A 144,179-nucleotide genomic window follows, 5' to 3' on the forward strand; every position below is an offset into this window, starting at 1 on the left:
ACCCGACACACACTAGGGACCGTCTTTTCATTTATACCAAGCCAATTAACCTACAAACCCGTATGTCTTTGGAGTGTGGGAGGAAACCGAAGATCTCGGAGAAAACACACGCAGGTCACGGGGAGAACGTCCAAACTCCGTACAGACAAGCACCCATGGTCAGGATTGAACCCAGGTATCTGGCGCTGTAAGGCAGCAACTCTGCCGTTGTGCCAAATATCTTGGGTTTTCTGGGTTCTCTGGGTTTTTCTCCATATTAAAGCAGATAGTAAACTGTCAATTTTCACCTTCATGATTATGTCCCAGAGTGGAATTCTCTGCCTCAGAAGGCAGTGGAGGCCAATTCTCTGAATGCATTCAAGAGAGAGCTAGATAGAGCTCTTAAGGATAGCGGAGTCAGGGGGTATGGGGAGAAGGCAGGAACGGGGTACTGATTGAGAATGATCAGCCATGATCACATTGAATGGTGGTGCTGGCTCGAAGGGCCGAATGGCCTACTCCTGCACCTATTGTCTATTGTCTATATGCTTGTCACCATTTTGATACCTATTTATTAGCCAGATTGCACTTAATCTTTGCATCACATTTATATTCATCACCGAGTGGCACCGTACATGGCAGCCTCGCCAACAACCTGTCTCGTCCATTTCTTCTTTTGTTGTTTTTAGTATGTTTTTACTAGTATGTTTCAGTGTACTTGTAGTTTAGTATTATGTGGGGGGTGGGGGGAAACATTTTTTAATCTCTTTCCTCGACGGAGATACGATTTTTTCCGTATTGTATCTCCGTCCGCACTGCGGCCTTAACATCGTGGAGCTGGCAGTCCTTTTGTTAGGGATCGACTTCGGGAGCTCGAACCACAGGAGCTTCAACTGCCCCGATCGTGGGAGCCTTGATCGCCCCGATGTGGGGGCGGGGAGCTCGGCAAAAAGTAATGCGAGCTTAGATTTGCTGTTATGTTCTTCAACAACAAAGGGAGTTGATGGGCGTGTGACTGGGAAATTAGAGAGGGAAATACAACCAATGTGATTGCTCTGCTGGGAGCTGGCAAGGACTCAAAGGGCAATTGACCTCTTTCAGTGTAAAAAATAAGCGAGTGTTGTTTTTTCCTATCTGAGGTCAAATTTATACTGAAAAAAATAGACTGCTGAACGCAGATTTAACATGGCACAGTATCCATAGCACAGGTCTGATTGTGTAAGAGCTGGGGGAACTCGACAAGTTTACTGCATAGGAAGGAGCTGCAGATGCTGGTTTAAACTGAAGATAGACACAAAATGCTGGAGTAACTCAACGGGACAGGCAGTATCTCTGGAGAGAAGGAATGGGTGACGTTTTATGTCGAGACCGTTTTTCAGACTCCAGTGTGAAGTTTACTGCTGGCCATTGCTCTTTCGTTCTGAGGAAGTGGGAGGGGTGGGGGGGGGGGGGGGGGTGTTGGTGGTCACAATTATCACCACCAGTAAGGCTGCTAATAAGTTTATAATGATGCTTCTAGCTCCAGGGTATAAATTTGATTTTCACTTCAGAAGAGTCAGGAGCAAAGAATAGGATACGGGAGTTCAGAGCAGTGGTTGACAACCATGAGGAAGGGCTGAAGAAGAGTCTCAACCTTAAACGTCACCCATTCCTTCTCACCAGAGATGCTGCCTGTCCTGCTGTGTTACTCCAGCATCACTCCAGCATTTTGTGTCCATCAAAGCCAAGAGGATGGCCCACTGGTGCTTTGTTGAGGACGTGGGGAAGGTGCAGAGGTAACACGAAGAGATTAAGCTGGAGAATCTTTAGGCAAGCTTTGAGAGCAGTTTCACGTTACCCAGCATTGGAAAAGAAGAAAGAAGAAATTTTAGTTTTTAGACTTGAGAGATACAGCATGGAAACAGGCCCACCGAGTCCGTGCTGACCAGCAATAGACAATAGGTGCAGGAGTAGGCCATTCGGCCCTTCGAGCCAGCACTGCCATTCAATGTGATCATGGCTGATCATTCTCAATCAGTACCCGGTTCCTGCCTTCTCCCCATAACCCCTGAATCCACTATCCTTAAGAGCTCTATCTAGCTCTCTCTTGAATGCATTCTGAGAATTGGCCTTCACTGGCTTCTGAGGCAGAGAATTCCACAACTCTCTGACTGAAAAAGTTTTTCCTCATCTCCGTTCTAAATGGCCTACCCCTTATTCTTAAACTGTGGCCTCTGGTTCTGGACTCCCCCAACATTGGGAACATGTTTCCTGCATTAACCTATACACGAGCACTATCCTATGCACATGGGACAATTTACAATTTAAAGAAGCCAATTAACCTAGAGGTCTTGTAGAGTGTGGGAAGAAACTGAACCACCCAGAGAAAACTGACATGGTCACAGGAAGAACATATAAACGTACAGACAGCACCCATAGTTAGAATCGAACCCGGGTGTCTGGCGCTGTAAGGCAGTGACTCTACCACTGCTCCACTGTGCCGCCCAATACATTCAGACATACATTCATGGATGAATATTACTAATGACCAAGTATTAATGCACTCATGAACATGATACTAAGGATACAAGAAAATCCAGGGCAGTCATTTATTCTGATACAACTATATTTACATAAAGTACACACGTTGTATATTTAGCATTTAACAAATTATGAATAGCTTCACTATTGACAATTTACAAATATAGATTTTCTAAGAATAGGTACTGACGTTTTACAGTCCCTTGAACGTCCACCTCATAATACCATTTAAGAGATCTAAATACTTAATACTCGACTGTTTAATCTTCTTTGAAATCCAAATGAAAACATCTTCAGCTGTCGGCAAAAGGCATCAATATGATTCCATATTGTTCATATCGAAGGTGTCACAAAATGCTGGAGTAACTCAGCAGGTCAGGCATATTGTTCATATTATTGTTCAAGAATGTACTAGGGAATTTGATTAAAGTAAGAACACAGATCTTTAACCACATTGTTATGTATTTATGGTCCAAACTGTGACCAGCAGTTCATCAGGTTGCTCAGTGAAAATAGATTCACCAGTTGATTGTATCATGCTAATGAATATGTTCTAACTGAGTAACAGGGAAACATGAGTAAAGACGACTTTGAGACCTGGAAAACAACTATTATTAGATGACGCTTACATGTGGTATGTTTCATTGAAGCCAAACGCACACCTTTACTCATTTGGCCAAGATCGAGAGCAATATCTGCATCCAACCAAAGAGATTAGCCAGATACCATAAACAGGGACGACAACGTATCATTTTAACATCAAGAAATAAAGCAGCTGAGTATCGAGATGACTCATGTCCCAGACCATGCTTGATGTTTTTCCTTATCTTGGTTCTCAATTCTGGGAATTCTGCCAGAATAAAGCTGTCACCTGCAACAACAGTGTGTCATCACTCTTCTGCATCGAGTGGGAGCTTGTATTGTCATCAGGTCATAAGTATTAGGAGCAGAATTAGGCCATTCGGCCCATCAAGTCTACTCCCCCATTCAATCATGGCTGATCCATCTCTCCCTCCTAACCGCATTATCCTGCCTTCTCCTCATAACCCATGACACCAGTACTAATCAAGAATCTATCTATCTATCTGTGCCTTAAAAATATCTTGGCCTCCACATCCTTCTGTGGCAATGAATTCCACAGCTTCATCACCTTCTGACTAAAGAAATTCCCCCTCATCTCCTTCCTAAAAGAATGTCCTTGGATTCACAACATCACAGGCTGAGGCAGTTAGTTCTCTATTACAAAAAAACAGGAGTTGAAAGAATAATTTTGGAATCCATTAAACATCCAATTCAAGTTCCTGTTTTAAATGAGACTAAAAGGCTAATATTTTGCAAAGCGCATGGGTGTCCTCCTAATCCTGCGAGACCACCTGGATTGTTGTCTGCACTACCTTTGGTACTACTTGGATAACGGACTATGAGGGTGAGACATATAGCATTTGTAGGACACTGCTCTGGTAGATGGTACCACAGAAACCTATGTTGCAGCAGTACCTGCCTTCATCTTTAGACTTTAGACTTTAGAAATACAGCATGGAAACAGGCTGTTACAAGGGAACAGGTTCAAGGATCTGACTTGCAGAACAGAAAAAGGCTGTTTAGTTACATATTAGATTTATTGGCAAGAGTGCGAACAAAAACAATGCTTGCCTTGGTATGTGCGGGGTCTGTTTTACAGCAGCACACACCTCTCTCTCTCTCTCTCTCTGCCTCCATCCATGGTGCTGATCGCGACTCAGCCCGTCGGTGAACCCCTCTCCTACATGAAGGGCGTGCAGCGTAGGTTTACTAGGTTAATTCTCGGAATGGCGGGACTATCATATGTTGAAAGACTGGAGCGACTAGGCTTGTATACACTGGAATTTAGAGGGATGAGAGGAGATCTTATCGAAACGTATAAGATTATTAAGGGGTTGGACACGTTAGAGCAGGAAACATGTTCCCAATGTTGGGGGAGTCCAGAACAAGGGGCCACAGTTTAAGAATAAGGGGTAGGCCATTTAGAACTGAGATGAGGAAAAACTTTTTCAGTCAGAGAGTTGTGAATCTGTGGAATTCTCTGCCTCAGAAGACAGTGGAGGCCAATTCTCTGAATGCATTCAAGAGAGAGCTGGATAGAGTTCTTAGGATAGCGGAGTCAGGGGGTATGGGGAGAAGGCAGGAACGGGGTACTGATTGAGAATGATCAGCCATGATCACATTGAATGGCGGTGCTGGCTCGAAGGTCCAAATGGCCTCCTCCTGCACCTATTGTCTATGAACTACCTTATGGCTTACTGGCCCCTGCCTTTATACGGGTAAGAAATTAGTTGTTGAAATAACCGCCGGTAAGTCCAGGCCAATAGCGCTGCTCCCAAATTCAAACGCTAACCAATGGCAGGGGACTGCATCCGAGCGAGCCCCCCCCCCCCCCCCCCCCCTTTGGGAACAAAGCACTATCAGCCACAGACTGGCACGTGTAGGTAATACACACAGTGCTACAGAATTGGAGCATAAAGGTAATACACATGGCGCTGCCGGTTTGGCGCGTAAAGGTTTAAACAGAGTGCTGTCGGCTTAATGCGTGGGACTTTAAGCAAAGAGCTGTCGGCTGCGGCACTATGGGTTATAAATATAGCGCTACAGGCTACAGCGCTAGGGGCTTTAAACATAGCACTATGGGCTTTAAACATAGCCCACGCCACTGGTCACAGACAGTTCGGGCAAAATTCTCATAGAACACAGTCCCTTCGGCCCACCGAGTCTGTGCCAACCAGTGATCACCCTGTACACTAGCACTATCCTATACACTAGGGATAAAGTACAATTTACAGAAGGCAATTAACCTACAAACTTGTACGTCTTTGCTGTGTGGGTGGAAAACCGAGCACCTGGAGAAAACCCACGCGGTCACAGGGAGAACATACAAATTTGTACAAACAGCACCCATAGTCAGGATCGAACTCGGTCTCTGGTGCTGAGGCAGCAACTCTACGATGTGTCACTGTGCTGCCCAGGGCACAGTCTGTCAGGGCATCAAGTACATGAGTCGGGACACCATGTTACAGCTGTACCTGACATTGGTTAGGCCGCATTTGGAGTACCATGTACCATCCCTGCTCCATGTCACTATGTCATTAAACTGGATAATGGGCAAAAACGATTTGGGGAGAATGTTACTGGATATGGAGGGTTTGAGTTAGAAGTAGAGACTAGGGAGGCTAGGACACTTTTTCCTGGAACATGGGAATTTGAGGTGTAACCTTTTTGAGGTTTATAAAACCATGAGAGGCATAAATATAGTGAATAGCCTCAGTATTTCCCCAATGGTAGGGAAGTCTAAAATTAGAGGGGATAGATTTAAGCTGAGAGTGGAATAGTGTAGAAGGGCGCTGTGGAGCACAGGGTCTCCATATATGGAACAAGCTGCCACAGGACACGGTGGAGTACAATTACAACTTTTAAAAGACACTTGGACAGATACTTGGACAGGAGAGATTTGGAGGAATATGGACCAGGTGCAGGCAAGTGGGACTACCTCAGTCAGGTTTGGCCTGGATGAGATGAGCCAGAGGCCTTGTTTGACTGCTGCATGATTCTAATTATCCCCTCTTTGAAAAGAGAATGATGAAAATACCAGAGATGTTATTTCAATTGGAGATTTGAGACAGAGTCTTCTCTGGGCTCTAGCTTTGCTATGATCAGACGTGTACATCAGATTCATTATAGTCATTTAAAAACCCATAATTATTGAAAAGGGAGCACTGCTTAACATGAACATGTTTTAAAATACAAGAAAATAAATCTATGTCCCATTTACACCAACATATTACACCTGCGTTCTCACTTAACACAGATTTGCTTATTTGGTTGCTTTCAATGTTTATTTTTCAATTTATTCAGTTTAAAGCATTGGTTAATTATTTTTCTAATAATGAGAGTAACCTTAAATTATCCTCTCTTCCTATCTCTGAGAACTCTCTACTCTTTCTTGATCTCTGTCTCCATCACAGAGGACGGACTATCAACTGACGTCTACTGCAAACCTACCGGCTCCCACAGTTAGCTGGACTACACTTCGTCCCGCCCTCATCTTCCTGCAATTAATTCCTCCATCTCCGTCACATCTGCTCCCAAGATGAGGGTTTCCAATCTCGGAAATCCGAGATATCCTCTTTCTTTAGTAAGCATGGTTTCCCCCACTGCTGCCATAGATGGTTCCCTCACCTGTATCTCCTGTCTCCTGTAGTTCTGCTCTTGCTTCACCCCCCCAGCCAAATCAAGGATATTCCCCTGGTCATCATCTTTCACCCCACCAACCTCCGCATCAAACATTAGATCCTCCAACATTTCTATCACCTTCAGCATGATCCCACCACCAGTCATATTTTCCCATCTCCACCCCTATCCACCTTCCACGGAGACCGCTCCCTCTGCAACTCCTTGGTTTACTCATCCCTTCCCACCTAAACCACCCTGTTCCCAGGTACTTTCCCCTCCAACCACAGGAGGTGTAACACCTGTCTCTGTATCTCCTCCCTCAACTACAGCAAGGGACCCCAGCAGTCCTTCCAGGTGAGACAAGAGGCCCACATGCACCTCCTCATCCATTGTATCTGGTGTTCCTGATATAACCTCCTGTACATTGGCGAGACCAAGTGTAGGCTTGGCGATTGTTTTGCCAAACACTTGCTCTTGGTCTGCCAAGGCCGACCGGATCTTCAAGTTGCTAACCACTTTAACTCACCTTTCCATTCCAAAACAAAACTTTTTGTCCTGGGCCTCCTCCATTGCCAGAGTAAGCCACACACAAACTGGAGGAACAATGCCTCATGTTTTGCTTGGGTAGCTTACAACCCATCGATCGGTATGTTCCAATTTTAGGTAACAACTCCCCCTTGCCCACTCCGTTCTCCCCCCTTCCCCCCTCTTTCCACCCCCCCCCACATCCCCCTGTTCCCCACTTAGACTTTCACCGATTTCCACCCTACCCCTCACCTATATTCTATCCTCTGGCTTCACAATTTGCAGTACTTCAATCTTTTTGTTTCACACCTTTTTTTGCATCTCTGGCCTTTGTCTAACCATCTGCCTTACAAACGACCCCTCGTCTGTGTTCACCTGCCATGCTTTTTCCTGCCACTCCTCTCTTCCAGCTTTCGTTCTCTCCCCCCCTCCCATAATCAGTCTGAAGATGAGACCTGACCCAAAATGTCACCTATCCACATTCTCCAGGGATGCTGCCTGACCCAAGGAGTTACTCCAATGTGTATGTTTCTTAAATTAACAGAAGTTGGCCGTGGTCTATTATGTATCTTCAATTAAAAATGGATAAAATCTTCAATCCAATTATATCATCTGAACTATATTTTAAAAATCTCTGTAAATTGGAAATAATCCTAACCACAGATGAACGACATCATGTAATTAAAAATAAAGGTAAAGAGAATGGCCTGAAACGTGGTTGTCCCGTTCACTCACCGCGAAAAGTGTAAGAACATAGAAGAATGAGGTGGGAGTAGACCATTTGGACCTTGTGCCTGCATCGCCACCACTGTTTACTATATGGTATCTGGCTAATCTCTTTGGTCGAGGGCAAATGTTGCTCACACTGTTGGCCAAATGAGGGAAGGTGTGTGTGTGTGTGTGTGTGTGTGTGTGTGTGTGTGGTTTCCATAAAACATGCCAAATGTAACAGTCATCTAATTATATGTTTCCCAGGCCTCAAACTCTGCTTTACTCATGTTTCACTGTTACTCAGTTAGAAACTATGCAATAACATGATACAATCAATCAGTGAAGCTGCTTCCACTAAACAAGCTGACTAACTGCTGGTCACAGATTAGACCACAAATACAAATCAATGTGGTCAAAGGTCTGTGATCTAATTTCAATCAAATTTAACTGCCTAATCTTTTCTTCATCTTTACATTAATTTAAACTAATTCCTTGTAAGTAGAGTCACCTGCCCCTTTACCTCCCCCCTCGACTCCACGCAAGGACCCAAAACAGTCTTTCCAGATGAGGCAGAGGTTCACCTGCACCTCCTCCAACCTCATCTATTGTACCCGCTGTTCCAGATGTCAACTTCTCTACATCGGCGAGACCAAACGCAGGCTCGGCGAACATTTCGCTCAACACCTTTGCTCAGTCCGCCTTAACCAACCTGATCTCCCGGTGGCTGAGCACTTCAACTCCCTCTCCCACTCCCAGTCTGACCTTTCTGTCATGGGCCTCCTCCAGTGTCATAGTGAGGCCCACTGGAAATTGGAGGAACAGCACCTCATATTTCGCTTGGGCAGCTTGCAGCCCAGCGCTATGAACATTGACTTCTCTAACTTTAGATATCTCCTCTGTCCCTCTTTCCCCTCCCTTTCCCAGTTCTCCCACTGTCTTCCTGTCTCCACCTATATCCTTTATTTGTCCCGCCCCCCTGATATTAGTCTGACGAAGGGTCTCGACCCAAAATATCACCCATTCCTTCCCTCCTGAGATGCTGCCTGACCCACTGAGTTACTCCAGCATTTTGTGATACCTTCGATTTGTACCAGCATCTGCAGTTATTTTCCTATTAATCTACATAGAGATTGGGCCAACCAAATTGATAACTGCGCTGAGGAGGGGGATTTCCTGGAATGTATACGGAATGGTTTTTTAAGCCAATATGTAGAGGGACCGACTAGAGGGCAGGCCATTCGAGACTGGGCATTGTGTAATGAGGAAGGGTTAGTTAGCGATCTTGTTGTGCAAAGGCCCTTGGGCAACAGTGACCATAATATGGTGGAATTCTGCATTAGGATGGAGAGTAACACGGTTAATTCAGAGACTAGGGCCCTGAACAAAGAAAGGAGACATTGAAGGTATGAGATGGCAATAGGCTGGGATAGACTGGCAAATTATACTTAAGGGGTTGACGGTGGAGATGCAATGGTAAAGATTTAAAGATTGCAGGGGTGAACTCCAAAAATTGTTCATCCCTGTCTGGCGAAAAAATAAAACAGGGAAGGCGGCTCAACCGTGGCTAACGAGGGGACTCAAGGGTAGTATTAAATTCAAGGAAGAGGCCTATAAATTGGCCAGAGGACTGGAGGACTGGGAGAAATTTAGAATTTAACAGAGGACCAAGGGTTTAATTAAGAGGGAGAAAAAAGAGCATGAAAGAAAGCTCGCGGGGAATATAAAAACTGACTCTGAAAGCTTCTTTAGATATGTAAAAAGGAAAAGATTAGTGAAGACAAATGTAGGTCCCTTGCAATCAGAGACAGGTGCATTTATAATGGGAAGCAAGGAAATGGCAGAACAGTTAAATGAGTACTTTGGTTCTGTCTTCACTTAGGAAGACACAAACAATCTCCCAGAAATACCAGGAGACCGAGGATCTAGTGGAGCGAGGAACTGAAGGGAATCCACATTAGTCAGGAAATGGTGTTTGGTAAACTGTTGGGACTGAAGGCAAATAAATTCCCAGGGCCTGATGGTCTGCAGCGCAGAGTACTCAAGGAGGTGGCCCTATAAATCGTAGATGTATTGGTGATCATTTTCCAATGTTCTCTCAACTCTGGATCAGTTCCTGTGGACTGGAGAATAGCTAATGTAACTCCACTTTTTAAGAAAGGAGGGAGAGAGAAAACGGGGAATTATAGACCAGTTAGCCTGACATCGGTAGTTGGGAAGATGCTTGAGTCAAATATTAAAGATGTTATAGCAGTGCATTTGGAAAGCAGTGAAATGATCAGTCAAAGTCAGCATGAATTTATGAAGGGCAAATCATGCTTGACTAATCTTTGAGGGTAAACGAGTAGAATGGATAAGGGAGAGGCAGTGGATGGGTGACGTTTCGGGTCGAGACCCTTCTACAGACTGATCAAATGTGTGTGGCTGGAGATCTGCTTGCAGAAAGTTACACATCATGTATGCCTCAGAGGGCAAACCTAAGCCCCATGGGTGGTCAGAGAGGAGAAGAAAGGAGATGGAGCGCTAGATATCTCAAATCAAACTGGAAGGGACACATAGAAAGGGCAGAGACTAAAGGTTAAATACTACATTTATCAAGTTCCTTTTCATCTAAACGGCACGGTGGCGCAGCGGTAGAGTTGCTGCCTTACAGCGAATGCAGCGCCGGAGACTCAGGTTCGATCCTGACTACGGGTGCTGTACTGTAAGGAGTTTGTACGTTCTCCCCGTGACCTGCGTGGGTTTTCTCCGAGATCTTCGGTTTCCTCCCACACTCCAAAGATGTACAGGTATGTAGGTTAATTGACTGGGTAAATGTAAAAATTGTCCCTAGTGTGTGCAGGATAGTGTTAGTGTGCGGGGATCGCTGGGCGGTGCGGACTTGGTGGGCCGAAAAGGCCTGTTTCCGCGCTGTATCTGAAATATGAAATATGAAAATATAATAAAATAAATATCTAATTATATTTATTTTCCATATGGTTAAAATGTTTGCTTCAGTATTGCATTGTTTTTATTCCACTTTGGTGAGGCCAACAAAGTTAATGAAGAAGATAAATGGGAGCCAGAAAGAAAGTGACAATTCGATCCAATAAGTAATATATTGGAAGGATTGTTCCACATGATTAAGAAAACAAATTTATTGTAGTATCTGTTTTTCAAGAAAATGATGTGAAGAAGGCTTCCAGAAGTCATTTGCAATAACAAATCTTTGTTACCAATGCACCAAATCGACAGCTCATGGGAGATTCAAGTTCTCCCATTCAGTGGGATCACCATAGAAGCAACCCAAATAAGTATTTTTCAAGTAGTAATTTATAGGTAGAGGTCAATATGAGTGCCTGTGGTCGCCAGCGGTACCATTTAATCTGGAAAAAGCAGCCTTCAAGGAGAGTTGCAGCAGACAGCTGAGGTATCCCATTCCCAAATGAATGGCCTTTGAAATAGCATCGCAAGGAGAGGATGAACTGCCTTTATCATTCCTGCCAACTGACAATTGCTAGTTGGAGCAACACCTTCTAATTTAGAGTCATAGACTGATATGGCGTGGAAACAGGTCCTTTGGCCCAACTTGCCCACACCAGCCAACATGTCCCAGCTACACTTGTCCCACCTGCCCGCGTTTTGTCCATATCCCTCCAAACCTGTGCTATCCATGTACCTGTCTAACTGTTTCTTAAACGTTGGGATAGTCCCAGCCTCAACTACCTCCTTTGGCAGCTTGCTCCATACACCCACCACCCTTTGTGTGAAAAAGTTACCCCTCAGAACCCTATTAAAAAAATTATTTAGCAACACTGTTATAGAGAGTCACACAACTACATATCCTGACTGGAAGTTCCAGGTTGAGTTTCCGAGATGGCACTAGGTAACATGGAAGTGGCTGCAAAGGCATTCCACCCTGGGTTAAGCCCGCTTGCCAGCCCTGTATGAACCACACTATGTAATTTAATTCCTTGCAAACATGTAGCCCACGGGCCCAAATATTTTCAACAATATTGTGAACTGACAGCATGATTTATTTGCGTGCCTCTAGAAATAATTTAAATAAAGGTGTCAGCAAGATGCCGTGCCCAGTCCTTCTCAACTTCTGCAGAACATCTAGAGTTATAGACTTCATGGCGTTCCTATAAATCTGGCACTCGGCTATTCAATGCCTCATAAACATGGTCAGCTTTCTGAGAGGCAGAATGTAAATGCGTCCTCTCCTTACTTTGTCCACATTCAAAAATGCCGCTCCTGTGCAATGCCAGTGGTTCAGATGCTGCCTTTGTGACTAAGTAGTTACCTCTCTATCTTACTGGTGGAGTCAAATATGGTAGACTTGAAATCAGAGCGGTTCCCTTGGCAACAATGCAAAAATGGCAGGTTGCCGGTGGGTTTTTAATCTGTTAAATTCAATACCAAACAACTGATTGTAGGTTTAAGATGGTGAAGTTCAACTGAAGTTCAAACATTGTTTCAGCTTTCTATCCAGGTTACCAATATGACGATAGGGTTAGTAACAAGTTGCTTAACTCAGTAAGTTATTAGTACAGGGGCTATTGGTAAAATCTGTGTAATCTAACGGTGTTTATGTTTAACGGAATTTATAAGCGGTTAATCTGCATTTAAGCAGTAAACCAAAACTTGGTGCTTTTTAAAACTGTGCCAACGATGAACTACCATTGACTCAGGTGGCCTTTTTAAAGATTGGATATTTACTCTAGTTTCGGAATGAGGCAGCCAAAAGTATGAGTATTCACATTCAACACGCTTGTTACAGACTTGCACAGACAGAAAACTATGAGCTACAGCTCTCTGTTCGCTGGCTGACTTCTCATCTACTTTAGATAGCCCACATGTACGTTTGAATGAAATTCATGTCGAGAGGTTTAAAAAAAAAGCGAAAGGGGTGGGGTGAATAAAATTCTCGTGCTGCTGAGGGTTAGTGGAGGAGGGGAATCCTTATAAATGCAAGCAAACAAGCACTTTGACTAGAATGACAAGAAAGACAATTTCATTCAGCAAAGAAAATGCTTTACTAAAAAGAGTACTGGGGCAGAATTGCATTTATTATTGCTCTTATCTATAGACTTAATATTTGGAAGAAACCTTTGAATGACCAGCTGATTTGGATTCTTTTTAAACTTGCCAAATCTGTCACAAGGGTGTCAGGCATTTCATACTTTACTTCTACAAAGCCATAGAAACCTCCAAGAGAGCTGGGAGCTGGGAGAACAAAAGTCTGGAACTCTACAATTTTTTGAAAAAGGGACCTAGGAATTGTGAGAAAATGCTACAGACCTTGTTAATTTTTTCCTAACATTGTCCTTTATCCGTCTATTCTGAAATTATGTTTAAAGGACAGTGAATTGTGCATTGCAGTTAGGCAAAAACAACAGAGATTATGACAGTCTCATCTCTGCTAGTCGCGATCCTCAGCGTTACTTTGCCCTCTCCCTCTCTTTACCTGGACTGGAGATGTTTGGATGATTACTATTTAGCTGATGATAACTTCACATGTGCTCGTAAGTTCACTTTTATTTTTATTCCGATACTTTAATGGTTAAATATCAAATAATGATTTAACATCTTGCTTGACATGAAGTAATTTTCCTGATTGATTAAATCATCAATTGATAGCCATTGAGTCAGAGAGTGATACAGTGTGAAAACCAGGCCCTTCGATGTTTTTAGTTATCATTTAATGTAGAATATTTTTTTAAAACACAGCCAGTATGTTAGCAAGATTTTTTTTATCAATATAATGTTTATATATAATTCAATTTATGATCTTAAAAATGTGTCCTGTACATTTGAAGTTGAATCTTAATTTTAAGATTTCAAAAGCTTTCCAAAAAACTTTTAGAAAATATTGGTTGTGCAAGTGTGTAGGTGACACTGTTGCTACATATGGGATTTGTGCACTGCTTATTGTGTAAGTAGAACATTTTCATTGTTAGATATGAAGAACTCCCTTTAGTTTAATGATTTTGAGGTAGGCAGCAAATAACACAGTGTTGGGCATCTTTTATCTGGGTAACATTTATAATTCCCATCTCAGAGTTGTGGCATGGTTACTTTTTCCCTGCGACCATCTTCTGTCCTTCTACCCCATGAAAATCCTAAATTCTCCCAGTTCCAACCAATACTGCACAATTCCCCATTATCCTTCAGCTGCTCGGGGCCTAAATCTGGAATCTCAGAGTTATTTGCTGCCTTCTCATGAAAATGATGTTGTCTAAGCCACACACTCTAATAATATCTAGGCTGCATTATGTGTGATACCGTGAGAGACCTGCAATGTTTCCTGTGATCATTTCTAGATGAGGCTTTACATGGGCCTTTCATTTCATTAAATTTTATTCTCGTATTCTCGACCAACCACAAACAGGTCACTTAGTTATCGTCTAACTGAGTTTTATTGGACCTTGGTTTGGATCATTTGGCTGCTGTGTTTCCAATGTTACAACTTGTGGTTGGCCTTCGAGACTACTTCATTGGCTGTGAAACACTTTAGGATATCTTGACTTCCGGAAGGCACAATATATCTTAACATACTGTGAATTAAGCTGTGATGAAGAAATTTATGCAGCTGAGTTTGTAGACTAGTTTTAGTTCAGTTTAGCTGAGAGAAACAGTGTGGAAACAGGCCCTTCGGCCCACCGAGTTTGCACCAACCAATGGTTACCCCGTACACTAGCACTATCCTACACACGAGGGACAAAGTACAATTTACAGAAGCCAATTAAACTACAAACCTGTACGTCTTTGGAATGTGGAGTGAGGAAACCGAAGCACCTGTAGGAAACTCACGTGGTCACGGGAGGAATGTACAAACTCCATACTGACAGCACCTGTAGTCAGCATCGAAGCCGGGTCTCTGGTGCTGTAAGGCATCAACTTTACCACTGCACCACTGTGATCATTTCTAGATGAGACTTTACATGGGCCTTTCATTTCATTACATTTTATTCTCGTACTCTCGACCAACTATAAATACAAATATATTTTTCCAGGGTTATTGCAGTTCCTATTGCAGTCGCAGTTGAATTTCTAGCAGACAAGCAGGAGAATTCCTTTCAAAAGAAACAAGCAACTTGCTGGAGCAGCATCTTTTGGTAGAAAAAAATGGTCAATATTTCTCGTTGAAACCCTGAGAAGATTTCAGGATTTTGACCTGAAATCCCAACCATTCCTTTCCACTCACAGATACTGCACGATCCGCTGAATTCCTCCAGCAGATTGTTTGTTGCTCCTGATTCCAGCATCTGCAGTCACTTGAATCACCAAATTCCTTTTGAAATTCACACGTGCATGCTTAGAGATTCATTGCCAGTCTGGGATATCTGGAAATGGCTTTATTGTGCCCTGTACTTTCTTTTACTGAAGAAGTGTCCGGAGAGCAGAGGTGACTTGGACCCTCTCCAATTTTGTGGATGCTGAGGTGACTGATGGGGTCAATGTGATGAGGCAGGATATCATGGGCATGTGGGTAATTTGTGAGGTAATCCATTCCTTCAGCCATTTACACAGGGGCTCTATTTGCTCCTAATAGATGGACTCGGGGATCTCTATAGCATCCCAAGTGCTATTTCAAATTTGTGGAATTCTCTGCCTCAGAAGGCAGTGGAGGCTGATTCACTGGATGTTTTCCAAAAGCGAGTTAGATAGAGCTCTTCGGGCTAATGGAATCAAGGGATATGGGGAGAAGGCAGGAATGGAGTGCTGATTATGGATGATCAGCCATGATCACATTGAATGGCGGTGCTGGCCCGATGGGCCAAGGGTGCTGGCTCGAAGGGCCATATTTTCTATGTTTCTATGTTTCAAGGTTTCTCCACTTTGAGCAGTGATGGGCCAGGGATTCTCAAGGGTCAGTGGGAATGTTGCATTTTTCAAGCTGGCACGATGGTGCAGTAGTTAGTGCTGCTGCTTCACAGCTCCAGGGACCAGGCTTTCATCGTGTCTGTGTTCTCTACTTGGAGTTTACATGTACTCCCCATGAGTGTGTGAGCTACTGCTGGGTGCTCCAGTTTCCTCCCACATCTCAATTTACTGCAAATTTCCCCCAGCTTGTGGGTAAATGGCAATGAATCAAAGGAGAATTGATGGGAATATAAGAGATAATAAGTCCCAGGAGTGAAGGGAAAATAATGAGAGGGGGAACTAGACTGACAGAATTGCTCCGTTGCGAACCGACTTGGAGCTGATGGGTCCAATGGCCTCCTTCAATGTTGGAGTAAATAAGGTTTTGAGAACATCCATGAGTCTTTTCCTCTGTCTACTTGGTAATCTGATCTCATGATAGAAGTCAAAATAGAGCAATGTGAGCAACACGCCCTGTTCAACGCGGCTGGCTGAATGTAACTACGGCCACAATGCTGGTGACTTTAGTCTGTGAGAGGACACCAAGATTGGGTTTACTGATCCGTTCATTGAATTTGGAGGATTTTGTGGAGAATTCATTGGTGGTATTTTCTAGTGCCTTGAAGTGCTTGCTCTTGGTAGTCCATGTCTGAAAAGCATATCGGAGGGCAGAGCTTATTTCTGCATCGCAGCCACACTTTATGCCAGGTCTGAAGACTTGATCTTTAAACTCTCTTGTTCTGAATAGTGTTAATCATATCATGATATATATCATATCATCATATCATATATATACATCATATCATATATATACAGCCGGAAACAGGCCTTTTCGGCCCACCAAGTCCGTGCCGCCCAGCGATCCCCGTACATTAACACTATCCTACACCCACTAGGGACAATTTTTACATTTACCCAGCCAATTAACCTACATACCTGTACGTCTTTGGAGTGTGCGGGGATCGCTGGTCGGCGCAGACCCGGTGGGCCGAGAGGGCCTGTTTCCGCGCTGTATCTCTAAACTATATCTCTAACCTTTAGCTTATGAGAAGAGCATTCAGTAGTCTGACTACAGCAGGAAAGCTGTCCTGAATCTGGTGGTGTGTGCTCTCAAGCTTTTGTATCTGCTGCCCAACAGAAGAGGGAATGACCAGGGTGTGAATGGCCCTTGATTAGGTTCGCTGCTTTCCTGATGCAGTATGAAGTGTAAATTGAATCAAAGTGGAGGGTGGGTTGGGGGGGGGGGGGGGGGCTGAGATTGTGTGATGGACTAGGCTACATCAACAACTCTGCAATTTCTTGCGGTATTCCCAATACATGAACCGGTTTCTACTGTGCATCTGTAGAAGTTGGTAAGATTCATTGTAAACATACCAAATGTACGTAGTCGTCTGAGGAAGTAGAGGTGGCTTTCTTCCATGTTGGATTAAATATGGGTTTGAGACCACCCATGATTCTCAACCTTCTCAGACGTTTTAATGAATAAATGGGCATGTACAAGCATCATCGTCATTCTCAGCATGACTCTATAGATTCCGGGTCAGTTCCTGTGGATTGGAGGGTAGCTAATGTTATCCCACTTTTCAAGAAAGGAGGGAGAGAGAAAACGGGAAATTATAGACCAGTTAGTCTGACATCAGTGGTGGGGAAGATGCTGGAGTCAATTATAAAAGACAAAATTGCGGAGCATTTGGATAGCAGTAACAGGATCGTTCCGAGTCAGCATGGATTTACGAAGGGGAAATCATGCTTGACTAATCTACTGGAATTTTTTGAGGATATAAAAATTTTGAAAGGGACCCCTGGAATTTAGAAGGATGAGGGGCGATCTTATTGAAACGTATAAGATAATTAGGGGATTGGACACATTAGAGGCAGGAAACATGTTCCCAATGTTGGGGGAGTCCAGAACAAGGGGCCACAGTTTAAGAATAAGGGGTAGGCCATTTAGAACGGAGATGAGGAAGAACTTTTTCAGTCAGAGAGTGGTGAAGGTGTGGAATTCTCTGCCTCAGAAGGCAGTGGAGGCCAGTTCGTTGGATGCTTTCAAGAGAGAGCTGGATAGAGCTCTTAAGGATAGCGGAGTGAGGGGGTATGGGGAGAAGGCAGGAACGGGGTACTGATTGAGAGTGATCAGCCATGATCGCATTGAATGACGGTGCTGGCTCGAAGGGCTGAATGGCCTACTCCTGCACCTATTGTCTATTGTCTATTGTCTAACTAGGAAAATTGACAGGGAAGAGCCGGTGGATGTGGTGTACCTCGACTTTCAGAAAGCCTTCAACAAGGTCCCACATAGGAGATTGGTGGGCAAAATTAGAGCACATGGTATTGGAGGTAGGGTACTGACATGGATAGAAAGTTGGTTGACAGACAGAAAGCAAAGAGTGTGGATAAATGGGTCCCTTTCAGAATGGCAGGCAGTGACTAGTGGGGTATCGCAAGGCTTGGTGTTGGGACCGCAGCTATTTACAATATACATCAATGACTTGGATGAAGGGATTAAAAGTACCATTAGCAAATTTGCAGATGATACAAAGCTGGGTGGCAGTGTGAACTGTGAGGAAGATGCTATGAGGTTGCACGGTGACTTGGACAGGTTGTGTGAGTGGGCGGATGCATGCCAGATGCAGTTTAATGTGGATAAGTGTGAGGTTATCCACTTTGGTGGTAAGAATAGGAAGGCAGATTATTATCTGAATGGTGTCAAGTTAGGAAAAGGGGATGTACAACGTGATCTGGGTGTCCTAGTGCATCAGTCACTGAAAGGAAGCATGCAGGTACAGCAGGCAGTGAAGAAAGCCAATGGAATGTTGGCCTTCATAACAAGAGGAGTTGAGTATAGGAGCAAAGAGGTCCTTCTGCAGTTGTACAGGGCCCTAGTGAGACCGCACCTGGAGTACTGTGTGCAGTTTTGGTCTCCAAATTTGAGGAAGGATATTCTTGCTATTGAGGGCTTGCAGCGTAGGTTTACTAGGTTAATTCTCGGAATGGCGGGACTGTCATATGTTGAAAGACTGGAGCGACTAGGCTTGTATACACTGGAATTTAGAAGGATGAGAGGGGATCTTATCGAAACGTAGAAGATTATTAAGGGGTTGGACACATTAGAGGCAGGAAACATGTTCCCAATGTTGGGGGAGTCCAGAGCCAGGGGCCACAGTTTAAGAATAAAGGGTAGGCCATTTAGAACAGAAATGAGGAAAAACTTTTTCAGTCAGAGAGTTGTGAATCTGTGGAATTCTCTGCCTCAGAGGGCAGTGGAGGCCAATTCTCTGAATACATTCAAGAGAGAGCTAGATAGAGCTCTTAAGGATAACGGAGTCATGGGGTATGGGGAGAAAGCAGGAACGGGGTACTGATTGAGAATGATCAGCCATGATCACATTGAATGGCGGTGCTGGCTCGAAGGGCCGAATGGTCTACTCCTGCACCTATTGTCCATTGTCTATTGTCTAGAGGCTTGGGTGACTTTAGTTCTGTTCGTAGAACATCTTCTGCAACTTCTGAAGTCTCCTGCACTCTTGGTGGACAAGAACAAAAACATTGGGTAGATGAGGCAACTTTTTTTGATGATGATCTTCACTGAGATTGGGTCTTCTGTTGACACCCTGGTTAGGATCTTGACATGCAAACCATTATGAAGCAAACGTAAGAAAGGGATGAAATTCTGTGGGCAGCTGGACTTGAGGAGAGTACTCAGCAATTCCTCCAGGTTGGTAGGGTCAAGGGATTTAGGGAGGTCAACAAAGGTCAGCATTGGTACTGTGTAGGAAGGGACTGCAGATGCTGGTTTAAACCGAAGGTAGACACAAAGTCTGGAGAAGGGTCTTGACCCAAAATGTCACCCATTCCTTCTCTCCAGAGATGCTGTCTGTCTCGCTGAGTTACTCCAGCATTTTGTGTGTATCTTCAACATTGGTACTGTTCCCTGCATTTCTCTTGGAGTTGTATTGCGTGAAGATTTAAGGGTGGGCAATGCATGCTAATCATGTCAAGAATGCCCAGTTCCGAAAATGAATATGAATAGTAAGAGATGTCCATTAGGGCCTCTTGATTGATAGAATTGAGATTTGGGGTTCAGCTGATCAGCAGCTGATAGGAGGTGGATGAGTAGGAAGACCCTACTGTGGTTAATATATTGGACTTTGATCCTTTCTTGTAGATGGTCATGACAACGGCAGCACTGGGGGGGACCGATCTATCTTCCTCTTTCCAGTTGCGGACAATGAGATTGTGGATTTGTGACTAATTGTGGTGGCTCCACCACCAAGTTTTAGAACTGCAGCTATGACACCATCTGCTCCAAAAGCCTTGAATTTGTTTTAGGTAGTACATGGCTTGTTGGTCATGAGGGTTGGCCAGACTGGACATAATAAACTGTAGTAGGATGGGTCAAGAGTGCTCATGTCAATGACAGATTTGTGATGAGGGGTGTTTTTGAAATGTTCCTCCAGTGGGTGTTTATATTTCTCTGTTCTTAAGACGTTCACCATTCTCTGCTCTCAGTGTGGTGGGCCTTGTATGTTTGGGTCATAAATGCCTTGAACTCACACAGGTAATGGTTGTAGTGAGCAGCTGCATCATAGTCATAGAGTCTTACAGCATAGAAACAGCCCCTTTGGACCAAATTGCCCACACTGACCAACATGTCCCATCTACACTAGCCCCACCTGCCTGCGTTTGTCCTACATCCCTCTAAACCTGTTACATTCAGGTCTAATTTCTTAGTGTTGTCATAGCACCTGTCTCAACTACCCTTTCTGGCAGCTCGTTTCATACACCCACCACCCTTTGTGTGAAAATGTTACCCTTCAGGTTCCTATTAAAACTTTTTTCTCACCTCACCATAAACCTATGTCCTCTGGTCCTTGATTTCCCTACTCTGGGCAAGAGACTCTGCGCATCAACCCATTCTATTCCTCTCATGATTTATTACGGCTGCCATCAGTTTTTTAGGTTATGGATTTCCACCACAATTTGAAGTTTGGGACATGGAATATGAGGACCCTCGTGGACAGTTGTAGCAGAGAAACACTTGACTGTTGTTCTGCTACTTTAAATTAAGAACTCAGACACTTTGACATCAACATCACTGTCCTGAGTGAAGCACAAAGTGTGGGAGATGGCCATTTTAAGGAATAAGGCAGGGAGTACACCAAGGAGAACTTCTCAAGGTATGTCTACCTTGAAGAAGTCCTCCTCTTCTCTCTGACAAGAGTTCAGTAGTCTATCTTTGGTTCGAGAGCAAGCAAGATTATGAGGGACCCCTGCCACCCCAGCAACGGACTGTTCCAGATGCTACGATCAGGCAAACGCCTCCGCTGTCACGTTGTGAAAACGGAGAGGATGAGATGGAGTTTCTTCCCACAGGCCATCAGGACTGTTAACTTTTATAACTCCAGGGACTAAATTTTGTCTTCTCTGTATTAACTGTATTAACTTATTTATATGCTGTAACTGTAATTCTTTTTTTGTGCACAATCCGCAGGCATTGCCACTTTCATTTCACTGCACATCAGGAGCAGTCCGGTTTTATAATCATCAGCTGCACTCAATGCATTCTTATGTGCATTTTTGGCTACAAGAACATTACCGAAATAATATTCAAAAAATAATTATCTTACTCCTTGAATTTCATTTTACATTTGTTAAATCGTCTGGGCATTTGGAACATGTTTAAATCATAGCTCTCAGAGAAACAGTGAGGATTTTTCCCATACATTTCCATGCAGCAGAAGCTTTGCACAATTTCTCACTGATTACTTCAAAGAACATTAAAAAATCATTTCAGATGTTTTATGATCCAATGCATGACTGTGGAATCTGCCCAGCATTTTCTTATATTTTCACATGATTTTAGACTTTAGACTTTAGAGATTCAGCATGGAAGCAGGCCCTTCGGCCCACAGAGTCCGTGCCAACTGGCGATCCCCGTACACTAACACTATCCTACACATTAGGGACAATTTCCAATTTTACCAAAGTCAATTAACTACAAACCATCTTTGGAGTGTGGGAGGAAACCGGAGCACCCAGAGAAAAACCCATGCAGTAACAGGGAGAACGTGCAAACTTCATATAGACAGCACTCGCAGCCAGGATCACCCCTGGGTCTCTGGTGCTGTACGGCAGCAACTCTACCGCTGTGCTGCCTTGTGTCACATGTGAGTTTATTTAAGCTAGAATAATCATTGTCAACTCCTTTCCATTGCATATTTAGTCACTGCGAATAATTGCTATGCAAGATTCCAAACTGATCCTTTCCAATGGAATAATGTAAAAGTTGTAATCGTTTTGAGCTTGGACACCTTAACAGTTTAAATAACTGAACACTAACTTTTAAAACACCAGAGTGCAGGGCATCAGAGGACTGAGTAAGAGATGAATTGAGCCAAAAGTAGCCACCATGCCAGTAGCAACAAACTATGAGCAGTCACAAGCATTCAGAGGTTAGCGTGCCTTCGTTAGCATAAATCTGTCAATGGTCCTTTCAATGCTTCCCATAGTATTCAGATTTGTAATCCAGTTATTTACCAATTTAACAAAGGCATTTTTTATTTTTTATCTTCAGGGCATGAGTTGCAAGGTGTTATTTATTTTTCCCTTTCTATTTTGTCGTAATAAATAATGCCAACCAAACGACAGTGAGATATCGGTCAAATATAATTTTCTGTTCAATATCACAATTTAACCTTCCCTTTAATTTGTTGCTTCCATGACTTGCTTTCACAGGCATTTCCTTAAATCGAATTTGTCCAAACGTTACAGGGATTTTTTAAACTCTTTTTTTTATGTGCCAATATAAATGAGACCCGATTGCAGGTGTCATTTACTGAATGTGCTAGCAAGCACAAATAAGGCGAACACAAAAAAACGCTTCAGACAACAATTGTGTCTGCTCCATCAAACGTCACCCTGCTTTCACGAACTTTCTCAGCCTCTGAAATGGCTAGAATATTAATTACTGCGCCATTCAGAGAGCTTACACCGTGAACGCACGCAAGGTTTTTGCTGAATTTGAATGCAAAATCTCCCGATGCATTCTAAAGATGTTATTGGGTCTTCTGCCAGATTCTTGCTCTTTCATGCAAAATAATTTGTCAAGTTTCTCTGGATACTTTTGTTAGAGCTTACATCATTTTATGGTAGAAACAATTGACTTTGGAGCAGAATGTTGCTAGGATAAGTGAAAGCTGGGTCATAGCTAAGGATGGTGATGAATTTTAATTATATCCCAACCCCCATGGTCTAGAACATCTGTGTCATTTAGATTTTTTAATTTAATAAAACCGTAAGACCATAAGACATCTGAACAGAATTAGGCTATCCAGCCCATCGATTTTGGGCCCATTCAGTCATGGCTGATCTAATTTTCCCTCGCAACCCCATGCTTTTACCTTCTCTCCGTAACCTTTGACACCCTTAATAATCAGGAACAAATATCAATCTCCGCCTTAAAAATACCTAAAGACTTGGCCTCCATCAATGTGTGTGGCATTGAATTTCCTCCAGACCTTTGGGGTAAATAAATTCCTCCTCATCTGCATTCTAAAGGTGCGCCCTTTTGTTCTAAGGCTGTGTACTCTGGACCTAGATTCTCCCACTACTGAAAACATCCTCTCCACATCCAGAATATCTAGAATATCTATCTAGAATATCTTAATGTATCACTGATATGTTCAATAACGGTGCCCATACCTTTAAAAGATTTATTTTCCATGTTTTCTACTTTTAAGTTGCCCATACTGGGCGATGCGACAGTTTCCAATTCAGACTCCCAGGGCTGGATTTTAATTCTTCGACACATTAGATGTTGGTAGGTGGAGACAAAGTAACATGGGCAAATCTGAAATTATTGGAACTTACAGTCATTTTAATTTAACCGCAGCTTTCATGTTATAATCACGGGGTTTAGCGGGCACAATGATGACACACAGCAATTCAAATTAAGCTCCACTGTATGAAGTCGTATGTCCAGAATGGCATTTCATAGTCATAGAATGATACAGTGAGGAAACAGGCCCTTCTGCCCAACTTGCCCACACCGGCCAACATGTCCCAGCTACACTAGTCCCACCCCTGCCCGCGTTTGGCCCATATCCCTCCAAACCTGTCCTATCCTTGTACCTGTTTAACTGTTTCTTAAATGTTGGGATAGTCAATAGACAATAGACAATAGACAATAGGTGCAGGAGTAGGCCATTCAGCCCTTCGAGCCAGCACCGCCATTCAATGCGATCATGGCTGATCACTCTCAATCAGTACCCCGTTCCTGCCTTCTCCCCATACCCCCTCACTCGACTATCCTTAAGAGCTCTATCCAGCTCTCTCTTGAAAGCATCCAACGAACTGGCCTCCACTGCCTTCTGAGGCAGAGAATTCCACACCTTCACCACTCTCTGACTGAAAAAGTTCTTCCTCATCTCCGTTCTAAATGGCCTACCCCTTATTCTTAAACTGTGGCCCCTTGTTCTGGACTCCCCCAACATTGGGAACATGTTTCCTGCCTCTAACGTGTCCAACCCCTTAATAATCTTATACGTTTCGATGACTTGGCCTCCACAACCTTCCTTGGCAATGAATTCCACAGATTCATCAAACTCTGACGAAAGAAATTCCTCCTCATCTCCTTCCTAAAGGAACGTCCGTTAATTCTGAGGCAATGACCTCTGGTCCTGGACTCTCTCACTAGTGGAAACATCCTCTCCACATCCACTCTATCCAGGCCTTTCACTGCTCTCTGGAGTTGGCTGGAAAACGTAGAGAGGTATCTCTGTGGCTGTATGCACGGTGGCGCAGCGGTAGAGTTGCTACCTTACAGCGAATGCAGCGCCAGAGACTCAGGTTCGATCCTGACTACGGGCGCCATCTGTACGGAGTTTGTACGTTCTCCCCGTGACCTGCGTGGGTTTTCTCCGAGATCGGTTTCCTCCCACACTTCAAAGACGTACAGGTATGTAGGTTAATTGGCTGGGCAAATGTAAAAATTGTCCCTAGTGGGTGTAGGATAGTGTTAATGTGCGGGGATCGCTAGGCAGCGCGGACCCGGTGGGCCGAAGGGCCTGTTTCTGCGCTGTATCTCTAAATCTAAATCTAAGCAAGGTCACTCAGATTCATATTCCCTTCTTTAGGAGGTAGCGGCCCGGAAGCAGCACTCAGGTACTGTAGCAGTGGGGCTGCCTACTACTGGATTCAGGGTCACACACAGTTTAATTATCTGAGCAGATCAGAGAAAGGTAAGCACAATCTCACATTAACCTACATCCTGATCAGTTCAGTTCACTTAGTTTATTGTCACGTGGACCGAGGTACAGTAAAACGCTTTTGTTACGTGCTGCCCAATCAGCAGAAAGACAATACATACTTACAATCGAGCCATTCACAGTGTCCAGATAGTGTAAGAAAATAACTGCAGATGCTGGTACAAATCGAAGGTCTGAAGAAGGGTCTTGACCCGAAACGTCACCCATTCCTTCTCTCCTGAGATGCTGCCTGACCTGCTGAGTTACTACAGTGCCCAGATACATGCAAAGGGAATAACGTTCAGTGCAAGGTACAGCCAGTAACGTGCACATTAATAGAACCTCTTCAATCAGCTCTACTGTGACAAATTATACCTCAGAGCACCAGCTTCCAGGGTTAAATCCTGACTATATGTGCTGTGTATGTGGAGTTGGCATGTTCTCCCAGTGGCCATATGGGTTATTCCCCCAGGTGCCCTGATTTCCTCCAACATACCAAAGTCTGTGGATTTACCCAAAACGCTGGAGTAACTCAGCGGGACAGGCAGCATCTCTGGAGAGAAGGAATGGGTGACGTTTTGGGTCAAGACCCTTCTTCAAACTGTGGTTAGTTGGTTTAATGCCCACTGTATAGTAATACCTTTACTGAACAGTATCCAACAAAAGAATTTCACTGTACCTTGGCACAAGTGACAATAAAGTACTATTGGTCTATGGAACCACTGACCCACTGTAATTTGCCCCTAGTGTATCAGTGCTTGATAGAATCTTAGGGGGGTTGATGGGAATGTGGCAAGTATTTTTAAACATGAGATTAATGTAGGGTGCTTAGAGGTCAGTGTGGACAGTGAGCCAAGGTTCCTATGCTGCAAGAATCTATGACTTTGTGACAAAGCATCTGCCACCAGCCCGATTGATTTGTGAGTGGCCAACAGTGCTGTCCTTTGTTTAGTTTAGTTTAGTTTAGAGAAACAGCGCGGAAACAGGCCCTTCGGCCCACCAAGTCCGCACCGCCCAGCGATCTCCGCACATTAAGACTACCCCACGCACACTAGGGATAATTTTACATTAATATCAAGCCAATTAACCTACAAACCCGTACGTCTTTGGAGTGTGGGAGGAAACCGAAAATCTCGGAGAAAACCCCCCGCACGTCATGGGGAGAACGTACAAACTCCATATAGACAGCGCCCATAGTCGGGATCGAACCCCAGTCTCTGGCCCTGTAAGGCAGCAACTCTACCACTGTGCCACCAAACCGCCCGTGCCGTGTCATTTGGAATGATCCCAAGGTGCAGACGGTGAGGCAGCAGTCATCTTCACAAACCATTCTTGCCCTTGCACCCAACAGACAGCAGGTTCTCTTTCAATTAATGTCCATTTTGTTCTTCTCTGATTCATCAGCAGTGATGAAAGTCTCATTGACTGTGCACTTATAAGTCAGGCAGCACCGCACTAAAATCTGCACAAAATAATATTCCAAATTGTAAAGGGAATCTGATCTTTCTTTATAGCAAGCACTTGAACTTCTCGACATGAATATCAGTTTTATAAAAATGCCTGGTTTAATGAAAGATATCTGTCATTCTGTTTACTATCTGTACGGACTGAGAGGAATGTTCCTTGTACACTCTGTGATTATTTCTTCAGGTAACATGTCATTATACAAGCAAAGACCTGTATCCTTTTGCTTTTTAATGCCACCTGCATGTTAATCTCAATTCCACAAAACAAAAAAATAGGTCAGAGTTAAGTTGGTTTCAAACGTGTACAATGAGTATAGTCCTCACAACTAGTAGTTGGAAATTTTGGTATTTCATTATTTTAAGGCAAGCCTTAAAGCAATAGTGTCCTCAAGTATTTCCTGAAAAACTATTGAAAAGTCAATTATATGTAGCAGCAATAAAATCAAAATTATTTACTCTATTACTCAAAGTAGATATCTTTGTATTTCTGCCAAGGTGAGACACACCTTCAACTTATAACAGCTCCTAATGAAACAGAGCCGATCAGACTTTGAGCATGGTTCAAAGGAAAGATACGATTGTGTACACTTTCATAGTTGGAAACTGGACTTTCTGACCGCTTGCCAATATTTCTTCCACACCTTGCAGATTTTGAAAGCTGAGGTGCAACTGTATAGAGTTCTCTGACTGTTTCAATGGTCTGCAGGCTTTCTTTTCCGTGAGCAAGTATAGTGGAGACTATAATTGATCAAGCAAATGTCATCTCTCACTGACTTGACGCAAAGATCAATGGTTCAATGGTGGTTTATTGTTACGTGTACGCACTGCACAGTGAAATTCTCTTTGCATAGCTCACGAGTCGTTATATTTTGGCGCCATTTACAAAAGTCCAAAGTCCGGTTCACGTGCTCAATACCCATCCAGATAAGTCCCAAGCTACTGCAGGGCCACCTCCATCACCCTTGACCGGTTCGGCCCATGAACCAATGTCCCTCTCCTGACCGACTTTGTGTCCCGGGGATAGCTCCTGCAGCCAACCTTAAAGGTTAAACCCTCTACCACCGGCCCACTCCTCACGTCCGTTGTTGCCAGTGGCTCTGACCTCCTCGACTCTCTGGTCTTCGGGGCTGAGCTCGGCGGCTTCCGAGCTCCCCCACTAGGGGCAGAGGTCCCACCGGGCCTGCCACCGCCTGTGGCCCGCCAGGTCTTCCTTCGCGGCCGCCCGCCGGGTTCTTCTTAGTTCGGCTCCACGTGGCATCATGGCTCCTTCTGTCGCCTGGGGGGTGGATTGTGTGGGTGCTGGACAAATGATGTGGATGAGTAAGGAGCAGGATTAGAGGGAGCAGGTGTAGAGGGGAAGAGGAAGTGATATGTAGGAACATTGGGGTGGTAGAGGAACCAAGGGGAGGGAGTGGAGAGACCTGAAGTTAGAGTCGTAATCATAGAATCATAGAGTGATATAGTGAGGAAACAGGCCCTTCGACCCAACGCCCACACTGGCCAACATGTCCCAGCTACACTAGTCCCACCCGCCTACGTTTGATCCGTATCTCTCTAAACCTGTCCTATACATGTACCTGTCTAACTGTTTCTTGAACATTGGGATAGTCCCAGCCTCAACTACCTCCTCTGGCAGCTTGTTCCATACACCCACCACCCTTTTAGTGTGAAAAGGTTACCCCTCAGATTCTTATTAAATCTTTTCCCCTTCACCTTAAACATATGTCCTCTGGTCCATGATTCACATACTCTGGGCAAGAGACTCTGCGCATCTACCTGATCTATTTCTCTCATGATCTTATGCACCTCTATAAGATCACCCCTCAACCTCCTGCGCTCCAAGAAACAGAGTCCCAGCCTAAACTCAACCTCAGACCCTCTAGTCCTGACAACATCCTCGTAAATCTTCTCTGTACCCTTTTCCAGGTTTCCAGCTTGACAACAGAGAATTCAATGTTCATGCCATCGGGCTGTAGACTAATGAGGGAATGTGATGTGCATTTGGCCTCACACTGGCCTAGTTTGCATGTCACCATCATAAATGAAAGGAAAAGCAGATAGATAGATACTGTAGATCTTCTTATCTGATATCTGTTTAAAAGGCAAACAACTGAGTCACAGCAGTCTCAGAAGGATTTTGCAGTGAAGGTATTGAGCAAATGAGCAACGGATAAGAACATTATTTTTCATCAACAGACTTTTGCAATATCAACACTATAGTCAGCCACTATAGAGGGAGTAGTTTTCATGAGATGATTCAGATGTGTTGTAGTCAGTGGTAAGAAGTACTTACAGATGTACCTTTTCCAAGGTTTGCAGTAATTCAGTAATTCAGTTTGATTGTCTTTGCAGCTTTTAAATTTTATAATATTCACTTGAGGTGTCTTTCTACATGTTTCTTTCCTGGTAATAAAAAAGACGATTAAGTGTGGCATCAAGGGCAACAGTTGAGGTTGTTCTAAATCACAACCTTGATTCAGGCACGTTTGTGGAGCTGCATGGAGATTTTCAACAACTTTTACCTTCCATAGAGGAACTTGTCGTTAAGTTACAGCCATTGACACAGATTATACCTGGTGTCTGGTGGGTTTCTTGCATGAAACCAGAAGCAGATTAGACGCATCACTTCAACTATTGCTGAATATGTAAATGAACAAGTGTGTATTACATCTGAATGACGTTCCTTAGCCTGTTGATACCAGATATCCATGAACAAAATCCTTCTGACCATTTGTCATTGTGAACTAGGCTCTGTCCTTTTGGCGATTGGCGGTGGGGTGAAGGGATGGGGCAGGACACAAGGAATTTGACACAAAACATAGAACTTAGAACTGCACAGCACACGAGCAGGTCCTTCAGCTCACAGTGTCTGTTCTGAACATGATCACAACTTAAACTAATCATTTTTGCCTGTGTGCTCTCCATATCCCTCCAATCCATGAGGAGGATATGAATGAATATGTTTATTGGCCAAGTATGTCCTCACACAAAGAATGTGCCTTGGTGCTCCGCTCACAAATGACAACACAAACATACAGTTAACAATTAAGAATAAAGCATAAATACATCAAAACAATAAGGATACAACATTCCAACGGTTTAAACATGTGGGTGAAAATAAATCAGAGCCAAAAAAAGAGACTACAGACTTTGGTTATTGAGTAGAACTACTACACGTAGCAAAAAAGTTGTTTTTATGTCTGGCTGAGACTGCAGATCCTTGGTTTTTTGTGCAACTAGAGATATTTAGAAAGAGAGGGAAGAGATGCAAAGATTTGAATATGAGACTAGGAATTAAGATTGATGATTGGAGGAATAAAGGAGCTAACACAGGCCATCATACACAGGCAGGTTGCTGTTCAGGACATGTTATAGTTCTACTCAATAACCAAAGTCTGTAGTCTCTTTTTTGCTCTGGTTTATTTTCACCCACATGTTTAGACTGTAATGTTATATCCTTATTGTTTTGATGTGGTTATGCTTTATTCTTAATTGTTAACTGTATGTTTGTGTTGTCATTTGTGAGCGGAGTACCAACAGACATTCCTTGTATATACATACTTGGCCAATAAACTTATTCATTCATTCATTCATTCATTCATTCATTCATTATAGGTTAGGATGTGAGAGAATTTGCAATTATGGTGAATGAAAAAAAATAGCTACTCTCGAAATATATATTGAATAATTTTATTCCCCTTTTCAATTGATCCATGGCAGTAATCTCACTTGCAAAATCAACCTGCAAAAATGCATTGTTACGGGTCATTTGTTGAGTTGCAGAGAAACAGAAGTCTGGTGTTAAATTTACTCTCCAAAATGGTCTTTTGTTTTAAATTACTCTGAATAAAAATATCTTTAAAGAGGTCGTGTTGGATAATGATCAAGATAAGGATGTCAACACTTATATATAATGTTATGAAGTATGATTTGCAGATAAACTTTGTAAACTTTGTTCAGGTGTTCAGACAAAATAATCCTCCAGCCAAGTTTTTTACGCTGTTCACATGTGCAACATGACTAATCATTGCATTGTGTGGAAGAATAACAGCAAATAGTCGGTTGGCTCGTCATACTGGTGTAAATTCTATCTTTCAGACATCAATGAATGTTTTGGTGGAAGTTGTGGTCAGATCTGTACCAACTTGCCAGGCTCATTCATACCCCTGCTCCAACATTTGCAAGTTGAATCAGGAGATAAAATTGGCGTGTCAAAAATGTAATGCTACGGTGGTTATGGGAGATTTCAACATGCAGGTAGACTGGGAAAATCAGGTTGGAAATGGACCCCAGGAAAGAGAGTTTGTAGAGTGCCTTCGAGATGGATTCTTAGAACAGCTTGTACTGGAGCCTACCAGGGAGAAGGCAATTCTGGATTTAGTGTTGTGTAATGATCCTGATCTGATAAGGGGACTAGAGGTAAAAGAGCCATTAGGAGGCAGTGATCACAACATGATAAGTTTTACTCTGCAAATGGAAAGGCAGAAGGGAAAATCGGAAGTGTCGGTATTACAGTATAGCAAAGGGGATTACGGAGGCATGAGGCAGGAGCTGGCCAAAATTGACTGGAAGGAGGCCCTAGCAGGGAAGACGGTAGAACAGCAATGGCAGGTATTCCTGGGAATAATGCAGAGGTTGCAGGATCAATTTATTCCAAAGAGGCGGAAAGACTCTAAGGGGAGTAAGAGACACCTGTGGCTGACAAGGGAAGTCAGGGACAGCATAAAAATTAAGGAGAGGAAGTATAACATGGCAAAGAAGAGTGGGAAGACAGAGGATTGGGACTCTTTTAAAGAGCAACAAAAGTTAACTAAAAAGGCAATACGGGGAGAAAAGATGAGGTACGAGGGTAAACTAGCCAATAATATAAAGGAGGATAGCAAAAGTTTTTTTAGGTACGTGAAGAGGAAAAAAATAGTCAAGGCAAATGTGGGTCCCTTGAAGACAGAAACAGGGGAATTTATTATGGGGAACAAAGAAATGGCAGACGAGTTAAACCGTTACTTTGGATCTGTCTTCACTGAGGAAGATACACACAATCTCCCAAATGTTCTAGGGGTCGGAGAACCTAGGGTGATGGAGGAACTGAAGGAAATCCACATTAGGCAGGAAATGGTTTTGGGTAGACTGATGGGACTGAAGGCTGATAAATCCCCAGGGCCTGATGGTCTGCATCCCAGGGTACTTAAGGAGGTGGCTCTAGAAATAGTGGAAGCATTGGAGATCATTTTTCAATGTTCTATAGATTCAGGATCAGTTCCGGTGGATTGGAGGATAGCAAATGTTACCCCACTTTTTAAGAAAGGAGGGAGAGAGAAAACGGGTAATTATAGACCAGTTAGTCTGACATCAGTGGTGGGGAAGATGCTGGAGTCAATTATAAAAGACGAAATTGCTGAGCATTTGGATAGCAGTAACGGGATCATTCCGAGTCAGCATGGATTTACGAAGGGGAAATCATGCTTGACAAATCTACTGGAATTTTTTGAGGATGTAACTAGGAAAATTGACAAGGGAGAGTCAGTGGATGTGGTGTACCTCGACTTTCAGAAAGCCTTCGACAAGGTCCCACACAGGAGATTAGTGGGCAAAACATGGGCACATGGTATTGGGGTAGGGTACTGACATGGATAGAAAATTGGTTGACAGACAGAAAGCAAAGAGTGGGGATAAATGGGTCCCTTTCGGAATGGGAGGCAGTGACCAGTGGGGTACCGCAAGGTTCGGTGCTGGGACCCCAGCTATTTACGATATACATTAATGACTTAGACGAAGGGATTAAAAGTACCATTAGCAAATTTGCAGATGATACTAAGCTGGGGGGTAGTGTGAATTGTGAGGAAGATGCAATAAGGCTGCAGGGTGACTTGGACAGGTTGTGTGAGTGGGCGGATACATGGCAGATGCAGTTTAATGTAGATAAGTGTGAGGTTATTCACTTTGGAAGTAAGAATAGAAAGGCAGATTATTATCTGAATGGTGTCAAGTTAGGAGGAGGGGGAGTTCAACGAGATCTGGGTGTCCTAGTGCATCAGTCAATGAAAGGAAGCATGCAGGTACAGCAGGCAGTGAAGAAAGCCAATGGAATGTTGGCCTTCGTAACAAGAGGAGTTGAGTATAGGAGCAAAGAGGTCCTTCTACAGTTGTACCGGGCCCTGGTGAGACCGCACCTGGAGTACTGTGTGCAGTTTTGGTCTCCAAATTTGAGGAAGGATATTCTTGCTATGGAGGGCGTGCAGCGTAGGTTCACTAGGTTAATTCCCGGAATGGCGGGACTGTCGTATGTTGAAAGGCTGGAGCGATTGGGCTTGTATACACTGGAATTTAGAAGGATGAGGGAGGATCTTATTGAAACATATAAGATAATTAGGGGATTGGACACATTAGAGGCAGGAAACACGTTCCTAATGTTGGGGGAGTCCAGAACAAGGGGCCACAGTTTAAGAATAAGGGGTAGGCCATTTAGAACGGAGATGAGGAAGAACTTTTTCAGTCAGAGAGTGGTGAAGGTGTGGAATTCTCTGCCTCAGAAGGCAGTGGAGGCCAGTTCGTTGGATGCTTTCAAGAGAGAGCTGGATAGAGCTCTTAAGGATAGCGGAGTGAGGGGGTATGGGGAGAAGGCAGGAACGGGGTACTGATTGAGAGTGATCAGCCATGATCGCATTGAATGGCGGTGCTGGCTCGAAGGGCTGAATGGCCTACTCCTGCACCTATTGTCTATTGTCTGTCTATTGTCTATAACATGGCTGGTTACACTTTAGAGGACAATATAATGGTCAGGTCATCCAGACTGTAGTCACTGATTACACGGTGGTTTAAAGCAAACGGAATACAAGAGTCAGAGTGACCGCGAGATCTGCAATGGCAAAAATATAAATGGAAACTTAATGTTTTAACGCTACTGAGGCATCTGATCAACATTCATGCTGAGCTAGACACAAAAACCTGGAGTAACTCAGTGGGTCAGACAACATCTCTGGGGAAAAGGATGCTCAATACGCTTGGCTTCATTTTTTTTAGTTTAGTTAAATTTATTGTTATGTGTACCGAAGTACAGTGAAAAGCTTTTTAGATTTTAGATTTAGAGATATAGAGATACAGCGCGGAAACAGGCCCTTCGGCCCACCGGGTCCGCGCCGCCCAGCGATCCCCGCACACTAACACTATCCTACACCCACTAGGGACAATTTTTACATTTGCACAGCCAATTAACCTACATACCTGTACGTCTTTGGAGTGTGGGAGGAAACCGAAGATCTCGGAGAAAACCCACGCAGGTCACGGGGAGAACGTACAAACTCCGTACAGACGGCGCCCGTAGTCAGGATCGAACCTGAGTCTCCGGCGCTGCATTCGCTGTAAGGCAGCAACTCTACCGCTGCGCCACCGTGCCGCCCACATGTGCAATCCAGTCACGTGCAATCCAGTCAGCGGAAAGGCTACACATGATTACAATCGAGTCATCCACAGTGTCCAGCTACAGGATAAGGAGAATAACATTTAGTGCAAGATAAAGTGCAGTAAAGTCTGATTTAAGATAGTCTGAGTATCTCCAATGAGGTAGATAGTAGCTCAGAACTGCTCTCTAGTTGCTGATAGGATGCTTCAGTTGCCTGATAACAGCTGGGAGGAAACTGTCTCTGAATCTGGAGGTGTGCGTTTTCACATCTCTGTACCTCTTGCCTGTATGAAGAGGGGAGAAGGCGGAGTGCCCGGGGTGTGACTGGTCCTTGATTATGCTGGTGGCCTTGCCGAGGCAGCGTGAGTGTAGATGGAGTCAATGGAAGGTTGGTTTGTGTGATTGTCTGGGCTGCATCCACAATTCTCTGCAATTTCTTGTAGTTTTGGATGGAGCTGTTCCCAAACCATGCTGTGATGAATCTCGATTAAATGCTTTCTACGACACTGTCGTAGAACTTGGTGAGGGTTGGCGACATGCAAAACTTCCTAAGCATTCTAAGGAAGTAGAGATATTGGTGTGCTTTCATGACCAGTGCTTCGATATGGCTAGTCTAGCACGTTGCTGGTTATATTTACTTCTAGGAACTTGAAGATTTCAACCATCTCTACTTTGATGCCATCAATGTATAACATTGATATGTGTACCACTTTGCTTCCTGAAGTTGATCATTATCTCCTTTGTCTTGCTGACATTGCTAGAAAGGTTGTTGTCTTGACACCAGGTCACGAGGTTCTCAATCTCAAGGTCCTATACTCAGTGTTGTCATTATTTGATATCCAGCCCACTACAGTGGTGTCATCTGCAAATTTGTAAATTGAGTTGGATTTGTATATGGCTGCACAGTTGTGGGTCCACAAGGAGTAAAGAAGGGGGCTGAGAACGCATCCTTGTGGAGCAGCAGTGTTGAGGAATATCGTAGAGGATGATTTGTCACCTATCGTCACTGATTGTGATCTGTTGGTCAGGAAGTCGAGGATCCGATTGCAGAGATGAGTGCTGACCAAGTTCCAATTCATACAAATAAATGTCATATCAAGTGATATTCTATGTCATAGACTTCTCTGTCCACGAGTTTTTTTCACTGCTTTTGGCACTCAGAAGGATTACTTGAAATGTCATTGCATTTTGATTGAACCTCTTTCTGAGCTCAAAATGGTAGAGATGCTTGGATAAAGTCCCAAGGTTGGAAGACCTTGTTTAGCAGAGTTCAGGAGAGATATGGGGTCAGATGGATAACAATTGTCAATGAAACTGGTCCAAAAATCTATTACATAGGCAACCTAGTACTAATGGTTGTAAACAGAGCTGATGGAGGACTGTTGGCAAAAATCTCAGCTGGACGTTAAATTCTTAGGAACAACCCAAGCCTAAGCACTCCTGCGTTCTAATGTCATTTACGTAAATGAAGTCTACAGATTCTAAATATGCTAACACCCGTCTGTTCTCTACAAACAGAAATTCCCAAACCCTGTGGAGAATGCTAGTTTATATGAAGGGACAACGTATGAAATGCTTTGCCTGGAGCTGGCCATTAATCTGCATGGTCTTGCAATGCTGTCCACATAGATCCTGTGTATTGGGAAGGAGACCCTGAGAATCTCACAGTCAAACAATATTGCTTTTCGGCTACTGAAAGGAATCTGAACTATTTTATAAACAAGTGCCAATTAGCCCTGGTGCATAAATGACGATGGTGAATTGTAAGGGAATTGCATGCAAACAAAATAAAATTGATATACCTGCTAACTAATTGAACTATTACACATGCCATTCTTTGTCATTATATTTGTATTTTTTTTGCTTTCCTTTTCCTTTGTTTATTTTCTTTACAATAGATTTTGTCACTGCCATTACAGAATCCTCAACAAATTGTCACTCCATTCTTTAATTAATGTGACAGGGGGACTAAAAGTGACATGGTTACATTTTTCTTCATCCTAGAAAGTGATTTTCCCTCTGCTGAGTACCTTAATTTTAAAACTTTACTGATGTTGGACAACCACGAAGCCAGAAATCACAGATGGAAAAACAAATAAGACTGCAGATGCTGGAATCTGAAACGAAAAAGACAAATGCTGAAAGAACTCAGCCAGTCAGGCAGCATCTTAGTTTACAGATACAACACGGAAACAGGCCCTTTGGCCCTCCGAGTCCGCATCGACCAGCGATCCCCGCACATTAACACAAACCTACGCACACTTGTGACAATTTACACTGAGAAACACCCACAGGGTCACAGGATGAAACGTACAAACTCCGTACAGACAGCAGCCGTAGTTGGGATCGACCCTGGGTCTCCGGCGCTGCAAACGCTGTAAGGCGGCAACTCTACCGACGCACCACCGGGCTGCCCTATGGAAAAGGAAAACAGTTAATGTTTCAGGTCAAAGACCTTTCATTATAAATATAAGCATAGATTGCAGCACATTGTATTACATTTCTGGGAACACTTATTTCACGATGGAGGCTTTTATTTAGTAGATTTCACTTAGACAAAGCTGGCATCTTCTGTCGGCATTTTGCAGTACCAAATTATACCTCAAACTCTTGCCTTTGCAGAAAAAAAGTGCTATGTTAATTATCAAATACAAACTACACGCTCACAGATACGTTTGAAACTTGATTACTTGTTACATCACATTCATGCTCTGCATGGTTGCAAGATACTTTCAGTTTTTTAGGAATAAGAACACGAGTCAAGAAGATTGAAACAGGAGACAATTTATTTTTGAGTTGTTGCGATCATATTTGATGACTGTTACTCTATCTCTCCCCAATGCGGTTACAGCCCTCCCCATATTCTTGCTGATGGCATTGACGGTAGCTGAGGAAATGCTCATGGAGGTTCACAACAAAGAAAGACACAAAAAGCTGGAGTAACTCAACGGGACAGGCAGCATCTCTGGAGAGAAGGAATCGGCGACGTTTCGGATCTCGATCCGAATGGTCACACATTCCTTCTCTCCAGAGATGCTGCCTGTCCCGCTGAGTTACCCCAGCCTTTTGTGTCAATCTTCGGTTTGAACCAGCATCTGCAGTTCCTTCCTACACAGTTTACACAAAAGTACAGGTAAAGAGAAGAAGTCAGAAACAGAACAGATAACACCATCAAGGGAGTATATTTGAATGGTAGATCCACTTTTGTTGATTGGATTTGCATATTGAAATCTTCCTTGTGTTAACTGTTCTTCTGAATTTTAATTTGGAAGGTCTGTTATTCCTAGCCTGCACCTTTATGGAGTAGACAGCAGCGATTTTTGAACCCTAATTTATTCAGTTGCATTTCAATGCACTCCCTTGACCCAACTAAATATCTGATACGTTTTCTGACAAAGTGTAAATATTTAGCAGTGTTCCCATATTGTTGCTTCTCATCAGTGAAGCTATGAGAAGATTATTGCCAGGTAAATAAACCACTTCTTGCTGGATGGCACTGTGGGTGCAATGGGAGTCTCAGAGATGCATGGGCCACCGATGGTGAATGTCGTCTGGCTTATTTTTGAAGTTTGTGGCACATCTTTGCCCTTGTCACCGAAGGCATTTCTGTCCCAAACTTCTGACGCAGCTGTCTGGAATAAACCAGTAATGTAGCAATATGAATCAGTCTGAAGAAGGGTCTCGACCCATAAACGTCACCCATTCCTTCTCTTCAGAGGTCTTGCCTGTCCTGCTGAGTTACTCCAGCATTTTGTGTCTACCTTCGATTTAAACCAGCATCTGCAGTTCTGTCCTATACAATAAGAATAAATTGTTGGCTTTGCATGTCTCCTGAGCTCTTTGGCAGACTTGTACTTGCAAGTTCTCCTTAACCAAATACATATTGCCAACCATAATAATTAATCTCTCGCTCTTTGATGAACAGCCACTTTGCTTTATGATATGGTGTGCGTATGCCTAAAGTGTTGGTTATACAAGTGAGATTCTAATTTGATCTCGGTGTAGTAAATTCACTAAGTTGGAACAGAGGCGCAACGGTAGCGTTGCTGCTTTACAGCGCCAGAGACCCGGGTTCAATCCTGACTAAGGGTGCTGCTGTACGGAATTTGTATGTTCTCCCTGTGACCACATGGGTTTTCTCCACATGCTCCAGTATCCTCCCACACTATGAAGTTAATTGGCTTCTGTAAAATTGTAAATTGTCCCTAGTGTGTGGGATAGTGCTTGTGTATGGTGTGATCGCTGGTTGGTACGGACTCGGTGGTCTGAAGGGCCTGCTTCCATGCTGTATCTCTGCAGTCTAAACACTAAAGTCCTGAGTCTAAAGTCCAAGCAGTAACTACAGACAGCATGGGAAATGATTCAGAAATATCCACCACTCCATACATTGCTGTTCAGTAATCTCAACTAATGGAGCAGTTCTTGCTGATCTTATTAGTAATTTTCAGACACCAGTGTGTGTCAGTTTATAAATGTGTATTCTTTTAATTTCTTTAAGCTCCTCCACCTTACCTGATCTTCAGCCATGGTAATGCAATATTCAAGATTGACAGAGAGGGAACAAACCACCAGAGAATTGTGACAAACTCTGGGCTATCAGTTGTCTTGGATTTCCACTACAGGAATGGAAAGATCTACTGGGCAGATACTGAGAAAGGCCTATTGCAACAGGCCTTCATAAATGGCACAGACAGAAAGGTGAGTGCACAACTCTGAAATTTAAGTTTATTTCATTTAGTTTATAGACACAGCATCGAAAAAGGCCTTTCGGCCCACCGAGCCCACACCGACCATGGGGTACTGATTTTGAATGATCAGCCATGATCATATTGAATGGCGGAGCTGGCTCGAAAGGCTGAATGGCCTATTCCTGCTCATAGTTTTCCTAAGTTAGTAAACGTAGAGCTGTGCTGAAATCCCATGTGTATAAGTTCACTGAAAAGAACGTAAAAACACACCAATGATTCTGCAAATATTCTTACAACAGTATAGGGGGATTGCACGGCAGGCGAGGTCACTGTCCCTGACCCGTACTGTTGCCACGCAGCGCCTACTGGAGGGCACGCCATGTACTGCAGGCAAGCACTTACCATGGCTCTCAGTGCCGCGGGCCTTCTTTGCTTAGTCATTTTCTACTATTTTATGTTTGGCACGACTTCTGTTGTGGAACAATTCGCCTGTCCTAATGAGAGGGTGTTGCTGTTGAATGCTGTGGCTGCACTTTGCTGCAGCTCGGCTTCACCCGTCTTCTCTGGCTTCCTCCCGGCGCTCCGAGCGTCCCGACATCTCTCCCCGTTCCTGCGTACCTCCAGGCTCGGCGCCCCTGCTCCGCGCCTCGTTTCCTGCGGATCTTCGGCCCCTCGCCGCTCCTGCTGGCCCTCCAGCCCTTCTCCCCACTTGCCATCTCCGTCAGCCGGGGTCCGCTTCCACTTGGTCGGCGCTCAATACCTTGAGGCTGGGGCCACCGTGCAGTGCCATGGCCTGGTCTGCCTCTGCTCAGCGCACAGCACCCAGCCCAGCTCTCACTGCTGCTTGGCCTCCGCTGCTGATCAGCCTCCCTGGGTCCTCTTCCTTCTCCTCTTCGGGCTCGACACTCTGCTCCTCCCCCTCTTCCACCGCCTCCTTCTCCAAGGCCGTCGAGCACGGCTCCCTGGGCCCTTCACTCTCAGGAGGGTCGCCAACCTCCAGCGCTCGCTGCTTCTGTCCCTGCAGACCTCCAGGCCCCTCGGCTTGGGTTCTTTCCACTGTTCCTCTCCCAGCTTGCTCAACCCCATCCTTTCCTCCTCCTCCTCCTCCTCTTCTTCTCCCCCCGGTGGCCCTCTGCTTCTCGACCTTGCTCTCCTGCCTCCCTTCCCAGCCACGCTTCCCCTTCTCTCGCCGGTTGGCCAGACGTCTTCCCAGATGCTTCTTGTGTCCGTGGGCTTGGCAGCCCTTCTCCTAGTTCCTCTTCCTCTGCCATATCCTCCAGCTTCTTCCTCATTTTTTACAGCACAAAAATTGGCCTTTTGGCTGTTTTTTCAAGGTAAGAATATACCTGTTGCGTGTGTTGGTAGTATATGCTGTAAGCTGCCTTGTCCTCCAGATGGCTTGAGCGACTCCATGCGTCACGCACTTTGACCTTACAACGTGCAATCCCCCTACAGTACCGCAAACTCTGTGGAAAGGCACACAGTGATAATGAAAATTAAGTGCACACAATTATTGAGCTCAATTGATGTAATGATATGAGTTGATTAATTGTCGATTGATGTCCACTTCTTTAAAGAAGGAAATTCACCAGTATGAACAAAGAGCTAATTAATGGGTGAAATGAATTCAAGATAGATGCTTTGTTAGATTTTTGAAGAAAATATCGAGGAACGTGAATCTTTCTTCTTTGCATCACAGATTGTTTGGGCTGTGGGCGAAGGCCTTCTGGGCTTTGCTGTGGATTGGTTGCACAACACAATCGTCTGGACTAATCGGAAGAAAGGAACCATTGAAATGTCGAACTTACATGGCAAAAATGTCAAGGTCCTTCTGAAAAATCTGACCTTTCCCACCTTCATGGCAGTCGATCCAGAGGAAGGGTAGGACTGTGAGACTTTGGTTTGCACTTTCCAACCATTCATATTCCAAGACCTTTGATCTAAATAGGCAACAGGAATGGAAATTATGATTAAATTGTGCAATAATTTTACGTCTTCAAATAAATTGACCAAACTGCGATTTAATAAATACTTTTGATGCACAGTCAAAATTGAAGAGTTTAAACGGCCTGTCCCACTTAGGCGATTTTTTAGGCGAGTACCCACCAACAATGACCACGACAATGCCGAGTCAAGTTACTTTTTTTGTGAAACTAGCACCTGGCTAAGAGATTATATCATCTTCGGAAACATCACAAAATTCCCACGCTTACCTGACCGTCAAACTGTCGACTCCAATCTACCTGGCAAATGTCCTGACGGTAAATAAATTGGTTAAACACAAGTATTTTATGGTATCTTCAAATGCCTTTTCTTAATTTAATATTACATGCTTCTAAATGCATCTGCGACAACCTAGCACACCTGGGGACAGCATGCGACAGCGCCCGCAATAAGCTACGATACCTGTCAACAAGCCAGCTGTCGCCGAGAAATTTCTATCTGGAAAATTTCTCCGCGATGCGCAGAGATCCGTTACGATTCTTTGAAGACTCCTCAGGATCATGCCCGCGACACCCCGGCGAACGTTCGACGACAGCCTAGTCGCCGGCAGTCGCCTTAAAATCGCCTAAGTGGGACAGGCCCTTAAGCTATCTCTTGCCAAGGGAACTGGGCATAAATGTCACTTTTAATGTATTGGAGGCTGTGTGAGGCAGTAGATTCTTTTCTTTACGAATGCTATTAAGGGAGTGCAGTGTAGGTTCACCAGGTTATTTCCCGGGATGGCGGGACTGACATATGATGAAAGAATGGATCGACAAGTCAGTGACTGGGCTTGTATGCACTGGCATTTAGAAGGATCAGAGGTGATCTTATAGAAACATATAACATTGGACAGGCTAGATGCAGGATAAATGTTCCCTCTGTTGGGGGAGTCCAGAACCAGGGGGTTAACGTTTAAGAATAAGGCCATTTAGGACTGAGATGAGGAAATACTTTTTCACCCAGAGAGTTGTGAATCTGTGGAATTCTCTGCCACAGAAGGCAGTGGAAGTCAATTCATTGGATGTTTTCAAGAGAGAATTAGATTTAGCTCCTAGGGCTAATGGAATCAAGGGATATGGGGGAAAAAAATCTCAGCTGGCTCGAAGGGCCAAATGGCCTTCTCCTGCACCTATTTTCTATGTCTCTATGTCTGATTAATGGTTTTTGACTTGAAACATAATTAGTATTTAAAAGCCTTCTCTGTCTATAAGGTGTGCTCAACAAAGAGATTTTTGACAGATTTACGCAACCATTGAGTAACACAATAAAATATCTAGTTTATCAGTGATTGGAAGACTAATGCAGAATTGTCACAGTATAGTTGAATATAAAAAGAACAATGCCTTCTGATATGGAAGCAACTACTTAGCATTTATAGGGAAAGATTTAAACTCTCCATTTATTCCACACATTACCTGGATTGATTTATTGCTTAAAGCTCACATTGAAATCACTAAAGAGAAAAACGATCCTAGTCTAGATTGTTTAAATTACCATTCCACTTATAATAATTGCATTACATGTTTTTTTCTACATTAACAGATCCATAACAGATCCATTACTATTACTAAACCGTTAACAAATTGTCCGGACGTCAACCTAGCAAACACCCAAACTGCCTTTGAAAATTCCATAACATAACAAAGATTTTTAACTCAATTTGCTTAATTTTATTCCAAGGTATATATTTTGGGCTTCAGAAGGTTCTGTTCCAAGTCTTCATCGCGCAAATCTAAATGCCACAATAGCCATCTCCATTGTCAAGGCCTGGACCAAAGTGAAGACTTTGACATTGGATCTCGTTGACAAACGGCTCTTCTGGGTTCAAAGTGACACTGAGAATATCTCAAGCAGCATTAGGTCATGTGACTACACTGGAGGCTCAGCTCAGATCATCAAACATTCGATACGGTAAGTGTGTTGACAAGAACATCAAGTCATTTTGCCATCCCATTAATTACATTCCACCAATGCTTCTTTTATAAATATATCTGATTTTCCATTGTCCAGTGCCTCAGTTCCATTTTCAAACTAGTTTTTTCTCTAGTGCATCACAGTTTCAGTTTAGTTTATAGATAAGGCATGGAATTGGCCTTTACGGCCCACTGAGTCCATGCCGACCAATGGTCTCCCACCCCCGTTCACACCAGCTCTGTGTTTTCTCATTTTCTCATCCACTCCTTTCACGGGAGGCCAATTAACGTACAAACCCACAACTCTTCATTTACTTTATTTGATCATTAAAAGAGAGCAGATCTTTCATAAGTTCATAAGTTCATAAGTCATAGGAGCAGAATTAGGCCATTGAGTTGTTCCAGTCTACTCCGCCATTCTCTTGTGCTAAAATACTGTTCATCAGGGAGTAAATGCCTTCATTTGATTGGTTTATGAAAAGGAATTGTATGGCATTCAAGTAGATCAAAATTCAAAATTTTCTATTGATTTGGTTTTTCTCATAGAGTCATAGAATCTGACAGCGTGGAAACAGGCCCTTTGGCCCAACTTGCCCACACCGGCCAACGTCCCATCTACAAGAGTCCCACCTGCCTGCATTTGGCCCATATCCCTCTAAACCTGTCCTATCCATGTACCTGTCTAAATGTTTCATGAACATTGCGATAGTACCTGCCTCAACTACCTCCTCCGGCAGCTTGTTCCATACACACACCACCCTTTGCGTGAAAAGGGTACCCTTCAGGTTCCTATTAAATCTTTCCCCTTTCACCTTAAACCTATGTCCCCTGGTTCTTGAATCCCCTACACTGGGCAAGTGTCCACCTGATCTAGCCCTCTCATGATTTTGTACACCTCTAGAAGATCACCCCTTATCCTCCTGCGCTCCAAGGAATAAAGTCCTAGCCTGCTCATCCTCTCTCTTTAGCTCAGGCACTCGAGTCCCGGCAACATCTTCGTAAATCTTCTCCACACCCTTTCCAGCTTGACAACATTTCTTCTTCTTTCCACATAGCCACTGGCCATTTGGGATTTCCCTTTTTGATGAACACGTGTACTACTCAGATTGGAAGACGGGCACTATTCGGCGAGCAAACAAGTTCACTGGAGAGGACTTAGTAGTCATCAACCCTAGACGGTCTTTCCTGCCGCCAGCTGACCTGAAAGTGGTGCATCCATCCCGCCAGCCAACCTCTGAAACAGACCCACAATTATCAGGTACATGCATTCATCCAACAAACCTGCTACAGATGGAAACACAAGAGACTGCAGATGTTGCAATATTGAGTAACTGATAGAGGAAACTTGAGAAATGGATGGTCGGGCAGTATGTGAGGAGGGAAGTGGACAGGTAATGTTTCTGAATTAGAGCCTGAAGAAGGGTCCCAACCCAAAATGTCACCCATCCCTTTTCTCCAGAGATGCTGGCTGACCTGTTGAATTCCTCCAGCAGTTTGTGTCTATCTTTGGTATGAACCAACATCTGCAGCTCTTTGTCTCCAGACAATGTTTCGGGCAAGGATCCAGCTTCATTTATTAATCTGCTGCTAATGACTGCTGCTATTTAATAGCCATTATTAATGACTAATAGATAAATAGGACTGTTTGTCTATTTAAAATATTACAGTAAAGTCATAGAGGTATAGAGCATGGAAACAGGCCCATCAGCCCAACACATCCATGCCTAACCAAGCTAGTCCCACTTGCTTGTGCCTGGCCCATATCCCTCCAAACCTTTACTACCCAGTAACACCCCCCTCAACAGCATTGTGAGTATACCCCCACTTCAAGGAGTGCAGCGGTTCAAGGACGTAGTTTATCAGCACCTCTGATGGCTACCAGGGATGGCAATTGATCAATCGCTCAACCTGCAAAGTCCGCATCCCTTGAATGGTGGCACAGCGGTAGAGTTGCTGCCTTACAGCGCTTTCAGTGCCAGAGACACAAGATCATAGAAACATAGAAAATAGATGCAGGAGGAGGAGGAGACCATTTGGCCCTTTGAGCCAGCACCGCCATTCATTGTGACCATGGCTGATCATCCACGATCAGTAACCTGTGCCTGCCTTCTCCCCTTATCCCTTGATTCCGCTAGCCCCTATCTAACAATCAAACCCGACTACAGTTGCGGTCTGTACGGAGTTTATACGTTCTTCCCCGCGACCTGTGTGAGTTTCTCCGAGATCTTCGGATTTCTCCCACACACCAAAGACATACAGGTTTGTAGGTTAATTGGCTTGGTATAAATGTAAATTGTACCTAGTGTGCATAGGATAGTGTTAATGTGCAGGGATCGCTGGTCTAGTGTGGACCCACTGTTTCCGCGCTGTATCTCTAAAACTAAAACTAAGCTAAACTAAGCTTAACAGAAAAACAACGAAGAAGTGAAACCGAAATGAGTAATGTGTGGTAGGAGGAAAGGCACGGAAGCATTAAAGGGCAGTGCAATTGAAGGGAAGAGTGAAAATTAGAATTCGAGGTGAAAGTGCAAAACACTAAAGGTGGAAGAGGTTATTAAGACAAATGAAAGTGAAGGAAACAGATGGGAGTAGAGTGCAGTGAAGGAAGAGGGGAGAAAATAAAACAGAAGCGGAAAAACGAGGACGGGATGGAACAGAAATGAAGGCAAAGAGAGAAAATAATCATGGGAAGAGTGAAAAATGTAAGGGGAGGGTGAAGAATGGGGAAAGGCCAAGATAACAAAACAGAACTCCAGGAAGAAGAATTCCAAATGCATCTCTAGATAGATTTCAGACGAAAAGTTAACATTGCTGAAATAATTGCCCTATTTCACTATCCTTAGATTTGTAGTGACTCGTGCCATTCATAGAGGCAAGAGGGCCAGTTACTTTGGGTACTCTCTCCAAGTCTGGAGTCTTGTTCATGGAAGCTTCATCTTTTCTGCTCATTTATTTTCAAAGCTGCAACCCATTCAAATCGTATCCACAATCTCTCCCAAAGCAAACTCAGAGGAAAGAATTCACACATCTGGAAAATTCAACGCCTTGGTTTCCGTTATCTGCCCTTTAATCAAACGGGAAACATTGGGCTAAATTAGAGTTTTTGAGCCTTGTTAACTTTGAAATGTTAACGTTTTAATAAACTTTTCTACAGAAAATGAAACAGGAAGCGTTTGCAAGAAAAGCTTCAATGGAAAGTGCTGCAAGTGTAAAGATGGTTATGTTCTCAGTGATGATCAGAAATCATGCAGAGGTAAACTTCACCCCAAGAGGCAGGGCATACGTGCGTGATATAGAATCTCATAGCAATGTCTTCTTCTGTGGTTAACACTCTGTCACAACCTCAAAACTGTGAACTACAATCCATTTTCTACCTTACGCTTTCCACAATATGGGGCAGTTTTACACCTGGTGCCTGGTGCAGGGGCTTTCAGAAGAACTTGACACATTCACTAAAAGGGAAACAACAGCACATTTACACATTTATTTCTCCTATCGCTGGAGTAATTCCTAATCACAATTAAATGAAACAATTATTGCGTAATTAATGCGTAGAGGGGAGAAATAGTTAGGAGTCCAGGTGGGACCCAAGGGATTGAAGGAGGGCGGGATGGGGAGGTGGTGAGAGGACTTGGTGGAGAAATGGTGGGGGATGGGGGGGGGGGGGGGGCGAGAGGATTTGTGAGAGGTTACCTAAAATTAGAAAATTCAATGTTCAAAGCAAAGATAAACACAAAGTGCTGGAGTAACTCAACTCGAGTTTGTGTGTGGGCAGCTTTTCTGGAGAAAAAGGATAGGTGGTGTTTCAGATTGGGACCCTTCTTCAGACTGGGGCGGTGAAAAGCCGGAGGCGGGAAAAGACCAGGATCAACAGGGCCAGCAAAACAAATGCCCTCAGGCAGGGTGGCGCCATGGTAAGCCTATTGTTAGCCAGGGAAGGTGTCGTCTCAAGAAGGATACAATGTTGTGAACTATGAAACTACTTAAATGACTAGGGTGGAGAAAGGCAACAAGGGGGAGAGGAGGGGAGTGTAGGTAGAAGTTACTTAAAAATAGAGCGTTCAAATTCATACTGCTGGATTACAAGCCACCCAAGCAAAATATGAAGTGCTGTTCCTCTAGTTTGTGTGTGGCCTCATTCCAGCAATGGAGAAAGGTCAGTATGGGAATGGGAAAGGGAGTTAAAATGATTAGCAACTGAGAGAGTTAAAACTCAATTATGCCTTTTACAAAAGTCTGCAGAATGGGAATAGGCATTTAGTAAAATCCCCCTTGGTAGGCTGATACAAAAAGTGCCTGGAGTTCACAGCATCTTAGTTGTGTGGATTTGTAAATTTGTAGATGACACCAGGATTGCTGGAGTAGTAGACTGTGAGGAAGGCTGTTAACGTATAGAAGGGGGATCAGGTGGATCAGGTGGATCAGCTATAAAAATGGGCAGAGAAATGGCAAATGGAGTGTAATGGTGTTGCTCTTTTGGAGGTCGATTGAAAGGGGAAAATGTACAATTAATGGCAAGGCACTTAACAACATTGAAGTACAGAGGTATATTGAGGTCCAAGTCCACAGCTCCCTGAAAGTGGCAGCATAAGCAGAAATAGTGGTAAATAAGGCACCTGTATGCCTGCCTTCATTATTCAGGGCATTGAGTACATCAGTCAGAAAAACATGATGCAGCTTTATAGGACTTAGGTTGGGGCACAGTTGGAATTTTGCGTGCAGTTATCTTCACCCCAATACAGGAAGGGTGTGGAGTCTTTGGACAGGGTGCAGAAGAGGCTTAAAAGAATGATGCCTAAATTAGAAGTTATTAGCTGCAAGGAGAGGTTGGATAAACAGATTGTTTTCTCTGAAGCATCAGAGGTTGAGGGGACACCTGATAAATTATAAGAGGCGTAGATAACATAGACAATCAGCCCCTTTTTTTCAGGGTGGAAATATCAAAGACAAGCGAGCATTGCTTTAAGGTGAGAGGAGAAAAGTTTAAAGGAGATGAGCGAGGTACATGTTTTATATAGCAGGTGGTGAGTGCCTTGAACGTGCTGCCAGGGGTAGTGGTGGAAACAGATACAATAGTGGTGTTTAAGAGGCTATTGGAGAGGCACATGGATATGCGGGGAATGGAGCGATATGGATCATGTGCGCACAGATAAGGGTTGGTCTTGGCTTCGTGCTCTGCACAGACATTGTGGGCCGAAGGGCCTGTCCCTGTGCTGTACTGTTATATGTCCTATATTCCTTGGGCTGCTAGTTGTATATATGTGTGATAGTCACATACATGCACATTGCACATTGCCATCATATTTCACCGTATGTACTGTTTGCATCATACCCAAATAATTCACATCAATTTCTCTGGTTGTAAAGCCAGAGGCGCCACTAATGAAATGGAACAAATGGCCTCTGTCCCAAACACTTCCAACCATGAAAGCATGACATGATAATAGATGCACTAACTATTGTGAATGTGTGATAGAGGTAGAATATTCAACTTCCACCTTACAGGGCTAAGGGGCATTCTTGGGAACATAGTTTTCCATCCAGCTATTTAATGGAGAAAGTCACAGGCTCTGGTATATCTGAACTGGGCTATTTATATGTTCCATGCAATAGAAAAATCTACTACATTTCCATATTTATCCACCTAGGTTATGGAAGCACTGTTTTATGATCATATTTATGTTTTTTTCCCGTGAGAAGATCAACTGATTGATTAGATCATGAGGTTGACAACTTTGGATAAGCAAAATGTTCCAGGATATTTTCCTTCTCAGTTGCAGCAGATTTCAGAATAGAAATACACATATGTGCAAGACTTTGCTACATTAACAATCGGCAGATCTGAGCACAACTGCCACAGCCAATATAGGCAACCCGTATCTGGATAGTTTCCTCTGGATCTTTTAAATGGCAGTTAATCATCATCACACAATCTCCAAAAATATCAATCTGCAATCTTTTCAGAATACATTCAGGAATGGATTCTCTTCCGCAGTTCTACTTAAAATTGAGTGGAATAGTGGTGATGGTGGGGAGAGGGAGCGAGTGGGGAGGATAAAAAGTCAGCCGAGTTTACTAAGCAACATCAGCAACAGCCAATACATGTCATTTCCATCAGTATCGTCTGGAATATTTTTCCGAATGGTCTTTTAAAGATGATCATTGTCAATTGACACATCTGAGCTCCCCCCCCCCCCCCCCCCCTTCCATGACACACTGGTCAACCCGATGAGCACCTTCAGTAACAGACTGGCTCCACCAAGATGCAGGACAGAACACCATGGGAGATCCTTCTTCCCTCTGGTTTTCAGACTGTACAACTCCTCCCCCTTCTGTTGTGGGATAACCTGAGACTGACGCCCCTTTCCCAACCCCCCCCCCCCCCCCCCCACCTCCACACTCCCCAATCTTTGCACATCCCCAATCCTTTCCACTTGTCACTTTTAATTTCATGTTTCATATGCTTTTATGACTGTTGGCAGATCAATTTCCTTCCTGGGATAAATAAAGTTCTATCATATCGTATCGTATAGTATCGTATCGTGACTGCTCAACTTTAGGTCACGCTGCACAAAAGTAAGCCACTTGGCCTATGTTCAATGTGTTGGCTTTGAAGGAGTTATATGATTGTTCCCTCCAGTCCTGTCCCATCCCTATACCCCTGTATTCAGTCTGCAACTTTGCACAGTTTTGCTCTTGCGCTCTGCTTAATTCCATTACAATCTTCATGCAACTTTTCCTGTTTCTGACTTGTGCACTTTCATTCCTCAGATGTCAACGAATGTGCATTTTGGAACCATGGGTGCACCTTGGGATGTGAAAATGTCCCTGGCTCTTATCATTGCCTCTGTCCAAAGGGGTTCGTACTGCAGCCCGATATGAAAACATGTCAGGGTAAGGATTCTGTAAATGTACCTTCCCTTGCAATTACCAATGAGGAACCTTTCAATATGCAGACCTCTATCATCCAGGTAGAGCCATAGAATCATACACACGGAAACAGGCCCTTCAGCCCAACTTGCCCATGCAGACCAAGATGCCCCATCTAAACGTCCTAATTGTTGCTTTTGGCCCATATCCCTCTAAACCTTTCCTATCCATGTACCCGTCCAAGTGTTTTTTTAAATACTATCATGGTACCCGCCTCAACTACCTCCGCTAGCAGCCAGCTTGTTCCATTTCCCTATCATCCTCCGTGAAAAAGTGGCCCCTCAGGTTCCCATTAAATCTTGCCCTTCTCATCTTCGCAAATCTTCATCCAGCATCTCCAACATCCAGATAGCCTTTTGGATGGCATGGACTTGGTGGGCTGAAGGGCCCATTTCCATGCTGTGAGTTTCAATCAATCAAGCTGTAATATTTCTCACTAATGAGGAAGCGGTATTTTATTGTGTGGCAACATGTTGAAATAACTGTTGAAAGATGTTCATTTAATTACGACTGTATTTTCTTTATTCACTAGCTCTTTCTCCGTGTTTGGAAAATCACACTGACTGCAGCCATGACTGCACACAGACCTCTCAGGGACCAATCTGTCTCTGTCCACCAGGATCTGTTTTAGGATCAGATGGCAAAACATGTTCAGGTATCAGTTGGAATTGCAAGGTTATTTTCAAATGATTACCCTATCAATAAGTGCTCACTGTTAAAGATAAGATGGTATCAAAGTAAAATGCAAATTTGAGTCATATAATGTATTTGAGAATATTGAGCACATTTTGGAACTACAGACTGGGTTGGATCTGTAAAGATTGTGCCAAAACACTTTCATTCCAAGTTTACCTATGTATATTATGAGTACAGGGCCCTAGTGAGATCACACCTGGAGTATTGTGTGCAGTTTTGGTCTCCAAACTTGAGGAAGGACATTCTTGATATTGAAGGAGTGCAGAGTAGGTTCATGAGGTTAATTCCCAGAATGGCGGAATTGTTGTACGTTGAAAGACTGGAGCGGCTGGGCTTGTATACTCTGGAATTTAGAAGGATGAGAGGGGATCTTATTGAAACATATATTATTAAGGTATTGGACACGCTAGAGGCAGGAAACATGTTCCCGATGTTGGGGGAGTCCCGAACCAGGGGCCACAGTTTAAAAATAAGGGGTAGGCCATTTAGAACGGAGATGAGGAAAAACTTTTTCAGTCAGAGAGTTGTGAAGCTGTGGAAGTCTCTGCCTCAGAAGGCAGTGGAGGCCAATTCTTTGGATGCTTTCAAGAGAGAGCTAGACAGAGCTCTTAATGATAGTGGAGTCAGGGGATATGGGGAGAAAGCAGGAACGGGGTACTGATTGTGCATGATCAGCCATGATCACGGTGAATGGTGGTGCTGGCTCGAAGGGCCGAATGGCCTCCTCCTGCACCTCTTGTCTATTGTCTAATAATTACTTGCGTGTTTAAAATAATAGAGTTTAAAACAACTAGAGTGCATGTACTTAACAATAAACACAAATCTACTCTGAGAAGAAGTTTACATCTGAAAAAAATCAATACAGTGTATTGATCAGGTCAGGAATAGTAATAGACGCACACTCTGTAAAGATTGTGCCAATACACTTTCATTCCAAGTTTACCTATAAGTACATTATGAAGGGAGCTCTGTATCTGAAGATTCTCTAAATTTACATGAAATAGAAACAAATCTGTCAGTATCTTCTCCCAGGCCTGCCTCCCCTGTAATGGAGCCCTAGTTACTCTCACTTGGACCATGCCCTTTGCTTGCCCAGTAACAGACTCCTGCAACCGTTAATATATTGTGAGCTCTGTCATGGGAGGAGGTCAGAGAAAAAGATGAAAGGACGTGCTCAAAGTGTCCTTGAATAAGTGCGACAATCGAAAGGCTCCTGGGAATTTCTGGCCCATAACCATTCAAAGATGGTGTTAGGAAGCTCGAGTCCATAAATTGGGAGCACACGGAGATCCTGTTAAATATAGACAATAGACAATAGGTGCAGGAGTAGGCCATTCGGCCCTTTGAGCCAGCTCCGCCATTCACTGTGAACATGGCTGATCATCCACAATCAGTACCCCGTTCCTGCCTTCTCGCCATATCCCTTGACTCTGCTATCTTTAAGAGCTCTATCTAACTCTTGAAAGCATCCAGAGAATCGGCCTCCTCTGCCTTCTGAGGCAGAGAATTCCACAGATTGACAACTCTCTGGGTGAAAAGGTTTTTCCTCATCTCTGTTCTAAATGGCCAACCCCTTATCTTAAACTGGGGCCCCTGGTTCTGGACTCCCCCAACATCGGGAACATGATTCCTGCCTCTAGCTTGTCCAATCCCTTAATAATCTTATATGTTTCAATAAGATCCCCTCTCATCCTTCTAAATTCCAGTGTATACAAGCCTAATCGCTCCATTCTTTTTCACCTGAAGGATAACGAGGGTCTGAAATTCAACGTTTAAAACTAACTCTAAGGCCTAAACTCTTATTGCATTGAAAGGGCATATAAATTAGCACTTGATTTATATAAACTACAGAGCTATTGAGCAATGAGAGTTGTGAAGCAGGACTAGGCTGGGAAGCCCTTTTGTAGCCAGCATGGACAATGGGTTCTGAAAATCCTGTGTCTGTATCTCACGGTTTGTTCTCCTGAGAGACCAACACCAAATGCCAATATATTTGGGGCATTCTGAAAGTAATTGGGCCAATTCCTGACTCAGTAAAGTATTTGAGTTTTAGACAAAGACACAAAGTGTTGGGAGTAATTCAGCGGGTCAGACAGCATCTCTGATGGACATAGATAGGTGACATTTTGGGTCTGGACACTTCATCCAGCACTTAGTGTCTTTTTATTTGTAAACCAGCATCGACAGTCCTCTGTGTCTGCATTTGAGTTTCAGACATTGGCTCAAAATTTTGAAAGGGGGTTTGGTTGAGGAAAAAGACTGAATAAATTAAACTGTTATTTTCTTTCTCCCTTATTATCTTACATTATCCAATTAATGCTCAACTGAGGAAGATGTATAGGACCCTGATTTTCCCTTCTAAACTTGGTGCTCATTGGCTTGGGAATAGGTCTACACTGTCAACATTTCCTAATGATTCCTCCCATATCACTGCCTGCAAGTGGCAATCTTGACTAATAACATCGGTCATTATAAGAGGGAGCTGGAGGTAAACTTTAGGCTTTAGAGATACAGCGGGGAAACAGGCCCTTCAACATACCGAGTACCCATCCACCAGCACCATCTATTTGGAGGCCAAGTCAGTGGATATATTCAAAGCAGAGATAGATAGATTCTTGATTAGTACGGGTGTCAGAGGTTACGAGGAGAATGGGTTCGGAGGGAGAGATAGATCAGCAATAATTAAATGGCGGAGTAGACGATGGGCCGAATAGCCTAATTCTGCTCCTATCACTAGGGACAATTTACAATTTTACTGAAGTCAATTAACCTACAAACATAGAAACATAGAAAATCTTTGTACATCTTTAGAGGAAACTGGATTACCCGGAGAAACCCAATGCAGTCACATGGAGAATGTACAATTTCCGTACTGACAGCATCCATAGTCAGGATCAAACCCGGGTCTCCTGACACTGTAAGGCAGCTACTCTACTGCTGCGCCTCTGTGTAATTGATCAATGAAACCCAGGTGGACTAACAGGAGTGAAGTGTGCTTTCAACTCTGATTTTTCCTATTGCTGCACTTTTGCAAATAATTAACATTGTGAGTTCGGGTGATTACCATACCTTAATTTTTTTTCAATTTAGTTAAAGTAAACTGTTGGTCATAACTACATTTATGACTTCAGTCTAGATTATACACGAATTTCCTTAAGAACAGAATAATGGTAATGGTTGCAATTATATTAAATCTAAATAATTGGGAATTTCTGAGATAGGGTTAGCTTCTGCTCGGTAAAAATCTAACTGTTGGGACAATTGTGTCACTGTATTATTTCTCATTGTGACCCGAACCTCAGACACCCCTTCTCTACATTGTGTGATATCATGAGAGGTAGAGTCATAGAGGGGAGATACATTTCCTCCCGGTGGATGCAACAAGGACTACAAACCATCATGGCTGCCCGCATAAGACTACAAAACCCATAGTCAGCAGGGCTGCCTGCCCTGCTGACACTGATTGCTGCCCAGCTGAACCAGATGAGCTGATTGCCTCAGTGAGAGAGCTAAAAGGGAAGGGAGGCAGTGTATTTGAAAAGAGAGACAACGACTGGAGCAGACAGGGAGAGAAGCAGTGTTTGAGTTATATTTTGTAAGAAGGCAGCAAGCTACAGTTTTGATTTAACTACCTGTTTTGATTTTGTGTACCTGTCTGCAAACAATTAAGTTTACCTGTTTTTGGAAAAGACTAAATAATTTATATGGAATTTAAGTTTGAAAACAAGAACTTTTCTGTCTTCATTTCCGGCACCCACACCTCCCAACCTTCAAGAGAAAAGCTCCCGACCTCTCAAGACATCACGATTGTAAAATGAAATGTTACTTTGCGCCCCATTTACACAAATAAATGGTCATCGGTATCAAACATATTAAATCAGAATGATCATTTAAAAATAATGTTTGATAAAATTCCCACTGGTGCAATGAATGCTATGCAGAGAGTACATCACCAGTCTAACATTTTTTCAGGCTGCAAGACACCAGACAATGGAGGCTGCAGCCAGACCTGTGTACCGCATGGTCCAACCGCTTGGAAATGTGAATGCCTGCCCGGCTATAATCTGCAGCTTGACGAACAACACTGCCGCGCTTCAGGTTGGTAGTGATGCCTGATGTTGACAATGTTTGTAAATCACGACTTACACGTCATATATTAGCATGAATATCAGCAGGTCAGGCAGCATCTCTGGAGAACACGGATAGGTGATGTTTCGACTCGGGACCCTTCTTCAGACTGATTGTGATGGTGGAGGAGAGGGGTGGGGTGAGATGGTGAATAAAGCTGGAAGAGAGGAGAGAGAGGAGGATGTTTTGGGTCAGGACCTTTCTTTGCCCTCAGACCTTTCTGAAGAAGGGTTCCAACCCAATACATCATTTATTCATGTTCTCCAGATACGCTGTCTGACCCATTGACCTACTCCAGTGTTTTTTTTTGCTCAAGATTCCAGCATCTGCAGTTCCTTGTGTCTACTTTCTATTCAAAGTTTTCTCTCGATGAAGCTATATAAATATATTAAAACATCAGCTAAGGAGCAGCGAAACAAACTTGCAATCTCGACACAGAGCTATGCACACGTTGGCAACTTTATTGGATTAAAAATTAAGGCGGTGTACATGCACAGATGTATGGAAGACACAATGGAGTGGAGAGTGGATTTGCAAAATTACCTTCATATTTGCTACTTAATTTTGAGAGGTCTACTTTTCCAAATATGTATACTTCTCTCAATTACGTATTTACACTTTGAATCTTGGTTCATTCAGGATTGGGATGAAGTGTCCCACTTCCCCTGATGCTCCCATTCATATCACACACAATCCAGAGCAACCTAATTCCGGGAAAACCTCAGGGAAAATATCCAGCATAATGAATCTACTTCAAACCCGTAGTTTCAGTGGATCATAAAGTTGCATCTCAAGTAAAATAGCCCTGACATTGTACTGCGTGCACAGTAACACCTGAACTCTCAACATTTCTTTTGTAAGTTAAAAGCTGTCATCAATAAAAACAATAATGACTCAGCAAGAACAATACACAAATGAGATCTTTGAGCAAAAGCAACCGGAACCCTAACATTTTAATGAAGGGTGTTTGACTTAAAATGTTAACAGCTTCTCTTTTCACATAGGTCGAGAATTTCCAGTATTTGTTGTTTTATCACAGCCCTATGTAAAATAGTGGAAGCGGTTATCAGAATGAAATTTGAAAAGATTGTGCAACAAAATAAACTAGCAAACACCATTAACATATTTTCTTTTTCTTCCTTGACAAAGTGATTCTTCAGCAAATCCTACAATATTCCTAAAGCCCAATTTGATAGTTGCTTTGGAAGCTCAGAGCTCCTTTACCAATTTTCTATGGATATTCATGGCCTTGTGGCTATCCCTGACCATTTCCTTGTGCCTCTCAAAAACCATATGTCCCACCCCTTTTGATGGTTCCTTTAGTATCTTTATTAGGTTTTTAAAAAAGCCTCCTCTCAGTATCTTATAACTGATTTCAAAAAGCCTAACTGCCTAATCTTTAGTCCTTTATTTGCTGACATACTTCCACGCCATTTCTTTTGCTGGAAACAAAAACCTCTCGCATCCAGTTTAATAGCTATTTCTCTGGTCCTTATCCTCACTTCCTCACGTTCAGAGAAGCGTTTTCAGCATTCCTGAAACACCGCTGGTTTAGACACGAAATGCTGGAGTAACCCAGCAGGATAGGCAGCATCACTGGAGAGAACATTCTTCAGACCCGAAACATCACCCATTCCTTCTCTCCAGTGATGCTGCATGTCCCGCTGGGTTATTCCAGCATTTTGTGTCTATCTTCAGTATAAACCCGCATCTGCAGTTCCTTCCTACACAATACTGGTTGCCCATCATCAGATCTGACTTGACCATGTACTGCACTATTGGGTCACTCTGATTTCTGCCATTATATCCAGCACTTCAATACCATCCTAAAGAACAAAAAGAATACACAACCTCGTAAAATCACGAGAGGAGTAGATTGGGTAGGTGCACAGAGTCTCTTGCCCAGAGTAGGTGAATCGAGGACCAGAGGACATGGGTTTAAGGTGAAAGGGAAAAGATTTAATAGGAATCTGAGGGGTAAATTTTTCACACAAAGGGTGTTAGGGGTTTGGAACAAGCTGCCAGAGGAGGTAGTTGAGGAAGGGACTATCCCAAAATTCAAGAAACAGTTGTACATGGATAGGCCAGGTTTGGAGGGATATGGACCAAATTGGGGCAGGTAGGAATAGTGTAGCTGGGACATGTTGGCCGGTGTGGGCAAGTTGGGCCAAAGGGCCCGTTTCCATGCTGCATTACTCCATGACTCTATGACTCTAGATGTCCAACTGATTTCTTAAACCTTTCTGTCAATTCACTTCCACCAAGCACAAGTCCACAAACTGTTAAGTCTACTTGTACATCTGCTCCAGAGTCCTTTCCTGTGTCCTTTCCTTCCCCTTGCCTAGTAAACACTGTTTTTCCAACAGTTTCTCCCCCACAATCCCTCTTGTTCATAAGACTGCATATTGTAACATTGGCATCATTTCCACTAAATAGACCATTCAAGTTTCTTTCCTGGCTCCAAGCAAGTTAACAGTTTATATGTTTAGTTCTCTTTGGATCCTGCCTGCTCGACTTTCAAAATCGCCATCAGCAATTTCTCCAAAAATCTATCCTCAGTCCATCAATCCCTAAAATTTAACACACTATTTTGGATCTTTGCACCTTTTCCAGTTTTGTTTACATTTTGCTATCTTACAAATTCCGCCCCATCTTTTTCTACAACTCCATTTGCTAATTCTTTCTTTCATATGTCAACTACAACAATCAAAAGTGGCAATTGGTGCTTCAGAGTACCGTAGTTGACGCTTTGCTACACATTTTGCCAGTTCCGTAGAACTACCCAGGGTGGACGACGAGGACGTAAAGCAGTTCCCACCCCATTTGCTAATTAAGTTTACAGTTCTGCTCCAATATATAATGAAGAGTTTAAATTCATTATTGGTTTCCCTTTTCATCTTTCATTGCCCTCTGGAGGACGTCTACCAGGTGGGAATTTTTAGCTGAATATCCTTTAACCATGTCCTGCTTTCTCTAATGGTTCAGGCATGAAAATATTGATATCCGAAACACTGCTTTTTTGAGTTTTTTATTGAAAATAATCAATTGTATATTTAACAGGTCCCAGCCCATTCTTGTTATTTGCAAATAATCATAATTTGCGGCGCATAAACTTTGATGGGACAGATTATCATACTGTGCTGGAAAGACAGATGGGACGAGTCTTAGCACTTGATTATGATCCAGTTCAAAGTAAGGTAAATAGGATTTTATAATTTCACACACTTGATCCACGATGAGTGACTTAAAGTCTTTAAAATCAGGATTCAAATAATATCAATTGTTATTGATATTTTCGATGCAAATGTTCAGAAATTACTGTTGGTAAAATTGAAGAAACAAATCTTAAAGCACACTGAGAGTCATGGTCATAGAGTGATATAGTGTGGAAACAGGCCCTTCAGCCCAACACCCACACCGGTAAACAATGTCCCAGCTATACTAGTCCCATCCATGTACCTGTCCTATCCATGTACCTGTCTAACTATTTTGTAAACGATGGGATAGTCCCTGCTTCAACTATTTCCTCTGGCAGCTTGTTCCATACACCCATCACTGTTTGTGTGAAAAAGTTACCCCTCGGATTCCTATTAAATCTTTTCCCCTTCACCTTGAACCTATGTCCTCTGGTCCTCGAATCCCCTAATCTGGGCAAGAGACTCTGTGCATCTACCCAATCTATTCCTCTCATCTTCTTCTTCTTGCGTTTGAGGCAGCAGAAGTTATGAAGCTGCTTCTGCTTCTGCTGTCTCTGTTTGTTGTCGTTCGCCTGACTGAGGTCAGTTGACAGGGCTCACCACGGGGAGGTCAGCAACATTAGTCCCTATTCCTCTCATGATTTTGTTCACCTCCATAAGATCCCGCCTCATCCTCCTGCACTCCATGGAATAGAGACCCAGCCTACTCAACCCTTCCCTATAGCTCACACCCTCTAGTCCTGGCAACATCCTCGTAACAAAAAATGTTATGGTGTTTGCAGAAAGTTTAGCCTTTTAAAAATCAATGGATATTAATTAGATATGCTTTTTATGGTATTGTTTAAAAAGTTATTTAAAACTGCAATCGATGTGATTCAATTAGCTTTATCAACAGTGACTTTCATGCTATAGTTTTTCAAATAATCCAGTTAATTGATCATGAATAGCATCACATTATATTCGGTAAAATGATAATGTAATCAAATGGAACAATCATTCATCAAAGACATTATCATTCTTATATTTAATCTCAATCAATGAAAAGTGCCTATTTTGACATCTTAATTTTTCTCTCAAAATTGCACATGCATTTATGGTCAATTTACATGGTATTCGCTGGAAGGAATGCGTCTGTTTTCATGTTGGTGTCAATTCTGAAGCCAATAACAAACTACTGGAAGAACATACTAGGTCAAGCGTGGAGGGTTTTCAGCAAAAAGGTTGACAATTGTCCTCCCCTCACAGATGCTGCCTGGCCCATTGAGCTCCAGTCACAATTTTCTTTTCTTTTAAATTCCATCAGTTGCTGTCTCTTGTGCCTCCATACATTGGATAGGACAGGTTTGGAGCGATATGGGCCAAACGCAGGCGGGTGGGACTAGTGTAGCTGGGACATGATGGCCGGTGTGGGCAAGTTGGGCCAAAGGGCCTGTTTCCACACTGCATCACTCCATGACTTTATTCTCAATCCTGTCTTTGAAAGTCCATGTTGGCTCAGAATAAAATTGGATTTGGATTGGATTTGGATTGGTTACCAAGAAATGCTTGCAAGCGCATGTGAGACCACTTAGACAGCTCACATTGTAGAGCAGATGATTGTTCACCCATCAAAATAAATACTCTACAAGTATCTATATGCCTCTGATTTCCTACAGTGCATTCCCCACAATCATAATCTCTCCTGAGACAACACCTGTCATGGATTTCCCTTTTAATTGGACATAATTACATCAGATTTGTTCAGTAATGATCTTTGCCTAATAAAGCCCCACATATTACCCACATAGATAGAGCTTTTGTTTTAGACTGATAAAGTAAGGGACGCTTGTAAATTAAATTACAGACTGCAGTGTAATGCAGAGTAAAGGGTTCGTGATCCACCATCTAATTATCATATCATATACATACAGCCGGAAACAGGCCTTTTGGGCCCTCCAAGTCCGTGCCGCCCAGTGATCCCCGTACATTAACACTATCCTACACCCACTAGGGACAATTTTTACATTTTACCCAGCCAATTAACCTACATACCTGTACGTCTTTGGAGTGTGGGAGGAAACCGAAGATCTCGGAGTAAACCCACGCAGGTCACGGGGAGAACGTACAAACTCCTTACAGTGCAGCACCCGTAGTCAGGATCGAACCTGAGTCTCCGGCGCTGCATTCGCTGTAAAGCAGCAACTCTACCGCTGCGCTACCGTGCCGCCCTAATTCAGACATGCTTATCACTAGGGTGCCTTGTGTTATGTGTCATCATTCGTGCTCAAAATAGAAAGTCCACCTTTCTCCAGCCCATTACCGCAGACTGCAGACTTAACCGCTGTCAATCCAGTATAATTGAACCTCAGTTTGTATATAAATCATGGTACATGGTAAACAGGCTTCACTTGATGATGGCTCAACAGGATTGCTGTGTGTTCCTTCGGTCACAATGGTCTTCAGAACTTAGGCAAAACTGTTCGGCATAACCTTTACTTATCTGTTTTACGAATCCACTGTGTGCTCTTTTTTTTTTATTCCCAGGTTTATTTTGCTCACACAGGCCTGAAACAGATTGAAATAGCTAATCTAGATGGTTCCGAGCATGAGAAACTCATTAGCAATGATGTGGATTTGCCTGAAGGATTAGCTGTGGACTGGATTAACCGCAAATTATACTGGATTGATAGAGGGTATGCCTGCAGTTAAGTAACTAATAGTCAAGTTCACCCTAATTTTAACTATCTGGTGAAATTGTGTGTTTAGCTGAACATCTGTCAGTGCTCCTTAAGGTATCTGTTAGCAAATGACTACTGGCAACTGCAAATCGGATTGGAAGTATTCAGATAGATACATTTAGTGGGCAAAGGAAGAGATGGTCTTTACCGGGAAAATAGGACTTTTATTTTCCATAATTATTTGCAGAAACTAATATTGACCAAATAACTGATGATGCTCCAAATGCACCTCAGTCTCTAATAAATAATACCAGTCAAGTGCGGCACAATGGCATAGCAGTAGAGTTGCTGCCTTACCGCGGCAGGAACTCAGGTTCGATCCTGACTACGGGTGCTGTCTGTGTGGAGTTTGTACGTTCTCTTCGTGACCACGAGCATTTTCTCCGGGTGCTCCGGTTTCCTCCCACACTCCAACGACATACAGGTTTGTAGGTAAATTGGCTTGGTATCATTGTAAATCATCCCTAGTGTGTGCAGGGTAATGTTAATGTGCGGGGATCGCCGGTTCGGCACGGACTCGGTGGGCCGATGGGCCTGTTTCTGCGCTGTATCTCTAAACTAATCTAAAACTAAATTGAAATGGGACCCTTAACATGTTTCTGCATTTCATGTTGGGGCACTGCCATTCTGCTTTGCTGCTGAGACCAATTAATTGATAGATCCAGGTCTCTCCATTTTTTTTATAGAAAAACTGCAATATTTTCTCCATCCAATTTAACCAATTTTCACTGTGGTGCTGGCTAAGCACTATCAATAACATTTCTGTTTTGTGGGTTAACTTCAAAAAGCCATGCCGAATTGAAATTTCAAGGTCAATAGATGTGCTTAAGTTGCCAATTAGCCGTCATTAACATTTGCTCTTTTAAGACGTTCCTTCGTTCGTACATCATCATATTGGACCTATCTTGTACTGTTTTAGCTTGAACACTTCCTGGTCAGGGCTGCCACTACCTGCTGTTTCAGATCAAATCCAACAGATTGACACCAGTGCAAATATCTGCCTTGAGTTCCTTTATTTCCTGCTCTTTCTCCAAGAGTAAAACCTTTTACTGAATATCCTCCCGCTGCTTCTCGCTTCAGGTCGTTGTTTATCTTTAACTGCCGATTCAATTTTTCCTTCTACGTGAGCCAGTTCTTCAGCAAAAGCTTGACTTCTTTCACTCTCTTCACCAAACATCTGTTTGCACTTCTCTGTTTTTGCGGTATTTTTTTCATTTATTTCTTGACTCATTTTACCAATTTTTGTCTGCACCAAGACATCAAATGTGTAGTCATTCCTCTTGCAAGCTTCACGCTAAGGGGCTAAAGGAACAGAAAGAGGCAAAGATTTGCTTAGAGTGCGAATTAAAATATTATTATGTTGCTGTTACATTAGAATTGTGTCTATCATGGTCTACTGCTATAACTATGGTATTGCTTCTACAGTATGAACTTTGAATTCTCCATTTTTAACTAACCTACAAACAACCCCCTCCTCTTATTCCTCCTCTCTTCCCTGTGCCACACCTGGATGATCACCCATTTCTCCCTTTCCTCGTCCCCTTCCACCAATATTCCTTCCTCTGGCTTCATATTTCACACCTCTTCTGTCCTTATCTCTGTATCTATCATTACCTTTTATCTTTTCATAGTCATAGAGTCTTACAGCATGGAAACAGGCCCATCGGTCCAACTTGCCCACACCGACCAACACGTCCTATTTCCACTAGACCCACCTGCCTGCGTTTGGCCCATACCCATCTAAACCTGTCCTATCCATGTACCTGTCTAAATTTTCATCTCCGGCTTGTGTTCAACCATCTATCAATCAAACCACACCCCCCCTCACCTATATCCACCTATCACTTGCCAGGTTTTGTCCCGTCCCCATCCATCTTCTAGCTTTCTCATTGTCAATCATTGACTAATCCACAGTACATGGCAATTTATAATTCCTTATTAACTTTCAACAGAAAGTAACAGACATATAAATGATGGTTATGGTTGTTTTGTACCACATTGTCATGGATGCCCTTACCTATCTAGAAGTGAAAATTATTTCTTCATATCTGACATCTTAATTCAGTTTGAGGGTCACACCATGCACACTACTGTTTAGTCGATCCATTGTGTGTTTAGTTGGTCCATTGATCAACTTTTCCAAGGGCCTTTCAAAGCCCATCCCCTCTGAGTTGTTTGCAAACATTGTTCCGACAGTGTGAGCAGTTATCCACATAGCAAATGCTTTAAACAAATGGCAACCTAGCAGCAATCATTTTGCTAAAATCAATATGACATAAGCGACACCATCAAATAAGCACATGACTGAGTCAAATGATGTAGAACAACAATAGCGTTAATTGCCTTTCTTTATTGCAGGTTATCGCACATAGCAAGGAGTGGGCTCAATGGTACACAGAGAGAAGTGATTATCCGTGAGGGTGTCCACATGCCAAGAGGAATCGCTGTCCATCCATTGGTTAGGTAAGAGTGTTAAATTATAAAGAGGCAAACCAGCAAGTGAGTTGTTCAGATAATAGTTTAGTTTCAGTTTAGCTTAGATTATTGTCACGTGTAACGAGGTACAGTGAAAAGCTTTTGTTGCATGCTAACCAGTCAGCAGAAAGACAATACATGATTACAATCGAGCCATTCACAGTATACAGATACAAGATAAGGGAATAACGTTTAGTGCAAGATAAAGCCCGATCAAAGATAGTCCAAGGGTCTCCAATGAGGTAGACAGTAGTTCAGGACTGCTCTCTAGTTGAGGTAGGATGGTTTAGTTGCCTGATAGTAGCTGGCAAGAAACAGCTGGGAAGAACAGGTTTAAAATGAGAATCATGATCTGTGTTTACATAGCGCTGGATTATTAAGTGATCTAACAAAAACTTTTACAGGTTTAATGTGAGACAAAGGAGTTTTAAAGGTGATATGAGGGGAAAGTTTCTTAAACAGAGAAGAAAGTTTTTTTAAACTGAGAGTGGTTGATGTTTGCAACAAGCTACCAGAGAACCTAGGGATGTCAAATACAATTGCTACCTTTAAAAGAGATTTAGACAGACACTTAAAAAAGGTGAGGCATCAAAGGATATGGTCCTAACGTGGACAAATGGGATTAGTGGAGATGCTCAAAAGCATAGACAAGGTGGGCCGCTGGGCTCATTTCTCTGCTGCTCTGACTCTGACTCTATGGCTTTATGATTCTAAGGTTGAGGTATAACAAGCAGAGGTATTCTCCAATTGTTCACAGTAATTAAAGGAATTCCTGCCAATTATTTAATATTGATGTTGCACATGAACAACTGGATTTGTTGAAATACTGGACAAAGAAACATAGTATGCCACAGGTATCGTAAATGTCATGAACTTCATTAAACTATTAAACCTCAAGCTTAGCTGAGGAAAAAAATTGAAACAAAATGGCGTCACAGGCAAAGAATATGATGTTAAGATTATTAAATGAAACATCTTATATATATAATCAAGGTTAACTAATCCAGTGTACGGATCAATGAATTTCATATACATACGAATGAGCTCATGTCTAAGAACTCACTTTGCAACATCTTGGATCGGAAGCAAAACATTTCCAGAGATTTGGGTGAGTGACATTTTGGTAAATGTCTCCAAAAAAGTACAATAATAACCAATGGACAAATGTACAATGGAGCAATTGACTGTCAATACACATGGACTTGAAGTCATAACTTCCCAAATAGCGGAACCAACCACCCTTCCATTGACTCCATCTGCACTTCATGTTGCCGCGGCGCCCACCTGGAAGGGTCGTCGAGAGCAGGACTGGGAACCCCCCCCAAAGGCTCATTGGTCGACGGGACTGGGACCTCTCATGAAGGCTTGTTGGATGGCTGGACCTGGAACCCGCCCGAAGTCTCGTCGGTCGGTGTAACCGGGAGGGAGCTGGAGATGTCAGATGCGAGGAGCAAGGGCCGGTAGGAGGGTGAACCAGGATAATGCCTCCTGTGCCTTCAAGTAGACTGCAGGAGGCGCCCTCGGGACACACAGATGGCCGGGCGAGGAGCAGAGAGGGACGTCGGTTCGCGGGAACTGCTCCAGTACATCGAGCGTGCGGGCCGACCGGACTTTGGACTTTGAATAATGGCGCCAAAAATGGTGGCACCAGCATGTATAGTATATGCAAAAAGAATTTCACTGTGCAGTTGCATGTGTGACAAATAAAGCACTATTGGACCATTCAACTATTGAAATCAGAACATTTGTCAATCACATGTTTCACGGAAGCCTGGCAAGGTCAGCTGGTTAATTTTACCTTTTCATTTAAGTTTCTTTTTGTTTTTTGAATAGCGTGCTCATCAGAAGCATTAAGAATAATAATAATGTAGTGGCTCAATAATGAATGCTACCAATGTTTAAAAATCCGCATCTTAAAAAAAAACTCTGCTTCGATTCAGTAATTGAATATGACACAGATTTGTGATGTGCTCAATTCCGGCTGATGGATTTTGGAGTCGGGTAGAGGTGTTTAAGTCTGCATTCCTCCGACCTAGAGGGTCAGCTGGCCTACCACTAGTCACAGCTTTATAACTGAAATTGATTTCATAATTCATAACAGCACCTCATATTTCGCTTGGGCAGCTTGCAGCCCAGCGATATGAACATTGACTTCTCAAACTTTAGATAGTTCCCCTGTTCCTCTCTTCCCCCTCCCCCTTCCCAGTTCTCCCTCTATCTTTCTGTCTGTACCTATATCCTTCCTTTGTCCCGCCCACCTGACATCAGTCTGAAGAAGGGTCTCGACCCGAAACGTCACCCATTCCTTCTCTCCTGAGATGCTGCCTGACCTGTTGAGTTACTCCAGCATTTTGTGAAATAAATACCTTTGATTTCATAATTGATCTTCATAATTACAAACAAAATGCCATGAACAATTTTATGCAGCGGCTTAAATGATGCCATGCTTTAAAACCTTTTTCATTTATGTTTTAACAACCTTTTCATCTCAATAATGAAGGACACAAGAAACCAAGCATATTCCTGATGTACAGGATCTGCTCAGCTGTTAATAATACACATTACTAATGCATATTTGTTACTAATTCAAATACATCTATTTCAACTGCTAATGGTCTTATTTAACACACACGAAACAAGTGAAGTAAATCTTAAAACGGTTTGTTGTGTACTACTTTATTTAATACAGGAAGCTATTCTGGACTGTGTGCGGAGATGGACCTAGAATAGAAAGCTGTTCTCTGGAGGGTGAACACCGTCTGATTATTGTTGGCAGTAATCTCGTCTGGCCCAGTGGAATAACCATAGACTACCTGTCTGACAAGCTGTATTGGTGTGATGCCAAACGTTCTGTGATCGAGATGTCAGATCTGAATGGATCCAACCGTCGGATACTTGCACAGAACGAAGTAGGTGAGGCTTTTTGTAACCCTGAAGTTGCGCGCCATTGTCTCATCTGCAACAGGAAATGAACAGCCCTGTAAAAGCTTTCTTTTTACATTTCCCCCCCTCTCTGAAGGACGTCCATTTGACGTAGCAGTGTTTGAAGATCACGTTTGGTTTACAGACTGGAGTAAGTCTTCTCTGATGAGAGTTGACAAGTGGACTGGTCACAACAGAGTGAGACTCCGAGGCAGTATGCGAAGACCTTCAGCGATTGTTGTCATTCACCCATTAGCTAAGCCAGGTGAATTCATTCGGCCAGAACTATAAATATTGTCTTTTTACCTATTTTTAATATTGTCTTTTTACCTTACAAATGTCATTTCTTTATCTTATTTATCCTTGGAATATTACTGCTGAGGTGACCCTTTGTCTTGTCAAATACATTTCATTGTACCGTTGACCCTGTGCCAACCTACATATGACAAATAAAATGTATTATTATTATTATATTATATTATTATAAAGTGCTGGGGTAACTCAGCGGGTCAGGCAGCATCTCTGGAGGACATGAATAGGCGATGTTTTGGGACCCTTCAGATGGATGGCTAGTTAATTAAGCCAGTTGAACTAAGTAAAAAGTAGTTTAAAAGAAAATCCTGGTTAATTGTCTCAGTTCCTTTAACAAGAAGTTTTGATGTTATAATTATTCGCCTTCCCAGGTAACCTAACCTGTCTATTGTGAAACGTGCAAGGGCTGATTTTGCACTCTCCCTTATTTTCCTCAGCATGATATTAAATGGAGTCTTAAATCAAAATTATATCAAATTTATATCTTAAATCAATCCGATGAGTTAAGGGAAATGGCTACTACTTTCATAATTTTAACCTGTTAAACTTATGTAGACTGATACTGGTTATTAAATAGCAGTGGCCATGTTTCAAAAGTAACTGGCTGCGAAGTATTTGGATATCTTAAGATTGTTATACATACATGTCCCATAATTTGTGTTGTTTCAATAAGGTCAATTAAAGCCACACTTCCAACAGGTGGTTGTGCCCACAGGAAGTATGGACTTGGGAACCAGGACTACAATATTGGGACCACAGGATCATAACATTACAAACTTTTGCTGCAAATACAGATACTGCGATATTGGGATATGGGGTCTACAGAATAGGCAATAGACAATAGGTGCAGGAGTAGGCCATTCAGCCCTATCAATGCGATCATGGCTGATCACTCTCAATCAGTACCCCGTTCCTGCCTTCTCCCCATACCCCCTCACTCCGCTATCCTTAAGAGCTCTATCCAGCTCTCTCTTGAAAGCATCCAACGAAATGGCCTCCACTGCCTTCTGAGGCAGAGAATTCCACACCTTCACCACTCTCTGACTGAAAAAGTTCTTCCTCATCTCCGTTCTAAATGGCCTACCCCTTATTCTTAAACTGTGGCCCCTTGTTCTGGACTCCCCCAACATTGGGAACATGTATCCTGCCTCTAATGTGTCCAATCCCCTAATTATCTTATATATTTCAATAAGATCCCCCCTCATCCTTCTAAATTCCAGTGTATACAACTGAGAAAAAAATTGTTAAGAGGAACTGTCGATGCTGTTTGAAACCGAAGAGAGACACAAAATGCTGGAGTAACTCAGCGGAACAGGCAGCATCTCTGGAGAGAAGGAAAGGGTGATGTTTCGGGTCACGAAGAAGGGAAATGAAGAAGGATCTTGACCTGAAACGTCACCCATTCCTTCCCTCCAGAGATGCTGCCTGTCCCGCTGGGTTACCCCAGCATTTGGTGTTTATCCATGAATATTTTGGTAGATGGGATGGGAGATTATGTCGTTGGCTCATTGTTCAATTGCTAATTTTATTTTTGTGCCTTGTAGTAGGCAACAACTAGTTTACAACAAAAATACTGGAAAGAGAAGCTGTTAACCTCTCAGTCTTCAAAGACCTGAAAAGTTAACTTTGTTTCTTTTTCCACAGATGCTGTTTAAAATGCTGACTACTTCCAGCATTACAGTTTTTAATCTCAAATTCCCAACACCTGCAGTTTTCCCCCCTCACTTGTCAGTTTTGCTTTGTTTGATAAATCAAAATAATAGTTCTAATGAACAGACATCAAGCAATTTTTATTTTCTTAAATTATACACAAGGTGCATTGGAAAGCTCCATTAACATTATATTCACAAGAATCTTTTAACTGAGCCATTGCATGTGGTTTAATAACATTTTTAGCTACAATTGTTGAAACCTACATGAAAGGTTGTGCGATAAACAGGGTGCTGGACTTAGAGTAAGGTTACAATAAAAAATATTATGATCACCCATCAATTTAACATTTAATTTGACATTGTTGCTTTGTTCCCTCAAGGCACTATAATCACTGCAAGATATTTTCATTTAGTGCTAATAACAGGTAATTATGCAGAGATAAGTTGCACTTGTTGACAACTGCTGTCATTGCTATGGACTTGGCTATTGCATCACCTCGAAAGGTTGTTAATGTCATTCATGTTATTGAACTTCTTTGAGTTAGGGTGGCACGGTGGCGTTTCTGCCTTACAATAGACAATAGACAATAGGGCAAGAGGAGGCCATTCAGCCCTTCGAGCCAGCACCGCCATTCAATGTGATTATGGCTGATCATTCTTAATCAGTACCCCGTTCCTGCCTTCTCCCCATACCCCCTGACTCCGCTATCCTTAAGAGCTCTATCTAGCTCTCTCTTGAATGCATTCAGAGAATTGGTCTCCACTGCCCTTCTGAGGCAGAGAATTCCACAGATTCACAACACCAGAGGCTTGGGTTCGATCCTGACAACGGGTGCTGACTGTACAGAGTTTGTACGTTCGCCCCGTGACCGCATGGGTTTTCTATGGGTGCTCCAGTTTTCTCCCACACTCCAAAGACGTACAGGTTTATAGGTTAAATGTGTAGGAAAGAACTGCAGATGCTGGTTTAAATCGAAGATAGACACAAAATGTTGGAGTAACTCAGCAGGATAGGCAACATCTCTTTTGTACAGGTTTGTAGGTTAATAGGCTTTGGTAAAATTGAAAAATTTCCCTACTGTGTAGGGTAGTGCTAATGTATGGGGTGATCGCTGGTCGTTGTGGACTTGGTGGGTCAAAGGGTCTGTTTCCACACTGTATCTCTAAATCAAACTAAACTAAACTTTGATTGAGGGTGGTCATTGCATGTCCCTTTCTACTTAAAAATTATAGCTGCACACCATTTTGCATACCATATTTCATTTTGAAATAGTTAGGTACGCTACGCTGTTGTGCCAATGAATGTATACACCCAGTGGGAAGCTGTTCACTTGGTTACAATTCCCAAACCCTGATTGTCCTGTTCAAAGAATAGGTATCAGTCATTGCTGAGACCCACAAGAGACAGAGAAACATAACGGAAGCTGCATGCTGAGATGACATTTCTACTCCATTGTCCCAACTTTTAGAGGTCATTTTATGTCAAGTGTAGAAGACAACAGGTTTTGGTATGGGAACATTAGTGAGAAATGATGGCGGACTGAGAATTTGATTAGTTGCTGGTTAAGAGAAATGTGTCCTTCTTCCAATAATACTTCCAGTGAAATGGCCAATTGTTGCAATGACTTAAAATGTCTGATGAAAGATTCCTCATTGAAAAATGATCATGGGCTTCATTGGCTTGAAATATTAATCTCTCCATGTTTTGCATTTCTACAATTAAATGCTAGAGGAATCAATCCATTAGTTGAAACAAACTCTACGAATAGTAACATGATTTGGTGAGCTTCAGATAAAGGTCAGATGTGCTAACTTAAATAGTGTACACAGGGGCCTCATTTGGTTTTGAAGCTGATGCAATTTCACCCAGGTGTACTCCAAGCATGCTCTTCTGTAGATAAAGTTGAAAATGAATTTTAGGGCGGCACGGTGGCACAGTGGTAGAATTGCTGCCTTACAGCGCTTGCAGTACTAGAGACCTGGGTTTGATCACAACTACAGGTGCTGTCTGTATGGAGTTTGTACGTTCTCCCCGTTACCACATGGGTTTTCTCCGAGATCTTCGGTTTCCTCCCGCACCCCAAAGACGTACAGATTTGCAGGTTAATTGACTTGGTATAAGTGTAAATTGTCCCAAGTGTGTGTAGGCTTGTGTTAATTGCGAGGATCGCTGGTCTGTGCGGAATTGGTGGGCCGAAGAGCCTGTTTCTGAGCTGCATCTCTAAACTAAACTGAACTTTACCTGCACCCAAGAAACAGGTATTATCCAATTCACCTTTCAGGCCATAATGGCCTTTGTAAACTAAACGAAACTTTACCTGCACCCACGAAACAGGTATTATCCAATTCACCTTTCAGGCGATAATGGCCTTTGTAGACCCCCTGCCAGTGTAAACAGGGACTAGCAATTGTACATCTCTTTATCAAATCAGAGATTCAGTAATAGTTCATGTCCGAAACAGTCACTGTTACCTCAAACTCAATGTGAAATCAGGCTGAGAAAATCAAATCAAAAATGAAATGCATACAGGATTCAAATTTTTTTTAAAGTATGGACAAGTAAAACTATTTTTTTCCATTTAATTCTCTAAGAATAATTAAAATCTGCAACGTGAGATTCCACAGTTGTAACAGTTGCCAAAACAGATATTTGGGAATAATTAAAACTTGCCACACAATCAAATGGAAAAGTGTGGTTCTGTTTAATCTGTTCAATGTCCACTTTCCATCCATATCTACAATGTTAGTGCAGGAAATTCATACCATTCAATATACCGGGCACCACTTATTATTTTCCTGCAGCTTATGGAGGTGATTTGTAACTTGTGGATTTTCACATTCAGCAATTTATCTCTGCTCACGAGTTGACGAATGATTTGTACACAAATACTTTCAAATGCAGTGTTTTTCTTTCCAATGACTTTGAATCAATTACTGGTCATCGAATATATCACCATAATGCCTGGTTAACTGAAACTTCTCCAAAGATTTAAACGATAAATTGAGTCTCTCAGCAAGGTCTAAGCTTATAGTTATGAACTATATTCAGATTTCTTGTGCTATTATTATACACTACCTATTTTACTCCAGGTGCTGATCGTTGCCTGTATAAGAACGGTGATTGCGATCACATCTGTGAGCATAGGTTTGGAGTCGCTCACTGTCTATGCCGTAACGGGTTTCAGAGGAGAGCAAACGGACGATCCTGTCAACTTGCAAATATTTCATCCACCGTAGGTAAGAAATATTTCCCTTTCTCCTATTACTTGCTAATAATTTTCCCACGGAAGCAAATGCATGTACATTATCACCTGAAAATTAAAAATTAAAATCTGGAAATGCTGGAAAAATCTGAAATACAAACAAAAAGTGCTGGAAAAATTCTACAGGCCAGGCAGCATCTGTGGAACAGCCAATAATTCAAACCCATCTTCTACAGTTTCTGACTAACCTGCTGAATAGTTTCCAGTATTTTTGTGTTTTTTTGATAATGCATATCATCAGATATGTGCATCTATTTTAATAAAATAGAAAAATAGAAAAATTCCCTGGGTGCGTGAATGGGACCTTTGACATTTTAAATCTTTGATAACTCTAATTAATTTGACAACCTTTATTAAAAGATTCTATAAATGGCACCAGCTGCCATTTATGTCCGTGAAAAGAATTTCAAACACAGATTTGCATTAAGCCAGCAATATATCAGTCTTCCCCATCCAAAGCCAAGAGAAGAGATATAATGTAGATCTAAACATTTGGTTAGGAGGTGGCTCATGAAGTTACCAATGTTTTAAAATGTATAATGAAGTGCTTGCTGTATGTTGCACCTTAATCTGACAAGGGGAAATCAAAAGATAAGTTAAACATTGCTAAAAAATGGGAGCAAAATATTGGAAAATGAGTGAAAAGTCCAAAGAGAAAATTAGAAACACAATTAGTGTCTGAAGATGATACCAAGAGACCTAAGGTGCACAATAGGAATAAGAGTATTCCTTATATGCTGCTTTACAGCGCCAGAGACCCGGGTTAGATCCTGACTACAGATGCTGTCTGTACGGAGTTTGTATGTTCTCCCTGTGACCGCGTGGGTTTTCTCTGGGTGCTCCAGTTTCCTACCACACTCCAAAGACGTGCAGGTTTGTAGGTTAATTGGCTTCTGTAAATTGTCCCTAGTGTGTAGGATAGAACTAGTGTATGTGTGATCGTTGGTCAGCATGGACTTGGTAGGCCGAAGAGCCTGTTTCTACGCTGTATCTCTAAACTAAACTAAACTAAATAGTAAAGAGTGTTTTAATCTCTCTATATCTAGAGCACTCACCAGTGCTATTATCCCCTTGTTTAATTCCTGTTATCTTTTACGGTTTCAATGATCTATGTCCATGCTCTAGAATGGTCTCAACAAGCCTCTTAGCCTTTCTATCTTGAAGTTCCTTTTTAGTCCTTATCTCTGACTAAGCTTTTTGGTATATTCTTTGATTTATTGTGATATTTTGCCAAATGTTAATCTTGTGAAGTGCCGTGATGTTTCACTCCATTAGAAGTTTTATAAAAATAAAAACAATGGTCTGAAGAGTTGAACAGGTACTTTGGTTCTGTCTTCACTAAGGAAGACACAAACAATCTCCCAGATGTACTAGAGGACAGAGGATCTAGGGAGACAGAGGAACTGAAAGAAATTTGCATTAGGCGAGAAATAGTATTGGGTAGATTGATGGCACTGAGGCCTGATGGTCTGCATCCCAGGGTACTCAAGGGGGTGGTTCTAGAAGTTGTGGATGCATTGGTGATCATTTTCCAATGTTTTATAGATTCAGGATCAGTTCCTGTAGATTGGAGGGTAGCTAATGTTATCCCACTTTTCAAGAAAGGAGCGAGTGAGAAACCGGGAAATTATAGATCAGTTAGCCTGACATCAGTGGTGGGGAAGATGCTTGGGTCAATTATTAAAGAAGTAATTATGGTGCATTTGGATAGCAGTAAAAGGATAAGTCCAAGTCAGCATGGATTTATGAAGGGGAAATTCTGCTTGACTAATCTTCTGGAATTTTTTGAGAATGTGACAAGTAAAATGGATGAAGGAGAGCCAGTGGATGTAGTGTATCTGGACTTTCAGAAAGTCTTTGATAAGGTCACACACAGGAGATTAGTGGGAACAATTACAGCACATGGTATTGGGGGTGGGGTATTGACATGGATAGAGAATTGGTTGGCAGACAGGAAACAGAATAGGAATAAATGGGTCCCTGTCAGAATGGCAGGCAGTGGTGAGTGGAGTGCCGCAAGGCTCGGTGCTGGGGACGCAATTATTTACAATATATATAAATAATTTAGATGATGGAATTAAAAGTAACACTAGCAAATTTGCGAATGACACAAAGCTGGGTAGCAGTGTGAACTGCGAAGAGGATGTTAGGAGGTCGCAGGGTGACTTGGACAGGTTGAGTGGGTGGTCAGATGCATGGCAGATGCAGTATAATGTAGATAAATGTGAGGTTATCCACTTTGGCGGCAAGAACAAGGAGGCAGATTATTATCTCAATGCTGTCAGATTAGAAAAGAGGGAAGTGCAAGGAGATCTGGGTGTCCTTGTACACCAGTCACTGAAAGTAAACATGCAGGTATAGCAGGCAGTGAAGAATGCTAATGGCATGTTGGCCTTCATAACGAGAGGATTTGAGTATAGGAGTAAAGAGGTCCTTCTGCAGTTGTACAGGGCCCTGGTGAGACCACATCTGGAGTATGTGTGCAGTTTTGATCTCCTAATTTGAGGAAGGACATCCTTGCTATTGAGGCAATGCAGCATAGGTTCACGAGGTTAATCCCCGGGATGGCCGGGCTGTCATATGAGGAAAGATTGGAAAGACTGGGCTTATATTCATTGGAATTTCGATGAGAGGGATCTGAAAGAAACATATAAAATTATAAAAGGACTGGACAAGCTAGATGCAGGAAAAATGTTCCCAATGTTGGGGGAGTCCAGAACTAGGGGCCACAGTCCAAGAATAAAGTGGAGGGGGGGGGGGCATTTAAAAAGTGAGATGAGAAAAAACTTTCTCACCCAGAGAGTTGTGAATTTGTGGAATTCTCTGCCACAGAAGGCGGTGGAGGACAATTCACTGGATGAATTTAAAAGAGAGTTAGATGAAGCTCTTGGAGTTAGCGGAATCAAGAGATATGTGGAGAAGGCAGGCATGGGTTACTGATTGTGGATGATCAGCCTTGATCACAATGAATGGCGGTGCTGGCTCGAAGGGCCGAATAGGATCCTCCTGCACCTATTTTCTATATTTCTATGAACAATCGAGAATTCTAAAGTTCACTTTGAAACGGGAAGGGGATTTGAAGTGACAACTAATGGACAATTTGGGACTGTGCTTGCATATTGAGCAACAGAAAGCAACATTTGGATTCTTGCCAACAGATCCCAGGATTACCTTTACCGCCAAGGTGAATTTGTTATCAACCGCCGGGTTGCAAGATGAGAATCTGTCCAAGTTCATAGGCAGCTCCGCCAGTACCAGTATCATTGAAGATAAGATTACTCCTGAACTGCAACCAAAATCCACACTTGTGGCAGAGATAATGGTATCAGGTAATTGCTAGTCTGGTAAAAAATGACTGATAATTATTACGACACATAGAGAGGCTATTTGATCCGCTTGGTCCATCTTGGCTCAGAGCAGAGCAATTCTATCAATCCCATTACCTTTCCCCTTATTTCTTTTAACTCTGCAATTTATTCTCTCTCACATTCCCAATAGCTCGCCTTTAATTAATCTGCCACTTCACTACACTGAAGAGAAACTGGCTGTAACCAATGAATCTATTAACATATTATCTGTAACGCGGGAGAAAACTGGAACACCCATGAAAAAATTGCATAATCACAGAGAGATTGTGCAATCTCCACAGTACAGAAGGTCAGGATTGAACCTGGGTCCTTTGGGTTGTTAGACTGCACAACTACTACACAGCCAAACGAGCCACCATGCAACGAGACATTTAGGGATTGGCCTATTAACAATGTAAACCTTGATCACACCTATTTGGAGGCCTTTGAGACTGGTGCTAGTCAGAAAGCAATAATTTAATTTTTCGCATTTAATGCTAATAGCTTTGACTCGTTTAATACATACTAGTTTTCTTATCTCTAATTGCATTTTACTTGATGGGATTGGGGCTGATGAACTACTTCATTAGCCATTGATTTCTTAGTCACGTGAACATTTACACGATTTATCTGCAAAATGGATTAATTCCACAAAGAAAATTTAATATTAATCGATGAATTATCAAAAACATACAGTAAAATTCTCCCACTGAAATGTCCTAATTATTGAACAATAAACATTGCACAGACATAAGCAGATGAGGGAGGACATTCTGGACCTTTAATTCATGCCAATAATCACAAAATGTTATAGTACAGAGTGAAGCCATTTGGCCAATTTGGCCTGTGCCAGTTATATGGCGGAAGCAGATGTGATAGTAACGTTTTGGATAGGTATGTGGATATGCAGGGAATTAAGGCAGGTGAGATTAATTTATCTTGGCTTCATGTTCGACCAAGACATTGTGAGCTAAAGGACTAGTTCCTGTGTGGTACTGGCCTATGTTCTATGTTCTAGCTCACCAATGCAATCACCCATGCTCAGAAGCACCTTTTGCCTTCCCTTGAACCCTTTACATCTTTCCTATAAGTCTGTTGCCCAGAATTAGACAAATGCTGCTGCTGTAGCCAATTCAACATTACATAAATGTTGATTGTGAATCTGTTTCTCTTTTACTCTCTGCCTCTGTTTATATAGTTTATGTCATAGGTTATAACCATATATCCAGATATCCCATATATATAGCTATATTCATATAGACTATATCCATTTAGTCCACATTATAGGTTCATAATGGATTTTTTAAACTTACTTTCTCAGCATGATGTCACTTTCAAGGCAAATGAGATTAGTTCATCTTGGCATGATGTTCAGCATAGACATTGTGGGCTGAAGGGCCACCTCCTGTGTAGTATTTTTTAATGTTCTGTGTTCAAAGATTTATTTACCCCCTCAGATCTCTCTGTCCCCCAAAGAAGTTTATTCATGGTCCAGCTTTCACCTTATCTCCCTCCACACCACTAGTACAACTCTGAATTTCTGGATTTTTGGTTCATTGGTGACGTTCTATGTCTTAGTCTGGAGATCATGCCTTCAGTGCCTTGGTGAGCCAGGCTCTTAAACTCCAATGCCACTTCAGTTCACTTCTGAACAAAATGCTTACTATCATAAATAACATTTTTCTACTGAAGCATGAAACATAGGCTGCCTCTAGTCAGTTAGACATTAAAGTTCTATTGGAATTATTTACAGAACTCTTGACCTTTGATCATGTTAATTGAAAGGAAATGTGTGGCTTGTGGCACTTAACAAATTACCTATGCGTCCAACGTATAGCATATAACACTACCTATATACACAGCACAGCAGCTGGTGGAGCTCCTGCATCACAGCGCCAGAGACCTGGGTTCAATCCTGACCTCGGGTGCTGTCTGTGCTCCCTTTGACTGCATGGGCTTCCTTCGGATGCTCCAGTTTCCTGACACATCCCAGAGACATGTGGGGTTTGACGGTAATTGGCCTCTGTAAATTGCCCCAAGTGCATACGAAGTGGAAGTGAAAGTCGGATAATATTGAACTGGTGTGACCAAATTATGAATTGTTAGCATGGACTTAGTGGGCCAAAGTGTCTGTTCAATTGCTGCATCTTTCAATCAATAAAACACATTATCACTGTTTACTGATTGCATTTGCAAGTGGACATAAGAAATGAATACAAACAAACTTCTTTTTTTCACAATTATTTTGGGTACACTCATCAGCTCTTGCACAACATGCTTCCAGACATTCAAACGTTTCTCCTTGTGCCTGAAACTAAAATACTATATAGCACGTGGTAGCTTGAAATGGGGATACTGGGCTATCTTTGCTATCTCATTTGTTATTGCCTATACCAATAGAAACATCCCAACCTCACCTCTTTACTTGTGTCCTTTTGAGCCTGATTTGTTTTTTTCTATGCTTCCCTTAGAATAAAGACAACACAGACATTTAAAAGCTGGTTTATCATGTGTCGGCGTTATTAAGTTGGTTTGATTTCCTTTTTCTCAAGATCAAGATGACTGTGGTGTCTTGGAATGTGATCTCAATGCTCGGTGTATTGTCTCAGAAGGAATTGCGAAGTGCCAGTGTTTGGAAGGATTTTCTCTGCATGGCAACAATTGCAATGGTAATAACTTAGCTATAATTGTCCTTGTGTGTGATCTTTAATTTCTTCATGAAACAGATTTATTTTAAGGAATGGATGAAACGCATCCATGTTTCATGTTTTACTAATGTGACATATTGATTATGCATTACTTTTATAAAGTTTGTGAATTTTTAAATTATTTCCAAACTGCAGAACATTTTCTCCAGGTCCACCAGAGCTTCTAAATCTCTGGAGTTTGTAGCCCTACTGCCAACTTATCATTGTCTGTTCCATAGTCCAATAAAATGTTGTTTATATTTATCAGTCACCAGTTCAATTATGTTGTCTACATCTTTGTCAAGTACATCAAAAAACGACAGAAAGTGCAGATGGACACAAAGTGATGGAATAACTGAGTGGGTCAGGCGGCATCTTTGGAGAAAAAGGATGGGTGACATTTTGGATCGGGACCCTTCTTCAGACTTTCTCCAGCACTTTGTGTCCCACTTAGTTACTCTAGCATTTATTGTCCCACTAAGTTACTCCAGCATTTAGTGTCCCCCTGAGTTACTCCAACATTTACTGTCCCACTGAATTACTCCAGCTTTTAGTGTCCTGCTGAGTTACTCCAGCATTTAGTGTCCCACTGAATTACTCCAGCACTTTGTGCCCCACTAAGTTACTCCAGCACTTGGTGTCCTGAAGCGTCACCCATTTTTTTACTCCAGAGATGCCGCCTGACCCGCTGAGTTACGCCAACACTTTGTGTCTATCTTTGGTATAAAACAGCATCATCAGTTAGTTGTTTCTACAGAAAGTGCAATGTGATTGAGACCGAAGGTATGACACAATATGCTGGAGTAACTCAGCGGGACGGGCAGCATCTCTGGAGAGAAGGAATGGGTGATGTTTCGGGTCGACACCAGTGTGTTTACTTTGGATATTTGGTTCCAAAAGAGCTCCAAAACTTGGGTTTGACCTACCTCATTCCTGAACCTCTTATATGCTGATTGATAGAGATCGAGGACCATGTGGGCATCAATGGCTTATTTTTCACAATTATGCAGCAGGCCCAGATTATATAAATTAAACTAGCTAGACCATAGAAATGATTTAATTACCAATTCCTCAGTCCTGAAGTTCATAAGTTCATCTGAGCAGTATTAGGCCATCCAGCCCATCAAGTCTGCTCCGTCATTCAGTCATGGCTGGTCTATCTCTCCCCCTCAACCCCATTCTCCTGCCTTCTCCCCATAACCCCTGACCCCTGTACTAATCAAGAATCTATCTATCTCTGCCTTAAAAATATCCATTGACTTGGCCTCCACAGCCTTCTTTTGCAATGAATTCCACAGATTCGCCACCCTCTGAAATTCCTCCTCATCTCCTTCCTAAAGAAACGTCCTTTTATTCCGAAGATCCATTAGTGATGATGGTATCAGTTACTTCCAAGATGTAACATATTATTTCCTTACCAGATATTGATGAATGTGCTACTGGCATGGCACTGTGCACTGAACATATAACAGGCTGTATTAACACAGAGGGCAGCTTTGTCTGTAAATGCAATCCTGGTTACAGTGGTGTTGGAGATGGACTCTACTGTTACGGTGAGAAGTTTTAGTTTTTCTGCTGCATTGGCTTTGCTGGTCAAAGATTCTGTTGGTGGCAACTATTTGAGCTGTTTGATATTTTTTTCTAGGAGCTTTTTAAAGAATTAATCAAAGGCAGTAGAGAGGAAGGATCTTAGTTTAGAAAATAGAGAGGTAGAATCAGTTTGCATGGAGTTAGGAAATAGTGAGGAGCAGAAGACACGAGTGGCATAAATTGGCAACAGTCCAAAAATAGCAAAGCAGGGCATTGTATAAATAAAGTCATAAAATCATAGAGTCATACAGCATGGAAAGAGACCCCTTGGCTCAACTTGTCCATGCCAAACAAGAGCTCCATTTAAGCTTTCCTGTTTGCCCAAATGTATCCCATTGCACTCTAAACCTCTTCTACCCATGTATCTGTCTAAGTGTCTTTTAAATGCAATCATGGTACTTGCCTCAACTACCCCTCTGGCAGTTTGTTCCATATACCTATTGACCTTCAGAGAAAAAGTTGCCCCTTAGGTTCCTATTAAATCTTGCACCTTTCACCTTAAACCTATGTCTTCTGGTTCTTGATTTTCCTACCCTTGGTAAAAGACTCTGAGCATTCACCCTATCAATTCCCCTCATGATTTTACACACAAATCAGGAAATTAGAGATAGATGTTAATATAGAAATCATAAGGGACATTCAATCAGGAGGTATAGACGTGCCAAAGTGTGAAAACGCAAACTTCCAGACCGTTTCTTCCCAGCTGTTATCAGGCTGCTGAGCATGCTAGCAACAACTAGAGAGCAGTCCTGAACTACTATCTACCTCATTGCAGACCCTCGACTATCTCGAATCAGACCTTACTGGACTTTATATTGCACTAAATGTTATTCCCTTTATCATGTATCTGTACACAGTGGATGGCTCGATTGTAATCAGGTATTGTCTTTCTGCTGACTGGTTAGCACACAACAAATGCTTTTCACTGTACCTCGGTCCACGTGACAATAAAGTAAGTGAACTGAACTGATCAGGATGTAGGTTAATGTGAGGTTGTGCGTACACGTGACAATAAACGATTGATCCCCAGGTTAATCCCCGGGATGGCGGGACTGTCATATGAGGAAAGATTGGAAAGACTGGGCTTGTATTCACCGGAGTTTGGAAGGATGAGAGGGGATCTTATAGAGACGTATCAAATTATGAAAGGACTGGACAAGCTAGATGAAGGAAAATTGTTCCCAATGTTGGGGGAGTCCAGAATCAGGGTCTACGAATAAAGGGGAGGCCATTTAAAACTGAGATGAGAAAAAACCTTTTCACCCAGAGTTGTGAATTTGTGGAATTCTCTGCCACAGAAGGCAGTGGGGGCCAATTCACTGGATGAATTTAAAAGAGAGTTAGATAGGGTTTTAGGGTCTAGTGGAATCAAGGCATATGGGGAGAAGGCAGGCACAGGTTACTGATTGTGGATGATCAGCCATGATCACAATGCATGGCGGTGCTGGCTTGAAGGGCCAAATGGTCTCCTCCTGCACCTATTTTCTATGTTTCTAAACTAAACTAAACAATCTATATATACACATGGCAAACCAAGTTGGTATTAATTGTGCAGAAAATAAATTCATGAGGTTCATAGATATGTGTTTTTGTTCAGCATGTTCAGGCACCAACAAGATATTGTGTTATTGTGTAATGAGAAAGGGTTAATTGAGGATCTGATCATTGAGAGGACATTAAGGAGCACTAATTATAATATGATAAGATGCTATATATTAAAAAAATACTCTGACTCCAGAGCCTTATGTTGAACAATGCAAACTAAGAAGCCATTTAGCATGAATTGGCAACAGTACGCTGGGAAACATCATGAAAAGAAAAGACAGTAAATAAGCAATGCCTAACACATAAAGAATTGGTACAGAGATTCAAAGTCATAACTATTCTTTTAGTTTAGTTTAAAGGAACACTATGGAAACGGACTCTTCGGCCCTCTGAGTCCACTTCTTACCGATTCACATTAGTTCTATGTTATTCCACATCCTTATCTACTCCTTATACATTCAGGACAATTTTACAGAGGCTCCCTAACTGACAAACCCACATGTTTTTGGGATGTGGAAGGAAACCCATGCAGTCACAAAGACAAAAGTGCAATCTCCACACAGACAGCACCCGAAGTCAGGATCGAACCCAGGTCTCTGGCACTATGAGACAGCAGCTCTGCCAGTTACGCCACTGTGTCACCCTGTTAAGAAAAAATACTCAACTGGAGAAGCACTCCAGTCTTGGCTATTGGGAGAAATTAAAGATAGTATTAGATCAAAGGAAAGAGCTTATTTTATTTCCTAAAATAGCAGTAAACCTGAAAATTGGAATATTTCAAATTGCACCAAAAGAAGACCAAAATGTTGACAAGAAAAAGTAAACTTTGGTAGGGTAGTAAGAGAAATTAGTTCAAACGTGCATTTTCTATGGATAAGTAAAAAGGAAAAGTTAAATTTGATCATCCCTTACAGGCCAGGACATTAAAAAACGTGTTTGCGGATATGAGAGATATTAGACAAATATTTTGCACTTGTTTTATAAGGCCATATGTGATAGGAGCAGAATTAGGCCATTCGACCCATCAAGTCTACTCTGCCATTCAATCATGGCCGATCTATCTCTCCCTCCTAACCCCATTCTCCCCACAACTCCTGACACCCGGCCCACTTATTTATAATATGATTTCCTGAAAACTGGGAGAACATGAAGTCTGAGGAAAATGAAGAGTTCGAATTGATTCTTGATTAGAATTGATTTGTATGTCTTGATTAACACGGGTGTCAGAGGTTATGGGGAGAAGGCAGGTGAATGGGGTTAGGAGGGGGAGATAGATCAGCCATGATTGTATAGCGGAGTAGACTTGATGGACCAAATGGCCCAATTCTACTCCTATCACTTATGACCTTATGGCTAACTTAGTATTAGGAAACAAAAGTATTCGAAATTAGTGCAACTGAAAAACAATAAATCCCTAATTCTGTTGATGTGCAACTTGGCCTTTTGGAAGAGGTGGTGATGGAGTTACTGGACACAGTGGTTGTCCTGAAATTCCAGAGATCGAGAACATTTCATACAGATTGGAAGGTGGCAAATTTAACCCCAATATTTAAGGAAGCTGCCATCAATTGTAGGGAAATACCAGAAGTGTGTCGGAAGGAACTGCAGATGCAGGTTTAAATCGAAGATATGTTTGCATATCTTTCGTTCATTTGTTCTATATCATCGTCTATATCATCTATATAGTCTGAAGAAGGGTCTCAATCCCGAAATGTCACCCATTCCTTCTCGCCAGAGATGCTGCCTGTCCTGCTGAGTTACTCCAGCTTTTGGTATCTATCTTCAGAGCTTGTAAAGTGTTGTTGTGCAGCAGCCTCGTGCACAAATGACTGAAAACACCATAACCAGAACATAGAACAGTACATCTCTCGTTTCCCTTATCTCTAACCAGTCTGAAGAAGGGTCTCAACATGAAACGTCACCCATTCCTTCTCTCCAGACATGCTGCCTGTCCCGCTGAGTTACCCCAGCCTTTTGTGTCTATCTTCGGTTTAAACCAGCATCTGCAGTTCTTTCCTACATTTAGAGCAGTACAGCGCAGGAACAAGTCCTCACCCACAATGCCTGTGTCAAACATGATGCCAAATTAAATTAATCACTTCAGTCTGCATTTGATGTACATCCCTCCTCCATACCCAGCATTTTCATGTATCTACATAAAAGCCTCTTAAATGCTCATGTGCTTTTCTTTAAACACTTAAATGTATGAAAGCACATCAAAAAATTATCCATACCTCTCGGTCAGTTGCAAGCATAATGTTTTCTCAAAATAAGGGGTCAACCATTCAGGACAGAGATATATATATTTTTAATTCACCCAAAAATAATGATCTTTTAAGGGCCTGTCCCAGTTACATGATTTTTAAGGCGACTGCCGGCGACTGTCAAAGTCGTAGCAGATCGCCAAAATTTTCTTTTACCCTACGACAATGACCACGACAATGCCGAGTCAAGTCGATACAAGTTACTTTTTTTGTGAAACTAGCACCTGGCTAAGAGATTACATCATCTTCGGAAACATCGCGAAATTCCCACGCTTACCTGACCGTTAAACTGTCGCCTCCAATCTACCTGTCAAATGTCCTGATGGTAAATAAATTGGTTAAACAAAACCATCTGGTATCTTCAAATGCCTTTTCTTAATTTAATATTACGTACTTTTAAATGCATCTGTGACAACCTAGCAAACCTGGGGACAGCATGCGACAGCGCCCGCAATAAGCTACGATACCTGGCGACAAGCCAGCTGTCGCCGAGAAATTTCTAGCAGGTAAATTTTTCCGCGACGCGCCGAGATCCGCTACGATTCATTGAAGACTCCTCACGATCATGCCCGCGACACCCCGGCGAACGTTCGGCAACAGCCTAGTCGCCGGCAGTCGCCTTAAAATCGCCTAACTGGGACAGGCCCTTTAGTTGCCTGCCTGAGAGGGCCTTGGTGGCTCTATAGGTGGACACAAAATGCTGGAGTAACTCAGCGGGACAGGCAGCATCTCTGGAGAGAAGGAATGGGTGACGTTTCGGGTCGAGACCCTTCTTCAGGCTCTATTGCTGAATATATACAAGAAAGACATTGATCGGATTTGGATAATAAGGGGATATAGGGTGAGTTCAGGAAAATAGCACCAAAGTAAAGCATCAGCTATCATCCTACTAAATGAGAGAGTAGGCATGAGAGTGTGAATGGCCGATTTTTAATATTTCTCAAACCCCCTATTCTAGAGTTTCTATCTTGGGTTATTTTCCTGTCTGTGTCATACTACATGTATTAATTACCAAGTTTGTTAAAGCCAGCCATCAATTTGAAATGAAACCTATAATTTAAATCAGATGTGAAGATAATACTGATAATTCACATTTATGATACGTTCTTAAAATGATGTCTTTTGTTGACTTTTCAGATATTAATGAATGTAAAACTGGCGTTCATAGCTGTGATGAAAATGCTATCTGCACCAATACAGATGGAAGTTACACCTGTACTTGTTACAGAGGATTTATAGGGACAGGACATCATTGTTTACGTAAGTACGTAAGCTTTACACTGAATGAGTCCGTTATGTTATTTAGGGATATTAAACATTAGATTTTCACAAAATATTTTGCTGTATATAGATGTATGGGGTTCTTGTGTGTGTGAGTGTGTGTGTGTGAGTGCGTGTGTGCCTGTGTGTGTGCCTCTGTGTGTGTGCTTGTCTGTGTGAGTGCCTGCCTGCGTGTGTGTGCCTGTGTGTGTGTATGTGCCTGTGTGTGTGGCTGTGTGTCTGTGTGTGTGTGTGTGCCTGTGTGTGTGTCTGTGTGTGTGTGTGTGCCTGTGTGTGTGCCTGTCTGTGTGTGTGTGCCTGTGTGTGTGTGCCTGTATGTGTGCTTGTGTGTGTGTGTGTGTGTGTGTGTGTGTGTGTGTGTGTGTGTGTGTGTGTGTGCCTGTCTGTGTGTGTATCTGTCTGTGTGTGTGTGTGCCTGTGCCCATGTGTGTCTGTGCTTCTATGTGCATGTTTGTGTGTGTGCCTGTGTGTGTGCGTGTGCCTGTGCGTGTGTGCCTGTGTGCCTGGCCTGTGTGTGTATGTGGTGCGCCTTGTGCATTTGTGTGTCTGTCTGTATGTGCATGTCCCTTTGTGTACGTCTGTGTGTATGTGCACGTGTGTGTGTGTGTGTGTGTGTGTGTGTGTGCACATCCATGTGTGTGTGCGCATTTCAGTGTATGTGCATGCCTGTGTCTGCATGCGCATGCATGCATGCATAAGCAGATGCAGGATTATCCATAAATTCACAGGCAGTATGACTTTAAACAAATTCACTCATTTGGTCACATACAGCATGGATCTGAACACAACTGATATCCTTTATTAAGATAATTTGTAAAAATTGTTATGATTGACATCATTCACTAATTTTAGCAAAGAGGTGGGTTCAATCCCAACTGTGAGTGTTGGCTTTGAGGAGTTTGCGCATTTTCCATGTCACTTCGTGGATTCCCCTCAATGCTTATGCAGAATGTCGGATTATTTGGTCATTGTAAATTGCCCCTATAATATGTACATGAGTGATAACATCTGGTGGAAATTGATGGGAATGTTGTGGGAATTAAAAATGGGTTTACTATAGGGTGAGTGTAAATGGATGGTTGAAAGTTTGCATGGACTTGGTGGGCTGAAGGACCTTTAGTTTAGTTTAGAGATGCAGCACGGAAACAGGCCCTTTGGCCCATTGGGACCACGTCGATCAGCGATCCCGCACAATAACACTATCCTACACACTAAGGACAATTTACCATTTTACCAAAGCCAATTAACCTACAACCTGTATGTCTTTGGAGTGTGGGAGGAAACCGGAGCACCCGGAGAAAACCCACGCAGGTCACGGGGAGAACGTGCAAACTCCGTACAGACAGCACCCGTAGTCAGGATCGAACCCGGGCACTGTAAGGCAGCATCTCTGCTGCTGTGCCACTGTGCCGACCTATGTTACTGCAATACCTGCCTTCATTTTTGGATTTTAGACTTTAGATACAGCATGGAAACAGGCTCTTCGGCCCACCGAGTCCATGCCAAGCAATAATCACCCTGTACAATAGACCTGTTTCTATGCTATAATTCACCATGACTCCAGGTTCCACACTGCCACTCTTTGGTCATGTATCACATTCGTTCCTTCCTTATCACTGTATTAAAGTCCGTGTTCTTTATCCATCAATAATCTATGACTACCTTCCCCACACCGATTGCAATGGTTTCGAATGTCAGCTCACCTTCACCTCCTCAGTGACAAGCAAGGTTAAGCATACATGTCAAATGAAATACTAATCACATTTTTGCACCACAATGCTGCTTGCAACATCGGACTACTTAAGGAATGAAATATTTTTAATTTGTTCAGGTGTGATCAGCTCTGCTCCAACCACTGAAAGTTCAATAGAAGTAACTACCGGGAGCACCACATATGAAACATCTGCCCATATGCAGGATAATCACGAGATGAACTGTCCACTTTCACACGAGGGCTTCTGTCTGAACGGAGGGATTTGCTTCCATTTCGCTGAGATAGCAACAGTTTCATGCAAGTAAATAAAATCGTCGATGCACCGTTGAAATCTTTAAGTATAAAATGTGCTGAGCAGGAGCATGGAGTCATAGAGTCATATAGCATGGAAATAGGCCCTTCGTCCGAACAACATTCTCCAGCTACAATAGTCCCACCTACCTACATTTCACCCCTATTCCTTTAAACCTATCCATGTACTTGTCCAAATTTTTCTGAAACATTGTGATAGTACCAGCCTCAACTACCTCCTCCAACAGCTCGTCCCATTTGCTTACAACCTTTTATGTAAAAACGTTGCTCCTCAGGATCCTATTACTCCATCTTTTCCTCTCATGATCTTATACCCCTCTAAATGATCACCCCTCATCCTCCTGCACTCCAAGGAACAAAGTCGTAGCCTGCTCAACCTCTCGCTATAGCACAAGCCTCGAGTCCAGAATATATCCTCATAAATCTTCTCTGCACCGTTTGCAGCTTAAGAACATGTTTTTGTATAACAGGGTGATCAAAACTGAACGCAATATCCTAAATGTGGCCTCACCAATGTCTCTTATAACTGTAACAGCAAACAGAAAACATAAAGGAAATGTCAACCCCTATCACTAAATAAAAATGCAGTACATTTTATGGAAGAGAAATAAATAATTGAATTCATGTATTCTTTTTCATACTGAAATGTCATAATGGTGGTCAATATTCACACAGGAAGGAGCTCCCAACAGTAATGTGATTAGTTGAATGACAAATCCCAAATATATTTACCAGGATTTTTTTTCTAAGTCGTCCCTTGGGATCGCAAATTGCAGCGAATTGTGGATGCAGTCCAGACCATCACACAAACCAACCTTCCTTCTATTGACTCTATTTATACCTCATGCTAACTCGGCAAGGCCAGCAGCATAATCAAGAACGAGTCGCACCATGGCCACCCCCTCTTCTCCCCTCACCCATCAGGCAAAAGGTATAGAAGTGTGAAAACGCACATCTCCAGATTCAGGTACAGTTTCGTTCCAGCTGTTATCAGGCAACTGAATCATCCTACCACAACCAGAGACCAGTGCTGAACTACTATCTACCTCTTTGGTAACTCTCAGACTGTTCTTGATCGGACTTTGCTGGCTTTACTTTGCACTAAACATTATTCGCTTATCATGTACCTGTACACTGTAAATGGCTCAATTGTAATCATGTATTGTCTTTCTACTGACTCGTTAGCACGCGACAAAAGCTTTTCATTGTACATTGGTACACGTGACAATAAACTAAACCATAGAACTGTTTACATCAAACATGAGGAGGCAGAAATAGCCTCAGTTTTAATCAGAGATTTGAAGGGCAGCTCCTTCAATAGTGAGGCATTCCCTGGGTGTAAGCCTTGACTTTGTGCTCAGTTCTCTTGAATGGGACTTGAATCGACAACCTTTCTGGGCTGCAGTGAGACTCCACCCAAGTGAGTTACATCTGACTCCTGGAAGGAAGAGCATTTTTTGAGCGTGGGAAGTGAGTGTAAGCTACAAGTTATCAGTAAAACAACTTGAAAAAAAGGGAGATTTTATTTTATTCTCCCAAGAAATAAAGTGGAGGTTACAGAGGAACTTGATGGCATATGGAGTTAGATCAATAGCCCATGAGGCCGAAGGTAGAAGCATCTCCTTGCAACAGTAATTAAGTCTAAAGAAAGAAAGAATGAGCAGTAAATGACAAGACGATAAAAAACGAATTTCACTGTACCTTGGTACACTTGATATTAAGGAACCAATGAACCATTGATGATAAATGGAAGGAAAAAGGCTGTGATTAAAGTACATATTAATTGGGGGAATTCTCCAAGCCCTCTGCCCAATTTACACAAATTACAGCATATAATCCTCCAACACTTTTGCCACCTCCAACGGTATCCCACTACTGACCACATCTTCCCATCTCCACCCCTTTCTGCTTTCCACAGACACCGTTCCCTCCACAACTCCCTGGTCAACTCGTCCCTTCCCACCCAAACCACCCCCTCCCCAGGTACCTTCCCCTGCAACTGCAGAAGATGCAACACCTGTCCCTTTACCTCCCCCCTCGACTGTCCAGGGACCCCGACAGTCATTTCAGGTGAGGTAGAGGTTCACTTGCACTTCCTCCAACCTCATCTACTGTATCCACGGTTCCAGGTGTCAACTTCTGTACATCGGCGAGACCAAGAGCCGGCTTGGCGATTGTTTTGCTGAACACCTCCGCTCAGTCTGCCTTAACCTATCTGATCTCCTGGTTGCTCAGCACTTTAACTCCCCCTCCCATTCCCAATCTGACCTTTCTGTCCCGGGCCTCCTCCATTGTCAGAGTGAGGCTCAGCGCAAATTGGAGGAACAGCACCTCATATTTCGCTTGGGTAGCTTACACCCCAGCGGTATGAACATTGACTTCTCTAACTTCAAATAGCCCTTGCTTTCCCTCTCTCTCCACCCCCTTCCCCTTTCCAGTTCCCCCACCAGTCTTACTGTCTCCGACTACATTCTATCTCTGTCCAGCCCACTCCCCTGACATCAGTCTGAAGGTCTCGGTCCGAATCGTCACCCATTCCTTCCCTCCAGAGATGCTGCCTATCCCGCCTGAGTTACTCCAGCATTTTGTGTCTACCTTCGATTTAAACCAGCATCTGCAGTTCTTTCCTGCACATCCTATCCAATTTGCCCAAAGCAGCTCTGGCGTTACAAAATGGAGAGACAAATCTGAAGAAAGGTCCCACTCCTGAAACGGCACCTGTCCAGTTCCCTCCACACATGCTGTCTGACCCGCTGAGTTCCTCCTGCAGTTTGTTTATGCTCTCGCATCACAAAACTGGGGAAATATCGAATTACAAGATTCCAAATGATTACTATGGCCAAGGAAAATCTCTGCAAACTATGCTCATAGTTCGAGGAGCACAGTCACAGGCTGGCAACTTTCATGAGTTTTGCCACATCAAAAAATATGAGGGAACTTGGTATGGACAGATACGTGGTTGGGAAAGGTTTAGGGTGATATGGGCCAAACGTGGACTGGTTGAGATGGGGCATCTTAGATGGTCGGCATGGACGAGTTTGGACTGTTTTCATACTGTATGACTCTATGAACTAACTTTTAGTGACTTTAAAATAAAGATCATATTTTTAAAAAATTTAAATCAGGTAATTCACAGCTGGAAACTAGAGATAGTTGTTTAAGAAAACACTCGGAAAATAACTGAAAAACAATTGTATTTAATGTGGAAGAAGAGTGACATTAATCTGAAGGAGAGGCTAAATAGGATTTAGACATGGCTAACATGGGAATGAAAAGCAGAAACGATGAGGGATTACTGAATCCATCCAGCTTGTCACTTTCACACTATCTGCAAAATGACACCTACTTTGACCATCTGCAAAATGACACCTACTTTGACATGTTTCTTTCAGGTAGTTTAGATGTTATTATTTGAAAAATGTAAAAAGAAAACTGATGCTGAGCTGCTGGATAGCCTGACTAGGATCTTGATCACAGGTTTACCTTCATGCTTCATGGTCTGTGGATATTTGCTGATGCCAATTAAAAAAAAAGAAAAGAATTCACAGTAGAGGGCAGTGTTGCCACGTGCTATTTGCTTTTTTTTAATTTAGTGGAGAATAACAGAGTCACCACATCTCACTTAGTGCCACAGAGCTAAAAGATGACCAAGGTGTAATCAGCTAAAAAATAGATCCCAATATTAAACAGGAATGCGAATATCTTTCATTCATTTATTCTATATCTCTTTATATCACCATCTATATCTCGCATTTAACTTTCCCCTGATTCTCAGTCTGAAGAAGAGTTTTGACCCGAAACCTCACCCATTCCTTTTGTCCACTCCAGCTGTTTGTGTCCATCTTCGCTTTGAACCAGCATCTGCAGTTCCTTCCTACACATTGTGAATTGATAACCAGGTGACCCAATCACCTGATAACCCAACACCCAACAGGTATTCAGTGGCTAGTACAACTCCAAGGCAGATCAGGCAGAAGAGTGGCTACCACACCGCCCAAACCTGGAGTAACTCGTCGGGTCAGGCAGCATCTCTGGAGGTCATGGATAGGCAACGTGTTCTGCAAAGGTGCTGCCAGAGTCGCTGAGTTACTCCAGCACTTTTGTTTTATGCAAGATTCCGGTATCTGCAGTACATTGTGTTTCCATTTTACTATCCAACACCGAAATGATGGCAAAATTCAAATATGACCTGTCGTATTGATCGTGCGTGCACCATATTTCTTGACGTAGGTAAGATGCAGGTATTCCACGTCCTCCTCTCCTCACTTGTTTTCCGCTTTTTAACAGCTGTCCGAAAGGTTACATGGGAGAGCGGTGTGAGTACAGTGACCTACAGTGGTGGGAACTGCGCCATGTTGAGGAAGAGAAGAAGCGTAATGTGGCTATAACTGTGTGCGTAATGTTGCTAATCTGCCTGCTGTCAGTGGGAGCTTGTGTAACGTGCTGCATCAGGTGAGTGTAAGTGGTTAATAAAGAGTATCATACAACAACTGTCCCAATTAATTGTAAGTCAAGAATCAGGAGTGTTTTATTGTCCTATGTCCCAAACAGAACAATGACATTCTTACTTGCAGCAGCACAACACAATATGTAAACATTATCAGCATCTGCATTGTTTTTCAATGATAGGAGTGATTTGTGCAGTGAAACCCAGCAATGGTATAGGGCTTGTGATGTCTTGAGAGGTCGGGAGCTTTTCTCTTGAAGGTTGGGAGGTGTGGGTGCCGGAAATGAAGACAGAAAAGTTCTTGTTTTCAAACTTAAATTCCATATATTTAGTCTTTTCCAAAAACAGGTAAACTTAATTGTTTGCAGACAGGTACACAAAACCAAAACAGGTAGTTAAATCAAAACTGTAGCTTGCTGCCTTCTTACAAAAATGTAACTCAAAAACTGCTTCTCTCTGCTCCAGTCGTTGTCTCTCTCTTTAAATATACTGCTTCCCTTCCCTTTTTAGCTCTCTCACTGAGGCAATCAGCTCTACTGGTTCAGCTGGGCAGCAATCAGTGTCAGCAGCAATCAGCAGCAATCAGCAGCAATCAGTGTCAGCAGCAATCAGTGTCAGCAGCAATCAGTGTCAGCAGGGCAGGCAGCCCTGCTGACTATGGGTTTTGTAGTCTTTTGCTGGCAGCCATGATGGTTTGTAGTCCTTGTTGCATCCACCGGGAGGAAATATATCTCCCCTCTATGACTCTACCTCTCATGATATCACAGGCTATACAGCACTGCGAAATCAGGGTAGGTATTTAAGAGTCTATAATTCCTCAGGAATTTCTTAGGAGTTCCAGTCTCCCTCCAGGCTTTGACCAGCAATCCAGGGTTCACACATAAGCCAAAGAAAAGGGAAATATTAGGGTAGATTACCAAATGCTCTGCCTGATGGAGGTTTCAATGAATATAACAAAGGGCAGCATGGTGGTGCAGCGGTAGAGTTGCTGCCTTACAGCGCCAGGGACCCGGTTTTGATCCTGACTATGGGTGCTTTTCTGTATGGAGTTTGTACGTTCTCCCCGTGACCTGCGTGGGTTTTCTCTGAGGTTTCCTACCACACTCCAAAGACGTACAGGTTTGTAGGCTAATTGGCTTGGTACTAAAATGTAAATTGTCCCTAGTGTGCGAGTGGAAAGGATTGGGGATGTGCAAAGATTTGGGGGGGGGGGGGAGAGTCAGTCTCAGACTATCCCATGACAGAAGGGGGAGTTGTTGTACAGTTTGATAGCCACAGGGAAGAAGGATCTCCTGTGGCGTTCTGTGCTGCACCTTGGTGGAACCAGTCTGTTGCTGAAGGTACTCCTCAGGTTGACCAGTGTGTCATGGAGGGGGTGAGCTGTATTGTCCAGGTGCTCTGGAGTTTGAGGAGTGTTCCTCCCCTCCTAAAGTCCACCACTAACTCCTTAGTCTTGTCGGCATTGAGCTTCAGGTGATTAAGCCCACACCACTCAACAAAGTCGTCGACTACACCTCTATATTCAGCTTCCCACCCCTCACTGATGCAGCCCACAATTGCAGAGTCATCCGAAAACTTCTGCAGGTGGCAGGAGTCTGAGTTATATCTGGAGTCCGAGGTGTAGATGGTGAACAGGAAGGGAGAGAGGACTATCCCCTGTGGGGCCTCTGTGTTGCTCACCACCATGTCCAAGGCACTTTAAATATCTCCAATTTATTTGACAATTGTCCCTCATGCTCAATTCTGGGGGACATTGCAAACACCTCAGTTCCCCTCAATTACACCGGGTGGCGCCTTCAGCGATGGCAGCCTCGCCAACAGTCTGTCTGCTTTTTTGCCTTTTTTGTTATTTTTTGTGTGTTTTAAAAGTTTGTGTTAATGTTCTCTGGTTTGTTTTATGTGGGGGGTGGGGGAGGGGATCAGGGGAAACTTTTTTTCAATCTCTTACCTTGCCGGATATGCGATTGTTTTCCGGATCGTATCTCCGGTCGCTCTGCGGCCTAACATCATGGATCTGGCGGCCTTGTTTGGGACTGACTTTGAGCCCCACCACAGGGCCGTGGACTTACCATCGGAGCGGATTCCTTGCCTGGGATCGATGCTCCAACTGCGGCCTGCGAATTTCAACATCGAGGAGCTCGCAGTCTCTGGTAGAGGCCGATGTCGGGAAACTTCAAGCCGAAGAAGGTTTTGACCAGCCCCGACCCCGGGTCAGATCGCCCGGCGCAGGGGAGCTGAGATCCCCCCTGATGCAGGAGCTTGATCGCCCCGATGTGGTGGGCCCAAACGCCGCCGGCTACGGGAGTCAAGATCGTCCTGTCAACGGAAGGTTCGAGGCCCCCGACCGCGGGAGAATAAAGAAGGGAAGAGATTGAACTTTTTTTTCATGAGGAATGTGGAGGAGTTACGATGGTGGATGTTTATGTTAAAATGCATTGTGTGTGTTCTGTTGCTTTTAATTGGTATGATTGTATAGCAAAAAAATTGGGGCTTGGAGAATGACAACAGCTTTTGTTTACTAGGCAGCCGAAACAATTGAAAAAGAGCCATTATCCTGAAGAAATGAATCAAACAAGCAGCAGCAGCAGCAGCATTGACAATGCAACTGCAACATCGACAAACAATGAAGAACAGGTAATTTGAATTAAGATGAAAAATGTACAGATAATAAACGATGAAGCTCCATCTCTCAATTCCACAGAAGAAGTCTGCTCCCCAGAAAGAGCATGATTTGAAAAACAATTCACAACTAGTTTAAGAGTGAAGGAAGAACATTGCTGACGGTATGAGGCTCTACATTTTAAGATGGAAATTAAGATTGTTCCTGATATTATTGCAAGAAACATGCAAATGCTGGGAAAGTTCTCAGAGAAAAGAAACATGTTTACATTTTCTCTGCCAAGGTTGGTGCGGTGGTTGAATTTCACTGGGGATGGAACGTGCAGAAGTTTTCATTGTCCAACGCAGAATAACAACATGGTGTCAAATTCTTTAAAATTAGCAATTTGATTTTAATTGCTATATTTTATTAACTTTTATAATAAGAGTTATTATTCAGAAATTAGGTGTATTCCCGACTAAATATTCTGTAATGTGAATTTAAAGACACAGAAGTCCAATTGGAACAACAATATCAACATATTATTCATGAACAAGATGTTCTATAGTTCAATACTTACTTTATTGTTGTGTGTACCTAGACACATTGAATAGCTTTGTGTTCCATGTAATGCAGTAAAATTATACTGTACATAAGCACAATCATACATAAGTAAAAGTGTTCAACGATTGTAGTGTAAAATGTAGTAGATTTCTTCTGAGGCAGTACACCAAGCATCACCATGTCTCCGGTGTTATCTTGTAGCTTTTACCTATCAGGTTTGGATGGATATGGACGAAATGCCGGCAGGTGGGACAAGCGTAGCTGGGACATGTTTCCCAGTGTGGGCAAGTTAGGCTGAAGCGGCTGCTTCCACACGGTATCACTCTATGACTATGTTCTTATCAATATTGAGTTCCATCTTGACTTTAAAGGCCCATTATCCTGGCAGTGGCACTGGAGCAGAGATGTATGGGTCAGCCTGGTCTGGCGAATGCTGTTGGTACCTTCCACCGCCACTCAGCTGCTCCATGCAACTGCTGCAGGCTGTGCCCCATCTGCACCTCGTCCGACTTCTGGGAGGCTGCCAGAGGCTTTTGATCTACGAGATCCCTCAGCTGCTGTGGAGCCTCCAGCGGCCCACTGCACCGACACCTGACAGCAAATGCACCATTATCGCCTTCCAAAGGGACCCCTCCACTTTCGTGCGCCCCACTTTAGTCGACCTCGAAAGTGCGCAGGAGATGAGCTCACAACCCACTCACGGGCACCGATCCTCCCCTCCACAGTCCACCATCCACATCTGGAAAGAACATGTATTCTATTTCAACCCTCAGTTCAGGGAGAATATAATAGAAAAGGCAACTCTCACTGAAAGATCCTTGAAGTGATGAGATCTCAGCCTTTTAAAAAGAAGTAACCTTAAGCGATAAGTACATTTGTTTGTCCTCAGGTTTTTTAAAACTTTATGCTTTAGAGATACATTGTGGAAGTAGGCCCCACCGATTCCACGCCCACCAGCGATTCCCGTACGCTATCCTACACACTGGAGACAATTTACAACTTTTTTCCAAAGCCAATTAACCTACAAGCCTGTACATCTTTGGAGAGTGGGAGGAAACCGGAGCACCCGGAGAAAACCCACATGGTCACAGGGAGAATGTACAAACTCCGCACAGACAACACCCGTGGTCAGGATCGCACCCGGGTCTGTGGTGCAGTAGGGCAGCAACTCTACCGCTGCGCCACCGGGCCACCTTGCCGCCCCATACTTTAATGAATGTTGGAATTTCATTCACATTCCTATTTCTCAAGTCAAGTCAAGTCAAGTCAAGTTTATTTGTCACACACACATACACGATGTGCAGTGAAATGAAAGTGGCAATGCCTGCGGATTGTGCACAAAAAGAATTACAGTTACATATAAATAAAGTTAATAAAGTTACTATAGTGTAGACAAAATTTAGTCTCTGGTGTTATAAAAGTTGACAGTCCTGATGGCCTGTGGGAAGAAACTCCATCTCATCCTCTCCATTTTCACAGCGTGACAGCGGGGGCGTTTGCCCGACCGTAGCATCTGGAACAGTCCGTTACTGGGGTGGCAGGGGTCCCTCATAATCTTACTTGCTCTGGATCTGCACCTCCTGATGTATAGGTCCTGCAGGGGGACGAGTGTAGTTCCCATGGTGCGTTCTGCCGAACGCACTACTCTCTGCAGGGCCATCCTGTCCTGGGCAGAGCTGTTCCCAAACCAGACTGTAATGTTGCCGGACAGGATGCTCTCTACAGCCCCAGAGTAGAAGCAATGAAGGATCCTCAGAGACACTCTGAATTTCCTCAGCTGTCTAAGGTGGTAAAGGCGCTGCTTTGCCTTACCCACCAGTGCGGCAATGTGCGTTGCCCATGTCAGATCCTCTGTGATGCGGACTCCCAAGTATTTAAAACTGCTCACCCTATCCACAAAACTGTTCACCCTATCTCCAAATGATTGAAGAGGAAACAGATGTGCAGTGGATGCTTGCAATTCTGTGTGAAGCAAGGGATGATTCTCAGTACTTAAATATTATTTAACATAAAACCAAAATTATAATACAAAAATACAAAGACTTAATATTCTGTATTCCTCTGTGTATTTCTATTCACCATTTTGCTTTGTATTATTTTTAATAAATGAGATGAAGCCAGCATAGATAATAATGAGCAGGGGATGTGGTATATTAACGAAGAGATTGCACTTTACAATAATGACATTAATATGAACCCCACTGGACATTGGAACATTTGTGTGACCTAAAGTATTGCAGTTAACATATGTTAGAAGACATCAAACTATTTAGTGGTGCCAAGTTGAGTTCTGACTCAATTATTGGAAACCAGTTAATTTAGAGTTTGTACATGAGGTTCACAATTTAGAATATTTAGATCTTGCATATAATGGCATGTTTCAAAAATCCTTTGGAAATACATCAAGCAACAAGCTTTGCAGATTGCCTGGAGCCTTAACCAATGACATCTCTTCAAATGATGACTGCACAAAAAGTTTTTCTCATATTTTCAGTCGGTGGTAACATTTAATGATGGTGCTACTCAACTTGCACAGTAATTCAGAATTAGAGGAGGTTAGATAACAATTAGTAGCTGAAAATGCAACAGGATCAATATCCTCGACACAGGTTCAAGGTGAAGGGGAAAAGATTGAATCGGAATCCAAGGGGTAACCTTTTCACACAAAGGGTGGTGGGTGTATGGAACAAGCTGCCAGATGAGGTAGTTGAGACTGGGACTATCCCATCATTTTAGAAACAGTTAGACAGGTACATGGATAGGGTAGGTTTGGAGGGATATGGACCAAACGCAGGCAGGTGGGACTAAGTGTAGCTGGGACATGTTGGTCGGTGTGACAAGTTGGGCCGAAGGGCCTGTTTCCACGCTGTTTCACTCTATGACTATCACTCTATGACAAAAATGGAAATATGAAGTTTATTTTAAAAGCAGCTAATTTGTACTCATTCATAGATTGCAGCCATTGCCATCCACCCCGAATCACTGCTACAAAAAACACAAAGTGCTGGACTGAAAAACTGTCCAACCAGAAACGCCGCCAAACCATGTTCTCACAGAGATGCTGCCTGACCCGATGAGTTACTCTAGCACTTTGTGTTTTTTGATCAAGATTCCTGCATTGCAATTTCTTATTTCTACCGAATCACTCCTAAATTGAAGGTATTTATTTCACAAAATGCTGGAGTAACTCAGCAGGTCAGGCAGCATCTCAGGAGAGAAGGAATGGGTGACGATTCGGGTCGAGACCCTTCTTCAGACTCCTAAATTGAATAGCTTAATGGCAGTGAAGAGTCAGCCATGTTGATGGGCATAGACCAGCTGATAGCAAATTTCCTTCAAATCACTGAATTTAGTCACCTTAGCTCCCAGGTGGTATTTAAATCTATATTCCCACTCATTAGTCACTGTCGCAGGTCTACTATCCAAAGACATAAAACTATGTTGTCAGATTTCAATTTAATAATATCATTCATAATTGCACGAGGAAGAACATTTACAGAGAACCGGCCTAGATGATGAGCCTGTGCATACAGGGAAACCTATTGGTAAATTGCAGCAGTTTTGCCAAAGTTTGCTATCAATTGACAGTGCTTTTGAAAGCTTGGCCTTCATTTGCTGCTCAGGCTACAGATGATTAAATCTTAGAATGAGGCTGTTCAGATTTGTGAAAGAGGATTAACAGTAGAGTTTCAGCTTCCACTCTGTTTAGTTCTGTTTAGTTCTGTTTAGTTTAGAGATATAGCATGGGAAAAGGTCCTTCATCCAATTGAGTTCAAGTCGATCATAGATCACCCGTTTACATTAGTTCTATGTTATCATAAGTTCATAAATTATCGGAGCAGAATTAGGCCATTCGGCCCATCAAGTCTACTCTGCCATACAATCATGGCTGATCTATCTCTTCCTCTCAACCCCATTCTCCTGCCTTCTCCTTGTAACCCCTGTCATCCGTACTAATCAAGAATCAATCTGTCTCTGCCTTAAAAATATCCATTGGCTAGGTCACCACAGCCTTCTGTGGCAAAGAATTCCAGATTCACCACCCACTTTCTCATCCACTCTCTATGCACTAGGGGGCAATTTCTTACAGAGGCCAATTAACCTGCCTCTTGGGACAGGTCTCTTGGGACTGGAGGCGGGGAGGAGTGATGAAAAAAAATAGGCACCGTACCACGGTGACATTTTGCCAGCAGCACAACAGCAAAGGATCAAGGGTAGACAATAAACAATAGGTGCAGGAGGAGGCCATTCGGCCCTTCGAGCCAGCACCACCATTCAATGTGATCATGGCTGATCATTCTCAATCAGTACCCCGTTCCTGCCTTCTCCCCATACCCCCTGACTCCGCTATCCTTAAGAGCTCTATCTAGCTCTCTCTTGAATGCAAGTAAGTGTAACTTACTTGGATAAAATAAATAGCAGAAAATAGTGTTGTAACTGACAGCTGCTAGTTCATGAAGATGGATTAGCGTTATTGCGATCTCCTGACGACAATGGATCTCTGATGGTAAGGGAGGATAGACACAAAATGCTGGAGTAACTCAACGGGGCAGGCAGCATCTCTGGAGAGAAGAAATGGGTGTTGTTTCAGGTGGAGACCCTTTTTCAGACTGAGTGTGTAAGGGATTCCCCGATGGCAGGGGAATCCCCGACCTTGCGGGGGATCACAGGTAAGGGAGTTCAGTGCCAGGAAACATCATGGATGTCTCCGTGGTGTGTGGAAACGTGGCTGGCGGGCGGATTGCAAGCAAGACTGCACCTCAGGGGACTACAAACCCTCCCCCCCTCTACCATTCTACTGGCCAATGTACAGTCCTGTGAGAATAAAGTTGAGGACTTAAGGTCAAGGCTGCTTTATCAAAGGGAGCTGAGGGAATGCTGTCTCACCTCCAGCTCCCAGACTCTAGCATGCAGCCCGAAGGTTTCTCCAACCATCGCATGGACCACATGGAGGCATTGGGGAAAGGGAGAGGCGGGGGCGTCTGTCTCAGGTTAATTCTTTGCGGTGCTCAGATGTGGCAGTTCTAATTCATCTCCTGCTCTCCGCACCTGGAACACCTGGTGGTGAAGTGTTGTCGCTGCTGGCTCCCAAGGAAATGCACCTCCATCATCCTGACCACAGTCTACATCCCACCGCAGGCAGTCGCTGGTCTAGTAAATGCCATACTGCATACCCCAACTCCTTTCCTATCAGAGCCGGGGGCTTCATCAAGGCCAGCTTGAAGAAATCTCTCCCAAAAACTACTACCGCCACATCTCCTGCAGCACCAGAGGATGAAAAACACCTTGACCACTGCTGTACCACAATCAGAGATGCCTATCACTCCACCCCTCACCCTCATTTCGTGAAATCCGACCATTCTGCTGTGCTGCTTCTTCCCGCATACAGGCAGCTGCTGAGGACTGCACACAGCTGGTCAGTGGAGGCAGAGGAAGGACTCTGGGACTGCTTGGAGTCAGAAGACTGGGCGATGTTCAAGGACTCGGCAACAGACCTGAGTTAATGCGCTAAGGTTATTACTAACTTCATGAGGAAATGTCTGAGGAGTGTGTTTCCATGGAAACCATCTCAGTGTTCCCCAACCGGAATCCTTGGATGAAAGAGGAGGTCCACAATCTTTTGAGGATCAGATCTCCGGCATTCAGGTGTGGCGAGGCAGATTCATGTAAGAAGTCCAGATACACGACAAACTTCAACTAAACTCCAAACTCAAAACTGCCTTGTCCACGAGGAGAAAGTCCACTAGGGACTTTGTGCTTAGTTGTGATTTGCTCTATATTTTGTATTTTTTCTATTTATTGAACTTCTTTTTTTGTTTGCTTATTATATTATCTATTGAATACTGTTAGAAACCTATTGTGCTGCCACAAGTAAGAATTTCATTGTTCCGTTTTGGTACATATGACAATAAAACATTCTCGACTATTGATTCTTGTGGAAACTGGAGCACCTGAAGGAAACCCATGAAGTCTCAGGGACAATGTGAAAAATCCACTCAGACAGGTCCAGAGACCAGGATCGAACCCGGGTCTCTGGCGCACTGTGCCACCTGTTATTGCAGCTTCTCCAGTATTCAGGTAAAAATCCATTCAAGCACACAAAGGAGGTTTCTGTTTAATGTTGGACACATTTGTGGGTGACACATTAAGTGCAGCTTAAAAGAAACTCCTGATCTGGAAGACACAATATTGGGCATAGGTTTTAGAAGAAATGAAATAAATTGCCTTTTTTTATTGCGTACTTTTTTAAGCTTCATCTCAAAGGTCAAGTGGCCAATATCCACTTTGTTCCAATTCACTCATTTTCAGTGAATCATTATCATTGAATTATTGCTAGTTGTTTTCTTCCAGCATCACAGTGATCTTTTCAACCATGGGCTAATTAATAAAATATTGCAGGAATTCTACATGGAATGCAAATGCAACTTCCTACATGGCTGGTCACATTGTACAGGAACTATATACAATATTTTGTTTCACTGGCGCACTCTGTGGAAAATCATCTCACTCATGCTCAGTGAGCCAGATTCTGCAGTATTTGAGATTGGGAGCTTTAACACAGGTTTTTCTTTAACTTCAGGGGCAGCACAGTGCCACAGCTGCTTCCCAGCACCAGATAACCAGTTTAATCCTGAGCTCAGGTACTGTCAGTGTGGAGTCTGCGCGTTCTCCCTGTGACCATGTGGGCTTCCTCAGGGTGCTCCAGTTTCCTTCCATATTCTAAGGCGTGCGGGATCATAAGTTAATTGGACTCTGTAAAGAAAACTGGTTTATTGTGAGCGGGGTGGATGCGAAAGTGGGATGACAGAAATAGTGTGAATGGGTTGGCGTGGACTCGGTGGGCTGAAGGGCCTGTTTCCATGCTGTACCGCAAAACTAAGTTTAACAACTCCAATTGATAAACTTTTTTAAAAGTCATGCGGCTTCCCATCTTAAAATAATATTCTTAATTAATTTAATTGGGTTTTAAAGAACTACTCACTCCAGGTGACAATTGTTTCATTATTTTCAAAGCCTGGGTGGTATTGAATTGGCAAAATGGATGCTTAATGTAACTACACAGTTGACTGTATTTTTCACTGACATTACATTACAAGTTCAAGTAACTTTATTCTCAAACGATTTGCTAAGGGTGTGACATGGACTGCAAAACGAGTTGAACTGGTTACTTGGATTTTGATCTATTAATTAGTTACCAACAAAAGGTAGTAACTCGTATTTATTGTGGCAAGAACAAGGAGGCAGATTATTATCTCCATGATGTCTGATTAGGAAAAAGGGAAGTTCAACGGGACCTGGGTGTCCTTGTACACCAGTCACTGAAAGTAAACATGCAGGTACAGCAGGCAGTGAAGAAAGCCTTCATTATAAGAGGATTTGAGTGTAGGAGTAAAGATGTCCTTCTGCAGTTGTACAGGGCCCTGGTGAGACCACATCTGGAATATTGTGTGCAGTTTTGGTCTCCTAATTTGAGGAAGGACATCCTTGCTATTGAGACAGTGCAGCATAGGTTCACGAGGTTAATCCCCGGGGTGGCGGGACTGTCATATGAGGAAAGATTGGAAAGACTGGGCTTGTATTCACTGGAATTTAGAAGGATGAGAGAGGATCTTATAGAAACATCTAAAATTATAAAAGGACTGGGCAAGGTAGATGCAGGAAAAATGTTTCCAATGTTGGGGGAGTCCAGAACCAGGGGCCACAATCTAAGAATAAAGGGGAGGCCATTTAAAACTGAGATGAGAAAAAACGCTATCACCCAGAGAGTTGACTTCTCTGCCACAGAAGGCAGTTGAGGCTAATTCACTGGATGAATTTAAAAGAGAGTTAGATAGAGCTCTAGGGGCTAGTGGAATTAAGGGATATGGGGAGAAGGCAGGCACAGGTTACTGATTGTGGATGATCAGCCATGATCACATGAATGGCGGTGCTGGCTCGAAGGGCCAAATGGTCTCCTCCTGCAGCTATTTTCTATGTTTCTATGTTTCTAAAACAAACATTGTTGTACATTTTTACTTCTTCAATTAATGAATGGAAAACTGACCCTATATTTGTGGTAAACTGTAATCTAAACAAGATGAGACATGCCCAAGGCGGTGGCAAATATTTATTGTGCAGGCTTGCTGAATTGAAATGCAGCATCGATTGTCTGCAGTTTCATACACACAAATATCTTTATACGCATGGTATTAACCCTAGTCTGGGTTAATACGTCCAATTACATACATATAGTTTTTCTACAGTCCAACATTGTTTTGTCTTACTTACTTTATCATTGTACAAATGTAATGGAACGATGTTATAAAGCATACGTTTTCACAAGGAGATTTTCAATAAGCACTTTATTCTGCCAATAAGTACCTGTTTTATGTGAATCTAATACTCTGTGGAAGATTAAGTTTACTTTAGTTTAGTTTAGCTGAGAGATACAGTGTGGAAACAGCCCCTGTAGCCCAATGAGTCAGCGTCGACCAATGATCACACGTGCACTAGTTATTTTCTACACACTAAGGACAATTTACAGAGGCGAATTAGCCTACAAACCTGCTCGTCTTTAGAATGTGGTTGGAAACCGGAGCACCCGGAGAAATCCCACGTGGTCACAGGTAGAACATACAAACTCCGTACAAACATTACCTGAGGTCAGAATTGAACCCGGATCGCTGGCGCTAGAAGGCAGCAATTCTTCCATGTGCCTACCCAAAGCCTCTTAAACACCACTGTAGTATCTATCTCCACACCTCTCTGGCAATGCATTCCACGCACCAACCACCTCGTGGGCTAAAAACTTGCCTGCAGATGTCCTTTAAACTTTGCCCCTCCTTTCTTAATGCTATGCCCTCTGGTCTTTGACATTTCTACCCTGGGAATAAGAAATAATAAAGGGAATAGATCACTTGTGGGATTGATGTACAGGCCTCCCCTTAAAAATAACTACACATTAGAACAGAGTACAAAATAAGAAATAATGGCAGCTTGCAAAAAAAGGTATGGCAATAATCCTGGGGAATTTTAATCTAGATAAACACTGGAAAATACAGATGGGGAAAAATCAGCAAAGGAAGCCTAGATGATGAGTTCATGGAGGATTTTTGGGATAGTCACTTGGAACAGGACATACTGTACTAGTATCAAGCAGAGGGCAGGTTGCAATAGACCTGGCATTGTTTAACAAGATAGCTTAATAAACAAGTTCATACTGAAGATACCTCTGTGCAATATTGATCCTATTATGAATTTTACATTCAGGGAGAGAATGAGTCCAGGACTGTACTTCAAACTAGATCAGGGATATGACACAGAGCACATCAGAGTTAACTTTACCTTTTTTTCTGTGATGTGTTGAATCTTCACTGCTTTCTCTTTGCAGCGCACAGTGGACTGTAATTGATCTGATGGGCTGTAATTAATCCTCACTGAAACTGCTTTATATTACAATGCATTCATTAAGCCAAGTTTTTTTCATTGTTCCATCTGCGCTTCTAATCAGCAAACAAGCTCAAACCACTGATATGATCCCTCCGTGCCAATGAAGTAATTAGATAAATATCTGTGAATTTATACTTATACTGATTGACAATATTTAGCTTTTCCAGCATGAGGTTGTAGGTCCAGTAATGTCCTTCCACAACCACACCTAAATCAACACCTTTCATCTGTACCTCTGCTCCTCCGAACTTGTAGATACAATTTATATGATACGAAACAGAATTTTTGATGGAATCCAGGAAAATAAATCTACTTACTGCAGTATGTTCAACAATGAAGTAATATGTTGTGACTAACAATTTGATGCGATGCTAGTTTGAAGAAGGGTCTCAACCCAAATCTTCACCCATTCCTTCTCTCCTGAGATGCTGCCTGACCCGATGAGTTACTCCAGCTTTTTGGGAGTCGTTTTGAAAATATATTTGTGCAGCTCCTGCCTATCTATGCTAACTGAATTGTATTTTTAACATGTTGCATTAAAGAACCACTGCAATTCATGCATTGCAAGGCTAATATGTTGCATTTAGTTAACCGAGTAATGTGACTTCTGTAAAAATAGACAATATTTATTTTCTAACTGATAAAATGGCTGAAGAGCTATTCCAATTTAAGCAACTCTAACATATCTTCTTCCTAATATAGCGCAATCAATTAGGAGCCCAAATTTCTTCTAATATACTGCTTAGTGAATGATACTAAGCTTCTTAGCTAACTGCTTGTGGTGCTCACAAAGTAACTTTATTCTTAATGGAACTAAAAAAACAAAAAAAAAAGCTTGCATTTTGCTACCGAGGATAGACAAAAAGTGCTGGAATAACTCAGGCACATCTCTGGAGAAAAAGGATGGGTGACGTTTCGGGCCGAGGCCCTTCTTCAGACTCTGATTTTGCTACCACAATTTTCACTGTCACGTAGAACGAATGTTACCTGCATAATTCAATTGGCATTGATGTCAATATCTTCTCAGTGAAAACAATAAGTTTAGTGCAAGAATCCTTGCAACAAGCTTTTGGGCAGAACCCAGGAGATTTTGTAGCACATGCTATTAGTCAGCCACTAAATATGTGACAGAGCTGTTTTCATTAACATTATGCTTGTTACAATCCACCTTAATTTTAACCCTCCATCTCCATTTTTGTATCACACTGAAGCATATTAATCCATCGTTACCCATCTATCCAAATGTGTAAGATACAAAAAGCTGGAGTAACTCAGGCAGCATCTCTGGAGAGAAGGAATGGGTGACGTTTCGGGTCGAGACCCTTCTTCAGAATGGATATCTCTTTCCTTTCAGCCCCTAACTTGATCTGCACTCCCATACTTTGTCAGTAGTCATTCATCAGGAACATTTTGTACATTGTATGAAATCCGTCCCAAATTATTTGGTTGCCTTAGATATCTTAATAGCATGTGAAAAAGAACAGCGTGGATGCAACCATACTGATAAATTATAAATAAGCAACAAGATGAACTGTTGATGACAGAGATTAGCTTGATTTTCTAGCATCATTGACTTTTCACACAGCTACATGGAGTAAATAACGGCATGGTGGCGCACCGGTAGAGTTGCTGCCTTATAGCGCCGGAGACCGGGGTTCGATCCCGACCGCGGGTACTGTCTATATGGAGTTTGTATGTTCTCCCCGTGACCACGTGGGTTTTCTCTGAGATCTTTGGTTTCCTCCCACACTCCAAAGATGTACAGGTATGTAGGTTAATTGGCTTGTGTAAATTGTCCCTAGTGTGTGTGGGATAGTGTTAATGTGCGGGAATCACTGGTCGGTGCAGATTCGGTGGGCCGAAGGGCATGTTTCTGCGCTGTATCTCTAAACAAAAAACCAAGTGGTGATCAGTGATTTCAATGCACGGGTAGTAAAGCAGAGCGAGTTGTCTTGACTTCTCTAATGTTTCCTAGAGTCCAGTTGCGATCACAAGTGGTAATAACAGAACATGCTGGAAAAACACAGAAGGTCAGGCAGAAAATATGAAAGGAGAAACAGACTATGAGATGCTGCAAGCATTAGTTTAGTCTAGTTTATTATTGTTATGTATACTGAGGTATAGTGTAAAGCTTTTGTTTGCATGCTATCCAGTCTATATATGAATACAATCAAAGCATCCCCAGAGTGCAGATGAAGGATAAAGGGTACAGCACTCATTGGAGATAGAACATTGAAGTCCAATGAAGTCCAGTTAGTGTGTGGTCCTGACCTCCCACCTACCTCTTTGAAGACCTTTGAACTATCTTAAATTGGACTTCAATGTTATATCCAGGTTTGTGTTGTGAGCGAAGGTAGATACAAAATGCTGGGGTAACTCAGCGGGACAGGCAGCATCTCTGGAGTGAAGGAAGGGGTGACGTTTTGGGTTGAGACCTTTCTTCGGTGTGTTGTGAGCCACTGGATGCTGCTTCTCACCTGTTGCTTTCTTTGTCCATTGGTACATTATGCCCCGAGAAAGAAATTGCGAACTTGCAGTCAGTTTTACGAGAGGATTCTGACCCCATAACATCCATTAACATTGTGTGAAGTGATAACATTTCTGGACTAAACTTTATCCCTTGAATTCTGTCAAAGCAGCCGACCCTTGATATTCTCCATGATACAGCCATAGGCAAAGGGAACTGAAAGCTGTATGAAACCATTCGATCCACACCAAAGTCTGTAATGGAGAAAAGAAAGACTATAATAAAACTGTAGGATCTTTTAAGAGTCTGTAATTTTATTTTGTGAGCAGTTATAAACTGCTTGAGCTTTGCTCTCATCTTTGACTTTCTCAGTGACACCTTTTCACTAATCACTTCCAGGTGCCTATTTGCGCCATATAATTTTTATAGGACAGAGAATTCTTTGTTCCTGTACCAATGTAGAGTGTAGAATAGCTAACATCAGTGGGAAACATTTATTGGACCAATGTTCATGCAATTTAATGCTATGTTTACCTTGTGCGACTTGGCTTTTGTGCAGTTGACAAACTAAATTTTTAGGTTTTGTTTTCCTAATTGTTGGTCAGCAGTCTGGCGACATGCTAGATTGATCAGCTGTATTTTTGAAAATCACTTGCTTTATTTGCTCTGAGATCCCTGCACAGAGTTTTTAAAAATACTGGCCTCAACTACCTCTGAACATTCAACACAGCGGCTTAGAGAGCTTTCTCCATCGCTGCTCCCACCCTCTGGAACTCACTACCCCAAACCGTCAGAGACTCCTCCTCACTCACCACATTCAAAACATCACTGAAGTCCCACTTGTTCAACACCGCCTTCAATCATTGACCGTCGCTCCACCTTATTCTTCCTTTTCTGTTCGTTTATTTATTTATTTTTATTTATTTTTATGTTTTATCTAATATGTAAAGCGTCTTTGAGTTTCTAGAAAAGCGCTATACAAATGTAATGCATTATTATTATTATTATTATTATTATTATTATTATTAGTTCCCGTGCGCTTTTGGAACCTGGATGTCACTGGCAAAGCCAGCATTTATTGTACAATCCCAATATGCCCCTACAGAGGTGGTGAGGAGTGCTGAAGCCCTTCTGATGAAGTTACACTCGTAATGTTGCTGAATAAGGAGTTCCATGATACATACCTTGTGCCACTGAAGGAGATGCAAGGAGGGAGCACAGCTCTTCAGCAGCACCTTCCGCTTCAAAATGTTTCCTCTCAGACTCCATTCCAATATCTATTCACTAGAGTAATAACATTTAACAACTCCCTTCCAATATAACTCTTATCCTATTCTAAGAATATACAGGAAAAATGGTTAGATTGGATGGCTCATGTGAAATTTCAGTGCAAACATGATAGGCATTTGGTCTAATGATGGGTCCCGCCCTGAAATATCCGGTAACTATGTTCTCCAGAGATGCTTCCTGACCCACCGATTTACTCCAACACATGTATCGTTTTTGATAAACCACTACCTTCAGTTCCTCGTGTCTACATGGACGTGTAGCCTCTCTACCTGCCTAACTGATCAATGCTTATCGTTCATGAGTATTAACCTGTTCTAGTTGAACCTTTATAAATATGAGAGCAATGTGCTCTATGTCACTAATAGCAATACAGATCTGCTACAAGGGGTTGTTGTTAGATGACTGCACTCTGAATTTAAATCACCTTCAATCTACCTCTTTATAGGCTCCAAAACTTGTAACAGCAGAAAATTATAACAAACAAAATTCCAGCAAAATATCTGTCTCTATCAAATTATATCTGGTTTCTTAATGGATTTAAAAAATATATAACTGCTGCATTAATGTTCCAGTCTTACACCGGAGTGGAATCTAGTTGGAAGTTTCGAGACACAAGCATGGTCCGTATTATTGCAATTGAAACTCATGACCATGCCACTGAATCAGGTTGGAGGAACTTTTCTCTATGTTGGAATTTTATGTAAGATTTTTAGTGTGTGATTAATTCTCCTTCTAGGTTTCAACATCATATTTTAACCTAACAATAATTTTTAATCTATAAATATATAATTTTTAGTTTTATTGATGTTGATGTAAATATAAAGTGTAGACTTTCTTTGCAGTAATGTAATATAATGTAATATAATATAATATAATATAATATCTCATGCTGGATTACAAGAAACTGGATTTTTTTTCTCTTGAGCTTTCCACGTTCACTTTTAGATTTGTAACATACATTCAAATTTTTGCATCGTATACTACTAAACCACTTGAGATTCTTTGCAGTGAATAAATGAATGTTGCATTGCTAAAACATGGAGGAAAATGTAGTGTAAATATTATTTTCAGAGATATTCAAAAGCCCCAAGCCCATTTCTATGGACAGTTGTGAAATTAACAGCAGGATTACACTTTGAACCTGCAATTGTTAAATCCAAATTTAATGCCACCATATCATTATTACCTCTTATCAAATGAAATCGATCTCATCTTTAATGCATCACATAGCTAACAAAAGGGGAGATAAAGTTGAAAATATTTCAATCTCCTTATTGTTATTCACTTTCTATTTATATGCAAATCGATAAAATTCCTGGGAGTAGTTTTTCTATTTTATATTTGAGATTGAAGATTATTCCAATTGAACTTTATTACAAACTTCAATAAAATAATAATTAAAACAACGAAGAACTGGATTGATGTGTATCATTCAAAAAGATTCTAAATGTATTTATTTTTATTTTTTACCAGTGGAATGTGCCATACCTGCTGCATGCCGGGATGGAACTGGTTGTTATTTAAAGGAGATGGAAGGTCAATGTTTCTTCCAACAACTGCCGAGATGACAACATATCCTAGCAGCCTTCCTCTCACGATACCGGCTACCGCAAGCGGTCAACTTTGGCAAGGGTCAGCGTGGCTTCATCGAACAATGAACCCAGGACATTTACTTCAGAATTAACCAGTTAGAATGGAGAGTCTTCATGAAGACAAAGAATAAATTTGTTGATTGCATTCATTTTGGTAAAATTAAATCCATAGAATATCATCTTTAGGACTGTCTCAATGTTTCTGCTGCAATTATTTTCCTGCATTTACCACTGAGTCGGCCAATTGAAAGGCTAGCCTTCTCATCTGTTTTTGCACACCTTTGGTTGAAGTGTATTTATTCCACCAGATGGCCACATTGTTGCTGAAATTGTTCACTGTTTTCCTTCATGAACTGAAATTTCATGTATAATAATTCAAATGTTCCTGGGGACAAAGTGTGTGAACAAGGAGATTGTTTGCGGTCCTACAGAGCAGTGGGATTGGAGAGAAAAATAGAAAATGACAGAAACACTCGGCAGGTCAGACAGCATCAGTGGAAAAAGATGCAAAATCATTGTTTCAGGTCAAAGAACCCTCTGTCAGAATCGGATTGGGGAGATTAGCAAATATTAACTTGTAAAAGTACTTGCGATTGCCGCAATATCATCCATTGCAATTCAAACGGGTAATATGTAGTGAGAGGTAACAGCTGGATATGTTGAATTAATCTTTCATTTTGACCACTTGTTGTGGAGATCACTGCATTTCCATCAGTACTTTGAAGAGATGGGAATCGGGATTATCCCACCAGTGATGAGTGTTCCTCACCAACTGTTTCCCTCTTCACACGAGTAAAACCAAATGATTTCTCCAGCTGTTAGTGAAAACACAAAGATCAATTTTTGGTTTTAGTGAACATTTTTATTCAATGGCGTGATCAGTGAACACATGATTCCACACTCACAAATTGCACAATGGCTCATTATGGTTGCATTGCTTGGTTATAAAAGTAAAGTTTATAGATGGACTCTGAGCAGTGCTGTACGTTAACTCAAGGTTTTACTGCAGGTAGCATTTTGATATTGTACTGTTTATTGTGCTGATCTGAACCAGCACTTTGTCATTCTGCGGTCAAGGATAGAGGAGCCCTGTGCAAACAAGTTTAAGTACAGAGCTGCTGTGAAGAAGGCAGTAAAATTTTAACATTAACCACAAAATGAAACATGTCGGGCAAGAGTCTGCTTGGGATACGCTTGATAGGCCTCAAAGATCTTTGTTGCTATGCACATTCATAATAAACTTTCTCATTAAGGGGGAAGATTTTCTTTCAATGCAGCTTGTTAAAAGGTTATTTTGCCTGGCAAACAAGTTTAATGCTTAAGGTTACATTGAGGAAATCTTCCCATATAGACCTACATCTATATTTAGTCTTTGAAACAGCTGATGGCAACCATCATGGAAATAAGTGCAGCACTTTTGAAAGCAAGGGATAAAATTAGACAGATTCATAACTGTAACCAGGATCAGGGCCCAAAGTTCTATTCAGGACCGTAAGTTCCAATTGTTCTGATGGATCTATTATCTTACACCAGTTTCCTTTCCTCTACTCTTGCAGGGCCTTCCCTTGGTGACAAATTACACCACACTTTACTGAAAACGCGTATCTACCCCTAATCCCAAGAAAGGAAAAATTTGAGAGTTCAGTTTAGTTTAGTTTAGAGATACAGCACGGAAACAGGCCCTTCGGCCCACCGGGTCCACGCCGACCAGCGATCCCCGCACATTAACACTATCCTACAACCACTCAGGACAATTTTTACATTTACCGAGCCAATTAACCTACAATCTGTACGTCTTTGGAATGTGGGAGGAAACCGAAGGTCTTGGAGAAAACCCACGCAGGTCACGGGGAGAACGTACAAACTCCGTACAGACAGCACCCGTAGTCGGGATTGAACCCGGGTCTCCAGCGCTGCATTCGCTGTAAGGCAGCAACTATACCGCTGCGCCACTGTGACGCGTCAAGAGCGTTTATTTCTAGTATGCGCTGGATATGATCAGGAACAGTGAAATTCCTACATGCTGCAGCTTCTCAGACACCACAACAATAAGAAATATGCTATAAATTAGCAGTTATTTCAAGAAAGCCAAATTGTGAGACCAAAGTATGTAGAACAACAATAGTAGTGCAAAGTTCATAATGGTTTGGTGTTGAGATATGGTTGTTGGTAGGATTGTGCAGGATGGTTCAAGAAACTAATGATTGATGTGAAGAAGTTGTTCTTGAACCAGAAGGTAACAATTCTCAGGCTCCTGTAATTTCTTCCTGTTGGTAGCACTGGAAAAAGAGCATGGCTATGATCGTGTGGGTCTTTGATGATATTAGCTGCCTTCTAGAGGCAGCACTACCTGTCAAAGCCTTTGGTGGTGGAGAGATCAGTATCCATGTGTGTAGGAAGGAATTGCAGGTGCTCCGGTTTCATCCCACATGCCAAAGACAGACACAAAATATTGGAGTAACTCAACGGAATAGGTGACGTTTCAAGTCAGAAACCTTCTTCAGACTGGAGTCTGAAGAAAGGTTCCGACTCAAAACGTCACCTATTCCTTTTCTCCAGAGATGTTGCCTGACACTCTGAGTTACTCCAGTATTTTGTGTTTAAGATCAGTATCCATGATGGACTGTGTAATGTCAACTACTTTCTACATTCTTGAGCATTTGAATTACTAAGCAAGGTTGTGAGGCAACCAATCAGCAGTTTCTCCAGCTGCAGAAGTTTAACAGGCTATTCAGTAATGCGCTGAATCTCCTCAAACCTCTGGGGAAGTAGAGGCGTGGGTAAGCTTCCTTTGTGATTGCGTCACAGTACTGAGCTCAGGACAGATCATCAGAGATGTATAGACTCCGTAACCTGATACTATTGACTTTCTCCACCATCATCCCTCCAATGAAGACAGGTGCGTGGCCCCTCAGCTTTCCCTTCTTGAAGTCAACAATCAGCTCCTTGCTCTTACTAATGTTGAAAGGAAAAAATATTTTTCTGCCACTACTCTACTAGATTGTCAATCCCCCTCATGAACTCTGACTCATCGTTGCACATTCTTGGCTCAAGAACAGTGGTATCGTTGGAGATGGCATTGGAAGCTGTGCCTGGCAACACTGTAATGGGTATTGAAAGACTAAGGCAGGGGACTGAGCGCACAGTCCATTACTCGTCCAACGATGGTGGTGTCATCAGCTAATTTAGAACTAATAGGCGGGAGTCCTGATAGTATCACAGGGAAATTGAGCTCTTGTGGCACCTTCAAAAACACATTGAAAGAGATTATTGTAGGTGTCAATAAATATATTTGGTGACATTTTAGGGCTTAAGATGAAAGCAATTTATTCGCCCTGTTATTAGTGTATCGTAATACAATTGATCTTGAATTCTAACCATGAAATATATTTTCATTAACTGCAAGTATAATCGAACTGCAACAGTTTATGCATGAGGACAGATTTAAATATTGATGTCTTCTTGCCCAAGTCTTTTGTACGGATATATGTTTACAACTAGAAGGTCAAATGGAAACTAAGTACATTTCAGGATTTTATAGTGTAGTTTTGATTTAAACAGAGACTAACATTTAATTTTAAAATCTTAATTCACTTGAGATAAGGTAGCTTGATAAACTTGCTAAAATAGAATTGTGAAATGAAAGACTATTTGGATGTGAATATGGGAGATGTGGTTCAATTGTTTCCGGGTGACATGAACATTGCTTGTGCATTCAATGGTGAAAAAGGTTTAATCTAAGGCTGTAAAATGAGATTGATCAATCGGTGAGATGAGCAGAGCAACAATAGAAGGATTTTTACGAGTCATACATTTTATAATTGTTCTTTTATTCAATATCAAGAAAATTGGGATGTGTACGGAAAAAACAAAATAGAAAAAACAAAACAAAACAATTTTTTCTTTGTTGTAAAAAGTATTTCTGTTCAATAACCTTTCTATAAATACCAGAATATACTCATGATAGGTCTGACATTGTACATGTAGTCCAAGAACTACAGACTGTTGGAAATAATAGTGGTTTTTCACACATGAATGTAGCGCAACGCGTATGCGCATTTGGCATGCATACATTTTTTTGCTGAAAAGTTGCATTACGTGCCATATTATGAAATTGATGTAAAATTCTGAATTGTGGGCATCAAAATTATGAATTTGTAAAAACAAATGTTGGGAGGTCTGTTCATGAACCATACTGTGACCACACCTCTCCACGTTGGAAGAATGGAAGATGCAGAAAGAGAATCCTGAAGCCGTTTATCGAAAGCACAAGGTGTGGAGATGAGTCACATCCTCTGTACAGGAGACGATCTCCGGATATGGGAGGATTTCAGGAACATCAAGAAGGACGCCGGGATCAACCTATTACTTCTGAATGGGTGGTGTGCTGTAATGCTCAATTCTTGAAGTTGTTCAAATGTCACATCAATGTTGAGATATGCTCCTCTGTAAAGTCGGTGAAATACGTGTTCAAGTACACCTTGAAGGGGAGTGATCAAGCAGTTTTTGGAGTTAACAGGGATGACAAAATTGCACAGTACTTTACTGGCAGATACATTGGTCCGTTGGAAGCAGTGGGATTATAATTCTTGGATTTCCAACTGATGGGAGACGCCCCGCTGTCATTCGACTCCAGGTACATCTACCACAAGAACAACAAGTCATTATCAGAGTCGATGCTGGTCGGCTGGTGAGAAATGAAGATATCACGAGAACAACTTTAACTGAATTCATGGAATTGTGTTCTCGAGATCAATTTGCAAGAACACTATACTACGCTGATGTACCCCGATTTTACACATGGAACAATAAGAAATGGCAAAGAAGGAAGTTTGGGAAGATAGTAGAAGATCTTCCAGGTATTTTTGAAGCCAACGTTCTGGGACGATTGTATACTGTTTCTCCAAGATGTGACCTCTACTACTTGAGACTGCTTCTCCATCACGTAAAAGGGCTAGTATACTTCAATTCATCAAGGATGCATGCCGGACATATTCTTCCTTCCTTCAAAGACGTCTGCATAGAAAGAGGTTTGTTGCAAACTGACGACCATTGGCAACAGAAGATGGAAGATGCTGAGCGGACAAGACTTCCCGAAGCAATAAGAGATTTGTTTGTTTTGCTGACGATTGCTGAGATCAACTCTTCTCGACAATTATGGAATCGCTTCAAGAATTCAATGTCTGAAGATTACCTTCAAAGAGAACGGAGAACAATCGATGATCCAAATATCATGATTGATGAGAGGTATCATGATCAGGCTCTGTTGTATATTCAAGACAAGCTTGTGAATTACAACAAGACACTGGGATACTTTCATGTGCCACTACCAAGACATGGAAGGATGAACCTTGATGGTGACAATCCAGAATTGCTGAGTGAACTGCAGTACAATAGTCCTGAACAACAGTAATTTGTTGAAGAGAAGGAGCCTCTGCTGAATGCTGAGCAGAGCAGTGTATGACCATGTGTGCAGCTGCTTGGAAAGGAATGTTCCTTCAATGTTTTTCATTGATACACCAGCAGGAATGGGCAAAACAATTCTCACCAATTTGATCCTCTCCAAAGTTCGAGGTCAAGTTGATGTTGCTTTTGCTGTAGCATCCTCTGGTATAGCAGCTACAATGATGCCTGGTGGAAGAACTGCACATTCTCGATTCAACATACCCATCAAAGTGACCGATAATACAATGTGCAACATTGAGAAGAACTCCAACATGGTTCATTTGATCAGGAGTGTGAGACTGATTGTTTGGGATGAGTGCCCGATGATTAGGAGGGAGAGCTTTGAAGCGGTGGACAGAACTCTTTGAGATCTATGCAAAATGAACGATGAGCCTTTTGGTAGCATTCTTATCTTTTGTTTTGGCGATTTTCGCCAACTCCTTCCTGTTGTGAAAAGGGGAAATGATGCTGATGTTGAAAATTCCTGCATCAAGAAATCCTATTAACGTTCAAATAGTTATATTTTGTTATTCACATTTTAAACTTTAATAAATCCCTTTTCCACTTGCTGTGCCCGTCAGCCGCCCATGCGCAGTAATACCTCCATGTTCGACGTCATAATGGAACCCCAACGGGCGGGAATGGCGGCGCCGCCAGAGAGCCCCTAAGAATGGAGGGGGGAGATAAGGGGGAATGGAGTGGGTGACTGGGGTGTGGGACGGGAAGGGGGGGAGTGGGTGGGGAAGAAGAGGGGTTGAGGGGATAGAGTGAGGGAGGGGAGGGGAGGGTGCTAGACCAATGCAGAAAAAAACACAATTTTAAAGAAAATGATCTCAAATAATCATTGAGATTTCTTTATTTTTTTACATCCACTTATTTTAAAGAATAAATTACGATTTTTTCCCCACATCACAATGGCAACCCAATGAGTTGTGGGCCCAATGGGGTCCACTTGGTCTAGTTTATACTAAAAGTTAACATTTGGATTGCGTTTAATTTTGATTTTTAAAATATATTTAAATTGTATTTTTTACGAACTATTGAACTTTGAATAACTGAAAAGGTTTTTAGTATAAACAATTCTAAGTGTAATCTTATAAGAGCGGTATTCTTTAAAAAACCTTTTCAGTTATTCAAAATTCAAAAGTATTGTTATAAAGGTTTAATCTAATAGCACCAAAACCTCCCAAAGTGTGGCCTTGGTATTGCCAATTATCGGGTGGAAATCTCAAGGGAGCATTTTCATCAGTTTGCATCAGTACTTTTTTAAACAAACCAAATCTCAGCACATTGCTTAATCCCAACAGAAATCGCAACAGAAATAATTTTGAAAAACTGCCCAATGTTACAAACGTATAGATGAACGGGTGCCCAAGAATGCAAATACATAATTTCTGCAAAGAACACATGTAGCGCAAAAAAAACTAGCCAATCAGTCCTGATGAGGTGCCACTGATGCTGAATTCCTACAATAATATGTTTTTTTCTCTCTAAATTACCACCACAGTCTCTTGTGACTCCAACTGGCCACTACATTTTAAGTTTGTGAACAGAAAGAAGAAGCAGCAGCGGCAGCGGCAGCGGCAGTTGTTTGTTGGGGGCCAACAACCCGCTGCTGTGCCAAATTGGTCTTCTCAGTACATTACCTCCTCAGTTGCTGCCTGATCCGCTGTGATCCTCCAGTAGTTAGTGCTTTGTTTGAGAAAAAAAGCTGTTTTAAAACGGATATTATTTGTATACTCGTGTCCAGTATCAGTTCCCAGCCAACAGAATATAAGAATCACAATTGTTTTAGTCTACCATTTATCACCCTGATGATACAATAGCAATGTAATTATTGTAAAGTATGCCTGTATTTGGTATGACTAACCTTTTTCTGGACTGGTTAGTTTTTGCTTGCACAAAAACTATCAGAAATTTTATACTTTTTGCAGGGACTCAGGATAAGTTGAACATGTCAGATAACGCACTATCAGTTCACAACAAGTAAAAATACTCAAAGATAGAAACAAAATGCTGGAGTAACTCAGCAGGACAGGCAGCATCTCTGGATAGAAGGAATGGGTGACGTTTCGACCGTTACCCATTCCTTCTCGCTAGAGATGCTGCCTGTTCCTGCTGATTTACTTCAGCATTTTGTGTCTATCTTCAATTTAAACCAGCATCTGCAGTTCTTTCCTACACAAGTAAAAATACATTGGGGAATCCTCTTGTCTGCTAGAATTAGTAATATCTGCAGGTCCTTTACATACGAATTTTCTTAAAATGTACTGTTTCAAAAAATAAATTGCTAATTTATAAACAATAATTATTTCTTGGTGCCTATTATAATTTGTGTGCTAATTGATAATCTCATTAGGAAGTTATTAAATCGAGGCCCACAAAATAAACTTTTCTTTTCAATTTCAGGTGAGAAAATGTTACCAGCCAGGGTTATTTTGTCAGCAACAAAAACAGCACAGAACTAATGTCTATATCACTAATGCAAAGCAACTGGATATTCCCTCCACATTTCTCAAGATTCAAGATTCAAGATTCAAGATAGCTTTATTTGTCATCCAATATTGGACGAAATTCAGTCACCCACAGTCCAACAATAAAAGCATTAAATAGGCATTAAAATTACACAACCCCAAAAACACACAAAAAAAGAACCATCCATCAAAGAAACATCCATCACAGTGAGTCTCCTCCAGTCCTCTCCTCTCCTCAAATTGAAGAGTTTGTAAAAAGTTTGCTTTAGCGGTACATCATCTTAGTTGGCCAAAAGCATGCGAGTTCCTATTCCTTTCTTAAACTTCCCCACCAACCACAACCCCTAGTCATTCCAGTTAATGCATCTAATGAAGTTAAACAAGGAAGTAACCTGGCAATATAAAAAGACACAAAGTGCTGTTGGAACTCAGCGGGTCAGGCAGCAAAACCTGGAGAACATGGATAAGTAATGTTATCGTTCAGGATTCGTCTTCAGACCGGGTCTTTTTTTGTAAACCAGCATCTACAGATGCCTGTTTCTACAACCTGATCATAAACCTGTGCTACTCTATAATGGTCATTAGTAGACATGTTGCAGGAGAAGATCCATTGCTCACGTTTTCCGACCAAAATCTGTACAAATGCACCCTAGGATGTAGAAAGCTCCCCTTTGAACCAGAGAAATATAGTGAAGGTAGAGATGAGAAAAGTTATGTGGTTAGATATTGAAAATGATCAGCTCAATTAGCTTTTTGTCAACTTTAGTTTAGTTTAGTTTAGTTTAGTTCAGAGATACAACGTGGAAACAGGCCCTGCAGCCCACGGCGTCTACGCCGACCAATGATTACCTGTACACCCATAGTTCTGTTCCACACACAAGGGACATTTACAGAAGCCAATTAACCTACAAACCTGCACTCCTTTGGAGTGTGGGGGGAAGCCGGAGCACCCGGAGAAAATCCATGAAGTCACGGGGAGAACTTACAAACTCTATGCAGACAACACCGGTAGTCAGGATTGAACCCATGTCTCAAGCCCTGTAAGACAGCAACTCTACCACTGTCCCACTGTGCCACCCCAGTTATTAAAACATCAATTGTATCAGTTTGATTACTTCTGATGAAACCTCATGAATTCACCCATAAACTTCAGCAACTCCACTTGAGTATTAACCTGTTGCTCCACTATTCTCATAGAGTCCAGGCTGACATATCCCATAAAGGGCAAGGTTTCCTCTGCAGAATTATTTGAAGATTGCCAATCCTATTCTAAAATGCCATCATAAAAGAAGTCCCCAAAAAATTGCAGCATCACCACAGGAAATAATGCAGAGGAGGAAAAGATCATTTGTGATGAAAACGAGTGGATATTATGTGCTCTACACAAAATGCAGCAAACAAGAATCTTTATCGCAGGAGGGGAAAGAGGGCTGAGCTGATATGAATATTTGGGAGAGTGTTTCTGTGAGATATCGAGAGGTCTGTAGGAGTTACTAGAAACATAGAAACATAGACTGTTCACAGGACCTTATTGCCTCCTTAGCATTACAGGCATTAATTGAAATTAGGTTCATCTTTATGGTCTGCAGAATGGTAAATTACAAGGCTCTTTCCTGTAAGTGTGGCTTCAGTGTGGCTTTAGTTCAGCTGTTCAGACTTAAAATAAGGGATAAAGGTTAATCCATTGAATGAGAATAAACCATTGGGTGGCTTGGCTTGCTGTAGGAACTCACATCATTACTGATCACTCTAACAGTAGCAGTTGGCCCTAAGTGAGAGTTATCTTTTTTTCCCCCCTCAGCCTTCACAACTGATGTAGTAAAAGGCTATTAAGTGCCCACTCAAAGGCTTTGTTGTGATCCTTGAGGTCAGGTCCGGTCTTCTTGGCACCAAGCTTTCAGTGCATTCTGTCTGATGGACAAGATTTAGATAAAATCGAAGGACGAAAATGTATCCTAAAGATAATTCCGCATATGGTGGTCACATCCCACTCTGTAATATTGAGCAGCCTGATACACGATCACTAAATAGATAACTTTGTGTAAATATTTTAACATCTGTGGGATTTTAATTCTGGTTTATCTTTTGGTGGACTTTCAAGTTGAGATTTTGAAAGGATCAGTTAAGAAAATGTCATTAATCACTTCGTTCACAATTGCAGTAGAACTGAAACACAGATATTAAAAATTAAAAATTAAAATATTTGTCAGACAGCTTACACACATGCACAGGCTGATATCAATGCAGCAATTGTAAATTATGTCCTTCAAGGCAGCTAATTTTCTGCCTTCAACTTAAGAATTAACTCCAAATAAATCAGTGCACTCAGAAATAATGACCCAATTCCATTTTGGACAGCACTGTGTTAAAACTAAGGATTGCAACGGTAAAGTTCTGTGAATCAAAGGAAAAATATTACTGACATGTGAAGTAAAAACTCTGAAAGTTCTGAAAATATCCAAGCGATCGATTAGCATGTGGAGAAATAAGAAAGAGGGTAATAATTTTAGGTTACTTATTGTCATCAGAACGGGGGGAAATGATACCTGCAATAGGTTTAAGACCCAGGCAAAAAGGTGACATGCCTCATCGACTACTGACTGGTATTTATTCACAAAATGCTGGAGTAACTCAGCAGGTCAGGCAGCATCTGAGGAGAGAAGGAATGGGTGACGTTTCGGGTCGAGACCCTTCTTCAAACTGATGTCAAGGGGGTGAGACAAAGGAAGGATATAGGTGGAGACAGGAAGACAGTGGGAGATCTGGGAAGGGGAAGGGGAAGAGAGGGACAGAGGAACTATCTAAAGTTAACTACTGACTGGTGGTCACATCCACTCTTTTCAAGTGTTTCCAGAGTTTGGTTATGACACAAATCATGGAGGGGCGGCCGCAGTGGCGGAGCGGTAGAGTTGCTGCCTTACAGCGCTTGCAGCGCCGGAGACCCGGGATCGATCCCGACTACGGGCGCCGTCTGTACGGAGTTTGTTCTCCCCGTGACCGCGTGGCTTTTCTCCGAGATTTTTGGTTTCATCCCACACTCCAAAGACGTACAGGTATGTAGGTTAATTGGCTTGGTGTATGTGTAAATTGTCCCTAGTGTGTGTAGGATAATGTTAATGTGCGGGGATCGCTGGTCGGTGCGGACTCAGTGGGCCGATGGGTCTGTTTCCGCGCTGTATCTCTAAACTAAACTAAACTAAACTCCGTTCTCAGTAATGACCTGGACCCAGTACAATTTGCCTCCTGCTGCAAAGATCGGCAGTAGGTGTGATCTTGTTGGCTCTTCAGTCTGCGTTCGACCATTCGAACAACAGCGACAGTCTGGTCAGGCTGTTGTTTATCAACTCCAGCTTTTCATTCAACACCTTCATCCCTTCCACACTCGTCATCAAACTCATGGAACTGAGTCTATGCTCCTCCCTCAGCAACCAGATCCTCGACATACTGATCGGCAAAACTCAGTTAGTACTAATTGACAACAACTCCTCTTCCTTGCTGACCATCAGCACTGGAAGTTCAGGGCTGGGTCCAGGAGTTTAGAGATGAATTCCTAGGTCCAGGAGTTTGGAAGTTTGGAAAGCTGAGGGTCCATACACCTGTCTTCACTTGTGGAACAGAGGTGGAGTGAGACAACAGATCCAAGTTCCTGGCTGTGCACATTGTTGAAGATCTGTCCAGGGCCCAGCACAGTGACACAATCACAAGGAAGTTCACTGAGTTCTCTAATTCCTCAGAAATTCGAGGAGATGGAGTAATGTGTGCAGTTCTGGTTGTCACAGGAAGGTTGTGATGCACTGGAGAGGGTGCAGAAGAGGTTGATCAGACTGTTAATTGTGTTGGAGTCTTTCAGTTATAAGGAGAGACAGGATGAGCTTAGATTTTCCTTGCAGCAGATGGTAAGACTGACAAGGATACCCGATATAAATAGATATAAAATCATGAAGGACATAGTTTGAAAAAAAAATTCCAACGGGATTTGTTTAAAGTATGTAGAAAGTGATTCCACAGGTGTACGAAAATAACTGCAGATGCTGGTACAAATCGAAGGTATTTATTCACAAAATGCTGGAGTAACTCAGCAGGTCAGGCAGCATCTCAGGAGAGAAGGAATGGGCGACGTTTCGGGTCGAGACCCTTCTTCAGACTGATCGATGGACGGTGCACAGCTTACTGACCAGTTGCATCATGGCCTCGTTCGGAAACTCCAATGCCCAAGGGATGTAAGAGGCTGCAGAAGTCTTTGATGTTGCAGGTACGTCACAGGTATTGACCTCCCCACCACAAAAGGGATCTACAAGAAGCACTGCCCTGAGAAGGCAGCTGATATCATCAAAAACCCGCGCCGCCCTGGTCATCTTCTCATCTTGATGCCTCCATCGGGAAGTAGGTAGAGGAGCCTGAGAACTGTTATCTCCAGGTTCAAGAGTAGCTTCCTCCCACCACCCTTCACACAACCTGAGCACAACCCAACCTCAGCACTGTGGTCTTTGTAATCCTATGGTTGCTCTACGTATTTTGTTTTTGCACTATCATTCTCCAGTTAACAGAAGAGCTAAAAAATATATGATATTTTGATTGTTAAGAGTCTCGTCCTGAAACGTCACCAATTCAATCTCTCCAGAGATAATGCCTGTCCCGCTGAGTTACTCCAGCAGTTTGTATTTACCTTATATTCTATTTTGATTGTTGTTGTTGCATCATATGTCCCTGTAAAGCAGCAGCAAGAAAGAATTTCATTGTAGATAAACACAAAAGTGGGTCGGGCAGCATCTCTGGAGAAAAGGAATCGGTGACTTTTCGGGTCAAACCCCTTCTTCAGACCCGAAACGTCGCCTGTTCTTTTTCTCCAGAGATGCTGCCTGACCCGCTGAGTTAACCCAGCATTTTGTGTCCTTCTTCGGTGTAAACCAGCATCTGCAGTTCCCTCCTGCTCAAGAATTCCATTGTTCCAGTTCATATCCGGTGCACAAGATAAATAAACACTCTTGTACTTGAAAAGTAGAAAAGAGGAAAAAAATAAGGACACAAGGAAGAAGGCAGGAGAGGTTCAATGGTTGAAGGAATAATGGTACAAAGCAAAAGTGTAATGGAATGGGACAGGGGTAAAGAATGAGGAGGTGAGGGGAAAAATTGTGAATGAATGTTGAGTCTAGAAGGCTGCCGTGAATCTAGTCACAATAAGAGGATCTGCTCCTCAGGCTATGATACTATGCATTTCCTGACCAGGCTTACATCTTCCAATTGACAATATTGACATATGACTGTCTAATCCATTCATGTCAAAGTAAAGATTTTACCTTCAATCCAAACACAGAGAGAGAAAAATCTGATCTTTATGCAATCGCTGCTAATATCACCCCATTTCTAGTCTCACAAATCACTCCACTTGCAGCTCAAAAAATATTACAATAAGGTATAAGAGTCCATTCATGTCATTTTATTCACCAGGAATAACCCTGGAAACATATCTGATTCAAATATACTGCTGTGAAATATATAGTAAAGAATGACAGTAATCCTGCTAAAGTTTTTTTACTAAGATGCTGCAATTGCTTTATTCCTCAATACTTTTTCCAATTTGTTCACAAAAATCAATGAGAGGTTTAAAACAACATTTTAAACTAATATCGCGCGTTTATGGTGCAGATGGGTTTCTGATTTTGGTTGAATTACTGTTCAGCAGGAAGATTAAGTTAGCAATCACACAGTTGACCTCTTTCTTTGCTATTGCACCATAAGATTAAGAAAATAATAAAAGGTAAACCACTGCCGTGGTCCTAACTCGCACACTACAGGGTGCTTAGAGCTGCAAACCTACTGGGAGTTCAGCCGTTATCAAGTCTGGTCAAACAAAGATTGAAAAAATCAACATCAGGTCAAGCCACCAGAGCAAAATTCATTAAGTCTGAAAAAATGAAATAAATGCTTTGAAAATAAGTAAATCCAAATGAAAATGTTATTTTGTTTGGTTAAACAAGGGTAATTCATTCTTAAATATCACAAGGGCAAGACTGGTGAATTTGATATCGATGTAGGTGGTGCTGACAGACTACTTGAAATAAATCATCTTTCTTTTTTTAATCTAAAGTCATGCACAATAAAAAAAAACAAGGTCACATCTAATGTTTGGTCTTCGACTAGTTGTGACTCTAGATTAACCAATGAAGTAAGTACAGTCTCTGGGCTAAGCTGGAGGAAAATTGTGTATATGAAGTCTTTGCCTTAAACAATCAGATTTCCGTCACTAGGTGTAGCTATTGGGCTTTGGAAATCAGCGTGCAAGGGAGTTTACAACCTACTCCTGTAAGTCTGATGGCAATGCAGAGATCTTTCTCGTCCATCATAACAAAAACACACACACACACACACAATTGATGATGCTCAAGGTCCCAGTACAGCCATTCTACAGTTTTACGAATACTCAGTTCAGTGTAGGCAAGACATGCATCCAATTAAATTTGCCTCAAATTAAGATAAGTCTTTACGTAGCACCTCACAAGTCCCTTCAGAATGCTCCATTTGCTTCGTAGCCACTGATGTGCTTTTGAAGTGTGGTCGCACTGAGAGCTAAGAAATCAAGAAATAATTTAGCTGATTTTCCGACACCAAGCCTACGAAAGCAGCTAAGTGATAATGGCGGTGTTGAATGAGGTGTAAGTATTCAGTTGAAAATCACGTTTTCTCATGAAATCTTCTAATTTGGCCTCCTATTGCAATACATTTGAGATGTGCAAAGACACCAAGTTTAATCACAAATGGACCCAAATGATTCTGATAGAAGAGTACTGAACCTTCAGACATTGTTTTTTTATTCAGGTTGGTCAAGTATGGCTGATAATTATCCATTTTGAGTCAGTCAAGTGATGCTGAGTCCTGCATTTGACAGAAATGCTTGTTTCCTATCCGATTTAGAACGGAGATGAGGAAAAACTTTTTCAGTCAGAGCGTTGTAAATCTGTGGAATTCACTGCCTCAGAAGGCAGTGGAGGCCAAGTCTCTGAATGCATTCAAGCGAGAACCAGATAGAGCTCTTAAGGATAGCGGAGTCAGGGGGTATGGGGAGAAGGCAGGAACGGGGTACTGATTGAGAATGATCAGTCATGATCACATTGAATGGTGGTCCTGGCTCGAAGGTCCGAATGGCCTACTCCTGCATCTATTGTCTATTGTCTATGATCATACAGTTCAGTTCAGTTTCAGTTTAGTTTATTGCCACAGTGAAAAGCTTTTGCTGTGTGCTAACCAGTCAGCAGAAGGACAATACATGATTACAATCGATCCATTTACAGTGTATAGATACATGATAAGGGAACAATGTTTAGTGCAAGGTAAAGCCAGCAAAGTCCGATCAAGGATAGTCTCTGAGGGTCATCAAAGAGGTAGATAGTAGTTTAGCACTGCTCTCTGGATGTGGTAGAATGTCTTTGATGATAACCTCTAAGGTGTTGATGCCCAAAGCCATGTATCATATGTGTGGATGGACGAACCATGGTAGCTGCTCTCATCAGGGAGAGAGTGGCAACCCATACCAAGGATTGAGATCATTCACCTCTGGTGTCCCTCATTCAGCTTTGCACCAATCCCGTACACACTGGCCATCTTGGATCAATCGTGGATACTTGGATCAATTTCCCTCCTGGGATAAATAAAGTAATATCGTATCGTATCATAATCAGAACTAAGAAAACCGAAACACTACTTGAAAGAAAATAAAACATAAACTCTATTTAGACATAAATCCATTTGCATGCCTTTTGTGTTGATGCTTTTGACATCGACCGTCGCAAATTATCTTCTGTTGAGATTGAATTATCAAATATCCTGGGCAGTTTGTTGAGACTCATTTAAAATATCTGACCCAGAGAATTTTCTAGGGGTGACCAAATCATATTATCAAGCAGTGAATAGATTTGGGAATGTGAAGAATGACCCCCAGATAGATTTTTTAATTCAACATTAATGAACTTGGTTGCTTTATTGGACTCAACAGTTCAGCAACGGCTGCAGAGATAGAACAGAGTTTCCTTTGAGGTCAAAGAAATTTCATTGGAACTGGTTCAATTTTGAAACTCTTATAACTTCTAAGCTACAATAAAAAAAGAAAACAGACTATGATTCACCGTGATAGTGTAACCTGCAGAGCTCACCTTTCACTATACTTGCCCTTGCACTTTTAAACTCTATGCAAGATATGTTGCTGAATGTGTGAGCTGATAACGTTGCAATGGTGAAAAAATGGACATGTGGGATCTGAGAAAATAGGGCAAGGAACAACGGAAACACAAGGCCTACAGATGCTGGAATCCCGAGCAAAACACGAAGTAACTCAGCAGGTCAGGCAGCATTTGCGGAGGGAATGGATAGACAAGGGAAGTGACAGTCTGAAGAAGGGTCCTGGCCTGAAACCTTGCCAATCCATTCCCTCCACAGACGCTGCCTGGCCCACTGAGTTAATCCAGCACTTTGGGACTTTTAGGACAAGGAACAATCCATTTTAACATCAATTGTTGTGAAATTATTGCCATTGTGCAAGTTTTGTACATTGAGAAGGAACAAGGAACTGCAGATGCTGGTTCATACAGAAACGTGCTGGAGTAACTCAGCGGGTCAGGCAGCATCTCTGGAAAACATGGATATGTGACATTTTGGGTCGAGACCCTTCTTCAGACAGCCACGTTTTGTCCTTTTGTTTAGTGAGAACATTACTTGGCAATCAAACAATATTTTTTTACAAATTTATCATGTCAGCATGACTTCCTTTTTATACCCGAGAGACAGGTGCTCCTCAACTTACAATGGATTACTTTCCGAGAAACCCATCGTAAACCGAAAATATCGTAAGTCGAAAATGCAATGAATATACATGATCATGTGACCGGAAGCGAGCTCGCTACGGGTCGCTTCTGTTTGCACCATCGCAAAGTCGAAATATCGTAAGTCGAAGCATCGTAGGTCGGGGAGCATCTGCACAGTGCAGAAACAGGCCCACTGAGTCCGGACCAACCAGCGATCCCTGCACGCTAACACTATCCTTCACACACTGGTGATAATTTACAATAATACCAAGCCAATTAAGCTACAAATCTGTACGTGTTTGGAGTGTGGGAGGAAACCGGAGCACCTGGAGAAAGCCCACGAAGGTCACGGGGAGAACGTACAAACTCCATACAGACAGCACCCGCAGTCTCTGGCGCTGTAAGGCAGCAATTCTACTGCATACCATGACGCCACCCTATTATGAGGCACTTTAGCAAATGCCTTTGGATGTCCATAAAGCCCATAGCTAAATATGCCTTGTTTACTGCTTTATCAATCTGACCTGCAACATTCAATGATTTGTGCACCCATTCTCCTCCATTTTGGAAGAGTATCCTTTATTCTATCTTGTCTCTCCTCAGGCTTCCAACCTAAATGCATCGACTCACAATTTTGTACATTAAATTAATTTTGTTATGAATCTGCCCATTCCACCAGCCTGTCAATACCCTACTGTGAGCTACCATTTTCTCCCACACAATTTATCATATTGTCAGTTTTAGTGTTATCTGCTAATATAGAAATTGTGGCTGGGACCAACATGTCTAACTCATTAACGCAGGTCAAAAGAAGCAATGGTCTACTCCCTAGGTAACAATCATTAATCTTCCTCCAGCCCAAGAGAAGCATTCATTCCCCAGGTCCTCTCTGCTCTCTGTTGCTTAGCCTTGAAACCGTGTTCTTCAGCTCTTATGGTAAGTTTGTTTTGGGGACAATTTCAACCAAAACTATTTTTTATTTGATGAGGTAACAGAAAGGATTGTTTAGGGGAATGTGTTGGCTGTGCGGTGGAGATGGAGAAAATGAAAGTAGGGGTTTTGGAACTCAGCCAAATTATTAGTCATAGAGTCATACAGCACAGAATCAGGCCCTTCAGCCCACTATTTGCATGCCGAGCTTTTATCTCATCTACAAAAATTGAAATTTCCTGCAACAAGACTGAAAGCCTTCTTTGCCTTGCAATTTTAAATGTGTGTCTAAATGCATCTTAAATGTAATAATTCCATCTGATCCCACCATCTCCTCTGGCACCAACTTCAAGATATTAATTACTCTCTGAATAAATTAAAACCATTTTGTCCTCAATACCATGTGTTGCAAAAGTGTTTTTCTAGCACTCAGGCTTCCTTGGTAGCTCAGACTATTACATCTCAGGGAAGACTGCTGAAATTATTTAATTACCAGCTGAGAAAACTTGGTAGGATTTTCAATCATGTTGCAGATTTCAATATCTTTTAGATTAAAAGAAACATTACAAGTTAATCAAAGAATGGGAAATATTTATGCACGCTATGTCCCACAAAGGAAGGATGAATCAGTGATAAATATTGTATTTATTGTTACTCTATTGTTACTTGTTGCACAATTCTTCACTGTTTTTTACAAAGGGTGATTTTCAATTATGAAGCAGTTTCAAAAATAAAAATAATGTACTACTTGAATATGAATATTTTTGTAAAAATAATCCTACATTTAAAAATCGTTCCCCATTTTGCCATCTGATAATAAAAATAAACATTTCATTTAATTAGTGGTTGGGCTAAAACAATGATTTCTTTAAAAGCAAGAGCACTTCCTGGATTAACTATAACACCATTGTTAATTGAGGTCTCATTGAAAAAGGACTAGGCAGGATATCACTTCTAGCATAGATCAGAGAACAGCACAGGCAGGGGGCTTTAGACCGCCACGTCTATGTCAAACATGGTGTCATCCATAAGTAACCCTATCTGCTTGCACATGGCTGTGGCATGGTGGTGTAGCGGTAGAGCTACTGCCTTACAGCGCTAGAGACCCGGGTTCAATCCTGACTACGGGTGCTGTCTGTACAAATTTTGAACATTCTCCCTGTGACCTGCGTGGGTTTTATCAGAGATCTTCAGTTTCCTCCTACACTCCAAAGATGAACAGGGTTGTAGGTTAATTGGCTTGGTGTAAATGTAAAATTGTCCCTCGTGAGTGTAGGGTGGTGTTAATGTGCGGGGGTCACTGGTCGGTGCGGACTCGGAGGGGGGGGAAGGGATGGTTTCCGCGCTGTATCTCTAAAACTAAAACTGAACCTAAAAATGTTTTGTATCCCTGTATCCTATGTCTACTTGTGCATCCATCTTGACCATTATTGTTGTAAAGGAGAGCAACTGTGAAGAAAAGGGGAGGATAAATTAAAATAAATTCCAACAAACAGGAATTTGAATGCACCATTCAACGTCTCAGAACTGAAGTAGTATTCAATGAGATTGTGGATGATCGGCACCTTAAACACACATGTGTTTTTTTGCTTCTTACCTTTTGATATTCAATCCAAGCAGAAATCCATCAGATCCTCGACCTGAAAGTTTAATGTGAACTTTATGAGGAAGGCGTGCAGATTTCTATTAGCCTTTGTACATCCGGATTACTCTTCTAAATGGCAGACCGCTGATCTTGTTCTGGATACTCTCACTGTAGAAAATAGTTTTACAGTGTCTACCATCTTGTTGATGCATGGTCATAATTCTATTAGTTTTAAAGGTTATGGAAAGCGATAGTACTGGTCCACAAATTGGGGCAACGTTAATTTTGATGACATTTGAAAAGGTCTTATCAGAGGTTGATTGGGGGAGGCTGTCAATTGGTAGAGGGAAGATGGACACAAAATGTAACAATGTGGGACAGGCAGCATCTCGGGTGAGACGGAATGGGTGACGGTTCGGGTCGAGACTCTTCCTCAGATTGATACGTCACCCATTCCTTCTACCCATCCCTCCCTCACCCAAGTCGGACCACGTTCTCGATCTCACTTAGCAAACAGCTAACAATGGCCTGTTCCCTTTATCGTCTTTACTTTTTTTGCATATCTTTCATTCATTTGTTCTCTATCTTTCTACTTCACCGTCTATATCTCTCGTGTCCCTTTCCCCTGACTCTCAGACTGAAGAAGGGTCTTGACCTGAAATGTCACCCATTCCTTCTCTCCAGAGATGCTGCCTGTCCAGCAGACTCACTCCAGCATTCTGTGTCTGTCTTTGGTTTAAACCAGCAGCTGCAGTTCCTTCCCACAACAATAGGTAGAGGGACATCTGGCAAGGGTTTGCCATGAACGTTATTGCCAGAGGGCAATGTGGGGCAGCAGGACCAAGTTGGAAGATAACCTTTGTCTTGAAAACATTGAATGTCAGTCCCATCCATTGATATATTTTATTAAATGCATTCACGGTAGCTTAGATTTTAGTCACTGAACATGCATGAAAGCAAGTATTGTCTACTTTAATAATCTTGCATCTGGAGCATAATTGGCACTGGTTGAACAGCTTCCAATTGGTTCTAAAGATGAGGTTCATTTTCACAGGAAAACTGTTGGAGGTGGAATTCAATTTGGTGGAAAGATGAAGATTGAGAAAAGTATTGAGGCAGTGAGACAGCCTCGTTTGACATCATTCTTCACTGAGAACGGTTCTCTTGCAAGCCTGTGTCAGTGTGTATCATGGCTTGCATGCCACCATGTAGCAAGCATAAGATGGAGGAGAATTTCTGCAGGCAGCCAGATCTGTGGAGGGTGTTCCACGCTCTGATTAGATCAGACGCCGCTCCGTGGTCGAGCGTGTGGGTTGGCCACAGCCTGCAGCAGGTCAGAGCAGCAGAACCTGACAAGGCAAACCCTGCAACTCTTACCCAGTACCGCCGCCAGTACGGAGGGCTTTAATGGCCAAGTTAAGTCCTTTACATCTTCAACAACTTTTGAAATTGAAGGGTACAAGTTGGTTCCAGAAACATGGCGTCTCTTCTGTAGTGCCTCAGTGTAATCTATTAATCTTGCACTCTTGTACTTGAATATGATTGTGCCCGTGTATAGTAAGTCAAAGTCAAAGTCAAAGTCAAAGTCAACTTTATTGTCAATCCTCAGCCAGTTTACACAGACAGAAAATCGAAATACCGTTTCCCACAATCCCGAGGAACAAAGTGCATAAAATTAAGTTAAAATTAAAAAGGCACAGCAAACAACAATCAACATAAAATATAAAATATAGTCACTTCAATGACTTCAGATGAAGATGAATATATTACAATACAGTAGTGCAAAGCCTGTCCATAGCAGCGTTAAAAAAAAAAGTGTCTGGTGCTGGATGTGCGTGTGTGTGGGGTGTTAAAGTCCAGGTCCAATGGGGGCAGGGGAGAGAGGAGGAAGGGAGGGGAGAGAGTTCAGCATCCTGACAGCCTGGTGGAAAAAACTGTTCTTTAGTCGGGTGGTGCTCGACTAAGATTTTTACTGAGCTGTATGCAAAAAAAGGAATTCCACTGTACCTAAGTAAAGGTAAAGGTAAAGGTAATGAAGTACCATTGAACCCTTGAAATGACAGTGATGTTGATAAAGGCTATGCATCATGTATTTTACTTGAGGTGTCATGTGGTGAAGTTCATGTTCAATGTGACCTCAAAGGAAGGGTTCTATGGTGACTTCATCCACCAGGTGGGGGCAGTTGACGAGGATCCTGGCGACATCTTATTTTGTGGTGGATGCATTGAAATCCTTCTATTGTTAGCACAATTAGATTTGCCTCCCTTCTTAAAATTGGTCATTACCACACCATCGTCGAGGACCTATGGAATATCCTCCTCTTTCTGAATGTAGTTGAAGAGGTTGTGGATTCATGACTAAACCTCTTCACTGCCCAGTTTTAAGATGTCTATGGGGATACCATCTACTCCCAACACATTGTTATATCTAAGCTGGTACATAGAAACATAGAAACATAGAAAATAGGTGCAGGAGTAGGCCATTCGGCCCTTCGAGCCTGCACCGCCATTCAATATGATCATGGCTGATCATCCAGCTCAGTAGCCTGTACCTGCCTTCCCTCCATACCCCCTGATCCCTTTAGCAAAAAGTGCCACATCTAACTCCCTCTTAAATATAGCCAATGAACTGGCCTCAACTACCTTCTGTGGCAGAGAATTCCACAGACTCACCACTCTCTGTGTGAAGAAATGTTTTCTCATCTCGGTCCTAAAAGACTTCCCCCTTATCCTTAAGCTGTGACCCCTGGTTCTGGACTCCCCCAACATCGGGAACAATCTTCCCGCATCTAGCCTCTCCAACCCCTTAAGAATTTTATATGTTTCTATAAGATCCCCCCTCAGTCTTCTAAATTCCAGCGAGTACAAGCCCAGTCTATCCAGTCTTTCCTCATATGAAAGTCCCGCCATCCCAGGGATCAATCTGGTGAACTTTCTCTGTACTCCCTCTAAGGCAAGAACGTCTTTCCTCAGGTTAGGAGACCAAAACTGCACACAATACACCAGGTGCGGTCTCACCAAGGCCCTGTACAACTGCAGCAGAACCTCCCTGCTCCTAAACTCAAATCCTCTTGCTATGAATGCCAACATACCATTCGCTTTCTTCACTGCCTGCTGCACCTGCATGCTTGCTTTCAATGACTGGTGCACCATGACACCCAGGTCACGTTGCATCTCCCCTTCTCCCAATCGGTCACCATTCAGGTAATACTCTGCTTTCCTGTTCTTGCCGCCAAAGTGGATAACCTCACATTTATCCACATTATATTGCATCTGCCATGCATTTGCCCACTCGCCTAATCTATCCAAGTCACTCTGCAGCCTCCTAGCATCCTCCTCGCAGCTAACACTGCCACCCAGCTTCATGTCATCCGCAAACTTAGAGATGTTGCATTCAATTCCCTCGTCCAAATCATTAATATACACTGTAAATAACTGGGGTCCCAGCACTGAGCCTTGCGGTACCCCACTAGTCACTGCCTGCCATTCCGAAAAGGACCCGTTTATTCCTACTCTTTGCTTCCTGTCCGCCAACCAATTTTCTATCCACCTCAACACTGAACCCTCAATACCGTGTGCCTTAAGTTTGTACACCAATCTCCTATGTGGGACCTTGTCGAAGGCCTTCTGAAAGTCCAAATATAACACATCGACTGGTTCTCCCTTATCCACTCTACTAGTTACATCCTCGAAAAATTCTATAAGATTCGTCAGACATGATTTGCCTTTGGTAAATCCATGCTGACTTTGTCCGATGATTTCACCACTTTCCAAATGTGACGCTATCACATCTTTAATAACTGACTCTAGCATTTTCCCCACTACCGATGTTAGGCTAACTGGTCTATAATTCCCCATTTTCTCTCTCCCTCCCTTTTTAAAAAGTGGGGTTACATGGCACTCTAGACTTCCAGTTGAGCCATAGAAGCATAGAAACATAGAAAATAGGTGCAGGAGGAGGCCATTTGGCCCTTCGAGCCAGCACCGCCATTCATTGTGATCATGGCTGATCATCTACAATCAGTAACGTGCCTGCCTTCGCCTCATGTCCCTTGATTCCACTAGCCCCTAGAGCTCTATCTAACTCTCTTTTTAATTCATCCAGTGAATTGGCCTCCACTACCGTCTGTGGCGGAGAATTCCACAAATTCACAACTCTCTGGGTGAAAAAGTTTCTTCTCACCTCAGTTTTAAATGGCTTCCCCTTTATTCTTAGACTATGTCCCCTGGTTCTGGACTCCCCCAACATTGGGAAAATTTTACCTGCATCTAGCTTGTCTAGTCCTTTTATAATTTTATACATCTCGAAAGATTCTCTCTCATCCTTTTAAACTCTAGTGAATACAAGTCTTTCCAATCTTTCCTCATATGACAGTCCCTCCATCCCAGGGATTAACCTCATGAACCTACACTGCACTGCCTCAATAACAATAGACAATAGACAATAGGTGCAGGAGGAGGCCATTCGGCCCTTTGAGCCAGCACCGCCATTCAATGTGATCATGGCTGATCATTCTCAATCAGTACCCCGTTCCTGCCTTCTCCCCATACCCCCTGACTCCGCTATCCTTAAGAGCTCTATCTAGCTCTCTCTTGAATGCATTCAGAGAATTGGCCTCCACTGTCTTCGGACGTCCTTCCTGAAATTAGGAGACCAAAACTGCATGCAATACTCCAGATGTGGTCTCACCAGGGCCCTGTACAACTGCAGAAGGACTTCTTTACTCCTATACTCAAATCCTCTCATTATGAAGGCCAACATGCCATTAGCATTCTTCACTGCTGGCTCGACCTGCACGCCTACCTTCAGTGGCTGGTGTACAAGGACACCAAGGTCTCGTTGCACTTCCCCTTTACCTAATCCGAAATGGTTGCAAACTTGGTCTAGATGGGTTACCATTGGTATATTTGTGTATAACGCTATCTGATTGGACTAGATAGCATACAAAACACAGCCTTTCACTGTAACTTGGTACATGTGACAATAGTAAACCAAATAAACTTAATATAGAGAATGAAAACAGAGTGCTGAATATAGTCACAAAATGCTGGAATAACTCAAAGGGTCAGGCAGCATATCTATAGAAAAGGAATAGGTGATGTTTCGGGTCAGAACCCTTCTTCAGACTGACTTCAAAAAGTGCAAGGGCCACAATGAGGTAGACTGGGAGATTAGGAATACATCTTTAGCATATCATATCATATCATATCATATCATATATATACAGCCGGAAACAGGCCTTTTCGGCCCACCAAGTCCGTGCCGCCCAGCGATCCCCGTACATTAACACTATCCTACACCCACTAGGGACAATTTTTACATTTACCCAGCCAATTAACCTACATACCTATACGTCTTTGGAGTGTGGGAGGAAACCGAAGATCTCGGAGAAAACCCACGCAGGTCACGGGGAGAACGTACAAACTCCTTACAGTGAAGCACCCGTAGTCAGGATCGAACCTGAGTCTCCGGCGCTGCATTCGCTGTAAAGCAGCAACTCTACCGCTGCGCTACCGTATATGAGAGATCCATCCAAGAAATAGATTCCAGCAGAGCTGAAGTTGTTCTTGAATCTGCTAATACATGCTTTCAAGCCAAAGTATCTTCCGTCCAACGGGGGATGGGAAGTGAGAATGACTGGAGTGTGCATGGTCCTTGATTATATTGGCTGATTTTCCGAGGCAGCTTGAAGCGTGATCTGTACTTGGATATGTATTTAGAGATCTGTGGCCTTCAGGGCAAAGGACCAAATGCGAGAAAGTGGAATTAGGCTTTCTAAACTGACAGAGGCACAATGGTCCAGATGGTCTCCATCTGTGTTCCAATATTCTAGGACTCTAATTATGATTATGGAACATTGATGGTATCAATGTGAAATTGCTGTTTGTAACTTCTTGTTAAGTTTACATAACTAGTTATTTTAAATGAGTTCAATCACATTAATCTGTGAACCCATGAATGACTGTGAAGCTTTGGACATACGTGAGTTGCCAACAAATAATCTAAAATAAAAATTCCAATCAAAGGGCAATATTGATTAGTCTGGATGAGTCACATTATAATTGAATACAGGTGGTTTATGTTACAAACTGCAGTATCATCTGTAATTATTATTCTCTTTCTTATCTTTCATTAATTATTATTCTCTTCATGTTTTTGCATTGTAAATGAGCTGTTTGGATCAGTACACTGCAAAGAACAGTTAATATAACTAACAAAATTACATGTTTCATGCACACGACTGATTAATGAAAAGCTGTGAGGCTGTAGAGATATACGTGCAATAAATGTTTTAGAAAGTTATCTTAGCATACATTTCAGAATGCATATTTTTATTCCTTGCATGTAGCAGAACTTTTTAACAAGACTAGAAAGTGGAAATGTGTAAGAAGGAATTGCAAATGCTGGTTTTAACCAACGATAGACACAAAAAGCTGTAGTAACAGCGGGGCAGACAGCATCGCTGGTAAAAAGGAATAGGTGACGTTTTGGGTCGAGATCCTTCTTCAGTCTTCAGTCTGAACCTCCTATAACTATTTGTGTAGGAAGGAATTGCAGATGCCGGTTTAAACGGAGGTAAGCTAGCCAAGAATATAAAGAAGGATAGTAAAAGCTTCTTTAGGTACGTGAAGAGGAAAAAAATAGTTAAGGCAAATGTGGGTCCCTTGAAGACAGAAGCAGGTGAATTTATTATGGGGAACAAGGAAATGGCAGACGAGTTGAACCGGTACTTTGGATCTATCTTCACTAAGGAAACACAAACAATCTCCCAGATGCTCTAGCGGCCAGAGATCCTAGGGTGATGGAGGAACTGTAGGGAAATTCACATTAGGCAGGAACTGGTGTTGGGTAGACTGATGGGACTGAAGGCTGATAAATGCCCAGGGCCTGATGGTCTGCATCCCAGGGTACTTAAGGAGGTGGCTCTAGAAATCATGGATGCATTGGTGATCATTTTCCAATGTTCTATAGATTCAGGGTCAGTTCCTGTGGATTGGAGGGTAGCTAATGTTATCCCACATTTTAAGAAAGGATGGAGAGAGAAAGCAGGAAATTATAGACCAGTCAGTCTGACATCAGTGGTGGGGAAGATGCTGGAGTCAATTATAAAAGAAGAAATTGCAGAGCATTTGGATAGCAGTAACAGGATCATTCCGAGTCATAATGGATTTACAAAGGGGAAATCATGCTTGACTAATCTGGAATTTTTTGAGGATGTAACTAGGAAAATGGACAGGGGAGATCCAGTGGATGTAGTGTACCTGGACTTTCAGAAAGCCTTCGACAAGGTCCCACATTGGAGATTAGTGGGCAAAATTAGAGCACATGGTATTGGAGGTGGGGTACTGACATGGATAGAAAATTGGTTGGCAGACAGGAAACAAAGAGTAGGGATAAATGGGTCCCTTTCAGAGTGGCAGGCAGTGACTAGTAGGGTACCGCATGGCTCGGTGCTGGGACCGCAGCTATTTACAATATACATAAATGACATGGACGAAGAGATTAATAGTAACATTAGAACATTTGCAGATGACACAAAGCTGGGTGGCAGTGTGAACTGTGAGGAAGATGCTATGAGGTTGCAGGGTGACTTGGACAGGTTGTATGAGTGGGTAGATGCATGGCAGATGCAGTTTAATGTGGATAAATGTGAGGTTATCCACTTTGGTGGTAAGAACAGGAAGGCAGATTATTATCTGCATGGTGTCAATTTAGGAAAAGAGGAAGTAAAACGAGATCTGGGTGTCCTAGTTCATCAGTCACTGAAAGTAAGCATGCATAACAAGAGGAGTTGAGTATAGGAGCAAAGAGATCCTTCTGCAGTTGTACAGGGCCCTAGTGAGACTACACCTGGAGTATTGTGAGCAGTTTTGGTCTCCAGACTTGAGGAAGGACATTCTTGCTATTGAGGGAGTGCAGCATAGGTTCACGTGGTTAATTCCCGGAATGGCAGGACTGTCGTACGTTGAAAGACTGGAGCGACTGGACTTGTATACTTTGGATTTAAAATGAGAGGGGATCTTATTGAAACATATAAGATTATTAAGGGTTTGGACACGCTAGAGACAGGAAACATGTTCCCGATGTTGGGGGTGTCCCGAACCAGGGGCCACAGTTTAAGAATAAGGGGTAGACCATTTGGAACGGAGGTGAGGAAAAACTTTTTCACAGAGTTGTGAAGCTGTGGAATGCTCTGCCTCAAAAGGCAGTGGAGGCCAATTCTCTGGATGCTTTCAAGAGAGAGTTACATAGAGCTCTTAATGATAGCGGAGTCAGGGGATGTGGGGAGAAGGCAGGAACAGGATACTGATTGTGGATGATCAGCCATGATCACGGTGAATGACGGTGCTGGCTCGAAGGGCCGAATGGCCTACTCCTGCACCTATTGTCTATTGTCTATTGTCTATTGTCTATAAGACACAAAAAGCTAGAGGAACTCAGCAGGTTAGGCAGAATCTCTGGAGAAACGGAATAGGTGACGTTTTGGGTCGATACCCTTCTTTAGACAGCATCTTCAGTTTCTTCCTACATTGGGAATGGAGGAATCCAACAGAAATAGGGTACATGGTGACGTAACAGTAGAGTGAGCGGAGTGAGGGGTTATGGGGAGAAGGCAGGAACGGGGTACTGATTGAGAGTGATCAGCCATGATCGCATTGAATGGCAGTGCTGGCTCGAAGGGCTGAATGGCCTACTCCTGCACCTATTGTCTATTGTCTATTGTCTACTGCCTTACAGCGCCAGAGACCTGGGTTCGATCCTAACTACGGGTGCTGTCTGTACATCTGTACGTTCTCTCTGTGACCTGCGTGGGCTTTCTTCGAGATCTTCGGATTCCTCCAACTCTCCAAAGACCAACAGGTTTGTAGGTGAATTGACTTGGTACAAATGTAAATTTGTTCCTAGTGTGTGTAGGATTGAGGTAATGTGCGTTGAAGGGCCTGTTTCCGTGCTATATCTCTGAAACTAAAATTAAAAACAAGACTAACCTAAATCACAAAAATAACCAATAAGAACTCAAAAAGATGAGGATGGATTTATGGCCTATTATCAAGGAGTGACTGGAAGGAAAGGATTGCACCACGAGACAAAAGCTCAGCGAGGTTCACGTGTGGTATCGAGATGAAAAATATTCGGAAACTGTCAGAATCTGGTCTATTCCAATAGAGAATAGACAATAGACAATAGGCGCAAGAGTAGGCCATTCGGCCCTTCGAGCCAGCACCACCATTCAATGTGATCATGGCTGATCATTCTCAATCAGTACCCCGTTCCTGCCTTCTCCCCGTACCCCCTGACTCTGCTATCCTTAAGAGCTCTATCTAGCTCTCTCTTGAATGCATTCAGTGAACTGGCCTCCACTGCCTTCTGAGGCAGAGAATGCCTGCCAAATGGAGACAAAGACTTGATAAAGAACCAGAGTGGACATTTCATACACAATGATAATGAAAGGAAGGTAGCCCTTCAGCATGTAAATTGTCTTGAAAGATCTGGATGGAAGTTTGATTCAATTAATCTGCACCAGGATATAAATGCAGGTCAACCACCAATTTTCCAGCACCCTTGATTTCAAAGCCTTTCTGGGTTATCCATTTTGCTGAGCCAACATAGATTACGGCCTTGTGGGGCCGACCCGCAAAGTCGGCCTTGGAAGTGGGTTGTGGGAACGGATCAGCCGGCTCCAGCCAGGCCGGAGTTCTAGAGGCCAGGCTGCATCCGGCAAATACGACCTGCAAAGTTGGCCACGGACGTTGGCTATGGGAACGGATCTGCCGGCTCGGGCTGGGCTGGAGTTCCAGAGCCCTGGCTGCAGGGGACAAATCCGACCCCCCCCAGTCGGCGCGGAAGTACCGATGAGGTCAAGATCGGCCCCCTCACCCAGTCTAGTCGCCACATTTTCAGGAGGGCTTTTGGGGGGAGATTTTGTCCGGATTAAAGAAGGGGCAAGACCACCAGTTGCTGGAAAATCAGTGGTGGACCTATATTTGAAAATCTCCTGGAAATAATCTGTAATACCTCACTGTAGGCAATGGCAGGTGTAGCTTTGTGCCTGGAGTACACATTAGTTAGTCTGAAGAAGGGTCTCGACCCGAAATGTCACCTATTCCTTTTCTCCAGAGATGCTGTCTGACCCGCTGAGTTACTCCAGCTTTTTGTGTCTATCTTCGGTTAAAAACAGCATCTGCAGTTCCTTCCTCCACATTAAATACATTTCTTTAGGTGAAATCAATAATTACATAAAGAAACATAAAAGACCAGGGACAGGGTTCCATGCAGGGAGCTGTGGTTGTACAACTGTAGGCAGTGGGATTGCTGATTTATGGGTTTGTTTTAAATGCTTATGCTATTAATAATATATTTAAAAGCAATCAAATAATCCTTGTAGTTGTATAAGTTTCAAGTAAATAACATCATCCGCCTTGTCTAAAGGAAGAACGTGTCAATAGCCCGTCTGTGTTATTGGGAAATGATGAAAAGATTTAATGAATTCTAATGTGTAGGAAGGAACTTCAGATGCTGGCTTAAACCAAAGATAGACACAAAAAGCTGGAGTAGCTCAGCGGGACAGGCAGCTTCTCTGGAGGGGAGGAATGGGTGATGTTTCAGGTTGAGACCCGAATCGTCACCCATTTCTTAATAAATTATAATGTTCGCTTAGTCTGCTCTTGCAGAAGAGTGGCAATTAAATACCATGATCAGGTACACTCCAGTATTGAGGAAATAATCTAAACTTACAATTGTTCCATTTGTTGACAAGGCTTTGAACGTCGTGGTGAAGTTGTGGCTTGTTGTCATTGATGGCAGTGCTTGATGGGTGAGCTTTATTGCTTAGAGGGAGATCTTTCTCCAGTATTTTGACAAAGGAAAGAAACATTCTTTGGACGTAAAGACACCAAGTGGTGGAGTATCTCATCGGGTCAGGTGGCATCTCTGGAAATATGGATAGGTGACGTTTCAGTTCGGGATCCTTCTTCAGACTGATTGTTGGGGGGGTGGAAAGGAAAGCTGTAAGAGAAGACGTTCAGGACAAAACCTGGCAAGTGATAGGTAGACGAGAGCGGGGTTTAGACAGGCAGATGGTTGAGCAAAGGCCAAAGATGAAAAGACGAAAGGATTGAAGAGTTGTGAATTGTGAAGCCAGAAAAAGGAATGTAGGTGGAAGGGGAGGGGGAGGGAAGAAATGCAAGTCGAGGTGGGGTACAGGGAAGAGAGGTGGAGAAATGGGAAGGGGAGGGGGAAGTGGGGGGTTTTGTCAGTTACCTAAAATTGGAAAATGCAATATTCATTACTTGGGGTTGTCAGCTATCCAAAGCCCCCGGAATATGAGGTGCCGTTCTTCCAGTTTGCATGTGGCCTCACTCTGGCAATGGAAAAGGCCTTGGATTGAAAGCCCAGTATGGTTATGGGACGAAGAGTTAAAGTGATTAGCAACCGGGGGATCCAGTAGGTCTTGCCTACCGAGCGCGTGTTTTTCGAAAGTGTCGCCGAGTCTACCCTGATCTCGCCAAGATGCGCGAGGCCACATCAGGAGCACCGGATGCAACAGATGATGTTAGAGGAGGTGGACGTGAACTTCTATCTCGCCAGGAAAAAACTGCTGGTGGTCACTGAATGGATGCGAGAGAGGTGGTATAGGGACAGGTGTTGCATCTCCTGCATTTGCTGGGGAAGGTACCTGTGGTGGGCGTGGTTTGGGTGGGAAGGGACGAGTGAACCAAGGAGGTGCGGAGGGAGTGGTCTCTGCAGAAGGGGGGGGATGGGACGGTGTTGCAGGTGGTGGATTCACGTTGGATGTGGCGGGTGTGTCGGAGAGTGATGTGTTGGATGCGGAGGCGGGTGCGGTGAAAGGAGAGGATCAGGGGAATTCTATCCTTGTTCCGTCTGGGGGGGAGGAGGAGCCAAAGCAGAACTGCAGGGCAGAGAGGAGCTGCAGATGATCCCTCACTATAGTTTATAGTCAATAGTGCTTTTATTGTCACGTATGTCAATTGTTAACACAGTGAAATTATTTTCCCTACAAACAGTCCCTCACATACACTATCCCTCAAATAGTAATGACACCATCAGTATTCATGGGAGGTAGACACAAAATGCAGGAGTAACTCAGCGGGTGAGGCAGCATCTCGGGAGAAAAGGAACGGGTGACGTTTCGGGTCGAGACCCTTCTTCAGAATGAAGAAGGATCTCGACCCAAAACGTCACCCATTCCTTCTCTCCTGCGATGCTGCCTGACCTGCTGAGTTACTCCAGCGTTTTGTGCCTACCTTCGATTTAAACCAGCATCTGCAGTTTTTTTTCCTACAGCATTCATGGGATTTGGCCTCTGCAATCTTTCCAATAATGGTCTTGGTCACTATGAATTTTAATTTTTTTGACTTTAGACTTCAGACTTTGGAGATACAGCGTGGAAACAAGCCCTTCTGCCCACTGAGTCCACTATCCTACACACTAGGGACAATTTTCTAATTTTTACCAAAGCCAACTAACCTACAAACCTGTATGTCTTTGGAAACTGGAGCAACCAGAGAAAACCCACACGGCAACAGGGAAAACATACAAACTCCGTACCGGCAGCCCCCATAGTCAGGATCGAACCCAGGTCTCTGAGGCTGTAAGGCAGCAACTCTATTGCTGCGCCACCGTGTCACCTATTCCTCATGATCTTCCCCAGATTACTAAATTTTCTCATGTTGTAGGTTGTCCTTTGTTTTACAAGAGACATGTCATTCTGGTTTTCCATTAGCAGAGAGTAGCAGAGAAAGAAACTCATATAACTGGTGTTTCTGGATGCTTCAACGACCCACATTGCCTTAAGGGCACCACACCCAAACCCAGTCTGAAAATGTTTCTCGGCCCGAAATTTCACCCAATCCATCTATCCAGAGATGCTGCCTGTCCCGCTGTGTTACCCCAGCATTTTGTGTCTATCTTTGGTTTAAACCAACATCTGCATTTCTTTCCTACAACACCCAAAGTCCTGTATGTTATGGGTCTTGCAAAGAATTTCACACTACATAACAGTCAACATTTGATGCTCAAAGTTTATTTCTGAGCTATCAAGTGTGTTCCTACAAGAGCGGGGATATTCTCAAACTAGCTTGCCTCTAGTATCAGTTCAAAGTCCACGTTACTGAGGGAACATTTCAACACTATTCTACATGGTTATAATCAATGCTGTAGGAAGGAACTGCAGATGCTGGTTTAAACCGAAGATAGACACAAAATGCTGGAGTAACTCAACGGGACCTGAAACGTCACCAATTCCTTCTCTCTAGAGATGCTGCCTGTCCTGCTGAGTTACTCTGGCATTTTGTGTCTATCTATGCTTATCATCAAAGTCATTTTAATCAAAGCAGGCACGTTGAGATCTCCATGTCTGCTTTCAAGCACAATTTTTTTAGTACCCTATTTAACCATTCGCGAGTCCGATACCAGTAGGGTCAATGGGTTTTTCCATATTAATCATGACACTTGCTAGTGATGCTTCCTGTCCAAGAAGTTCAGTTGGATTTGCCATCAACGTGAAGACCACCTTAGACAGCTGAGGAAATTCAGAGTGTCTCAGAGTGTCTCAGAGTGTCTCTGAGGATCCTTCATTGCTTCTACTCTGGGGCTGTAGAGAGCATCCTGTCCGGCAACATTACAGTCTGGTTTGGGAACAGCTCTGCCCAGGACAGGATGGCCCTGCAGAGAGTAGTGCGTTCGGCAGAACGCACCATGAGAACTACACTCGCCCCCCTGCAGGACCTATACATCAGGAGGTGCAGATCCAGAGCAAGCAAGATCATGAGGGACCCCTGCCACCCCAGTAACGGACTGTTCTAGATGCTACGGTCAGGGAAACGCCTCCGCTGTCACGCTGTGAAAACGGAGAGGATGAGACGGAGTTTCTTCCCACAGGCCATCAGGACTGTCAACTTTTATAACTCCAGAGACTAAATTTTTGTCTACATTATAGTAACTTATTAACTTTATTTATATGCTGTAACTGTAATTCTTTTTTGTGCACAATCCGCAGGCATTGCCACTTTCATTTCACTGCACATCGTGTATGTGTATGTGACAAATAAACTTGACTTGACTTGGCCCTGTGGTTCTGCAGTACCATATTGTGGCCAACAGATAGCAGTATAAAATAGATTTATGAATTGTCACCTTACAGTGACATTTTCACAGGGACTCGCAGGGCCGATGGACCTGTTTCCATGCCACGTCTTTCAATCAATTAATTTCTTCAGGCAAGTGATGTTTATTTAAGTGGACACAACTATTGGATCTGCAAAGAGTGAGGAGGGCTGCAGAGGGTAGAGTTGGATAAATGCAAAGTCATTATGGCATTGTAGGCCTGCCTGATGGAGGTTTATTTTATTATCAACATCCAAAAATTTAAAAAAACACAGATCTAAAAGCCTTTGAATAAATTATTTTTTCAACACAAATAGCTTTTTCATCGAGTCAGAGAAACCGCAGACCAGAGAAGTTGATGTTAATAGGGACTGGAAGTTTCATTTACAAGTGCCTGTATTAAAAGGAGTCCAAATTTGTGCATGAGGTTCAGTTACTGAGAAAGAGAGGAAGTGTCCTTGAGATCCTTATTGGCAAAGCTGAGGCAAAGCTGAGGCAAAGCTGAGGAAGGATATTCTTCCTATTGAGGGCGTGCAGCGTAGGTTTACTAGGTTAATTCCCGGAATGGCGGGACTATCGTATGTTGAAAGACTGGAGCGACTAGGCTTGTATACACTGGAATTTAGAAGGATGAGAGGGGATCTTATCGAAACGTATAAAATTATTAATGGGTTGGACACGTCAGAGGCAGGAAACATGTTCCCAATGTTGGGGGAGTCCAGAACCAGGGGCCACAGTTTAAGAATAAGGGGTGGGCCATTTAGAACAGAGATGAGGAAAAACTTTTTTAGTCAGAGAGTTGTGAATCTGTGGAATTCTCTGCCTCAGAGGGCAGTGGAGGCCAATTCTCTGAATACATTCAAGAGAGAGCTAGATAGAGCTCTTAAGGATAGCGGAGTCAGGGGGTATGGGGAGAAGGCAGGAACGGGGTATTGATTGAGAATGATCAGCCATGATCACATTGAATGGCGGTGCTGGATCGAAGGGCCGAATGGCCTTCTCCTGCACCTATTTTCTATTTCTATTGTCAAAGACCAGCAGAATCTCCCAACAAAAAACAAATATCTCCAAATACAAACATGGATATTGGTTTCTTTCAAGCTTAACAGACCTTAACAGACCAAGGCAATACAAGACTTGTAAGCACCAACAGTTTGAGATCAAGATGAAGGACAATCATGTAAGTTGGACAAAGACAAGCAATTCCAAGTTCCACTAAGGAGAAGCCACTGTTCAAAGAAGCAAATTGGAGATTAGCAGAATCTCTATGGAATTTCTAAGCATTTTTTTTAAAGCAGCTTGAATGATTTGTTTGATTTTCCAACCAAGCAAGAGCAAAATGGTGCCATAGTATTTCAATAGACAATAGACAATAGGTGCAGGAGTAGGCCATTTGGCCCTTCGAGCCAGCACCGCCATTCACCGTGATCATGGCTGATCATCCACAATCAGTACTCTGTTCCTGCCTTCTCCCCATATCCCTTGGCTCCGTTATCATTAAGAGCTCTATCTAATTCACTCTTGAAAGCATCCAGGGAATTGGCCTCCACTGCCTTTTGAGGCAGAGATTCCACAGCTTCACAACTGAGTGAAAAAGTTTTTCCTCATCTCCGTTCTAAATGGCCTACCCTTATTCTTAAACTGTGGCGCCTGGTTCGGCACTCCAACAACATCGGGAACATGTTTCCTGCCTCTGTGTGTCCAATCCCTTAATAATCTTATATGTTTCAATAAGATCCCCTCTCATCCTTCTAAATAGCAGAGTATACAAGCCCAGTCGCTCCAGACTTTCAACATACGACAGTCCCGCATTTCAAGGAATTAACCTCGTGAACCTACACTGCACTCCCTCAATAGTAAGAATGTCCTTCCTCAAATTTGGAGACCAAAACTACACACAATACTCCAGGTGTGGTCTCACTAGGGCCCTGTACAACTGCAGAAGGATCTCTTTGCTCCTATACTCAACTCCTCTTGTTATGAAGGCCAACATTCCATTAGCTTTCTTCACTGCCTGCTGTACCTGCATGCTTACTTTCAGTGACTGATGAACTAGGACACCCAGATCTCGTTATACTTCCCCTTTTCCTAACGACACCATTCAGATAATAATCTGCCTTCCTGTTCTTACCACCAAACTGGATAACCTCACATTTATCCACATTAAACTGCATCTGCCATGCATCTGCCCACTCACATAACCTGTCCAAGTCACCCTGCATCCGAATAGCATCCTCCCCACACTTCACACTGCCACCCAGCTTTGTGTCATCTGCAAATTTGCTAATGTTACTTTTAATCCCTTCATCTAAGTCATTAATGTATATTGTAAATAGCTGCGGTCCCAGCACCGAGCCTTGCGGTACCCCACTAGTCACTGCCTGCCATTCTGAAAGGGACCCACTTATCCTTACTCTTTGTTTCCTGTCTGCCAGCCAATTTTCTATCCATGTCAGTACCCTACCTCCAATACCATGTGCTCTAATTTTGCCCACTAATCATCCACTGGCTCTCCCTTGTCCATATTCCTAGTTACACCCTCAAAAAAATCCTTGTTATAACATTTCAACATAAGAGTTTGATTCTTTTCCTTTTGCATAGTTCTACATAGTTCAGGTAGACTGTTCCAAATATATGGTAAAAATAGATACAAAAAGCTGGAGTAACTCAGCGGGACAGGCAGCATTTCTGGAGAGAAGGAGTGGGTAACGTTTTGGGTCAAGACCTTTCTTCAGACTGAAAGTCATGGGAAAGGGAAATGAGAGATATAGAAGATAATGCAGAGAGATAAAGAACAATGAATGAAAGATATGCAAAAAAAGTGACGATGATAAAGGAAACAGGCCATTATTAAGCTGTTTGTTGGGTGAAAGCAAGAAGCTGGTGCAACTAGGGTGGGGAGGGATAGAGAGAGAGAGGGAA

The 144,179-nt window shown here is 42.6% G+C and overlaps 1 protein-coding gene across 1 annotated transcript; it reads left to right on the forward strand.

Moving 5' to 3' along the window:
• The first annotated feature begins 12,930 nt into the window (after positions 1-12,930).
• On the forward strand, positions 12,931-108,082 carry egf (epidermal growth factor). The gene is made up of 24 exons (XM_078412433.1): positions 12,931-13,442; positions 38,392-38,591; positions 40,281-40,462; positions 42,248-42,478; positions 43,536-43,738; positions 45,635-45,733; positions 49,252-49,374; positions 49,943-50,065; positions 54,079-54,204; positions 57,295-57,431; positions 59,955-60,103; positions 62,507-62,611; positions 65,313-65,536; positions 65,643-65,810; positions 70,600-70,746; positions 73,931-74,101; positions 76,672-76,788; positions 78,228-78,359; positions 83,343-83,465; positions 85,318-85,501; positions 89,800-89,964; positions 92,482-92,593; positions 106,881-106,974; positions 107,782-108,082. The coding sequence occupies exons 1-24, from the start codon at positions 13,322-13,324 to the stop codon at positions 107,874-107,876; spliced, it is 3,531 nt and encodes a 1,176-aa protein (XP_078268559.1). The 5' UTR covers positions 12,931-13,321; the 3' UTR covers positions 107,877-108,082.
• Positions 108,083-144,179: the final 36,097 nt, after the last annotated feature.

This window comes from Rhinoraja longicauda, chromosome 1 (genome assembly GCF_053455715.1).
Source record: "Rhinoraja longicauda isolate Sanriku21f chromosome 1, sRhiLon1.1, whole genome shotgun sequence".
Taxonomy (NCBI): Eukaryota; Metazoa; Chordata; class Chondrichthyes; order Rajiformes; family Arhynchobatidae; genus Rhinoraja; species Rhinoraja longicauda.

Bases quoted from the DNA above. Each gene is read 5' to 3' on its own strand.
- egf (XM_078412433.1), top strand. From the start codon at position 13,322: ATGACAGTCTCATCTCTGCTAGTCGCGATCCTCAGCGTTACTTTGCCC. The intron at 45,734-49,251 runs GTAAACTTCACC...TTCATTCCTCAG, and splicing joins TGATCAGAAATCATGCAGAG to ATGTCAACGAATGTGCATTT. The intron at 70,747-73,930 runs GTAAGAAATATT...TCTTGCCAACAG, and splicing joins AAATATTTCATCCACCGTAG to ATCCCAGGATTACCTTTACC.